At 40.6% G+C, this 144,179-nt stretch overlaps 4 protein-coding genes across 4 annotated transcripts; 2 read left to right on the top strand and 2 right to left on the bottom strand.

Moving 5' to 3' along the window:
* Nucleotides 1–46,620: 46,620 nt before the first annotated feature.
* On the bottom strand, nucleotides 46,621–51,457 carry TFPI2 (tissue factor pathway inhibitor 2; the record flags this gene model as incomplete). The annotated part of the gene is made up of 5 exons (XM_079538389.1): nucleotides 51,269–51,457; nucleotides 51,007–51,186; nucleotides 50,454–50,633; nucleotides 49,058–49,231; nucleotides 46,621–46,724 (listed from the first exon to the last, which is right to left on the bottom strand). The coding sequence occupies exons 1-5, from the start codon at nucleotides 51,348–51,350 to the stop codon at nucleotides 46,621–46,623; spliced, it is 720 nt and encodes a 239-aa protein (XP_079394515.1). The 5' UTR covers nucleotides 51,351–51,457.
* A 2,685-nt stretch (nucleotides 51,458–54,142) lies between these two features.
* Nucleotides 54,143–56,473, top strand: LOC306948716 (guanine nucleotide-binding protein G(I)/G(S)/G(O) subunit gamma-11; the record flags this gene model as incomplete). The annotated part of the gene is made up of 2 exons (XM_079538388.1): nucleotides 54,143–54,238; nucleotides 56,348–56,473. The coding sequence occupies 2 exons, from the start codon at nucleotides 54,143–54,145 to the stop codon at nucleotides 56,471–56,473; spliced, it is 222 nt and encodes a 73-aa protein (XP_079394514.1).
* Nucleotides 56,474–56,701: 228 nt separating this feature from the next.
* LOC306948934 (putative acyl-CoA dehydrogenase 6) lies at nucleotides 56,702–135,508 on the top strand (the record flags this gene model as incomplete). Its single annotated transcript, XM_079538673.1, has 9 exons — nucleotides 56,702–56,830; nucleotides 69,965–70,085; nucleotides 102,365–102,494; nucleotides 109,377–109,483; nucleotides 114,563–114,730; nucleotides 120,659–120,832; nucleotides 127,514–127,675; nucleotides 127,810–127,960; nucleotides 135,418–135,508. 9 exons carry the CDS (start codon nucleotides 56,702–56,704, stop codon nucleotides 135,506–135,508), a joined length of 1,233 nt encoding a protein of 410 aa, XP_079394799.1.
* A 3,097-nt stretch (nucleotides 135,509–138,605) lies between these two features.
* On the bottom strand, nucleotides 138,606–142,568 carry BET1 (Bet1 golgi vesicular membrane trafficking protein; the record flags this gene model as incomplete). The annotated part of the gene is made up of 4 exons (XM_079538624.1): nucleotides 138,606–138,761; nucleotides 138,948–139,004; nucleotides 139,480–139,595; nucleotides 142,550–142,568. 4 exons carry the CDS (start codon nucleotides 142,566–142,568, stop codon nucleotides 138,606–138,608), a joined length of 348 nt encoding a protein of 115 aa, XP_079394750.1.
* Between the last annotated feature and the right edge of the window lie 1,611 nt (nucleotides 142,569–144,179).

Below are 144,179 nucleotides of genomic sequence, written 5' to 3'. Positions count from 1 at the left end.
ACTGTGCTGTAACTGCACCACCCCCTTCCAGAAACACATAAAACGCCAGCAATGTCACTTTATTGCTCCATCTAGATATCCAAAATGGGAGAGATGAAATTCCATATTTTAGACACTGCATGCTGCACACCAAGCACGCAGTTACACTGCCGTAATTAATTGCAGCATGTTTTCCATGTACTCCCGCTTCAGCCCAGGCACTACCTTAAAAATATAAGAAAATTATACAGGCATTCTAATCATCTTCATGTTTTTTATTCTCCCTTAGATTACAAAATGAAAACAGTTAATTTGCAAGAAGACATGTTTTTCCAAAACGTATACTGATACTTCTCAGTAAAATGTATGTGATTAAAAAAAAATAAAAATAAAAATCAGCATTAGGACACTGTAGACAGATGAAATGAGAAGATGGAGATGTTGTTTCCTCCCTGACTTCTTCCCTTCTTCACAACAGCACTCTGACCACCTGCTTCTGCACCCTTGGAATTCTTTTTCAAACCTCTACATCATGAAAAGGAGTTGGTATATTCTTTCTGTTTCTGACAACTCAGTGGCACCATTATCAGCACCTGGTGCTTTGTTGTTCCTGAGCTCCTGATTGCTTCTCAAATCACTTCAAAATGTAATTCTTTCACAAATAGCAAATGTGTCTGGAAAACAGTTGTTTATTCACTTTCAGCCATCTCCCTGCCGTGGAGGCATAAAAGTATTCCTCCTTGCTCTTCTATAGCTGAGTTTTTTCAAATGAAAAGGCTCCCTTAGTTGTTCTATATCAGACATAGATTTGGTTACTATCCTCTACCCATGCATTGATATTCTTATAAGATGTGTTTATTTTACTAATTCTGCTATCTTGCTTCATCTTCTCCCCAAGCCAAGGGAGTATTGCCTTTTTTCTTATATGGTTGGCCTCACGGTTTTCCCTTTGAATTCAAAGTGTTTCTTATCCAGATTTCAATTCTGATTCCGAAGGCTACAGTCTTGCTCTATACCAATCTCAGACATTTTCCTGCAATCTATTTCAAACCATTCTTTTTCCTTTCCTTTTCTTTTCTTTTTTTTTTTTTTTTTAATTTATTTATTTATTTATTCCTACAATCAATTCTAATGCTTTTTTTATCACTGCTCCACAGGGATCCCAGCCACTATCAATCACACAATCCTTTGAAGACTCCTAGCCCTTTCAACTACTGCCCAGTATTCCTGTCCATTGCCTGGATCTCTCAAAGATTCTGCATTATGTCTGTGCGTTATCTGCCTTTTTTCATTTTGCACAGTTCTCTGTTGTAGTAAATCATATTCTTACAGTAAAGAGAGCTCACTTGCAGCCAGCTCCCCTTTTTTTCCCACTGTCCTGTGTCATTTCTATGTCTTTAACAAACAAACGTATTGTGCAACCTGATTGATACCAACCTGTTTTGAGGCACTCCTAGAATTATAGAAAGGCTGGGGCTGGAAGGAACTTTACATATCATTAGGTTCCCTGCCATGGGCAGGGTTGCCAACTGTTCACATAAGCTTTTGAAGGTTCTCACAAGGAAGTAACATGATCTTCCTAACCATGTCTTTGTAGCAGATAAATGGCATTGCCACACTGCTATTTTTGTCCTGAATGATCTCATTCTGTACATCTGGATCCCATGAGCCTTCCTTCCTTTCCTTAGGATATCACTCAACCAAGAAAATACTGGCAGTTGAGAATATCTTACCTTTAGTTCTTCAGAGAACTAATCTTTTGTTTTATGAGCAGTGAGCATAAGCAGGATGAGAAAAGTTTCACCAGTGAGACAGGTGCTGCTTCATACTTCATGATTTCTGCTCCACTACAGAATACCACCCAACTCCTAACTAACAGGGAGTTGTTTCCTAGGCCTCCTGCTTATGTATGACTGTGATAAAGACTTTATAGGGTTCCTGGTTACTGTCAAGTGAAAACCCTGGGTGTTCCCACTCCCCGTTACTATTTGGTGTGGAACGTAATGTGGATATCTGCAGCTTCCAGTTTTTTCACTTTCAGTTTTTATTGGGGAAGGGATCAACAATGCCCACAACAACTAATTTGTAGGAATTATTTCTTTCATTATTAGGCCCTATATGGAGTACTGCATTCAGAGCTGGGGCACCCACAAGAAAGAGGCAGAGCTCTTGGAATGGGTCCAGAGGAGGGCCATTAACACGATCAGAGGGCTGGAGCACCTCTCCTATGAAGAAAGGTTGAGGGAACTGGTGTTGGAGAAGAGAAGGCTCTGGGGAGACCTCACTGTGGCTTTCCAGTACTTGAAGGGAGCATATAAACAGGAGGGGGAATGACTGTTTACACGAGTTGATAGTGGTAGGACAAGGGGGAGTGGTTTTAAACCAAGACAGAGGAAATTTAGGTTAGGTATTAGGAGGAAGTTTTTTACTCAGAGAGTGGTGATGCATTGGAACAGGTTGCCAAGAAGGAATGCCTCTGTCCCTGGAGGCATTCAAGGCCAGGCTGGATGTGGCACTGGGCAGCCTGGTCTAGTGGTTGGTGACCCTGCACATAGCAGGTGGGTTGAAACTAGATGATATTTGAGACCCTTTTCAACCCAGGCCATTCTGTGATTCTATGATTCTATTCTTCCACTTGTCTGACCTGGCTATGTTAGGGCACACCCTCTATACATTACGAAGAATAAGGAATAGTTATATATGGGTAACCAAACTTCTAAGGATTCTTTCAAACATACATCAGTTCATGCTTTTGTGCCATTTACTAACTAAAGAACTAATTCACACTGTAACTCAATTGGTGTTGATAGTCAAAACAATTCAGCAAATAAATAAAATAAATAATGATATAATAAATACAAAAACTACCAAGATAGAAGAGAAAGAGCAAGTAAATTTAAAGCAAATAATAAGCAAACCTGACAATTATTAAATCTGTGGAAGCAGATTTAATTGAAATTTATTCACTTGGAACCATAAATAAAGTCAGATTTTACATAAAGAGTATGAGGTTCCAGAAGGAGTGGTGAGGCATTGGCACAGGCAGCCCAGGGACGTGGTGGAGTCCCTGAGGTGATTAAGAAATATGTGTAAGTGGCACTGAGGGACATGGTCAGTGGGCATGGTGAGAGTGATTTGGTTGTTGCGCTGGTGATCTTAGTGGTCTTTCCCAACCACAATGATTCTATGATTCTATGATGTCCAGTTCCCTTTGACTGAGGGAGGAGCATTGAGCAACGTCCACCTAGGAAGCCGAACCCAGAGCATGGTTTTCTTGAAGGTAATAGAAGTTTCCATTCTCTGTTTATTAGAACTGCTGCTGAACGCTAACGGAGGGATGAGCTGAGCAGCATCCTGCACACTGGAACAGAGCCGGGCTTCAGTGGGCGCCTCTGTTGGAAGCGGGATTCGCGGGATGCCACAGAGGGGACTCGGTGCCCTCTGTAGGGACACCTGGTGGCGGCTCGAGGCGGTCAGAAGGAGCGCTTACAGCAGAAGCACACGCTCTATACACCAGCTGCGGATCAGCAGAGCCAGGCTTCTTTCCAGAGGACTTCCCTCAGTGAGCTGAGCATTAGGCTTGGCAGGTGAGACATCCTGGGAACGCTTTATTTGGGAAACTACTGTCTGTGGTTAAGCTATACAGTTATTTTATTCCATCACACTTGGAGGGCCGCCTGTCAAGCTGAGAATTGGAAAGCATGTTTAGGAAAGGAACATTAAGGAGAAAGGAAAAAAAAAAAAAAAAAAAAAAAAAAAAAAAAAAAAAGAGCTTTTTCTTTCTCTCTGATGGCACCAATACAGCTTTTTTTTTAGAGGATTTCCCCAGAAAAGCAGAGTCTTGCCCACCCGCTTCCACAGCAGAGGATGTCTATCAGCCCAAAGGGTCAGAGAAGACCCTGCTCTTTATCATTTTTTAATTTTGCACTACTTTGGGAGATAAACAGAGAAGCATTTGTGGATTTATTTCTTTTCAATAAGGTTTATATTTTGTTGTGTAGCACTGCTAGTCATGCACAGGCACTGAAGTATAAAGACAGTAAACACTTTCTTTTGATATCATTATTTTTTTATTTAAAAAGGAAAAAAAAAGTTTCAAATATTCTCCCTAGAAATGCTGATTCTTGAAAGCACTGTCAGCTAGAGAGAGGATATGGCCACTTTCCATTAAGTCCCATTATGTTCCCAACTCAAATAAAGCCATACTCATGGAAACTGGAAAATAATCTTTCCAATGAGCGCTGATAAACCCTAAGCCAAATGCTTTTCTTCACCTTTCGGTAAATTCCCACAAAGCTGTATTGTTGGTGGTAGGATACACAACTTAATTTTCAAGAATTGAGCATAAGATCAGAATTCAAATAAAGCCAGTATTTCCCTGGATGTCTATAATTAAGCTTCCAATTTTATGTTTAGCTTTCTAGACATGAGGATTTACCACGCTAACATTGAAAATAAATTAAAGCAAACACAGTCTGTGTCTTTATCATGTATCAAAATGCCTCCATGTAAGACAGAGCATTATTTGGGTTTTCTGTCTATCTCCTTAATTAAGCTAAGATGAAACATTCTGATGAACATCTGTACCTTCCAGGCAACAGGCAGAAAGAGTGACTGATCACTACAGTAGCTTGGATAAAACCCAGGAGGGCAGGTTTCCAGAGCGCTCTATCACCACACAAAAAGTCCAGCTGATTTCAGTCAACACCGCTAACTTAATACTTACTTTCTGTAAGTCCTCAGCTGTTGCTTTTTCAATGATCAGACTATTTCAATGAGCCAGAAGTTTGTTGTTTCAGTGAAGAAATATTGAGGATTATAGTTACATCATAACTCACCCCTCCACTACTACTGAGTAGGAGCAAATTCTAGTAACAACTTCACTGACAAGCTAAGCCCAATGTAATCCTGTATACGAAACCCGCGTGTAAAACACTGCCAGCCAGCACAGCCCACCCACCAGGAGGCTGCAGGTTCCCTGTGTTTAGGTGACATTAACTCCAGGTGTAGCTCAGGCTGTCTCCCAGCAGCTCCATTTGCTGCTCATCTGCGTGCCCCTCCAGAATTTATCCACCATTTAGACTCCATCCACTTCACCAAAGGACTCTCTTTAGTCTCCTTTGTGTACTTTTAGTCTCCTTTGTGTACTTTCAGGGCAGAAGATCACCAGTCCCAGGATGGATCTCTAGGTGCTGCTCTAACACCAAAAATTGTGAATACTGTTAAAACTATTTTTCCAGTTATTAAATTGGCCCCAGGACTCTCTGGTGTCTGTGGCTCCGCTGAGAGGAATGGGCAGGAATGTGACAGATTGGGTGGTTCTGACACTGCAGGACAAGCCCCGAAACTTGGTCATATCTCATCAGTGTGACCAGCCCCACCACCTGCACTGGGCAAAGTGGATGGTTTGTTTGGGCGGGACTTGCAGCCCATCTTTCAGGTATCTGAAAGCAATGGAGGAGTATATCTCCTTCAGACCAATTGTATCAGGAATTTTGCACATTCCCTAGAACTTCCTATGTCAGGAAAAAAGTGCTATCTCTTTTGGCTTTTCAGGAGTTTGTATCCTCAGTAGTGTCAGCACAAGCACTGAGTGATGTCCTCAAAAGACCACAGTGTGATACACAAACCAGCCATTCTATCCTAGTGAGATCAGGTCAGGCAAATGTCCCCAGAACTGATTTTGCCTTTGTACAATCTGTGTAAACATAATATCCTTAGCTCTAGGGCACTCAACATAAATAATAAGAAAACAGTCAATACAGATCAACCCTGCTGCAAGATGTTCATATCCATGACTTAGAGGTTTAAGCAGCTACAAATTTTCTATGGAACCCCTACCACCTCCTTTTTGTTAATGCTACCTGTATTGTGGACTGTGCTTTGCCAGTAAATACAATGCATTATGAGTGTGAACTTTCAGAGCACGCAGTATGCCCCTACCTTTTTCAGACAGGAGGAGACAAAAGCAACAGATATCCAAATTCAATGAGAGAGAAATATATGTATTGTGACCCCAGCTAGATAGGGAAGAGCGGATGTTCTGCCGCCAATTATGAACTCTCTACCTCATGCTAGAGCTGAAACATTTTACCAGCCTTTGTAAAACTACTTGGAGGCTGATGGGGAAAAACAGCATACACAGGCTTTTATTATTATCAGTGTAGTTATTATTACAATTATTAACTCTAGCAACAAATCAACATTTTGTTTTTTAATCTCACCATATGCAGAATATCCCCTGTAGATTTATTACCATAGTATTGAAAACAAACTTCTGAATCCACTGTGCTTTAAAGACCAGCATCAAAATAGTGGTGTGCAGAATAATGATATCAAATGGCAGCAGATGTTCTTTTAGGGACACACCTGAGAATACATAACCATAATACCTCAGAGTGACTGCAGCTAACAATACACTTATTTACAGCCAACCTGGTTTCCACTCATAAAACATGGAGCTTCTGGTTCATGTAATTAAAGCTAAATCAGATTATGAAGACTGTCAGTTTAGAGGGAAAATATAATCAGTGTCATGACAATGGTGACCCGTAGAAATCAATGAGAACTAGAGGTGTTCATGACCTCTTGTTGCTTAGAGATGACTGCTCCCCATGTTCTGCTGGGGGAACTCTGGAGGTGTTCAGATGCTCACATATCCAATCAGTTTATAGGAAAAGCACTGAGGTCAAAACTCACTGCAAAAATTTTTGTTACTCTGGATGGAGCACAGAAAACAAGGAAGCCAGTATGCTCGTTAGACTGCAAACAACAAACAAACAGAAAATGTGCTACGTAGGAAAGTAAATAAGTTTCTTTTAAACTCCTTTGTCCTGACGTGAAAAAATGGTGACACCACAGCCAGAAATCTACCTTTATTGTCTACTTTCCCAGTAAAGTTTAGGTACTGTAGATATATTAAAAACCCAATTGAAAAACTTAGAACATTTAAGAGAAATATTGGTAGATTTCATTTTTGGTACTATCCTTCATAATATTGGGGATGCATAGATGAAAGAAAATTGACTTACTGAAACACTTCAGTATTCAGTGCATGTTCCCATCCAGTTACCAAAGAGGACTAACTCCTTTCAGAAGGGAAACACAGAACACTCATACTTTACATCAACAAATGCAAGTGTTTTAAAAAACATCATACCCATTTCCATAAGTGCAAATTTTGTATATTCTTCCTTACTGAATGGCCTCTCACTCCTCTTTTGAGCAAGACAGGAGGTGACCCTTTCCTCTGTTCTCCCCAAGCTGTGGACAGACATGGAGGCATCTGAGCCATTTTGGGGCAAGGTCAGGGAGCAGGGTAGTTTTCCCCCTGTGCTCTTACCCCACTGTAGGTATTCCTAACAGTGGAAGATCCATGGTACATAAAGCCCAAGCTGCCTCAAAGCCTTGGTTGCTCATCACTAGGTTAAATCTGCCATCAGCTTCCCTGTTTGATGCTGGTCATGGGTCACATGCATGGATGTTATTCTCCTGTGACGCTGATCATTTACATCTCCGAACTCTGAAGCTGTTTTGTTTCTTTCACCACTTCCATGAAAATATTATCTTTTCTGCCTACGGGTATCTCACTTCTTACTATTTGCTTAGTGTTCAATGAGGTTATAATCCTAGAAGAGTAAAATCCTCATTAGCTGTAGGGAATTCTTCAAGGAAACCAGCAAAGTGCTCTAGAAAGAAGGCACAAAATAAATGTAAAAGGTGTCACTGTGACAAGCAGTGGCTTTGCCTTTAGTAACTATTAATTTATTTTTCGCTTTCTGTAACTGAAGATGACTCACTGCTGTTGCTCATTTTTAGTTAATAGAAGAATATAAAATCATAACATTTATTCTCTCTGTGAGTAGTTCTGATTATAAGCAGCTGCAGAAGACAACAAATCAGACCTGTTCATTCCCGTCTGTGAGTCTGAATTGCATGTTTATCAGGATGCCTGTGATAAACACAATTTTTCCTCTCATTTATGACTCTAAGTTCTGGTGTTTGGTCAGCTCTCCAGAGAAGCTGAAGAAGCTGGAGAAGATAACAGAAGCTGGTAGAGCTCCCTTTCTTCACTGACTCCAAGGGTTCCAGTCATTTCCCAAAACAGCTATTAACAATGTTCAGATAAGGGACAAGCTCAAAAAGCTTTGCTGTGAAGACAACCAGCATCACATCAGTAAGAGACCCTTTTATAAGCATCAGAACTCAAGACTGCCACTAATAGTTTTCTTGTATTACTTGGTGACCAGCAAGAACCTCCATGCTTACAAGTGTCCTTACACTCACATCCACATTTCTACATTTCTATCAAAATGTTGAGTCAGGGCTTGAGCCAGTGATGGAGCACCTGGTGGGAAGGCGGGGCCAAGCCAAGGCAGTTCAGGTGCATGCAATGCTTCTGAGTGACTGGAAGGGATGCAGTCAGGTCTCACGTGAGGGTTAGTGGCCATCTTGCTAGAGATCCTTGCATGTCTGAAGCCTTCTGAAGGTAAGCAGCTTCTTTCCTTTATTTCTGTGCCCACGGTTGTTGCATCTGAGTATATTCTCACTTGCTGCAGCCTAGAACCTTGCTACTCTGCTGTCATTGCTGCAGTTTCATTTATGTTACAAGCTCTGTAGTCAGTTATTATTTTGGAAGGAGAAACTCATAAAAGTCATCATCCTAAGGTCTGTGCTACATTCAGAGCTGTATCTGTTCGTGCAATATCTGCATTATCTTTGAACTCTGTGCCTTTGGCTTTTAGATCCATTTGCAAAATACTAGCACAGAGTAGCTAGCAACGCAGACATGGCACAGGCACAGAGTTGATCATAACAAAGAGTGAAGCCACTCCAATGGTGAGCTGCATAATTTCAGCCCCTCACGTACTCGTGATAGTGGGGCTTATTTATTTGGATTTCTTACCTACTAATTTTCCTGGCATAGTTAATTGTTTATTAAGTGATAAGAGGATTTTGTAATGTTGTGCACATAAAACAGTATCAGGGCACTGGACTGATAACTCATGGGCTTTTTAACCTTAATTTTCTTTGTTGGCTTTTCATAAATGTGGATGGTTTCTCAGTCTACTGAGAACAGTGTAGCAGAGGAAGGAAATGGAGAAGCAGACCCTTTGTTCTAAAAAGGTTGATGTTGAGGAAAACATCACCAAGTAGAGCATGAGCTGATACCTTCTACTTGCTAAGGCCACAATGACTTTGAATTAATTGAAGGAGGATACCACACATTTCTTGGAGGAGCAGCATGTGTTAAGTAGAAATGTCATCTGAAGGCAGATCTGTCCTACCTGGGCCATGCTGATGAACCTGCTGTTCTTTGTTACCTGTTCTGTGTTACTTTAGCAGATTGCCCGAGACTTTGGCATTCTGTCTTTTCTCCATTTAGAATTCTTTTTCCTGGTCGTTAGGAGCTACAGAGCTCAATTATATTACCAGTTGCAGCTGTGCTACCAGGTGTGTTCTAGGTAATTGCTTTCACTCCTATTTACCCTTGTGCCTTTCCTCTCTCAGTGATTTTGGGATAGGTGGGGTGCTAGAACTGATAAATAATGGAGTAATAAGCAGCAAGGGACTCTGCAATCTCTGCAGCCTCAAAGCTGTGAGCTGCTGCAGGAGAGTGGGCTCACCTTGGTGCCTGAGATGCTGAGATCTCCACAGAGGCACTGAATGTGATATGAGACTTCACTGTGTGCCAGTAAGGAGAACTGCTTTTTTATGAGAAGAAACAAATGTAAAAACATTTATTATAACCATGTTATTTCATTCCATTGTTTTCCAGGACAAAAGCAGAGTGTGTATTTGTAGTCTTGCTCTATCCTTGCTATGTGACATACTTTTATCACACACAACCAGTTTCTGCTGCTCATGTTTTGGTCCCATTCGGTTATAATGAAATACAGCTGATAGAAGGTAGCAACAACATTTAAAACCAGGGATATTAAATTTTTATACACCAAAGAAAGCCTTACTCTTGATAAGGCATGAAAAAAAAGAGAAAGAGACTGCAGAAGACTCAAAGTTCTTGCCCCATCTCTACACCTAAAGAAACAGATGATGCAAGGTGTATAAAGGAAAGAGGAGCTGAAAAGTGGAGAGGGTGGATTTCCCCATGTATATGCTATGGACAATGTTAGTTTAATGTAGCTCCTATAATTTGGACATGGTGTCTTGAAAGGACCACAGCTGGCAGAAAGCTACATTGGTGAACTTGGCTGGAGGACATGCTGTACGTAGAGGACTCTGTATCTGGGTCTGCACAGGCAAGTTCCAGCACCAGTATTTAATTGGGAAAACAGCAGAGCTCTCCCTACCTCCAGCCCTACTCCTGCTGCAGGATTTCACATGGGAGGAGATGACCAAGTCCTTGTGGCTTTTCCTGCTGTAGCATGAATATCCTGTAGGAAAGGAAGTGGTTGGCTTGTCTAGACAAAACTCATGGGCACAGCATATATATGGTCTCAGCTTTTAACTCTTTGAGAGCACTGTATCAAGCACCAAGTTAGAAGGTTTTATTAGAAAAAAGATTGGAAACCTTTGACTATTTTTTATTCACTTATTCACGTTATTATAATAACATGTCCTCTGATTATCCTGCTTTATCATTATTATTACAATGGAAATACAGTGCATTTAACTACTTTCCTGTGCTGTGAGTCTTTCAGCATTGTGTACTTGTGAGGAGATACTTTCTCAGCACTGCACCCTTCATAGAACTGCTTGGGGCAGCAGTGGAGACATCTTCCTTTCCATAATTTTCTGTAAATTATGAACAGTAACAGCACCTGTGGACATAGATCTCAAAACTTTCTCTATTTGAAACAAATATAGTTTGCATATATTACTATATACATATATGTGTGCATACGTATATTCTACATGAGTATGTGATAAACAAAATTCAGTTTGCTTTTTCTGCTGTCATCATGGGATCTGCAACACCGGTGTCTCAATTAACATCTAATTCTTCATAACAGTTGAGAAAATCTTTTCTAAGAGTTTGGGGATTTTTTTTTCCTGCACTTTTTTTAGTTCTAGAAATACTAAGAACACATTAAAACAATGTAATGAAGGCTGAAGGAAAAAACCACAAGGTTATTTAAATGAACAGACTTCTAGATATTATTCAGAAAACTGGAAAAGGATTCTTTTTCACAATCTTCTCATCTTCTATACTGTGCTTTAGTGTTTCAGTTCTTTTTATAACAAAGCCAGGCTAATATCTCAATACTTACAAGTTATTAAAACTGAGAATGAATGTGCTTTGCATTCAGGCATGCTTCCTTTGGCATGCACAAAATGTTTTTATCAGATCTGTGACTTCAAAGCAGCACCTGTTAGCTCTTTTCATGGGCTTGTAGTTCACACCATTGTATCTGTTCTTCATGAGCTTCTCAGCAGCTACCACTTTGCCTGAAACAGGCAGCAAAGTGATGAAACCAGCTGAGAACTGTACCCACATCCTAGAGGATAAACCCAGTGTTCAAACAAGCCCGGGAGATTCCATGTGGCAAGAATGTAGCTGAAAAGCACCTTTGGCGTTGTGCTCTTCCAGGGCAGAGCTGCTGATGGAACACATGCAAACATCTCTCCTGTGTCTCACCCAGCGTCTCCTGTGCAAAGGTGCTAAGTCAGGTCCAGGATCAGAGATGAGCTCTGCTCAGCCAGCTAAGCAGTGCCGAAACCAAACAAGTCACTCACTCATCTGCAACAACAAGATGTTCCAGATGTGCGCTAAGTCACTTTCAGGCAGAATAATATTGGACCACAACCCATGGCAGCAAATGTGTGACCATGAGGTATTGGGGCAACAAGAGTGCTTTCTTGTTATTTGAGCCTCCAAAGGAGGGCTAGAAAGATGGTGAAGGATCTAGTTGGAAGAGTGCGTGAGGGAGAGGTGTATAAAAGTGGCTGAGGTCCCTCCGTTTGTTCCTCCCAGAGTTGAGGAGCTGAGGGGAGCCCTGATGGTGCCTGCAGCTCCTCACAGGCAGTGGAGGGGCAGCGCTGAGCTCTGCTCTGTGTGACAGCGACAGGGCTGCGTCAGGGGAGGGCAGCTGGGGGTCAGGGAAAGGGGCTGCACCAGAGGGCGGTGTGCACAGCCCCAAGTGCCGGAGTTCAAGGAACATTTGGCTGATGCTCTCAGACACAGGGTTTGCGTTTTGAGTGGTGCTGTGTGAGCCAGGAGTTGGACTAGATGGTCCCTATAGGTCTCTTCCAACTCAGAATGTTCTAAGAATTTATTAATGGTGACTACTGAGACTGCTGAAGTGGAATAAGAACACTTGAAGTGGAATGTGATCTTCAGGCACAGCTCCATCTATCCCTGCATCAGAAAGTCCTTTCTGGCATGAAGGAAGTCATTAGCTTTTGACTCCTGCTCATCAGCAGACTTTCTAACCATTTCCACTTTGACTTCAACCATTAGTAACTCCTAGAGATTCTTCTTCAGTACTGATACATACTGACTGTGTTTTCAAAGAAAACCAATGGATTTTCTATACCTATCCAGACAGTATCAGCAGGGGATTGCTTAAGTTTGCCTTTTCCTGCTCAAATCTGTGCTGAGTAGTACTATTTCTTGGAGAGACAGAAGGGCATCTGAGGAAATAATCCTCTGGATGAAACCTGAATACAATATATTTTACTCAAAAAGTCCCATAGCAAGTTATTCATTAAAAAAAGTAAAATAAAATCTGAGAGTTAGAGCTAATAGCCTTTCTTCCTTGTAACTCCACTGGCTCCTGCTGTGCATTGATGTATGGGGAAGAGAATGAACACTATTATTCTCTATTTGAATGATGCAGGATATATTGAAGGCACAGAAAAGCCTTGGGAATGTGCTAATCAGTTGTGACAAAACAGTGACTCACATAAAGCTATAATTGGAATATGCCTCCCATCTAATTCATTTTATGTGCTGAGAATTTACTAGAATACACGAGGTCTAATTTAGCTATATTCCTTTGTAATGTTTTTCACTGCACTCAGGTGAGCCTAGCTGTTCAGCAAATGCTTTTTGCTGTGCCTCCTGAATCAAATTAAAGATATCCCCAGCAGATACTGCTGAGCCAACTAGTGAATTAAAGTCAATTTACATAGCAAAGCTGTTACAAAGCTCTGAAACTTGTTACGCTGCAGGTCATCATCCCTGTACCTGGAGAATGGGAGGAAGAATTTTCCATCTTACCCAAAATCTGAATATTGAAAGAAAATGTGAAATCATTTATTGCGAAGATTGTAATGGAAATTCAGCCATGATTTGTAGTCTCTGGTATTCAAGTGGTATTCAAGTAATCATACTATTATTTTAGCAATGCTGCACTTTGGCACATTCCTGTTTAACAAGTACATTATTTTAAATAGACAGGTGTCAAAAACAGTTCCCATGGTACAATAAAGAGGAAGCATAGCAAGAGATCATTTTAACACTTGACGGATCTATTTCCTTCCTTTCCTATAACTGTGGGCACCCACTTTTTAATCCAAAATCATATCCTGCCTTGGTTTCCTGATGTGTCTTTCCACCCACTGCCAGGGGCCATCCAGCACTCTGACTTTCAGCCTCACAGCCGCCTTCAAGATTTCTTCTCACATCAGCCCTTTATTGCTGGGAGTGGTCCTTGTAACTCTGCTTTTCACTGGTGGTCCTGCTAGGAAGCAGAGGAGGGGTTGGTATGTGTTAAAGTATCCAATGAGCTTTATTTTTTCATAGCTCAACAGCCAGATCAATTCCCCAGCAGTCCTCCTCCCAGCAGTGGTAGTGGTACATGTGAAGGTACAGGGTGGTGCAACAGCAACTGTGAAATACCCAGAGAAGAAATTGGAGCACCTTGGGCCAAAAACTTCTTAAATCAACTTTGCTATAGAGTACAAAAATCAAAGAAGAAACTCTGAGTTTTGTGCATAGATTAGCATGAAACAATTAGTTTTTGCAACTAGTCAGGAATGCAAGAACCTGGAGCTGCCTGTGTAATGAGCAACTTCTAAACTTCAGAGATGTGTCAAATATTTCTAATGTGGAGGAGAGAGATGAGGAAAGAAAATTTGTATTAGTTTTAAACAAGTCTTGTTCAGGATGAGGGACTAATGTGACTTCTTTTTTTTTTTTTTTTTTTCTGGGAAGATTTCCAGAGCTGCTGATGAGGAATTGTTTCCTTCTGTCCAAGAGAAACAGTGTTTTATACAGATTTTCTTAGAATGACTTTTAATGGAGATGATGATTGTCTGTGAGGTTGTACTAATGCTGATGAAAAGTAGAAACCCTGCAAAATGAGTGTATTATGTCATTTTATCTTTCTTGGAAGTCAGGATGAATCATATGTATATATAGCATATGTCTATATGTATACATACTTTATGCTATTTGCAGAAAAACTCTTTGTCTGCCCAGGAGTTTCACGGAGCTCCTTTGTTTTCACCCTGAACAATAAACTCAGTTTAGATTATGGCAGTCAGTGCCCAATTTCCCACAAAAATCATATTGTTTGCACATGCGAAGTGCAAAATTCAAAATGTGACAGCCCCTCTGCCCACACAGAACTTGAGAAGCAGTATCTTTCTACTGTTACTTTTCTCTGCAGAGAAAAAGTGCAAAACTATGCTGAAGTCCAGAAAAAATATTTTTAAAATAAATAAATTTCTGAAATACATTCAACTCTCAAATATTGAATGGGTTCTGAACTGAACCGGGAGTATTTTACCTTAAAGTTAGAGTATGTTTCTTTTAGCTTTATTTTCCTAAAATGCTCTATACTACTGCACTGTTTAGAGCAGTGTTGCAGGAAAGTGAGAGCTGCCTTTACATAGGAGTGTTAATTTTTTATTGGTGTACCCAGTCTGATGGTACAAGGAAATAATCAGCCCACATTTATCATATCTGTAGTTTTTGTTCATTTAATTTTTGTTCATTTCTGTTTCCTTTACCTTGGGGATCATCTTCCTTATAATGAGGCAATTTGTTCATTTTATCAACTGATCATATATACATTGATTTTTATATATATATATATGTGTGTGTGTGTGTGTGTGCGTGTGTGTACTTAAAAATGAGGTTTATTGAAGGAAGATAAAGCAATCACAATGAGTTCAGAAATAAGAACATGAATATATATATGGTCTCTGTAGTGAATACAAGTTAATACAACCAAGAAGGAAAATTGAGTTGCATAGAGGGGAGACATCTGATGTTTCTGCAGTGTTTAAAGCAGCTCATAGACCTTGATGCTGCTAACTTCTCAGTGCCCAGAGCAGATGCTCTCACCAGCTCAAAGTATTTAATGGGACACAAGGTGGCCTTGCAGGTCTGGAGAAAATCTGCAGTTGAGTTGGGTAAAATGCCAGCTTTGTTACAAAACTTTATGTGGATGAGGTTTGTAATTGGGTTTTTGGTTGTTTTTTTTTTTTTCCTGATATTGAAAAGATAAGAGTGAACAAAAATAGGTGAAAAAAATCACTTTTTTTTTGTATGTGACATTGGGAGATAAAATTGCACTTGTACAAGAGCTTAGAATATGAATAATCTCTAGAAAGAATAATGTAATTTAATGCAATGGCTTACGAATAAGACTAGCAGAAGTCATTGATCTGGTGAATTATGCAAACATCTTCAAATATCTTCTATGGGTGAGATAAAATAAAGATCAAAATAAATCCTGAATGTGGAGTCTAGACTCTGCTGCACATCAAGCAAAAGTGCTTGTTTGACACCAGGTCTTAATTCTGCTCTTTCTCTGGGCTGAAACAGATATACTTATGAAACCAACTTTCTGCTGTCACAGGTTGTCACATAAATGAATGAGGGACCTGAGCTGAAGACTTCGTGTCTCATCTCACAGTGTACATCGTGCACAGTTGCACTTCAGGCTTTTCATTTTTTGACATGCAGCTGCCTTTTGGGTTGGCCTTTTATTGTTTTCCCCACATGACTGAGTCATTCTCCAAGGGCTGGAATCTCGGCCACAACCTGAAGGCATGAGAGGCAGAAGAACCCTGAGTCAAAGCTTTGGAGCTTGTGTTGCAGAGCTGTGGGGAGGAAGTGGCAGGCAGCATGTTAATAGTGCATAGTTCATGAAATAAAGGAAGCAGTATTTTCCCTGATCTCCCATTCTTCAAAAATAGGAATCTTTTGTCTTCCCAAACACACATATAAATAACTTCCTTCTCTAAGTTTTGCACAAATTCATGTAGAAAGCTAAAGATTAAAGATTACTTGCATTCAGTGTATGTTATGCATTCAAAGGATAATATGTGTTCAGGTGTGATCTGGTATCAGCACCAGCAATTTATATTTGTAAAACAGATGACTTATGCAGCAAAGAATGTGTGGGGAAAAAAGTGTATACGAATGGCTGAAAGGGGAAAGCAGGAGACTGCATAAAATGTGACAGGGCCAGTGCAAATACTGATACCGGGAGCATCAAGGCTCTCGTGCTGGGAGCGTCACACTCTGAAGGACTTACCAAGCATGCTGTCGCTCAGTGGGAGAATTCAGTGATTTGAGTGGATCTCTGGCCCATACAGTCCCGAAAATACTGCCACGCAGATGCCCCTTGTGTGGCAGGAGCCTGGACACCAGTGTGAGCATCCTGTGTCTCTTCAGGGTTCATGGAGGTGCAGATGGACATGATTTTAAAATTCACTCTTTTCCTTTTGAAACTTGTGAGAGTTTTGTTACTTGTTTCCATCTGGAAAATATTAAGTTCTATATCATGTATTCTGGATGTGAGTTCTTTTCTGTGGCATTCCTGATACTGTTGCAATATCCTGTTGTCTTCATAACTGTACACTTTCATGCTGTCTTTACTTAGGGGGGATTTTGGGAGCAAAAAGGAGCATGCATTTTCAAGTTGTGAAGCTATTTTAAACATAAGGATTATAAACAGTGCTCAAGACCCAGTTGGGAGCTAGTCACTCAATGTCAAGATCAATAGCCTAGTGCAGAATCAAGGCAGACGTGACATTAGAACCTATTGTCTAAAAGCAATCATGTAAAAAAGAACAAATTCCCACCTTTTCTCTTTAAATCAGCTGCTCATCTTCCTTTTAAATTTTTTCAATTTTCTCTAAGGTCTATAATGACATTATATTCACAGGCATGCTTTTCTTCTTCTGGATGTCAGGATGTTTATTCTATAGAGTTGGACTTGAAGATTGTAATGGGTACTTCCTTATGACAAAGTTTTAATAATATTTAGCAGAACAAATACCAGCAGCAACCACCCCAATAAGTGTATTGTACACATGTATATGTGCATGGTTGCACAAGCTATTTATTGGACCAAAGACAGATGCCTGCAGTGCACTCATGTTGAGAAGCTATGTGTCAGTAGCAGGTTTCACTGGGACAGAAATAAAAGCTGGGAGATGTGTGGACAGCATCCTGTCTTGGTAAGGCGTGGCATGTATCCAGCCTCCACCTCTTTCTTCATAAATGGCTGAAAAGAGCTACCTCCCAGATTTCTAGAGATGTGTTAAGAATATAGAATTATCTGAGGTTGCTTGCTAGCAGAATAGCAGAGATAAATGCAGGGGTTCAGGGCACTTTGGATCATAGGCAGGTGGGAAGGACATGTCCCAGTTCTGGTCACCATGAACTGACTAACACTGGAAAGAAATCCTCAAAGGAGCCCTGGTTTGCTCTCACTGTTCTTTGGGGTGATCTGAGCAAGGTTTTCCTTAAACTCTGATCAGCTGTATCTGCCTCTAGTGCCAGGGAACTGACTGCTGGCACTTCTGCAAGCAGATGCAGTTCAGTCAGACTTACTGGCTTTTCAAGAGCAGGTGGTGAGGGCCTGCTTACATGGCCCTGTGTGAGGATGCTGTGAGAACAGAGTTTGTCTGAGACAGCTTTTACAGCTGAAAACAGAAAATAACAATTTGTTTAATGTCTACATATTAATCTCCTACAGCTTTTAGGAAATGCTCTAGATATAACTATAATAGATATAACAGCACTGTTTTTCAGTGTTTTGGCTGTACTCTACATGCTTACAGGAGGCAGTTTGAGTCATACTGTCAGTAGTTGAATTGCTGCCTGGGAGCACAAAACATGCAATGCCCTTGCCCAGCAGGTAAGATGTGGTGGTGGAAAAGCAGAAAGGAGCAGACAGCTGGCAAAGAGGAAATTCGCGAATCATTTGTTACTGTTTATTCCACGTTTATCTTCTGGCTGTTTGCCGCACTTTCTGAATGAAGTTTTTCCTTATATTCTTGCAGTTGTTTAAAGGAAATAAGCAATCCCTTACTTTAAGAGGGTAGATGAATAGGAAAGGGGACCAGAGGAAGAAGAAAAAGGGCAACAATACTGAGCACTGTTCATTTACATGTGTGCTGCCATGGCAAATCTGCCTGCCTTGTCAGATGTGGCAGGGAAGTCGGTGAGGAAGGGAGATTCTGCTGCTGCTGAAGTCATGGTGCCATCCCTCCATCTGCACAAATGTCTGCATTTCATAGTCCATCCCAAGAGCTGGGATCGTGTTTGTGAATGTCCTCCCCACAGGCAGCATGTGTGCTATGTGTTGTCTTTGTCACATTTACAGCTGTAAGAAAGAGCACCTACTGTAGCTTTCATGGCACGTTTCCTCTTCCTGATAGTTGTCGTAAAAGCAATATGGCACAACACAGACAGCACAACAATGCCTTGGATTGCCCAGGGGATGATCTCTGTCTTGGCACTTGGAGGCTCTAATAGGGTCTATGGCTAGTTGGTTTTCACTTTGGAACTTTGGACAAAATGGACAAAAAGAAATCAGAGGGAAAATGATCTTCTGCTAGTGGAGCTCATGATTCACACAGAGCTGAATGGATGAGCTACCTCTAATAGGCTTCAGCAGGGCAAAAGCAATAGACTCCAGAAGCAGGAGTAGTGCCATGGAGAAGCATCCCAGGGGAAAAAACAGTTCATGGGAAATAGCAATACCTACGTGAAGTGGCATCAAAGAGACAAAGCCATTCTGCTCTTCTTCGGGACAAAAACAGGACAATGCCTTAGTGGCTCATCAGGCTGTATGAGGAGCGTACCTGAAAAACAAAAAAATCAAAGAGTAATAGAAATGAAAACAGAGCTGGTAATTGAGAGAAGATGTCTACAGTTGATTCCTGCAAGGAGAGAGGGGTAAAATTCTTTTCAAAGAGAAAGGAGAAAAAATTGCAACTGAAAACTATGTTGTCCACAGGCAGAGGGGGTTGAGCAATAACACATATTTGCACCCATATATCTTATGAGAAAAGGAGGCCAAAATAACATCAGAAAATTGATGAAGCTTTTTAGAACATCTCTGGTGTAGCTTTTACAAAAATATTAATAGCAATCACTGCTTTAAGCAGTTAATGAATACTGAGAAGGCAAATCCACACTAGGAGAGGGAAATAGCAGTTAAAGGCTGCTTGGGTCAGTGATATATGTGGACCTAAAGCACAAGGTGAACATATCCTCGATTTCTTATGGAAACAGTCAAAATGTATCTGCTTGCTGTAAAGCAAAATTGCAGTTTCAAAAAATAATGAATTCATAGAAGATTGGAGGAAAAAAAAATTATAAAGAGAAATATTTTTTTTTTAAATGTGGAAGAAATTGTAGTCTAAATAATTGCAGCTTAGTCAGCTTAGTTCCAGTACCCAGAAAGATTATGGAGAAAATTGCATTCAAAAAACAGCAGAAATTATTTGAAGTTCAGAAAATATAAACCTAGAAAAAAAGAAGAAAATTATATTAATTTAGTGTAGAAATGAGACTTATTTGAGGACATAATTGGACAATATAAAGAGAGTTTGGGGTGGTTTTCTAAGCCACCTGTGGGGGTAGAGCAAGACAAAAAATCAGTCTGAAGGGGAGCAGACAGTATTTTAGATATTAGGAGAAACTTGCAAATGATAAATATACCTAAGTACTGTCATTTTCAAAATAGAGTGCAATTGGAAGGTCCCCAAGGAACATAATGAAATTTCCTTAATCTCACCTCCCAGCAACAAACTTCACCATGGGACTGAGTGCCCACTGGGAGTGGACGGAGGTGAGAAGGAACAGTGCTTGTATGTCTTGCATCAGAAAGCTGAGACAGCCTCACGCCCCATGGCACTACTAATGTCAAACTTGAGCCTAGGGGAAGTCCCTAGTTTCTGAAGGAGGGAACTGGGGGATCAATGCCCTCCCCTTTTAGTTATAAAAGGGCTGTAGTCCCTCTTAAAACTCATATGGACATTTTACCTTTTTTTTTTCCTGAGCAGCTATTCCTAAACCTCACTGCTTTTATGGACAGTATTGTTTTTTATGGTCAGCACTGCTTCTGAATCTGTGTTCTAAATTGCTGATTTATTCCATTTGTTGTTAGGCCAATGTTGTCTTTACATTTTCATGGCCTGGGATAAATCACATCCTGTCTCAGGCTTTATTTTGCTTTTAATTGGAGTAAGGCAAGCTTCCATCATTTTGGAGCCATGCACAGACTCATGATCCCCATCCTAACACTTGAAGCTGTGAGCCAAGAAGGCACTGAAGAGCCCTGCTAAAGCATTAGTGCAGTGACAGTGCTTACAGAACATCCAGTCTTTCTTGGAGGTCACTGTGAGATAAATCAAGAAAAAAAATTGGGCTGAGGTTATTCTGGGCCTTTCCCAGACCCAGGAAGGGTGGTAGCAGCTGTCCCTGTCCTGCAGCTGAAGACCAGAAAAGGATGTGTTTAGCTTAGATTTGATCCAGTGTGCACACTGGGAGCAGTGTGTAATTCTGGGAGAGATGGAGGGTGCTGTACCCTCAAACTGACAAAACGAAATGAGAACAGAGGAAAAAAGCTATTCTGCCCTGTCTCTGAGTCTGCTTCTTAGCTTCTCTTGGACAGCTGGCACCCAGGAAAATCAGTGAGGAGGAAGCATGATGTTCTTCCCTGGCCCTTGGCTTTATCCTATGGACAGGACATTCCTGTCACACTGTGTACATCACTACAAGATTTAGGCAGAATCAGTCCTTTCCTACACAGTTTTCCAAGAAATAATAAGGTCATTGTGCCAATTACATCTCTCTGATGACTTCAGCAAATCTCACATTTTTTCCTTGTCTTTATCTCTTGCCAGCAGCATTTTTTACATTTCTAGAATGTTCACACTTGTCTGCTAAAAATGTATTCCTAAGTCTAGCTATATGCATCCAGGTAGACTTAGGTTCAATCACACACACACACCTCTCACTTCTAGGGAAGGAGCTGCACTATGTTGGTGTGTCTGAAACCCAAAGGTACTTTTAATTAGTGAATTAACACAAAGCTATCTGATTTCATGTATCAACCTCTGAAACTGGTACACCACAGAAATAAGGCCGTTGCAAATGCAGTGAAATTATTTTTCTGAAGACTCAAGGTAAATGTTATAAATCCTGGATTTTTAAAGCCTTCCTCTGAATTGAAACTTAACCTTTAACTTAATAATCAAAAAAAAAAAAAGACAGTGTGCTTGGTCTAGAGTATCTAACAATGTTTCTCTTCTAAGTTGCCTAAAAGGAGAGTGTATCTGTGTTTCTGTTCTTTCGTTAAAACTTGGGGAAAGAAGAACACAACATACGTATACGGAAATAAATCAGCAAGCTTTGCAGAGCCATTGTATATTTCCTGTTCTATGCACTCAGCTGATTGCTTCTGGTGATGTCTTAATCCAGTGGCAGAAAGCACTGATGACAGCCAGCAAACTGTGCAGAGACTGACAGCTGTCTGTGAAATGGTCCAAACTTTGTGCATGTCACTTCAGCTCATTTCTCAAATCATTCTTCAAGAAGTGTCACAGACTTTGCCTGTGACAGGTAGGGTATGCACAGACCATTGCCAGAGACCAAGGGCCAGGACTGTGAATCAGCTGGGTTCATGATGGCAAAACTGGAAACTCAATTTCTGCTTCCTTACTGCTTGTTCTTACCCTTTCTGTGCACTTCCAGTTCCTTCTGAATAAGAGGGGAATGCTTTAATTTTTTAGTAAATCATGGTTTAAACAAAGCAGTTCAGTATTTCAGAGCAGGAAGGAATACGGCTTTGCAATTGTTAAACAGAGTTACAATTGCAAAGCCGTATTCTTTCCTGCTCTGAAATATTACAGCTTTTTCTTTATTCCACCACTAGATATAACTTTCAGTGGAGGTTAGATGCAGTTGGTTTTTAATGTAACCATTTGGAAAACTAGAAAGACGGAGGAGTTAGGCTGACCTACATAATCATAGCATCTCATCATGCTTTTGAGATAAAATGTGGGTAATGCAACTCCTCTGAAATGCAGCTGGAGAATCTGTTCCCACATTTGAGTCCGTGATGTTCCAAGAAAGCACTCAGAAGTCCAGATAACTACTCAACAAGTCAAAGCAAGAACATATCTGTGTTTCAGGCATAGGCTGGCCTTGCTTGGATTCAAATACAACCCGAACTGGACTCCTGCCTGCAAGGCTGGGTGTTGGCAAAGCACTGAACCTGAATGGAAAAATAAATTTAAATCATTCCATCCTTTAAGAAGATGTTCAGGTGAAATCTCTGCAAAGCAACAGAGCCAAGCTTCCTTGTAGCCCAAAGCATCATGTCATGCAAGGAGCACTGTGCCTCAAGGCATCAGTCTGCTAAAGTGCATATTCCTGTGCTCAGAGTGCTGTGGACATTCTCAGGCTTTCAGAGCACTGTAGGCTGAGCCAGCAGGGTTTGATGCCATGTTCAATATGAATCTCCATATTCAATGTAGAATTATTTCCCAAGTACAGACTACTTCTGAAGATTTTTACAGAGATGCCAGGACAAATCAAGTGTCTAACAGTTTGAGTAGCTGTATTTTTGGATTCTTCTCCTTTAAGCCTGTTGCAGAGTGAAACGTGAATGCAGGCTGGGTTGAGGTGTTTCATCCCCACTGCACAGTGGTAAAGGATTGTGGTCCAAGAACAGCAGCATTCCCAGGCTTTGTCCCAGAGCTGCTCAGCATCACTGAAGAGGTGGTGACGCTACAATTCTAATTTCCCACTAGTGTTAGCAGTGAGCAGCAAGACCCAAAAGAATGCATCAGAAAAGCAAACCAGAATGACTTGCTCCTAATAACTGGAACTAGAAGGCAGAGCGTGGAAGGAAGATCTTTCCCAGCTGAAGGGCAGATCAGATTCATCATAAATTACTTCTCGTGTAAATTGCTTCTTCCTCAGCGACAAGAAGTTTCCAGCAGTAGAATTCAACTCAGAATGTTAAGGTTCAGTTTCCAGTAGGGAACACATTAGGTACCATGGTCTTTATGTGATGTGGTGAGCTAATTTCTTCTTGTGTTTTCGTGCATCTGATGAAAAAGCAGCACATGTCAAATAGTGAACTCCAGGGAGGGTGGGAACTCTATTCCAGTGAACCTCACTGGCTTTCCTGAAGGATGAAGAAACTAAGGCCAGCCCTCACACTGCCCTTCTAGCAGAATGAAAATAAACAAATCAACCTCTTTGGAGGCTTGTAGCATTGCATACAGCATTGGAAACCGAGTCCCTGTGGCTTCACACTATTCCCAGCACTGGCCAGGACGTGACTAACACTGGTGGTTTGTGCTACGAGAAAACTGTGGGCTCTCAAGGAACTTCTCATCTGCTAGGTCTGGGTACACAGCCTCACTGCGCTCTGACATGCACCCTCTTTTCTTTCTCCATCCTCAGATATCATGAAACTACTGCGTAGTGGGAGCTGTGGGGCACTTGGCAGCCTCCGTGCAGGGCAGTTGTTGCTGGACATGAAGCACTAAAGCTTCCTCAGCAGCACAGCATAAGCGCAGTGCTGCATGAAGATGATCTTTCCCAGAGACTGTGACCCTCTTTTCCAAATAGCACACAAAGCCATGGCCCAGTAAAATTGCTTTCCTTTGATAGCAGACTCACAATTCATTTAAAGATCTTCCTCCTCTTTTGCTGAAATCACTTATATAATAAAAACCTGCTCACATGAACGTCGTGCATACAGTGGAACAGCTCTGAATTTCTCATTTCCTTTCTGCTCTTGCTATAATTAAAATAAAATGTTTGATCTTCTTTTGGGTAATGTTTGGAGCAGGTTTTCTGCAGTGGTTTGATTAGATTATTGAAAACATTTTATCCTATCATTGTGCAGATGAAAAACTATCTGGGACAATCTTTCAAATTAATAGTAGTATAGTGGTCTATGTTTGCAGTGGAAAGTGCCTTTCTTATAGTTGAAACCGCATGAAAAATATATGCAGAAAATGAAAACTGTGTGCTGTTTGTCATCTGCTAAGCAGAGAAAGCTCTGCAAACCTGCTGGGCATGGATAATACTGTGCACAGAATGAAAAATCAAGTTTTGAGGTGAGAATGAAGAGCACGTTATATTTTATTTATGTGTTCTCAGGCACTGTGTGATAACTACTAAGCTTAAGTTCATAAACATCACAGGCACAGGAAATAACATCTAGAACAACCCTGTGTGGCTTCTGGCACTCTGTTTCCTCCAAGCCATCAAGTCTGTGATTGCCCCCTGCCATGTGGAGCAAATTTGTCTTCCAACCCCTCTGGCAGCCACTGCAGGGGCTGACTGGCCATGGTGTGCAGGCACACACTAGCTCTACTCAGCGCTACTGGTAAATACCAGGCTGTTTTTGGTTTGGTTCAAATATTTTGTTCTTATTGAAATACATACTTTTTTAAAAATTGCACCTGCACTGTAATGCACAAGACTTGCATTACATTATTCTTTGTCCTCTCTGTATCACCTGGGCTTGTCCTTCAGCAGGTCTATGGCAGTGGGCTCAGCTGCATCCAGGTAGGGGAACAAATCTTCCCACTCACTCCCTGTACCCAGCCTTGCTGCAGCTTTTTTGTAACGTGGCAGAATTTCTCCAGTTTTTCACTATCTTTAAAAGGTTTTCTTGTTTTTAGGGTGCTTTTCCAGGAAGCACTCACTCTCCACTTACAAAACTTTTGTTCTTCACCTATGAGTGAATTTTAGTGGCCAAAACAAATCCATACAAATTAGCTCATTGGAAGAACCATTCATAACTGATGAGTGGGGCTGATGACACAATTCATGCTGCTAATGTAAAATGCTCTTGCAGTCCAGTGCTCTCACTTCTTAGTTAATGAAAACCAGTGGTTCCTTACAGATTGCAATTAATGGCAAAGACTGTGAAAGCTGTGTTGGAATTAGCCCTATGAACTTCTGGACATAATATTTCAGAAGGCCCTGTCTAGGGAGGGGGAGTGGAAGGTCAGGCAATGATCTCCTCTCACTGGTGACCAATGACAGAACCCAAGGGAGCAGCATGGAGCTGCAACAGAAGTGATTCAGGATGGTAATCAGGAACTGGTTCCTCACCAGTGGGCACTGGGCATGGCCCTGAGCTGAAGGAGTTCAAGGAGCATTTGGATAATACTCTCAGGCATAAGATTTGGATTTTGGGTGGTCCTGCGTGGTGTGCCAGGATTTGGACTTGATGATTGTTATGGGTCCCTTCCAACACAGGATATTCTATGATTCTATGATTCATAGCAGCAAGGTCACACATGCCTCACCCTCTCACCCCCTCTGACACCCATACTTCCATGCTGAGGAGCCAACTTAGTCCTGTGGTCCCAGGGCAGCTGCGCTCTGTAGCTGCACCTCCCTCTGTCAGCAAATTATTTGCCCCTAAAGATGATGCCCATCACTGGCTCATAGCTGATGTAAAAGATGAGGTTTTCTGACTCTTCTGACCCTTCTGTGAAAACCTGAAATGTTAGCATGAGAGGAGCAGTGATGATTTTATGTAGCTTTTATCACTTCCAATCTTTTTAAAGTATCAGAAGGGCCACTTTTTTCCCAGCTTGGAAAAATAAACATCTTTGAACATATCAGAAAACATCTGGATGTTTTCAGGTTGAAATGGAAAAATAAAAACTGTTCTGAGATTTCCTTTGAGCAAATGCATCAAAATATGGTCATCTTCACTCTTAGCTTTTCCTGAAATAGTGTCAGCACTCTCCAGCTCAGCCTTCAGCAGCTCCCACCACCTCTCCTTCCTTTCCCAGTTGCCTCCACCCCTTATGCTGGAGTTTCTCTTATCTCCGGAGCTGCTCCCTACCTCTGATCGTGTACTTCTCCCTCACAACACCCCCAGCTGCTGGATCCTGGTGTGCTCAACAGATCATAACTCTTGTTGCCATTGCAAATGTTGCTCTTCTGGCTTTTGTAGATGCTGTCCAAGTGATGTGACTGATAAACATGCTTCTACAAAACTGCTGGGCTTGTACAAAAGCACCTCTGTACACTCTTTTGCGTTCTGGGTATTGACGTACTATCCACTTAGTCTGCAAAATGCCATCATTCTCCACTATTTCAACAGTGGCAATGAGTTTTACTCAGTTTTACTCAGTAGAAGGAAGCAAATTTGTTGTACCTACCATGATGAAATTAATGATTTCTTTCTTTTTCTTTTGCAAAGTTATTCCACTTCACCACAGTTTCCCTCTTATTGATTCCCTGCACTGTTAGGACAGCATCAAACAGCTCACCAAACATCCCTCATGTTTAGCTCAGTTTGCTGGGATTTTTTCAGGAGACCAATCCAAGCAGAAAAATGATCCCAGGTCCATGAAGTGTAAAGAAGAATTGCCTAAGGATGTCACATGAGAATCAATCCAAGATCCAATGTTGTTATGAACATTTTTGTTTACCAGGACCCTGGGATGCCTGGGAGTGCAGGGCGCAGGAGGCACTGCACAAGCAACAGGCCAAATAAAACAGGCACCAAAAAAAAAAAAAAAAAAAGCAAAGCCAAATCACACAGTAAGCCATTAGCAATTGGCATAGATATGACTGCTAGGGTAACAACTCTCATTGTTTTGGCTATCTGTGGAGAGTTCCTGCTTATCACACACTCACAATAAAAGACAAACCAATACATAGGTCCCACATGAGGCAACAAAGTCTATCATGGTGCTAGCTATGAACTTGTTAGACAAAATAGCTGGCTCCTCATACTTCAGCCTGAAATCCAAGCGCTTTATTTGTGCAACTGCTATCAAGATGGCATTGCAAAAGAAATTTTAAGGACATAAGTGGGATAGAAAGGCAGCACTGCTGTGGAAATAAGCCTTGGAGCGACAATAAGAAATACCTCTCCTTACACGTGGGCATGGCTAGACTCCTTGCAGGACAAATTTGATACCCAAATGACTGTTGGAAGCTGCAGTATCCTATCTACACAGTGGTAATAAAGGGGGAGAAAGTAATTCCAATTGTATTTTGCATGCAATATTAGGGGCATCAGCTGAGGTGCAATGACAAGTATTTGAATTGTTCTGTCAGGTTGGTGTGGAGTCCCACTTACTTATTTGAGCCCCAGAACAAAATAGAGCAGATGCTGTAAGCGAAGAACATCCCTATGGCTGTTATTATCAAGATATCATAAAATCATAGAAGGTTTGGGGTTGGAAAGGACCTTAATGATTACCTAGTTGCAACCCCGCGCTGCCATGTGCAAACTGCTGTCTGTCCATCGCAGCCACTTTACATGCATTTATGGTCATCTGCTTTCAAAAATTACTGTAGGAATCAATCAGTCTTTTAATTTAGATCAATCATTCCTATGGATTTAATTCATGCTGTGAATTTCAATCATTTTAGTATGAAAATGAATTTAGTCTAGAAGATATTTGGAGATTTCTTAAGCAGATAAGGTGCTCAGCTTTTCTAGAAGTCCAAAGAAATGAGATGAAATACAAGACCCAGGTTAACAAATTCCATCCATCCACTGATTTTCACAAGAACAAGATCTCATATATGACTGTAGCAATAAATGTATTCATTTCTTTATTAAGCTTTATTTTAAAACTAATCTAAGGACAAGCTAACTGGGACATAATCTGTGCTATACTCAGGAATGAACTCATCATGTTGGTATTTTGTTCACCAGAATTTGTTTCTTAAGTATTTTGTAATTTCTCTGTCTAGCTCAAAAATTATTTGTCCAGGGAATACAGCTGGGACTTAAGGATCCTCTAGAAAATGACAGAAAAAGCAGTATTTTACATGCGCCCCCACAAAACAAACAAACAAACATAAGAACATTTTTTAAAAAGACATTGCATTCTATGTTAAATAGGTGTCTCCACACAGGAATCTGCACTGATCCAACCCAAATGACATTGGAGCTGTTACCGCTTCTTAAAGCAGGCAGTGGCACAGTTGAAGATGGGAGTCGGTGTGACAGCCTATGGCAATTGAAATGGCTGGACAGCGTGACACTTCCCATGGGACAGGGAGTAGGTCTAGCAACTGATCTGGAAATATTGCTGTCAAAACAGATCTTTAAAGCAAAATAAGGAGTCCTCAGGTTAGCATAGGTGTTCTTACCACTGGAAACTGTTCAGGAGCTGTACAGCTTCCCTGGCTATTTGTCTGTGTTGTGCAATGTTTTCTTACAACAGATAAAACAGCATTGCTTAGCAGCTGCAATTATCTCACCTAACAGATTTATTGAGCTTGAAAACTGCCATCACTCAGATACTCTCTGGAGAGAACATGAAGTTACTGAGAAATATGTGTGAAATATTTAGGGTGAAGTAATTCTGGCACAAGGAACATTGCATCTCTATAATTTAGTCCATTCTCAGTAAAACCTCTTTGTTTAACAGGCACTTTTAGGGCTTATTTGACTTGATTGCCAGTAACGAATAAAGGTTGAAAATGTAAGAAAGAGTTTGATGCAGAAGGTGCTCACTGAAGAAGTACATTTGAAACAAGAGAGCAGTGTGACAGACACTTCTAGCAGAGCATATCAGTGTAACAACACTGAATTAGGGAAAGAATCCTGGGAAACTGTTATTGAGGACAGAGTTAAAGCACATATACATGAAACTTGGTGTATTTATCAGACACTGCTCTCCAAGTGCCTGCATTCAAAATTTAAGTCGTCAGATGTCCAGCCAGCTTTAAAGATTCTAAATTCTTTTTTTTTTCCCTCCAAAGACTTAAAGTGAAAAAAGGTCTTTCAGTGGTGGTCAGAATTAAACCAACATCTCACTTACTGTTACCCTAATGAGATCTACCCAGTAGTAATTCTTTCATGTCTCATAATCACCTCACCATTGTCATTCCAAGAGCATGGAATGACAAAAGCCTCATACATTCAGGGACCATTGTGATGGGAGGTGAACTAGATCTTAGAGCTGTAAAGGTATTTTTTTAGAGTGGTGGAGATTCAGATGGCAGATACTTAACTTTCTAATACTAAATTCTCCTTAAAGCAGGTTTCTATCATCCAGGTCTTTCTTTTTTTGTGTGTATTCTATTGAAATTTAATTGCATTACTGACATCTTTCACTTTCAATGAATATTGAGTAATTCCAGAGGTAGAGATTTGGAGGAGCTCAGCTAAAAAAAAACTGGAATGTTTAAGAAGGATGTGTGGATTTATAATCTCTGAATGGAGGGACGAACTGATGATGGCTGTCCACATCTCGGTAAGGACAGTAACCACTGAGGTAACTGATGAAACAGAATGACTAATAATATTTATGATTTTTTATGTCCCTCCAAGGAAGGGCTCAGAGTTGGAGTTCAGACTCCAAAATGGAATCATAGAATCATAGAATGGCTTGGGTTGGAAGTGACCTCAAAGATAACTAGTTCCAACTCCCTGCTGTGAGCAGGATTGCCAACCACAAAATCATGCACCAGATCAGACTGCCCAGGGCCCCATCCAACCTGGCCTTGAATGCCTCCAGGTATGGGGCAACCACAGCTTTTCTGGGCAGCAATGCCAATGCCATACCACTCTCTCAGTGAAAAACTTCCCCAACATCTAATCCGAATCTCCCCACTAACAGACCAATATTCTGATGAGACTTGGCTGAGTCCCACTGCTCACTGGCAGTCCACCGTTTACCTGAAACATTAGGAGACTTAACAATGTCATCTGAGTATGGCATCCTACATCTGGTCTGTGGTTATCCTCAGTGGATCTCAACCTGGATGTGTTTGCTATTGTTTAGTAAATCGTCTTGTAACTAATAATGAGGATTCTGAACATAGCTAAAACTTTCCTGTACACTTTGAAGCTTTCAGTTCCAGCCAGATGAGCATGCACCATGGTATATGCCAACCAGCAGGAGCTTGGGGCAGGCCAAGTCTCCAGAGGCACCATTCAGAGGCTCCATTAAATGCTTGGTTAGCGTTGGCTATGCTGTAGCATTGTTTCTCCAGAAATTATCTGTTGTCTTTGAAGTATTCCCAAATTCTTTGGAAGGGGGGACAGATATCTGAGGATGTCTCAGAAAGGGAAACCTTCTAGGGGACACTTCCACAGGGCCCTTCAGCCAAAAGTATTTCTTGCTTGTTTGTCTTAACGCTTTACATGAACTTTATGAAGTTTGAAGTGTTTTCTACCATTTTAGGTAGAACATTTTTTCAGTGTTGATTTATCTGTTCAGTACAACAATGAGATCTGGGGTTAAATGCTACAGACAAGGAGGAGACTAAACTAAGTCACAGAAGTGCAGCCAACACCTCTGAGTAAATGCCATGCCCATGTGGCTTTCTCTGGGCGAAATGGCACTGATCAGGAGAGTGTCATTTCTCTTCCCAGTCAGTCACTGCCCTTTCTAACCTAATATTCTCCAATACCCTCCCTTGCTCTTAGCATTCTGCAGGTAGGCACAGGCTTTTCGCTACACATGCAGAATTTCTTCAGGTAGACTATTTACAGGTGGAATTAGATAAAAGAGCAACTCTAGCCCAGCTTACTGAAGTGCTTCCCTCCCTCTCCTTGTAACTCATCTCATACAAGCATGTGAGAGTCTGAAGTTTAGGGGGAGCAAGGAGAAATCCTGTTACCTGTCTATCCTCATGGTATTTCTCAAGATAGTAGATGCAGTTACTCAGAAAATAGGCAGTTCATGAATCAAAAGCAAATGTTGCTTGCATCTGGGAAAAGGATCAGATAGGAGCTCAGCTGCTATTCCAAATATTTAAGGCATCCAATTCAGAAGAGATCAAAATAATTTAAAAGGGTTCACTGCCTTATTAAACTGTTCCTTCTGTTACTAAGCCACCAAGTCATTCATTTCCTCATCAGCTCCTATATGAAAGATGGCAATGAACTCAGAAAATTTGCTAAATGATGGATCAGTATTACTAATTCACTCAGGGCATTGTACAGGTTTTCAGCTGACTCATCCAGCTGGCTGGTCTGTAGCAGGTAAGGGTCTTTTCATAGCAGTAACATTAGCAGGTGTGAAAGGTCACAAATACTTAGCTGTAATTTTTAAGCAGATGAGCTTTGTTGGGTGCATTCATTGCAGTCTAACAGGGGTTTGTCCCAGTAATTGTTAGGTAGGCACAATTAGCCATCCACTGTCTGGCATTAAGGGGGCATAAATATGACTTATGGTAAATTTTAATTAATATGAAATATTCATTTATTCAGAGCTAAATATCCCTCACATGAAAAAAGGTTATTCCATTATCTGTGTAAAAACAGCCCCAAAGTATCTGGGAGCTCTGAAGATAAGTTCCTTAGTATTTTTAACAAGCAGAAAGGGGAAGAGAAAAAACATATCGACCTTGGTATAATTTCAGTCTAATGCTATTAAATCCCCTTATCAGTGTGCTCTACCAGAAGGTGTCCACCAGGTGTGGTCCTCAGTGGCATGGCATGTAGGGAAGCAGGCACACAAAAACATGCTATACTCATTGGAGCACCTCTCTGGTGAAGAAATGCTGAGGGAGTTTAGATTGTTCATCCTGGAGAAAAGAGGTCTTCAGAGAGCCCTTGCTACAGCCTTCCAGTACTTGAAGGGAGCTTATAAGCAGGAGTGGGACTGAATTTTTACACAGTAGTTAGTGATAGGACAAGGGGGAATTACTTTAAACTAAAAGAGAGGAAATTCAGATTAGATGTTAGGAAGAAATTCCTTATTCACAGGGTAGTGGAGCACTGGAACAGCTTTCCTAGAGAAGGTGCGAGAAGAAAGAGCTTGTGCATTGTGGAAATATTTCAGCCTCAAAGGACAATCATCTCTGATTGCATTGAGCAATTAGATAAATCTGACCTTCCAATAATTTTTCAGATTGGGTTCAATTTTGTATTTGTAAAGCCTTTTTCATCAAGGCTATTGAGCATAATGTCCTGTTCTGCTTTCCAGTAATTAGTGAAGTTGTATCTCATTTCATGGTGGGATATGTCATCTCCATGTGGCACTGGAACTAAAAGGAAATAATAGAAGGGATTGTATCAGGAATGGGATGAGGTCTCCTCCACAGTGGAAATTCAAATTTTGTGGTTGTCCCACAGTGCCATGTGATCGCCTGCCCAAGTGCAGCCTGGCATTATTCAGACCTGGTTTCCCATAACACACAAGGTGATCACTTTTTCTGTGCTCTCCTCTGCCAAACCACAGAGGAACAAAAGCCGCAACACAAGAGCTGAGCTTCACTGCATTGTGTCAGCAGGACCTGGGAAATCTGTCCGAAATATCTCAGAAAATGATTTTATACTCCTTCTGAGCCATAAAAATGGTTTCTCAAAAATTTTAATGAAACAGAATGATTTCACACAAGGAAAAATTATATTTCAAAGACCACTCATTACGTCTTTTTGAGCCATAAAAGATTAAAGGAAAAAAGAAAATGAGTAGACCTCAGAACAGTTCAAAGGACTCTTTAGGCTCGGGAAAAAGTCTTGTTGCAATACCAAAGGAGTTATTTTAGCATTTCTTCTGATTGTTACTATGTAAGAATATTTCCTGATTTAATTGGATTTCTTAGCTGATTTTCATTTTTTACCAAGAATATGCAGGCAGAGTTGTTAAGTAGTGCCTATCAATAGTAAAATGTGATAAAGAATGGACTGAGTTAAAAGGGGGTACAAGGATTTAGGGAAGCAAATGAATGGAGAGCAAAGCCAGTATGCTTTTCTGAAAGATGTTGTCATCATATTTGGCTGTGGTAGGGCGTGCTTGAAATTAAAACTGCTGAGGCAAATGGAAAAGTCAAATTAGCTAAGAAGGTTCTAATGACAAATCCTATGGTATGAAGCTAGTCTGTGCTCAACTGAAATTCCAAAGAATTTCACTAGAAGTATTGCCTGGAAAAAGACTGGAGGGTTAGGCATTTGGATTCGAAGAAAATGGTGGTATGCTTCTGGGTTAGTTTTATGGAACATCATAAAATACTGGGCTATAAAACCAGAGGTATATAATAAAACCAAACTGCAAACACTCTATAAAACCAATTTTTCTATTTTAACTGTGGGGGAAAATGTGACTTAGGAAATGAAGGAACAGTCTACATTTTGTGCAAATCCCTCTAACTGGCCAGTATTTAATGTAGGAAACCGAAAGGGAGACAATAGCTACTTTCACACTTCAGCATATTAATAACCTTTAGTTTGGAAAAAATGAATACTTGCTCCTAAGATGTTGAGTTTACAGGAATAACCTATTACCCACACTTAGCTTTCTGGACTTTTTTTTATGAGATTTGCTCTAAAAGTACTGCAGCTCATCTCATCATGTTGGCCCACAACGTCAGAAACAGATGGTGGTGATATGGTTAAGGTTGAACCTTCCCACCAATATTCTATTACATGTTGTTGCCATGTGACAGATGGCAGCAGAGGGGCAATCTGACAGAATGGCATCTGACATGGAAATGCATATGAAGTAAATGTGTGGAATTGTATTCTTCCATGCAGAAAAGGATGGCACCCACTGACACTGCTGAACATATATGGAGCCCAGACAGTGGATGTGGGAACAGTGAAGTGGTGGGTAGTGCATTCCAGCACTGATGATAGTGACATGAAAGATTAGCCATATTCTGAATGGTCATGCACAGCTGCCACATCATGAAATGAAGAGTATCTCAACCACCTCATTTGTGCGAACTGGCTCGTGATTGCCTATGTTGAAGTGATTTGTAGTTGAGAATTTGTTTGATCAAACATTGTTACTAAGCTCTTTGTGTCTGTTATAGTTTCCATAGAAATAAACAGGAGACATTACTTCAGAGCAATTTATATAGTATTAGAAAGAGGAATTAAAGCAAGCTCATTAAATGTACGTATTACTCTGTATAACTTGTGTTCTGTATATCTATTTTTTAGTTGACAAACTTTTAGGGGCCATATAAAAGGTTATCCTTGTGCAATACAAACTGCCAAGCACATTTGGCAAAATGGTTATGGTTATATCTGCAGCTTGTAAATGGTGGCAGGATTTTAATTTTTGAAACACTTCTGAGGTATGAGAATGGGTCCAAGATACGTATGCCAAATACTGCTACAATACTTTCCTTTATGGCAGACACTGAAACTTACAAGTTTAAGGAAAAGAATACAAATACTCAACATAGAGCATAAAAAATGTGTGTGAGCACATTGAGTATCAAATAAAATTGTATTAACATTGAAGATGGAAATAGAAAACACATGACAAAATAAAGTAAAAATGTATCCATCTTGATTTCTGCAGATCATCTTTGTCTGGCCTGTGCTGTGATTTTTTTGGATGTGACTCATCTCTCACGCATGAGCACAACACCACCTAATGCCAAAAAACACAGTGTCTCAAATTAGTTATTGGTTTTAGCACTAATACAATTATTCCTATGCTGAGCTGCCATTTGTTGAGTTTGCTTAGGGCATGGGCAGAGTGTGCCCAAAACAGTAAGCAAGGCAGAGAGCTGTGCCTTGAGGCAGCCAAGACACCAAAGGACTTGTACAGCAGTTATAACTGCTGTTACAACTGCTGTAATTCTTTTTTTGTGTTACTTGAGGTATTTGCTGTATTTGTGCTAGACTTCTCACTGATGCTTGGACAGTGCAGTTATTGGAGGATGATATGGCTCTCTTAAAGAAGAGGGCTTCTTGTTTATTTTGTTTTCCAAAGGTCACTGGCTGAAAATACCTGAGGTAGAGGTGACACTGGCTAGGGGGAGGGGGCAAATAAAGCCTTGTATGTATTATGAGATCCTCTAGGAGACCAGAATCAAATTATTTGGCTAGCTGAGTCTGCCAGTGAGAAGGCAGATATAGCTAATACTGTATGACAGTGAAAGATACCATGTGTATCCAAAGTAGTGCCAGGTCTTCCCTCTGTCTTCAATACAGGAACTTAATCCTAGATGGGCTTTTAGACCACCTGCTTCAGCCATAGTCCTGACTTGCCAATAATGATTCCCAAAAGAAGTTGATAACAACACAAAGTATAATCTCTGGGCAAGATGTTGCTATGCACCTGTAGACATGAGGGTTACATCAACGGGGATACAGCCCTTCCAGAATGAGGTCATATGGTGGTCAGCATTTCAGAGAGAACCCACTCCATGTCACTGCCCTATCTGGGATTTAATTACTGCCTTGTTCATATGGAGCTTGGGAAGCCTGTTTCACAGGATTTTCTAGGATTTCAGTAATCCAAGATGAAGTTTGCCTGCTATGACCATATTTTTGTGCTGTTTTAGGCAAATTAGTCAAGTCTTCTAAGATGTAAGTAACTTTTTTTTAACTTCATGAGAGCTATGTGTCTAGCTGGCCTGCAGGAAATGACTCCTTTCTGCTCTGCAAAGTGGTCATGAAAGAATCTCATTCATAGAGGAGCATAATAAGATTCAAGAACCCTCATCTGGGAGATTGTGCCTTCAAGTTTTGATAAGATTTCTTAGCTCAGGTGCAGTGTCAAGCAAATGCAGCTTTATAGTTGTTTCAAAGTCATTTCAGGACAGAAGTAGCCTTGGTGCATTTGCGCAGAGCTTTTTGGGCTGGTATTTGGTTGTAAGACATTTTTTGTCTGTACTGCTCCATTATCCACTGAATCTCTGCCTCAAAATGGAAACTCATTTGAAGATTAAGCATCACAAACTACTACACTGAATTTACATCCTGAAAGGACTCCTAGGCTTTGTAGAACTTCAAATGATGTAACATCTGTTTGTGTCTGTATTTTTTCATGGTCTTCTCAGTCAAATACTCATACTGATTTTTCACCTGCCAGGATTCCAGTATTTCTCATTGATGTGATAAGTACAGATGAACAAGATATACATGAAGTGTCTGACTAGGCTTGGCCACACAGTTACAAAAGGAAAAACCTTTATGTTGGGGATATCAGTCTGACTGAGACTGCTTTGTGAGAACATGTTTCTGTCAACAGCATTAGAGGAGGAAAGAGGAAAGCAATTTTCTGACATCCATCATATTTTGTTTTGACTTGACTACTCTTATACTTCTTTTGGTAAAAATGATACATTTGAAATGTAATTAAATCTTACAAAAGTAGTTTTTCATTATAAGTCTGATATTTCTACTTTTTTTTTTCCTTTTGCTCCAGACCAACAATGGAGGAAAATATTTGAAATTCAAAAGAACTTCAAACTTTACAGAGGACAGAAATTCTGTTTTTAACAGACAGTGGTGCTTATTAGGCCTACACTTCACATTTTCTGAGTGTGCTGGTTGATCTGAGACTGAATTCTTGGAAGTTCTTAAGGGTGGCATTTGTAGGGTGGCATTCGTAGGATGAATTCTGCCAGTCTGTGGTTTACTCTTAGGTTGATCACTGGCAAATGTCAGTGTACCCATTAACCTTCCTGCTCCTTTATTTGCATGACTGCATCCACATGAACCCAAATCTCTGGCCTTTCCCGCAATCTGCTACAAAGCCACCCCAAAAAGGCCTTCTGATTCAGCTTATACAAAAGGAACTAGTGCAAGAACCATTACACAACATGTAAGGTATATATGTATTTTCCCATGTCAATCTCCACCCATCTAAGCCACTGACCAAGTATTAGGTGTACCAAAAGACATCTTGTTAGACTCAGGTCAATGTGGTAGTCATTCGCCTTCCTTGTTTTCATCTTCACATTTACAACTTCCTCCTTTTTTTCAGCAGTTAATTAATTGAGTTCTCAGAAACTGGCTGAGTTCCCTAGAGATTTCCAGGATAAAGATGGTAGTGAACAGTATAGCTAGCATTTAATTCTTTTTTGGGTTAAACTTTGAAAGATGATTGAGAAATGTTTTCCAGTAATATTATAATTTGTCCCCAAAAGAATGTTTGTGAAAAATCAGGAAGTCAGTAACAGAAAATAAAGTCTTCCTTGTTGGATGACATCAAGGATGAATTAGGTGCTGTATCAACTCCATTAGCCAAAAGGACAGAGACCTTGACAGCTATCACATTCTCACAAAAATCTCATTTTATGACATGACAATATAGACATAAACATGAAAAAAAAAAAAGTAAAAATACTTAAAAATGAAAGACTAAAAACCTACAAGCCTGTTTATTGTGGTTGCATTTCCTGAATTATTTAAAGCTAATTGTATCATTAAGAATAGAAGAGCAATATTTTGCCGGGTACTTTTTTCTGGATTGGCTTCTAATTGGATGATAGGTATACATGACTTTCAGCTTCAGTCTGCCGCACACCACCACCACCCTTTCTTTATACTTTGTGACCTCTTGCCACAGCATAGCATTCATAACAGAGCTAACAGACTTCTCTTTGCATTCTTCGCTGGTCAGTCTACTTCTTCAGACCTTCTCTTTAGTGTATAAAGATGTATCTATATGCATGAGCTGTTGAAATTTGGTTGACTTTTAGTGCTTATGAAAAGGCCAAAAGATAACTCCCAGGTCTTTAAAAATCTTCCTATTTCCAAAACAGCTTAGGATTGCTGGTTAGAAGCACTTGTAATTTCAGTTTTCTCCAAATGATGAGACCTATTCTGTGTGACCTGGCATTGGAGATGAGTGCATTCCATGTCCTGCATCCAGTAATGTTTGAGTGGAGAAGCATTTTGGCCAGGGTCTTACAGGAACTCGAAGCATCAAGTGAAAGGCCGTGTATCTCAGGAATCTGAGCTATTCAGTATGTCAACACCATTTGAAGAGCCACGTGTGCGTCATGTTCTTGTTTGCAAGCTAATTAGATTACTTGTTTTGAAAGATGGATTAATGAATTAATCACAGGGTGCGGTGGATGTTTTTTTCTTAATGTTCTGAAACCAATTTAATATGAGCACTTTTTTTTTTCTTCCTATGTATGATTCATCTCTGGACTGGGGAACACAGAAAGTGGAAATGTGAAAATGATAACCATGTTAGAAAATTACAATGGTAACCACAGCCATCTTTGGCAGAGCAAATTTTCTTTCATGTTATCTGGAACTGTAGTTAGTACCAGCAACCATGGAGGGAGGGAATGATATGAGAGCTTTTTAGTCAATAAATCAGAGCCAAATGGAATAGGGTGTGGTTTTGATTGCTCAAAATGTCAGACAGGTTTCTGGTTTGCAAAACTGAGACCACAGGTGGTTCATGTCTTGATATCTTCTCATACTGCAGCATTTAAGGAAATTTAAGGATATATTTTTGTCTTTATTTAAATCAGTTATGCTTTGGAGAAAATTTTAATAGCAGAAAATTCACCAACTTCAGTTCATTCATTCAAAGGCAGAAGGAACCAGCAGGGAGTAGGGTCTGGTCCAGGACTCTGCTGGTCACCTAAGCAGCTACACTAAGTCAAGCATTTATATGTCCATGTATATTTTCACCTATTTTCTTGGTTTTCATTTTTCTACTTCCAGGCAGTTGCCCATCAGTGGGTCGAATTGTGCATGTCTTTGGTCCTCTAACCCACTCAGCTGAGTGTCGTGGGATCCTGGCAGCTGGCACACAAGTAGGGAAGGAGTGTGAATGCTGGGCCACACCAACGTGCACAGTTCTGAGCAGGACAATTGAATGAGCCACAAACAACCTGGTATTCAGAAAATGAAAGGTGTAGACAGATTTTTGAAGCTATTTGCCTCAATAAATAGAGATATAAATATATGTCTAGGGGCAGAGATAAGGTGCCCTAGACGTTTTTTGAAGTGTCTGGGAAATTCCCACTCTATCAATTGGAGTTGGGTAGCTACGTACCAATAACCAAACACTTCTGTAAATGTGGTCTTTGTTTCCCAATCTTTTCTAGTTCCAATTTTTCCAACTTCAGTGCGGCCAGCACTCTCTGCAGATACAGCATGCGCAGCTGCTTTCCTTGTGACCTTCATTTGGTTCTCCCTTATCACTAAAACCAAGGAAATGACAGCTTTGCTGGTGAAGGGGACATTGTAGAGACTAAATATGTTCCATTAAGGTCTCTCTGAGACAAAACAGTTTTCAGAGTTGTTGAGTTGTTGGTTATGAAAATAACCTTTTTTATTCCTGCAAATTGAATGACTGCTAAATGGAAACTTAATGACCAAAGCAAACAGAAAAATTGAGTCCAAATCATCTTTTGGAGCATGACCATCCAAGAGTCTGAAAGAAAATATGAACAGGATTTAAAACAGCAAATGAATGCTAGTCATAATGCATCCTATTCCTGGGTATTTCATGTATTTACTTTTGCATTACAACTTCTCTTTACATGTGCTTAGTTCAAATGCCATAATAGAGGAAGAGCTGTCACAATCATTCAGCAGTAGAGAAAGTATGGAAGTTGCACTTTGCTGTGCTTTATGGGCATTCGCTCCAGTGCTACTGAGACATTTCATCAGCTAGAAAAAAAAATATTCTTTATTTTTAATGATTTTGGATTAAAAAAAAAAGAGAAAAGTTGGAGAAAAGTGTTACTCTTAGGCTGCTGCTGACAACAACAGTGATGTTCGAAGGTCTGTTAATAGTATGTGATCCACCTGAGAGGACAGAGAGCTGTTTCCATTTCCTATTTCTTTTTGCATGAGCTGATGCATGGTAGTGCTGTAATACTGCTGTATGGCCAAAAAGGTCATCTTGTAATGCTGAAGGATGTAAGTACATCTTGGTCCTCAGGCTCTCCCTCTGCCCACAGTCATTTCCCTATTCCAGCCTGGAGCGATTACACCAGCACTGTCCCTGCCCGGCTGGGATTTGCTACCCAGCTGTGCCCAGCACTGGCTCCAGCATCCTCCCCAAACCCAGTAAGGTCTGTGATTCATGCTGGGAACAGGGATTTCCCCCAACAGTGGTGATGGGAAGAACCCTGGGTGCCTAGACTCAGCTTGGCCCCTAGTTTCTTGGCTGTGTCCTCAGAGAATTGATTTGCATTTCTGGTACTATGTTACTCTTCACTTAAGATAAATTCAAACTCCGCATATCATCTGCTCCAACCCAGCTAATTCCCACAGAGCAAGATGCTGCATTCAGGAGCACTGCAGCAGGAACTGCCACTGTACAGCAGAAGTCTGCTGAGCCACTCCAGTCCCTCACTCCTCTTTCCCAGATGAAGATTTACCAGCAAAGGCACCAGCATCAGCACACAACACACCTCTAGACATCTCTTGAGCCTGTAAGAGTCGTTATAGTTTTATATTCTGCTCATTTACCTTTTACAAGTGTTGGAAACATGCCCTGCCTCTCTTTTGGAGCCCCCTGAGCTGCTTTCCATGGGGTCCTGCAATTTGCCATGGATAAAATCTCAATTCTGAACTCTGTTGGGTGCTTGCTATCACATTTAAAGGCACAATTCTGTCTGCTGGCAATGGGACCATTAAGTACAGGTGTCTGCTCGAAACCAAGGCAGTAAGAGTTTGACAATGCTTTGCCAGCTCCATTTCAATAGGTTTACAAAAATCTGCTTTGTTGTACATCTGGAGATGAGAGCAGCTTTCCATCAGCATAACCACAGAGTGCAGTCTGTGATCTTTTTCCCAGTCTCAGTTTGAAAAAAGATTCAAAATTCACAAAACAAACAAACAAACAAACAAAAACAAAACAAAAAAAAAAAACAAAAACAGGTTTTACTTCACCGCTGCTTTTACATTTTCCAGGTGCTGCAACTTTAAATAGTTCTGTGGAAATTAAGATTTATTCTAATTCACACTGTACAGTTTTCTTTCATCACAGCTTAGTCTAGTTAACAATAAAAGGATGCAAAAATGCCATGAGATCAGTTAAGGAGCACAGTTTAATTGCCAGTATGAAAATGACATGTGGATTAGGTTTACAGTAGCACTTAATACGTCTCAAGGAAGAACATCCAAGCTATCCAATGACTCTAAGTCTAACTAAGAAGATTTTAAAATTCCTTCTTCAAGATAAATCAGTCTCACTTTACCTCATTATCGCTTTATATTTTGACAGAAGAGGGTCTTGAAAATGATACTAAAGTCCAGTTCTTTCAAAGTTGCAAAGAGCAACTCCTAATAAAACCTAGTCAAATCAATGCCTTTAATATTAGGACAGATATTTTTCAATGTTTTCCTATAATAGGCTTCAGAGAAATTTCAATGCCTATCTTATGTGGAGACACACTGGAGTAAAGCAATGAATTAGTGAGTACTTTCGAAAAGGAGAGAGACCTATTGCTTCACCAGAGCACACAGTCACTGATATCAAGCATCCAACACTAGTGTGGGCACTGAAATAAAAGTAGGGAATATTTTTGCTGGGATTTTTGCTCATTGGCTTGCACCGAGGGATAAGAATTGAAGAACACAGGTAAAGTGCCTCATGCTGGTCCCACACCACATCCTTATCTCTAAATAGGAGAGACATGAGTTTGAAGGGTGGACTATTTGGTGGGTAAGGAATTGGTTGGACGGTCACAGCCAGAGTGTTGTTTCCAACAGCTGCGTGTCCAGGTGGAGGCTGGTGATGTGTAGTGCACCCCACACCACCTGTCTTGGCACTGTTACTCTTTTACATCTTTATCAGTGACATAGGCAATGGGATCTGGTGCATTCTCAGCAAGTTTGCAGATGACACCAAGCTGAGTTGTGCAGCTGATAAAACTGCTGATAAATCTGATAAAAAGAAGGAAGGGGTGCCATTCACAGGGACCTAGACATGCTTGAAAAATGGGCCCATGTGAATTTAATGAGGTTCAGCAAGGCCAAGTGCGAGGTTTTGCACTTGGGTTAAGGCGATCCCAGATATGTATACATAATGGGAGAAGAACTGAAAGAGAGCAGCCCTGCCAAGAAGGACTTGGGGAAATTTAGGTCAGATAATAGGAAGAAATTCTTTACTCAGAGAGTGATGAGGCACTGGCACTGCTGCCCAGAGAGACTGTGGATTCCCCATCCCTGGCCGTGCTCAAGAACAGGTTGTATGGGATCCTGGGGAGCCTGATTTTGTGAGCAGCAACACTGCGCACAGCAAGGGGTTGGAACTGGATAATCTAAGTAAGACAATCTTAAAATAATCTTAAGATAAACCCAAGTCTTTCTGTGATTATATGATTCTAAAGCAGGTACACCTGCTGCTGCAGTTCAGAGAACACTGCTCAGTGCTAGACCACTGTCCTGAAGCTGAAGGAGGTTGTTGCAATGCTTGGACTCTCCTCAGGTCCTGTTGAAATCATGGGAGTGTCCCTCTGGCTGGCAGAGTGGGAGCTGTGCAGACTCCTTGTACTCCAGCATGGCAGCTCATGTCCCGGGGAGAGCAATAAATACCATTTGTCATCACTGTTTTTCTCATCTGACTTCTTCCTGCTTTCAGAGAGAAAAAAAATGAGAAAATGTCTTGCTAGAAAAAAAGAAAAAACTCAGAAGCTCTTGCTAGTCTTGCTGCTTTCTTCTGGATGCATTTTTATACAGTACGTTTTTTTTGACACTGCTAAAAAAATCAAGATTTCTGCTTATTGAAAACTACTACAATAATAGGAAGCTCTATAACGAGGTATATTTTTCACACTTGCTCTCTTGACTATTTAAGTAGCTTTTATTAGTGTAATTTATCCTCTTTATCTGGCTTCCCACACTCAGAAAAAAATATCCCAGAGAGAGTAGCACTCATAAGCATTTGTAAGTTGCTATGAGTTTTAGTACTATGCTCCGTATTAAGCTTTAAAAAATCTAAATTGGGCACTGGCCTCATAGAAAAGCTGCTGCACTTCACTAAGCAAGCAATACCTCACCACGCAGAAAGCTCACCAAGCAAAAAAGTTGTAACTCTGCTGCCAGCTCTGTTAGAGAATTTTACCCATAGTTAATGTAGTAAGGCCTTCATTGAGGATTGAGCATGAGAAAAAATAAGTGTTAATATTGCTGTATACTCACAAGCTTGACGACCACAGCTTATGATCACATCAGTTGCCTAATATCACAAGCATCACACTTTCAGACTTCTTGTTTACTTGGATTTTTTAATATCACAGCTGTTCATTAGGCTTTATATATTATGATTAATACATCTCAGCAATTAAGTAATTTATTAGATGATAGATGTTACTATACAGGACCTCCATAAAAAAAAAGGTTTGCTTCAACAGAAGCAAGTATCTCTGAGCTAATTACCAACATAGTTATACATAATAATACAAAGCTTTCTAGAAAGATAATGAGGTAGATTTTGCTTTCAGTAACATTAATGTAAATACCCAATAATTCTGGCACACTTGTGTTGTGGTTCTTGCAGTTTTGCACAACAGCTGCAGTACATTTATGTAGTGCAACAGATTTCTGGTCACTGCTTGGATAACAGAGAGTTGCTCTCAGCATATGGCTGACCTTAAGCTTAGGGATCAAATCTGTCACCTCTGATTGAGATGCAAGTTCACAGATTTTTTTTTTTTGGCCCACTGTGTGTAGTGAACAACTGTTTGTTAAAACATTCCACATTTTCCATCTCCTCAGCTGAAGGATCAATAGAAGAATGGAGACATTTCTGGCAGTAGGAAATCCAACTCCAGCAACACGGCAACTGACTGCCATTTTGATCTTGATGTATGTAATTGTGAGAAAGTCATTTATTAGGGCTGTCACTGTCAAAATGAGACATACTGAAATTTAGCCTGCCATCATCCAGCCTATCAGTAAAAAAAACATATTTCCACATGGATTTTTTTTCTCTTTTTGACATTTAAAGTTCTACTGACATACAAAGATGAAGAGACTCCTCTCTTCCTGGAATACTTTTCAAAGCCATTCCCTGAGTGTTGCCACAGACTAAGGATAAAGAATCAATGCAAATTTTCTTTTTTATGGAATTTTGATGCACTTCTTCACAAGATACCACTAAGAAAAGAACCAGAATTGTGGATTGCAAAGGAAAGTTAAAGATCAGTGATCATATTTGCAATGGCATTTCGTCAAATCAGCTTATTTCAGCAGCTGCTGTTAAGCAGCAGGTATGACTGTCCCAAGTAAATCATTAGTCATGAGCTTCCGTGGAAGTCTACCTGCGCAAGACAAGATGAACCCAACTGATTATAATCACTGCTTCCCTCCTCTGCAGCAGAAATTTGCGCTGTGACACACTATAGCAGCTGCTGGACACTGGCTACTATAATAAAAGTTAATTTGCAGGATGGTGTGAGCAGCATTAATTTTCAACGTGGCAAAATGCTAACAGTTGACCCAACCTTGGGCCATTGTTGTTTCATCAGCAAGCTGAAAAAGGAAGTAAATCATGAGTCATATAAAATGCTACAGATAATAGGGAATTATTTAGGTTAGTCAAAGGCACAGCAGGAGGCTGGAGGGATACCAGAGTAACTTAAGCACATCAAACAAGGCAGCACATTGGCAGCTGAAATTTTTGAAATTCTTAAAAAAAAAAAAAAAAAAGAGAGAGAGAGAGAGTTTAAGGCATTTACCTGAAAAGAAAGTACAATTTTTATTAGGTAGAATAGTAGAAGAGAGGCTGAAAGAAATTTACACAGCCGTTATCTTGCACTATTAGGGAACCTTGCAAGAATAAAAAATGATTTGATTAAAATATTTGGTAGTAGGTAGGTAGGAGATTCAAACCTAAGCCTCTGATATTTCATGGAGTAGCCTAGAAACAGGCCCTTGGACTTTGAATGTTTCCTGCATGGAAAGAAAGAGCACAGGGAGATCTATACTGCAGAGGCAGTTAAACTGAATTACAACTTCTGAAATGAGCTTCTTTTTCCAACTCAGTCTGCAAGCCATAACAAATGCAGCTGGGGCCTCACATGCCATAGTACCGGGCATTCAGAGGGAGACAGAGCTGCCTGTGCCAGAAGCAGCCAAAATTCACAATCTGAGGAAAGGGATGGGGGCAGTGTCCATTGGACAGTGTGTTTCATCTTGCCTAGGGAGCTGTAATAACTCCCTAGGCCAGAGCAGCCCCAGCTGAAATCCTGGCAGTGCCAGCACACCCCAGATTCACCTCAGCTCAGGTTTGAGTCACAGGAGATGGCTGGGATGAAAGATCCACTGGAATAAGGTGGTTTCTTTTGAGACTAAGTAACAGAAATAGTGTGGTAGGAAGACTACAGCAAGCAGTTTACTGCTTCAGTTGCAAGCACAGGGGTGAGAGAAAAATCAGAATGAAAAAAAATCTTGGCTAGTTTTCCTACCACATTCCTCACTGAAATGGAGATAAAGCAGGCACCTGAAACCTTCTAGCTGGAACAAAAAGGAATTTTACATGTCAGCCCACCATCCTTACAAATGCTAATCGGGCAGCATAGCATCAGACAGGACAGCCAGCAGCAGATATCTGAGACAAGCAGCCCTTCCTTCCACAGCAGCTCCTAATGGAGCCAACTGAGCCATAAAAGCTACCACGAATGAATGACACCAGTGCAGTCTGATGGCTTTCTCCACATGAAGACTTCAGCATAAGGAAATAAGAGACAACTAAACTCTACTAGTCATAATTAGTAGATAATAGGTTCCATAACACATATTGGTGCATGCAAGTCATTCAGGGTAATTAACAGAATCATATGAAAGAAAACAAGCTGTTCTTCAAAAAATTTTATTAATATTACATATCAATCCATATTAGAAAACGTTGTAGGTGAAATGAATTGAAATTCAGACATGGCTCAAACACAAAACATAAAAGTGCAATATTATTGCCACAGGCATAATCTAACATAAGAAATACAACAGTGCCTCAGATTATGTGAGATTTGCAGAAGCTTCTGGGTTTTTTTTAGCACATCCCACAGACATTGCTATCAAGACCCTCAACAGATATGTTCAGTGTGTTTAATTAAAAAAAAAAAAAAAAAGAAGAAAAACGCTGATTTCTGTCACAAGAGAATCTGGAGCATGACTTTGTCATGGTGTTTGAAATTTCAACTAAGTAACATCTACATTTTCCTTTTAATACTCAAGCAGGTTACTCATTGTTTTTGTCGGAGTATTTGGCATAATATCCCTAATCCCAATTCTCTTTTGTGGGATGAACCAGATTTATGTTTATATTTCTTGTTACAATGGCTGAAAGGTTTTGACTATCAGTGCGACTGTAAAGGGTAAAGACTGTAAAGACAGTGTCAAAATATGTGAAATGGCAGAGCTATGAACCTCTGAACACACTTCTCTTCACACATCTTCTTTAGCAAGCAGAAGATGTATAAACAGAAAAAATTCCATTGCAGAGACTTTGTTTTGTATTCTCCTTAGTGTAACTAAGACAACTTTTTTCAAGTCTTAACTGATTTTAACAGCTGAAATATTCTCCCAAGGCAGTAGTAATATTCCCCCATAAAAACATGGAAATCTAAATGTCTGGCAAAGTATTACTGTGAATACAACAGAGTAGAAGAACCATAATTAGGTTCATTCTGCTTCTATTAAACGCACTCCTTTATAAAAAGTAAGTTGGAAAACAAGCAGTTCTGAAAGACAGAACTATATGTCAACGTATAAATCTGTGGAAACTATAATACAAAAAAAAAAAAAGAGTCAAAGTGTTTCAAACACTCAAAGGACATTAGATTTAAGACTTCAGGTTATGTGTCTGAGGCTTTTTGATCAGTTTTCTCATCATTTTTCTGCGGAGTAGATTTCTTGGCTTGTTGATGGTTGGTTTCTGACTCCCTGCTAAGAAAGTAAAGGAAGTAGTCAGCAAAGCAGAATGACAAAGTTATTATTACTCTTCACTGTTTGGAATTTTTTTTATTATTTATTATGATGTTAAAGCAGTTGAACCCAATAATAACAGCCATGTCAGAAACTGTAAAATGAGTTCTGGACACTCTATTCTCACATACAGTAAGGTTTCTAGTGCATCCACTATGGCACTGTTTTCTGTTTTTGCTGTTTGTTCTTTTTCTGAGAAAGAATGCAAGTCTATTCTAGCTGCCCCACAGGAGCACCAGAATGGAAGTACACTCTACACTACTTGCAAAAGAAAAAAGAAAACTATTGCTTCATTTCTTTGATCAACAAAAGGGCAAAATCTAATTATAACCAGTGCCTGTGGGAGATGGAAAAAAGGTAAAATTATCTGAGTTCCTGCAGAGAACAGGCTTTCCATAAGATGCTGCAGAATGCTCCAAGGCAGCAGTCAGGGTTATTTCCAGAAGAGCTTACAAAAGCCACACGAAACATGTGAGTATAGTCCTGAAAGCCAGTACTTGACAATGCTGACTGAGAAATCTTTGCTGCCGCACTGCCTGTTTATCTGCACAGAGTCCTGCATCCAGCTTCCTGTTCATCTGCTTTGACTGCAACTGTTTTCTACTCTAGTTTTTTAAAATGAAATTATTCAGGTACCTTGTCATTTCAAGAGCTACAGATCAAGTTAAATAGCAGTTGCATATATACATACGAGAAGTTAACCGATTACAACTTCAGACTCCAAAAGGTTACAGGAAAGATACCAGGGAGGGAACTTGGAAAGGGGAGAATAGTAGATTAAGTTGCCTTAAAGATTTACTTAATGTTGCTGTACACTCCCAAGCTATAGAAATGTATATGTACGTTAATTAACACTAATTATGCCCTTAACTATGAGCTTCAGTTGACCACACCTTACTGAATTTTGAAATGCACAAGTTATAACCAATCCTTTGAGTTTTCCTATCTGTTGCACTAATAACAAGACATAACTTTTCTTCATGCCTTTCTTCCCTGTGAAGAGGGAGTAGAGGAGAGCCCCCAGAGTGGATGTGGCTGAGTGTATGCAGGGGCAGAAGGCAAGATGCTGAACAGGTGATTTCCTTCCTCCTCTCTTTTTGCATGGTTAGGCTGGAGCCTGTCCCTACCACTTCCAGAGAGTAATAGATGCAAATTAAGTAATCATAGGCATCTCTGATAGACTTAGCACACCATTAGTATCTCCCTTATAATGCCAGAATGGCAGAGACACAGTCAGAGTGGTATGCCACAGAAATAGTACTGCCATGAGTAACTGGCAGGCAATATTTTTACTTCCAAAGACAGTAGTCACAGCTCTTCAACTACCAGCTTCAACAGCCATGGACTTCAAGCCCAGAACTGGATAATCCTCTACTGACTTAAGCCTTCCACACACCTTAAATATAGCTGTACTTGGGCACTATAAATGTTTCATGTTTAAAACAGAGATGGGCTTTGGTGTTCTGTTGTTGTTTTTGTTTTTTTCGAATGTGAAGTATATGTTAGACAGCCCTAATTTTTCCCCCTTAGGATAATTTTTTTTTTTTTTTTTTTTTTTTTTTTTTTTTTAAGTTTTGTGCTATGTCTGCTTCCTGACTGTTCTGGGGATTTACATTAATTATGCTTCTCTCTCATAGATTTACATATCAAATCAATCAGAGTATAAGATCTGTAACAGTGGGTATAGACATATTACTGCAGCTAACAGCACAACAAGTTTTGAATTACAAGCACAAGAAGCTGGTTCATTATTCATTATATCAAATCATTAAGAAAAAAAAATATCCCAACCCTTCCCCCCATGGCCTCAGATTCAACACAAGTGATGAGGCAGAAATCTTTAGCAACGGGAATGGGAAATGGGAACAGGCAGCAGAGAATCAAGAGAGGATGTTAGCTGCTAAAGATGCTAAAGAAAAAAGTAAATTGATTTCACAACTTGCTTTAATCTCACTTTAAAGTATCTGGAAGAAAGTAAAACCTTAATTAGTGTTTAGAACCGTTTAAATACTGATTCCTTGTGGGCCCTACTAAATTAATGTCTTTTCGTGTGCCTTTCTCCACATTTCATTTAAAAATTAAAAATTGTATAACCACCACACATTACTCTTTTCTTGTATGAACAATTTAGCATTGCATCTCAGTTTTCCCTTTCTTTGAGAATACTGAGTCCAAACTGTAGAAAGCATACATTTATACAAAAAATGGTGAGTAAAAGAACACACTGGACATCTAGTACTGGTATATGGATTGGTTTATCTGCTTTTGACTGACAAAATACCAAGGAATCTTACCTTTTCTACAGACATTGTAGCAATCTACTTCAGTAACGAAGTTGTTGGCATTTCCACCACAGCCAGTGTACTTGAACTCCTTGCAGGATTTACTTGTGGTGTCATAGTAATAACGGGGCACAGAAGAGGAGCACAATCCTTCATCTTTTGGGCTATAGCATAACAAGGGGCCAGCTTGAAAAAGAAAAAGGAGATGATTTATATAATCTCTATGCCTACCATATTAAAACTCTGCAATCAGTTTGGTTGTTAAACACCTATTACTCCCATTGAACTGACATGAGTGCTACCAATGACTTCAGAGAGTTACTGCATCCTATTCCTATGAGTTATACATTGGAGAAAGCAGCAGGCAGCCCCAGAAAACAAGCTTAGTTCACAAGTGAAATTCATCCTCATTTCCCAAAGGCAGTGCTGTTTTTGGAAGCGCCGAAATGTTCATGGGAGATAGACAGCAGTCTGATTCCATGTTTATAGGAACACAATAGCAATTCCAGTGGAATTACCTCTGTAGGTGAGAAAGGTACCATTTACTCTGTCCTTGCTACAATTTTGCTAATAAATCCTACCCACTTGCTGCAAGAAGTACAAAATCTCACCATATTTCTTACTAGAATGTTTAACAAAATCTTACTTCTGTTGCTATAGACTTTTTACTAACAGAAATTAAAAATAATTTTCTGTTTGCTTAAGGAAATGGTGACAATCTCTCATCAACCAAAAATAACTATCTCATTGAGCGCTAATAAAGCACAGGCAGCAACACTATTCTGGTATTTCTCTGTTCTTCAAAGGCACTGTCCTGCAATAGGTATTAACCAGATGGTGTTTATGAAAACATTCGTCTACAGTCACATCCTCATAATTACCCTCTCTCCTCTTAAAAGTTGGTACGGAGAGGCAGGGAAGAGCCACACCAGATGAGGCAAAAACTCTTCCATCGATAGTTGAATTAGGTGGTGTGGAGCTTTCAGCACTCCCAACAGCATCCCTCAGGCTTGAATTCATAAAAGGACCTCTGCATATATCAGGATATCACCTTCCTGACCATGACAGCCACAGCACCCTAGACACCTGCCCCAGCACAGGTCTCCCATCTCACTGCCCTTCATCTAACAGGTGCACAGTTCACTAGAAGGCAAGAGTCTGGCTGGGTGTAGCTGTGCTCAAATTTGAAGTCACCATATCAGAGTAATAGAGTGCTCTCAGTAAAAGGCAGGTGAGAGCAGCCACACACCACAACCTGAAGACAATAATAAGCATCTATGCTACAGAAACATACTGTGCTTAAAAAAAACCCACTGTGCAGGTATCTAGAGCAAAATACCAAATAAAGTATCATCTTCATATCGCTTTCAAACCATCTAGTTTATTAAGGATTTGGAACAACCGTTACTTTTCTCTGGAAGACAGTGATCCACACAGGACTGCAGGTCCTTGAAGTTGTTGCCGTTCCCATAGCAGCCCCCGTAGACGAACTCCTCACACTTCATTGAACTCAAGTTGAAGGCATATCTTCTTATGTGTCCTCGGCAGGGCCCTGTGTCAGCCTCCATCCGGCACAGTTTAGGCACCTCTGCAACAAAAACAGTTCCACAGTCAGTCAAACCACCCCTACATGCCCTCATTCCAACAGCACAGCATTGCATCCTCAGTAAAACCAACCCTTCGTGCCCTTGTCCCCACAGCACAGCACTGCACACTGAGTGCGGGTGCGCCGGCTGTAGCAAGACCCAGCTTGTCCCAGCACCTGCACTCCACAGAAACGTGGGATAAGCTTTACAGGAGGAATCCAATGCATTAAATAGATGCTTGTTATAATACTAAGATTCTAATGAAGGTGGTACATCCCGTGCACTCCAATCTGACACAGCTCCCGGCATACAGGCTGGTGCAGCTCCCCAGGAACGCCCCCCACACCCCGGGGGCTCTCGGTGCTCCGGACTCACTCTTGATGGTCCAGCAGCTCTTCTCGCAGTCGTCGTAGCTGAGGAAGTTGTTGGCGTTGCCGTGGCAGCCGCCGTAGCTGAACTCCTGGCAGCTCTGCGTGTACCTGTCGTAGTACCAGCGCGGCACCAGGGCGCGGCACGGCCCGTCGTCGGGGGGCAGCAGGCAGGCGCGCTGCTTCTCTGCGGAGACACAAGGCCGGGGCTGAGGGCACCCTCGCGGCGGCGGCCCCGGCCCCGAGCGCCGCCCGCGCCCCGCTCCTACCTGTGAGGCCGCGCGGCGCCAGGGCGGCACAGGCCAGCGGCAGCAGCAGCGCGGGTAGCGGGAGGCGGCGGCCAGCGGCCATGTCGCGGTGGCGGGCGGGAGGGACGGCTGGCAGCAAGGTCCCGGGAACGGTCAGCGCTGCCCGGCCCGACGGCAGCGCTTTATATGCGCCGACACGGCTTCCCCGGGCCGCCTCCCTCCTTGCGCGTGTGGTGGGAGGAGAAGGGGTGATTCACGGGGCAGCAGGTCGGCGGCGGGGCGCGCGCCTGCGTGAGTCCCGGGGACGGGGGGGGGGCTTAGCCGGGGCTGCGGGGGGCTTGGCGGGGCTCCACGGCCGTGTTACGGGACGGTGCCAGAACAGAATTTCCCGTTAATGACGGATCCGGGACGCGTACGGCGGAGCCCGAGACGGGCGCGGGGCGGCAGCAAGCCGGCGAGGCTCCGCCATACCGCCTTACAGCCGGCCGCCTTCAGCTGCCCCGGCACCAGGGGCACTAGAGAACGAGCCGGCGTCGGGGCCTGGAAGCGCCGAGAGCTGAAGGGATGAAACCTCTGGATGGGTCTCAGGAGGCATCACGGCTTGGTTTATCCTGAAGATAACCCCAGCAGGCATGCAGGCCCCGAGGGAAACTGTGTTCCACGTACCGTGCGTGATTGCTGGCTGCTTCTGACAGGATTTTGCTTTCTACAAAGGCAAGAAAGAGGAGCAAATTCAACCTCCCAAAACCTTTATGGTTTCTCTTGTTTTTCTTCAAAAATCTCCCAGTTGCTCAAGAATAAGAAGCTGCTTTAGTTAAAACACAGAAACATACAAAAACACACGCAAAACTACCCCAACAACCGAACAGAATCCTGGTTCAATGTGAGGCATCGCCATGGGACACATCTCCTATATTTCAGGATCTTATTACTATGGCCATTAATAGCATGCCCTCATTTTTGGGTAAACTTGTGAAACGCAGTGATTGTAATAAAGCTTCGGTTCCTCTAGTAGGAAAAAAACAACCACCAGATTTTCTATTTCCAGGAGAAAAAAAAAAAAAAAGGCCATCTTTCTCACAGATGATTTTTATACAATCGGACTGATGGCCTTTAGCTTTCATTGGATTTTGTTGGAATTGCACAGGAAGCCATTGAAATGCCACTTCAAACAATAGCAGCAAAATGAGTGCTGTCACACTAATACCATTTTCCATTTCCTCTGTGCATGCACACATACAAAACAAAGTTTGGATTAAACCCGTCTATCCATCAACCCTGCAGCACGGTGTGGCATTTACTCAGCTGCTCCTCTGCTGTAACAGCAACAGAGTTTACTTAGATTAGGTGGGTATTTGTAAAAAACATACGAACCTGAGGAGCTGTTAGTTAACAGCGAGTGGTGAGAGCCTTCATTAGCTACAGTCAGCAGAAGTAGTCATATCTGTAGGTGGCTGCTGCAGGTTTTCCATTGCTGGGCTATGATGCCCTGCTCCCACTGGCAGCCCTCAGCTCTGGCCCCCCTGTGCCCACCATTCTCTATACCCACTCCATGCTCCCAGCAAGGGCTGTGCTGCCCAGCCAGCAGCTCCTTGGCACTGCTCTGAGCAGCACTGTGGCCAGCAGGGGCATAGGGATGACAGTATAGGTTGTAGGGATTAGGAACTGCACATGGATAGTAGCCAAAAGGATGGAGGGGAAGAGGAGCTGATTTTAGTGAACTGAAATGAATCTGATTAGCAAACCCTGTTTGTTAATACAAACAAACCCTGTTTGTTGTAAACCCTGTGAACACTTATTGGAGCAGTGGCAGAGGAAGGAGGTGTAAATCGTGGCATCCTGCTGTACTGCTTACATCCGGTGGGTGGGAGAGGGGCAGGTAGTGTCCTTGTGGCTATAGCCAGAGATGGAAGGAGGAAGGGGGATGACTGTCTACAGGGGCGTTTCAGGTTCTGAAAACCAAATGGGTTCATACACTCCTGCTCAAAGGACTGCACGTAGGCCTGCAGCTTTGCTTGGTGTGAAGGGCTGCGGCTGTGCTGATCCCATATCTGCTAGCGTCATATGAAAGCAGCTGCCAAGAGCAGAGACGCCAGGGCGCAAACAGGGTGAAGGGACACTTGTTGCTGAGAGTGAGACCTCTGCTCAGGGTCTGGACCTCAGCAGTGTATGTATGCAAGCACATGGGGCTTTCATAAGTCCTTCTTGTGCTTTCTGAACCCACCACTCTGAGTGTACCCCATCCCCAGCACCCAGCACAGCTGCAGGACCCTACATGCTCTGTGCAGTGCTGTGGCATGCAGAGCTACGTGTCCCACTGACAGCCTGACCTGACAGCTGTTCCTTCTCCTCTCTGCCTTTCAGTCTGATCTGCCTGTAGTTTTAACACAGAACTTTTGGGGGAATGAGCCCAAGAGAAACACCTGCTGCGACCAGCTCACCTCTCTCAGCACGCCAGCGGCACACGACCACGCAGCACTGAGGTACAGGAGGAGAGGGCTGAGCGCTGGGCAGCCCCGGGCCGCCTCTGCCCCACGGGGCGAGGAGGGGAGCAGGTCCCGGCAGCCGTCCGGGTGCGGGGTGCTGAGGCCCCGCAGTGTGAAGGTCCCGAGCGCGGAGCCGGGAGGGCCGTAATCCGATTAGAGGGGATTATCCCGGAGTTTAAAGGCCGGGCGGCGCGGGGCAGGGTGCCCGGCGCGGTGGGGAGGAAGCGGTCGCCGCGGAGCAGCCCGGCGGCACCGGGTGAGTGAAGCCGGGGGCGGGCCGGGGGCGGCCGCCCCGCCGTCCCACCGCCCTACCGGGGGCTCCGGGCCCGACGGCCTCGCTGCCCAGCGGTAACACTTTGTCCTCTCTCCCTCCTCCCTTCCCTCTCTCCGCGCTCTGGCAGCGCACACCATGCCGGCGATCAACATTGAGGATCTGAGCGAGAAGGACAAACTGAAAATGGAAGTGGAGCAGCTCCGGAAAGAAGTGAAGCTGGAGAGGCAGCCGGTGAGAGAGGGGCCGCCGGGCGGGCCAGGGGTTGGGGCAGGGGCGGGGGGCGGCCGGGCAGCCCCGGCGCGGTGCCGTCGGGCGGCGGCGGGGCCGGGCGGGCAGCCCCGTGCGGAGCCCGGCGGGGCGGAGCGGGAGGGCTCCGTCCCGGAGCAGCGCGGGGGTGCTGGGAGCCCCGCCGCGGGAAGAGGAGCGCTGTGCTCTCCCCGACGGCTCTTGCCCAGATCCCCCTCCGAGCGGCTGTGCCGGGAGAGGCAGAATTCCCCTCCTATGTGAAAGGCACCGGGGCGTGGGGGGGGTGCCGTGGCCGGCGGGACACCCCCGGGAGAAGGGTAGAAGCTGAGGGGCCGGTGCCCCAGGGCCCAGCTCTATCCTGCTGCGTTCAGTGGGAGCACTATACTTTCTGTCACACTGGTAATTTCTTTCCACAGGTGAATAGTTTCTGGTGGTTTTTATTGCTGTTGTATTATTGCACGTTTTCTGTAAATGGAAGAACACAATTGATCTTGCTCCATTTATATTTATATTAATTCTATATGCCAGCAGGAAAAAAAATACATCTGGATAAACTATTTCAGACTAAAAGTGAGTTTATATTAGGGGATCAGTGGAATTGTTTCTGTGTATTAGATCTAGGTACATAGCCAACAAAATAAGAAAGCCACAATTATAACAGACTCATTGAATGAATGAGGACTTGGCTTGTAAAGTCCTCATACAGTTCTAACCCCCTGCTGAGGGCTCGTGTCCACCCACCACATCAGACTGCCCAGCGTCCCATCCAGATCGGCCCTGCATGCCTCCAGGGATGGGGCACCCACAGCTTCTCTGAGCAGCAGTGCCAATGCCTCATTGCATTTTATGTGTCAGTTAAATGTCAGTGGTTGTAGATGTTATGGTTGTGGATCCAGAAGTATTAAGGACTGCACATCTGAATACTACAGGCACCTGGATCATTCCTCAGAGCATTCCCAAGCTCCTGAAGTACTCTGTAGAATGCATAGATTTTGATTTTCTTAAAAAGAGTTTAAAACTCTTTATGTAAATAAATATATATTTAAATATTCTGAATAGTCTAAATATTCTAATACTTAGTCAATATATTCTAGTATTCTAATAAACCAAAAGACTGGGGAAATGGGTATTTTGAAACCATCTGCAGAAAAGCACAGTCAACATCCTCAATTTCACCTCTGCACTGTACCAAAGCTTCACAGTGAGAATGGAGTCTGTGTTGTAGGTCATAGCTGTACCACAGCTAGAGGTAGTTAGGCCTTATTCTGCACACCCTGTGGTTGAGGATTAACCCTGAGCTACTTCTGATGGCTCAGAGGCTGTGACACAGCGGGTAAATTCACCATCTCACTTGGCATAACTTTACCTATGGAGTAAGATATAATTATGGAGGAAAGCAGCGAGCCTTAAATTAGAAATAATGGCCCCTGTCGGCCTGGCAGCAGCTGGATTCTGTTGCTGACTGCGCTCTTGTGTCTGTGGGTTGGCAGGCACAGAGCAGGGAGCTGTGCTTAGAGGCGTCCCTTATCCAGGCACCTGAGGACAGTGTCTGTTCCACAGGAAGGGAAGTGAGAGGTGTGTGTGGTCGGGGCACAGAGCAGCCCCGGTCCTCCTCCAGGGCAGGTTCCTGTGGGGGCCCTCTGTGTGGGGCCGTCATGCAAGGAGGCCTGTGGGTTGTGTTCCTGCTTCATGCAGTGTTTTATTAGCTGTTGTTTGGCATAATGCCACGTGCCAGTAAGTAAATGATTTCCTAGGTGACTGTCATTGAAGACGGGTGGCTTCTGCTATAGAACTTGGGATGGGGATTTGTATCATCACTGAAAAACCATTATGGAGTGTTTTGTTTGGGAAAAAGTGTGAAGTGATAGATGTGTTGTAGACAGATAGCATGTTGTGGAGCTGAAACGTTGATCCTGAGGGTGTTGACTATAAGTCACGTCGGGAAAGATGTGCTTAATACAACAGTGTAGCAACCGATGGGCTGAGTGCTGGCCTGTGGTATCCAATGGGCGGGCAAACAGGGAAAGGTGCGAGCTCAGCACCTCGCTGCTGAGGAGTGCGTGAGCTCTGGCAACATGTGTGTCCTCCCCGCAGGTGTCCAAGTGCTCCGAGGAGATCAAGAACTACATCGAGGAGCGCTCAGGAGAGGACCCGCTGGTGAAGGGCGTCCCGGAGGACAAGAACCCCTTCAAGGAGAAGGGCGGCTGTGTCATCGCCTAAAGAAGACCCCAGCCTGCTGGGCCTGCGCCGGCAGTGCAGGAGCGAATTTTGTCGTTTTTTTTTTTTTTTTTTTTTTTTTTTTTTTTTCTTAAATAAATAGATGAATCTGAAAGCAGGGTCTCATCGCTTTGCCGCTCTCCTCACCTGTTCGCCGCTCGCTCCGACCGGTAACCCGAGAGGGCACGGCGGCCCGGGACGGAGGGCGGAGCGGAGCGGCCGACGGCAGCCATGGCGCTGCGGGGCGGAGGGCGCTGGGCGCTGCGGGCCTCGGCACTGCGCGGCGGCGGCGGGCGGCGGGACAGAGGGCGCGTAGCCGACGCGCCGCAACACGGCGCATTGCGGGCGGCCCTCAGGAAGGTACCGCGGGGACAGCCCAGCAGCCTGCGCGGCCTGCCCGCTGCGCTGCCCCGGCTGCTGCGTGCGGCGTGTTGGTACTGCGTGGCTCCCCGTTTCGCTTTAAAAGTCTCGGGTGGTGGGACTGTGGGGACTTCTGCGAGAGGGGCCGAGCTGCCGTGCTGCCTTGTGCGTGGAGAGGGAGCACAAGCGGGGTGTTGCTGGAGCTCGGGCTGCCCGAGTGCGACGTGAAGGACCGGGGCACAGAGCGGGGGAGCGCTCAGTTCCCTCCCAGCTCCTGCAGAGCGCAGGGTAAGGGTTGGCTGTGGACACCGAGTTTAAGGCAGGCGGAACAGAGTCCATCTGTTAAAGTGGTGTTTCTAGAAGGGCCGTAACAGGAGGTTCCTTTGAAACAGAATGATAAACCGAGAGAGACACTTTGGGTAAGGTCAAATGGAAGTTGAATGCCATTCTGTGAATAATGATGGCAGTGGGGAATTATCTGTGTTCCCAGCAGTGAGATCAGTGTCACCTGCAAAAAGCTGTGGTATAATTAAGCAACACCTGTCAAAGTTGGATAATTAGTTTTTTTTAAGTTAGAAAACTCTGGTGTGGAACCCACTGGCAGGGATGGTCTGGGGGCAGTGGGTGGAACAGAATGGAGTGGAGTTAATGGGGTGGGATGAGAGGAGAGGAGAAGGGATGGGATGAAATGATACAGAACAGAACCAGGTGAGCTGGGATAGGATAAGGCAAGGTGAGACAAGCTGCATGTGTGAGAAATCTGTCTCTAAATTGTGATGTGCTCAAGTTCATCTGCGTGCAGGGTGTGCATTTTGAGATGGGCATGATGGAGTGTGAGGTACTGCCCCTGATTTGCCTATAAGTGAATGCTCAGCTCCTGGCTGGTGCTGCGCTGTAGTTTTTTTTAAAAGCAGTGCACTCTGGGTGTCCTGGTGTTAGATCATTTATATGACCTTGGAGCTATAATGTCCAGAATTTGATGGAAGCTTTTAAAAATGACTTGAAGAATCTTACACTTTTATGGATAATTACCCTTTTTCCAAATTTCTTCTCTTTCCACACTTAATGTGGAGAAAGGATATTGGGGCTACTTCTGATTTAGACAGTTCTTCAGGTTTTTGGGTTGTTTTTTTTTTTTTGTTTGTTTGTTTTGGAATTAGCTTTCATACTTCCAGGGTTAAAGCAGGATATTGCAAAGGCCATTTAATACATCAAGTTCTCTATGGCGAAAGTTAGGCCTCTTATCCTTTAACATTTGCAGTAGTGTATTCATTTTCTTTGTTATACAAAGAAACCTGTGCTTGATCAACTTCCTTATAAGTTAGTTTCATTCATTTAAATTCCTGGACATTCTTCAAAGCAGGAATGAGCTGGCAGGGAAAGGATCAGTAAAAGAGTTGAAGATGAATCCTCTTCTGTCACTCAGGTGAATAATACAGGATTGTTTTGCTTGTATTGCAGTAACAGGCCTGCATGTCTGCAGAGTCACCTGCCTTGCTCTGTCCTCTAGACTGTCCTGGGCTGTCCGTTACTCCTAGAATTTAAAAAATACTAATGTAACTCTTATTTCAGTTTCTGATCATACAGAAAAAATAATATTCACCAGTTTACATCAGATCCAGTCTAGTGTTGTTTACTCCAAAGCTTCCATCAGTCAGTATTTATTTTGGCCTAAGTTAAAACTGACCCCAGTGAATTCAAGACAAACTGAAAAGTAAACACTATGGCAGAGAATGACCACTGAGTATCTGGAATGCATTTTAAATGTAACGATTATTTAATTTGGGGCACTTTTTCACTAGGCTAATCCAGGTGCAGTTGCTAGTGAAATCAGAGAAGAAAATGGTGTAATTCCATTAGTGAGAACTGTTATATTTTTGTCTGCATTCCTTTTATTTTTAATCTGTTAAATTAATATATTTTAAATGATCTGTACTTCTCCAATTGTTCTGAGCAGGATGAGGAAGAGACTCCTGTAATTCCAGGAGCTGTTTTTAGCAAGGCATTGAAATAACCTTATGAGTGGTTTCCTTTACTACTTCATAGGTCACCACCCTTCCTCTTGGAAATCGAAAAACATAACTTTTCTTTACCTTGTTAACAATACTTACAGTGCACTGGTATCCTGCAGTTTGATGCAGTAATTATATTATAGTATAGGCTTGAAGGGAAAGAGGGTTTAAGCTACTTTGTGTGCATGTGTAACTATGCATATACATATATGATATGTACTTTAGCATGTCCCTATTTGTATACGTCAGGCAGTAGTAGTAAGAAGCTTTGGGAAATACATTTGAGAAGGATTGGCATATATTTTGATGGAGTTGCATCTAATATAAAAAAGTTTCATTTTACACATGGTGATGGCTTGGATTGATTACACAGTGTTACATCTCTGTAGAATAAGGGGGATTCCTGTAAAAATGGACTGTACAAAAGAACACCACTGTTTATTGCCACTCCTGGCTTGTATGTCTGGCTTCAGTTATTAACAGTGTCACAAATTTCTGTTCATTAATATATATGTATTCATGGAGGAATTAGAGCCTCTTTGTATTGGAGCATAAAAGAGCTGGATTAAATACTAATTTTCACTATAAATATCCATTAAAATTGTTGTAATCTGTCAAAATAATACAGCTATTTTGGATAGTCTGCTGATTATTACTGAACTATAACTACTATAACTACTGTTACTGCTGGAGCACTGTAGTTGGAGTTGTTTTGTCGATCTTTTATAGCAAATCTCAAAAACAGTATTGAAACAGCAAAGTCATTGGCTGTTGGTGCTACAAATAAATAAAATACTTTCTTACTAAATTGAAAAATGAGAAAGGAAAGACACAGCAGAAGTTGCAAAAGATGTGACTTGGATATCTGAAACAGTATTTGTCATGCATTTGAGGTAGAAGTTTGAGAAGGGAGACAGTTAAAAAATATGACATTAGTAAACCTCACAGCTTTTGTACAGACAAGTAAGGCAAACAAAATTCCTAGATTCTGGGATATTTGCGGTAGCTTTGTCATCTTGTGTCTAACAGAAACACTGTATAACATTTTGAGGCCAGATCCCTTTCTGGTGTAGACTAATGCAGAAATATCCTTTCCTACTGCATAGAATTTTGGGCAGTAATTTAACAGAGGGAAAGTGTTCACAGTTGATTTTTGTTGTTATCAGGGCAGCTGGGATATAGTACTGTAATAAGAAATACCACTTAAGACATTCAGTAGTACTTTATCATTGCCACACCTCATTGGAGTAGGCAGTGCAGCCATGAACTTCTGACAATTTAAATTGTATCTTCATAAGCGGCTTGTGACAGAGAGAATGCCTGTGATATACACAGGTTGTCCCATGGCCGTTCAGGAAATGTAGCTTTCTCTAAATCGTTTTAGGTCCTAGTAGTGTGAAAATATGTGAGTAATCTTTACTTCTGCTCCATGGGCACACTGATGAACATGGCAGCTCCCAGCTGGGTGTCATTGTGCTCTGAAGGCTGTTCTTTCAACTTGTTCTGAATGGTTTTTTTCTTTCTTTTTTTTTTTCTTTAGCCTCAAAGGTAACAAGAAAGCCTAGGTCAGGTTTGACAGATGAGCGCTGGTGGATTGCTGCAAGGAGACTTCTGAGATTATTGGTGTACTACTTAAAATTATTTTCTGTCCTACAGCCGGGCTTGTGTGCCTAGTCAACAACTGTTGTATTATCAACATTGTTTAGGAGCAGAAGGTCCCAGGTCTCTTGCCCTGATAGCACCACCAGAGGTGTGTCCTTCCTCAGGTGGTTCAGTAGTTAGTTCATAGCTTGTCATAAAAAATTAGAGCCTTGGTTTGTCTGTAGCAGTAAGGCAGGCCAAGCTTATCTGCAATCTGCCATTTTGTGTGCTTTAGCCTTCAAAATATGCTGAGTTAGCTTGAGACAGGGAAAACTAGTATGGGTGTCATGCTACGCTGTTTGAGAATGAAGCTGCTCCTCAGGCAGACGTGAGAGGGTCACAAGTATTGTAGTTAGAAATTTGCAGTGGGATAAGCAGAAGGATGTGTGTCATAATTGCATTTTCAAAGACAGAAGTGGAGACTAGGAATGTCTCCTTTACCCTGGAAAAGAAACCAGCCCTTTCCCAGGGGAAGCTAATAAAGTTCTGTTGATCACCTCATCCAAAGAGAAATGTGGAACATTTTATTTCAGCTTAGCTTTATCCCAGCCACGAAAAAGGAAAACGAAAGAACAGAAAATAGATGGAACAAGAGCATGCTGAATAAAAATGTTTCCCATGATGCTGGAGCAATGTGGTAAGTAGATTCTGTGTAAGCTTCTTGTGGTTGAGATGACAGTCCAAATCTTTAGTTGCTGATTCAGCATTCAGGACTAGCAGTCCTTCAGTGAGGTCAGCTATTTGGATCTGTGAGGATACCCCAGGCTTACTAGGCACTCAGCTGATGTGGAGATGAGCATAGTTTAAGTGCTAGAACGTGCATAAAATGGCATAAGTTGTGAGTCTCTGGTAGGTTCCATCATTTGCCTTTACTGTTTGGCATGTACAGAGCCATTCTTTTAGTAGCTCCAGAGAATTATTTATCCTCTTTCAGTGACACAAGATAAAGAAAAGGTGAAGGCACCAGTGAGGTTAAAGCCAGTTCTTAAGACTGAATATTTTCCATTTCATCTGAAGGATTCAGTCACGATGTGGGCCACAGTGTCTGAAAATGGCCCCCTGGTGCTCTGGGAAGTCCTAGAGTACTACAGGAGATGCTTGTTGCCATTTGTTGACTGTTAAAAAAGCACCATGTATGTCTGGAAGCTCTGCTAATTGAAATCTCTTGAAGAAGGATGTCTGTCAGCCTGGACAAACCAGCCCAGGCACTGCTTCATAACGCATTGCTCAAAACAGCCAATATCTCCAATGGTACCCAGATTTCAGGCTGCACTTCAACCTAGTAATAGCATGAAATGCTGAGCTCTGTCATGGGTAACAGTGTGTAGGTGGCAAAGATGGGCAAAATCCAGGGGCATTTGCCTTTCATGTTGGATCCCATCATATTATTTCATGACATCCTAATGACTTGCAGTGGAAAGGAGGCCTGGAATGGCCACAGTGAGATAAATCGCTTTGTTCGCACAGGGATATAATCCAGAACCAAATATGAATAATCACAGTTCCTAAGAATATAATTTGTGGTCACTGTGGCCAAGTCTGAACTTAGTAAAGTTGTTGGGAGGTGGAAAAGGGAGTTTTTTTTAATCTAGTTTTTTGCCATAATAATACCATGTGTGCACGAAATGTCCTACTGACTAACAGAGGGAAAGAAAACAAGTTTTGTGCATTAGCAGCTTTGTAAGTCACAGGGATGGCACATTTTTTGAATGAGTAGCTAGATAGATCAAAGTTCTGATATTTTAAGTATTATTCCCAAGTCTTTTTGTGTTTCCTGACCCGTTCTGTTTCTACTAAATGCTGTTTTGTTTCCTAAAGTTAAGAGATTCAGGGGAGCCTGATGTGTGCAGAGGCATTGGGTAAATACTGTCAGTAATGAGGAAAAAACCTTATTTTCTGCCCCAATATAAATCGTATTTTTAATATATCTCTCCTTGGATGGTATCCACTGGTTACATTTTGTGTTTGGGGTATATATATCCATGAATACCATGGAACCATAAGCGTGAATGTATTTTCTATATCCCCAAGAGATTAGTTCACAGTTTTTGCAAAAATATCATGGTAAAAGGAACAGAATTTCTTGTCCAAGAAGGACATAGAGCCCAGCATGGTTTAAACCCTGTTGTGTTGAGTATCAAGGGTGAGAAATGCTCATCTGATAGCATATGGTCTTGCCCATTGTGGTGTGGTTGAATGGAGGATGTAGCAGATGCCATCAATGAGACGGAGGAATAAATAAATACAGTTTGTGGTGAAAGGAAAGAAATTGAGAAATTCCCTGGAACCAAACATAAACACTTAAATGATTGCCTGATCCTGGGGGGCTTTGCAAACATATTCCTTTCCTGCTTTTTCTGGAGAAATGGTTTTGGCATGGTATTTGCAACTCTTGGAGTCTTGGAGTGAGAAGCAATTTTGGGACCCTCCCATTTTCAGTTGTGTTCATAGATTGGGGCTGTTGAAGGAGTGGCTGGGAGTGAGCAGGGACTACAGAAGCTCCCAAATGTGCAAGGGGTTTGTGTTTGTATCCCTTTGGGCAGGGAGGAGAATGCCAGAAAGGAGGAGAGTCAGCTGGGATCACGTCTCCCCAGCTAGAGATGGTCTTTCAGCATCTTGTTCCTCAGGAAAGGTTAAGCTGGGCTCAGCTCCCACATCCTGGTCTGGACCTTTTGTTTTCTTCATCGGGTGATGATACGTGCCAGAGTGACAAATGCCACCTTCTGCTCCGCACAGGCAGAGGGACAACACGTGCTTCTGCCCAGCCCTGCAAAACCTATAGGACTTGTAGGTTTTTAAGTTCCAGGCAAGCAGTGACAAAAGCTTTGTGGTTGATTCAGATATATATTTTTTTCCTCCAAAGTAAAAATTGTAGCCAGATGTATGGGAATAAAGGATTTGCAATACTTACATTTCTGAAGCAATAATCAGCTCTGCTTTATGTATTATGTATGTGGCAGAGAACTGTGTCTCTGACAGGAAAGAAACACAATGATTTAAACAGAAGCATGTCCAATTATGGCCAAATGTATAGAGCAGAAGAAATGACATTATACTTGTAATGTGCATGCTTTTCGGCTGAAAAGAAAATGGATGAGGACAGGTATGTTTTGTTATATCTTAAGATGCTGCCAAACCTTACTTATTGGTTTTTTTTTCCCTGTGGGTTTTTTTCTTTTTTTTTTCCTTCCCCTTTAGGAAAGGGAAAATTTAATTTAGTAACGATTTGTTCTTGTGTTTGCTGATCTCGCAGTCTTTGGTAGCCAGTGCTGTAGTACACTGCGTGAGTCCTTTGTTGCCTGTGGCAAAGCATAACTGAAGGTAAAAAAAGGAATTGTGGCGTTATAATTAATAAATTTTAAACACATCTTCCCATTTTGGACGTTTATTTTTGAGCATTCGGAGAATTTTTCCATTTTCACCTTCTATAAACCTAATGAGTATTGCTTTTAAATCCACTGTCAGCTTCTCTGGAAGCTCAGCTCTGGTCACAGCTGTCTAAAGGCAGTGGAGAAAGGCGGACATGAGCCGGGTCTGTTCACTCTTACTGTGCAGTAATGGACAAAAAAATAGAAGCAGTATCCTAACATCTTGAGGTGCTAGCAATGATGTGTTATCAGTCTCCTTTCAGCCACCTTCACAGTACTAACTTGGATTGGCTTTTTCTCCTGAACTTTTAACGTACTGCCTATTGGGACAGGGAAAAGGGGAAAGCTAAATGACCTCAAATCTTCATGTTTTATGTCTAAGTTTGCCCACATGCACAGGAGGGGGTATATGTAGCATACCTGACGAATGTGGTTGATGTGCCACTATTTATTCTGTCAAGCACAGTTCAAACTTGTATTATTGTGGAAAATATTCTCTCAGTTTGTTCCCAGCAGTCTGATGACTGCTCAGAGCAAAGTTTCCAAATTGTGTACTCAAGTAGGACAAACTCTTCTGCAGGTTCACATGTTACAACGTACGTTTAGCTGCCTTAAGTGAATACAGAGTAAACTCTGTAGATTGAATTTGAATGCCCAATCTTCCACGTGAACACGAGAGAATCTTGCCTTCCTCATGCAAGGAGACAGAAGTATTAGAGCAACCTCTAGGATATGTCCCATGTTGGTAAGACCCTTGTGTAGTGGTGAGTTGTTTTCCCATAGGTTTCCTAGGTGAGTCCTGAGATACGCCAATAAAAATATCTATGTTTTAAAAGATGGTGAGAGAAGGAACCAATAGTTTTGGGTTGCTAGCACCTTTACAGCAATTAGTATTAAAAGAAACAATACTCAGATGAAGGGCATGCAAAACTGCTTGAAAATCTATGGTGAATCACTCTGTACTGCTTGATTGGTACTGGAAGAGGAAACAGAGGGTTGTAGCCTTGCTGTCAAGATCTCACTTCAGAATGCTGGATTTTGTTTGCCGGAAGGAAGCTCGCTAGGTAACTTGGTGGCATAAGCAAACAAGGTTTACACTCAGGGAATCATTTCTGTGGCTGTGCAGTTAAGTCATCTTTGTGTGATGGGATTATTTGTAGCTCTTGTGGTCCATGATGTCCTACGCTGCCTCCGCTTCTGCTTGTGATCTCATCAGACCCAAGCCATGGCCTCTTCCTTCTGGGTGCCAACCATTGCAGGCCTGGGCTCGTCACTGCCATGCTTGTCAGGGCCAGGCTGAGTTGGGTGATGTAGCCCCCAACAGCTCGTGGCTCCTGCTGCATTCAGGAAGAAGGCTAACAGGATATTCAGATGGAAAGCATGTTCTGGTGCTGCTGGTGCATCCCATGGTGATTTCTATGGGCTTGTTTTGGTAGCACATATGGGCAGGGCAATGGATTTGGCCACCTTGACTCTTTCAGTTCTTAGCCTTGGGAAAGCACTGCCTGTCCTTAGCACCGGTGCCTGCACTGTGCAATGTTGTTTGCACTCATTGCTGCCAGAGGTTATGAATTCAATTACAAGGAGAAATGTCGTACTATGAGCTGTTCATTATTCTCTTTAATTATGGCTGGTATCAAAGGCAAAGGGCTCTGTAGTCTGTTGTCTCCTTTCTTTCAAGTCAGCGTTCTGCTAATTGTCATGATATAATCAAGGAAGAAATGTTGTTAGTGGTTTGTTGCTTATTTACTCGTTCCTTATATTACTTTAAAGATTTAATCATTATCTCACCTTGATTTAAAACAAAAATACTCCTCTGACCCTGGTATGATATGGCACCTCTAAATCACAGAATTGCAGGGGTTGGAAGGGACCTCTGGAGAGCATCTAGTCCTGCCCTCTGCTAAAGCAATTTCACAACAGTAGTTGCACAGGAAAATGTCCACAGGAAAGTGGGTCTGGAATATCTCCAGAAAAGGAGATTTCACAACCTTTCTGAGCAGCCTGTTCCAGTGCTCTGTCACCCTCGAAGTAAATAAGTTTTTCCACATTTTTGTATGGAATTTTCTATGTTTCAGTTTGTCCCTTGTTCTGTGGCTGGGCACCTCTGAAAAGACCATTGCCGTTTTGGACCCTGCTCCCTCAACTCCTTCAGTTTAAAGCCCACCTCAGAAGGTTGGCCGGCCTGCTGCCAAAGATTGCCCTGTCTCTTCTAGACAGGTGAATCTCGTCCCTACCTAATGTTATAATCTTCATAGAAAGTCCCATTGTCATAAAAAACAAACTCAAAATCCATATAATTTTCTAAATACAAGGGTATGTTTTTTGTCAGGCATTTTCTCTTGCTTTTCTAGTAAGTCAGCCTAATCTCAGGTGTAACTCACAGGACATTTTAGTAAAAGTTTCTTTTTGGAGGAATGCATATTAATGTATTTTTTCTTTTTTGTTGTTGTTTTTTGTAAGACTCAAGGTTATATGTTGTCCTACTTATTGTGTGCTGAAATGTTGTACTACCACTGTACAGTATTGTAGGAGACAGATATGAGATATTGTGTGTTGAATGTTATTTTTAATTTCAGATTTGAATTGTTTGCTAAATGGTAAACTTGATGGTGAATAATGGAAAGAAATCTTTAGTGGTTGTAAAGAATATCTGTAGACACTCTCAGTACCCAAAATGATTTAATTACAGTTACCACTAGGAGTAGGATATTTGTTTTAGATTACAGTAAGAATTAAATGACAATCTCTAATGCTTCTGCTGGTACAATGTCAGCAGAAAATACTGAGCACCATGCAAAGGAAAATCCTCATGTGTGTGGTTTTGTTTCTTACTCATTTAAACAGTACAATAACTTCCAGGGGAAAATAAGAAAAACATGCAACTATCTGGCAATGTTCTGGGGAGATATTTCTCATTCTCTCTTCTAGATGGAGATTAAAATAATCCATAACAAAAAAAAAAAAAAAGTGTATTTCAGTCTTTCTCCTCCCCTTACTTCCCTGCTCAATTTTCTCTTTCCTGAGCAGAAAGTTACAGGTTCTGTTTTCACACTTTGTAAAGACTACTGGAAATATAAAGCACTTTTATTTTTCTTACTACCATTGAACATGAGATGAGTGTGTTGTCTTAATCAGTTTCTGACTGGACATGCGCACACAGTGTTTTTAAAAATAATTCATGGCTTATACCAACCATGACAGTCTGCATCACTGAGATATAGACTGAGCCAAGTCTGTCTCCAGAGTTGAGTCCTTTAGTTTTATGTTTTTATGGGCTGTTGAAGCAGCCTGAAAAACCTCTGTTCCTGCACACAAGACTTAACCATGTCCTCACTGCCAGGACAAGAGCAGAATTCTGCTGTGGCTTACTCTATCAGTAGGCAGAAAAGATGTAGGGCTCCCAGATAGGCATTAGATCCTAAATACCTGCTGAGAGGTGTTTTAGTTCTTACTGTAGTCACTGTCCTAGTGGTGTATGTCTGAATGTTACCAGCTACAATTTCCACATTCTTTTCCGTGATAAAGCCTGTAAAAATAAACCAAACTGCTTCTTGGCTACTGCTAAAAGCTTTTTTTCTGTGTAATTACCATATGTGGCAGGTATCCCTTATGATTTAACTCAAGGTGCCTGCAGTGCTTAGTGTTTGCTTCTGAAAGCTGTGTGCACTATGAAAATGTAAGTTAATTCAAAATTAATTACTTACCATATAAATTGATTGAAGCTTGATGTAATTCTCTGGGATCACACATTACATTTTGGCAAAACCAAAGGAAAGGGCAAATGAAACATACAGCAAACTTGATCTGCTTCCAAATACATCTGTCTTTAGCAGTGTTTAAAGCACAAGTTCTGTATGTGTGCAAATTCCTTTGGTAATTGATTATTTTGTTCACAGAGAATGTCTCTTTCTGTCAGCTTTTGCATGAAAGGGTGATAATATCCAACGATCAGTATTAAAGCATCAGCTGGTTGACCAGCACCACAGTTCTCTAGCATGTTTGTATGTGGTAGCGAAAGGAGAGGGGTTCCTCCAGGTGCTCTCTCCAACTGATGCTGCCTGTTGTCTGATTGACCCATAACTTTTTCCTCCCCTTTGATTCTGTGCAAATTACCTAAAGTCTTATTTTCAGGAATAATACTTCTGAAGGAATTACTTCTCTTGTTTGAAAGTAGGTTAATTTGTTTAGAGTCTTGTTTACGATTGCGAATCGTAAACACAGTTTAAAGTGGATGGTCCAGGAGCTAAGAAATAACTGGATATTGATATCTGGACTGTATTGTTCATTTTTTTTTGACTGTGGAAACATAAACTCTAGTGCAGTTTTTGCAGCGAGGCTGTCCCCGTTTTGTGTTTTTGTGTTTTTTTTTTTTGTTTGTTTGTTTTTTTTTGTGTGTGTGTGTCATACCAGGTAGATCTAGCTTTATTAGACATGACAAATTTCACCTGCTAGTTTTTAAACTTTGGTTCTGTCAAGCAGCTTGAGCTCTGCTCAAAAGCACAGAAGGAAGCAGGTTATAATATGCAGGAATTATGTAAAGAACTTCTTGAATGCCTCCGTCATTCTTCTGACTTTGTTGAACTTCAAAGGTAGTTTCTTATGTGAAACACTTGGCTTGATACCAGCCATAACAAATACAGAATTGTGTTAGTATGTTCACATCAAACTTTTGCCAAGATCTGTCAAAACACCAGGTTGGCCTTCTGTATAGGCTTCATAATCGCTTTCAGGCACTTCCCTGGGTGTTTTCAGATCAGCATTAGCACGTGTTACAAAAAGTACAGTCCAGAACGTGCTTCATGTCCTGTTACTCAGAATGAAGGGCACACATGCTGCTGTCTGAGCATTGTGGATATGGCAATACAAATAGTTAAATGTAGGCTGTCCTAGTGTCCTGGTGAGTATTTTGTTAGTGTTGGCCATGAGGCCTATGTCAGGTAGTATAAGAGAAGGAGAGAGAGATGGTAATTACTGAGTGAGATGAACATTGAGCTTGTGTATTTCTCAGAATTTAGTAGGAGAATAGAAAAAGTAATTTTCTGTAGCCAACAGTGAGGTATCTGTATTTCTGTGACCAGCGGGGAAGCAGAAAGCAACCGTATATGGTCTGAAATTCTCTGAAGAATGTGCAATAAATAGACAGCTGAGAAGAACACTCTACAGGGTCTCATGAGCATGGCACTTCAAGAGGAAAAGAGATCTATTTCCAGCTTAAGGAACAGTTAGCACTACAGGGCTTGTTTATTTAGCGTGGAGAAAAGACTAAGAGAAGTTCTTAAAATAATAAATTCTCTCTGTGTAGAATGGTGTAACAGTAAAATTGTGGTCATGAACTAGGGACATTAGATTGAGAAATGGTACTTGTTCTGGTGTGGTTTGGTGGCTTTTTTGCTTTACTATTGAATGCTCTTGTGTGTGCTGGCTCAGTTGCACGAGGCACTTGGAGGCCCAGCAGAAGCATGTGCCAGCACCCAGCTTGGCTTGTGGAGCTAGAAAGGGGTGGACGCCATATCATAGACACTTTTTGAAAGCTATTTGAAACCATCTGCCTCATGAAAGGTCAGTGGGCATGGGAAGCAACACCACAGTGCAGGGGACTGAGGCATGGTGCTGGCTCTGTTGAACAGTTCCTCAGAACTCAGCTGCGGAACTGCGGATTGCCAGTCTGCTCCCTTTTCATGGCCATGAAAATCTGAGGCTTTGTAGGATGAGCAAAGAGAAGGGAGATGAAGCCCCTTTTACTAGCTTGTCTTGTGTGCTGTGTGTGGTCATCATGAACAGGCCATCATCCATCCTTGGCTGTGTCCCTCTGAGGACAATTCAGATTTCTCTTCCTGTTGCTTTCTAGAAATAGTACCCAAGAAGATAATAATTGATGATGGGGAATTGCCATTTTCCTGGGCTTAAACCAGTCCTGCTGAATTCCTGTTGCATTAGTTGCAATTGCTAAAAGAATTTACCCCATTGCAGCTGTTGCAGTTGTGAGTGGGTGCTTTCAAAATTTTCCCTGTGTATTTCTTTTCCTTTTTTAATTATTTAGACAAAATAGTCAGTGTTGTTTCAGTAAGAATGTCTCTGTCAGTAACTTTAAATTTATTTTTCAAATCTAGATCATCGACAAGGAGATTAACCCCTTTGTGGACAAATGGGAAGAAGAAGGACAGTTCCCAGCACATAAAGTGTTTAAAACCCTGGGCCAAGCTGGATTCCTTGGTGTGGATAAGCCAACAGGTAGGAGAGTGTGCAGCTCCTGATTATTGATGGAGACAGTGAACGATACCATTTCATATAGCATTTGCCCCAGATCAAAACCTGCTTCTGAATTCAGTGTGAAGATAACTTTTATTCCTGAGTCATAGGCATGCTGCCTACCAACTGTGCAGATATAGAAGATGATGGTGTTTCTAAGTGATCAAGTTGATATTCTCCTAAATATAAATGTAAAAAAATTAGTGATTGTCATTTTAAAGCCAGTGAAATAAATGTCACTTCAATTCTCAATGTACAGGCCATCTAGTGACTTTTCTTTCTTCTGGATCTGGTCACCATTAAGGAAATTACAGTTTGAATGCATTGAAAGCACTGTAAGATTTGGCCTATTATATGTATTTAACCTGTACCTCTGCAGCACTGTAATGCACTGTGTCTCATCATTTGGAGGGGATGCCTGTGTGGGCTTTGGGCCACTGTATTCTAGACTGTCCTTGAACTATTCTGACACTATTCGAGCCAGAAACATGTGCAGAACAAATCATCAACAAAACAATCAGGTTCATGTTTGTTTTCGTGTATTTGTGAGAAAACATCTAGAAGTCCAGAGGTGTAGGAGGTATTTCAACTCTTCAGCTAAAATGCGTGTTCCAAGTATTTTTCATTTGCATTCAATATAATAGATACTTCTTTTTAAATACTACTGTTACGTATTCCTGTCAGAATTCTGTTTTTTTTCTCCCATTTTCTTATTCGTGGTTTAAAAGTATAAAACAAAAGCAAGTTTGCATAGGCAAACATTGAGCAATCTTATCAAATTCAAAGCAACCTGAAGTGACGTTTGAACAGTTAACTGCAAATAATCATCTATGTAGAGCAGCTCACACAACCTTAGCTATGCCACACCACATCTTTATGTTGCTAAGGGACAGGGTTTGGACTATATCTTTTTACCAGTTATTTTCAGAGGAAAGTTTTCTTCTTGAAATGAACTTTCATATTTTTCTACGTTCCCACTTGGAAGATTTTCCTTCAGCTAGGGCTTGCAGAACTGGTTAGCTGTCATTTTCTGACAAATCCAATTAGATCTGAGCTGGTATTTCTTTACAGAACTGCTGACGGATTGAGATTACACTTAAGATTTGCTTAAAGGACAAAAAGGATTATTGGAGGAATGAGGAAAGAAAACAACACCTCCACTTTCTGCCATAACTGTTTGATAGGCAGATCTGAAGTATGTCATGGCGTGGTCTACTTCAGACGGCTAACGCTCGTGTTAATTGTAGTAATGGTGCCTTTCACTGCTTCCGTATTATAGCTCTGACTTTGTTGTATACATTTTAGGATGTGCAGAGGCCTCCACTGGGGTAAGGAACCTCAGTGCCAAGCATGCCATGCATGAATATTGTGGAGGTGGGAACTTTGTATAATACTCACAAAGTAGTTAGAAAAAGAGATGAATGAAGTATAGTGAAGAATGGGCTTGGAGAGGCAAAGATGGGTGCAGAAAGCTGCGTGCGCTGACTGCACTTGCTGTACTTGTAGTTAAGAGTATTTTATCCTTGGCTTTGACACTTGTATCTATCTAGCTGTTAGTCTAATTTGTTGGAGCTCTGCAGTTGCATTTTACAAAAGCTTTAAAGAACTGGAAAAATTCCTCAGTGCTACTTTGTCACTCTCATCTGATTTTCTGGAGCAAGATGTTAGCTACAGAAAAAGAAACAGCTCCTGCAAGACTTCTCTACCATTGTAATGATACAATAACATCAGGCAAATTCTGAAATTATGGAATGGGATGATCAGTGAAACAGTCCGATGGGTAACATCATGATCTCAACAGAACTTATTTTGGCAAAGCATGAAATTCTTCATCTTGTTTTTTTTTTAAGTACCTATGCTTGCTGTGTAACCAGTGTGTACTGGTAGCAGTAATTAAAATTAAAAAAAAAAAAAAAGGGGGGGAAAAAGTGAAGAAAAAGATGAAAAGATGAAAAGAAGAAAAGATTTATACTCTGCCCAGCCACTTCTATTATTTAACTGCTGTGTACCAAGGAAGAGGTACTTGAAGATCTGAAGAGAAATGAGGAAGTCAAGAGCAGCCAGAAGTTTGGGGGGTGTTGGGAGAGGTCTGGAGAGGAGAGGTTGATTGGTTTGATTGGTTGGAGAGCATTTGAGACGTGGAGCCGTGTGAGTAGGAATCTGCCCTACTCTGCCCTACTTTCCTTTTCCAGAACAGACCAAAATTACAGTTTTCCTTTTATTCCTCCAAACCTGGATCATAAAGCATTTGTAAAGAAGACCAATTTTTTTTTTCTCAAAAGAATTGATTCTAGCAGCTGCAGTTTTGAAATAAAAGTTTTTCTGATTTTATTTTCCAAGGTCATTCTGTTGAGTATTTTTTTTTCCCCTCAGTAGAATTAATTTTGAAGCTTTCTGATTGGGCAAAAGCAATTCGCAAACTTGTTTTAAACTTGTTTTGCTTTGATAGAAGGAAACATCTGCTGGACTTCCCGTTTGCTGAAACTGGACTTCTTCCTGTGTAAACACTGTTCCATTTGTGAACAATGAGCTGCTAGATGGGAGACAGGCCTTTCCCTTTTTTTTTTTTTTTTTTTTTTTTTAAGGGAACATGCCCTAAATGTGTCACTTATCACTGGAAACTTTCTCTGTATGAAGAACTGATTTGGGGCACTGTTTGCATTGCAAAGGTTCCACCAATTCCCACCATCTGCAGTTGTGGGCTACAAACTTGTCAATATTTTTCCTGGATGCTTTTTTTGCAGTTGTTTATGCTTGTAGTGATATTTGCTGCAGTACAATAGTTCAAGATGTTAGTTGCAGGGGTTATGTAAACACTGGGCAAGGCCAAGCCATACTCATGTATAATTGGAGAATGCTGAGGATGATCAGTGCATTTAACCTACTGCGCTCTCTGGTCAGTCCTCTGCCAGGGAATGATGTTTTTCTTTAAATCATTTTTCTGCTCTGCTATTCCTTGAGGGTGGGGGGAAGGGGGGGAGTGTGTGTTATTCTCTTTTATTAGGAAATTCTTTCTACTGGTAAAATAAATGGTGAAAAAGTAAATGTTAATTGTGAATAAAAAGTACCATTTTGCTATGTGCAATATGTGTTTTACAGAATCACTCCATTCAGCCTGAAGTATTTAGTTTGAGGGGAAAAAAGATAGCATCTCCAGATGCTTATTACACTTCATTTATGTTTACTGTGTGTTTCTCCTCAAATTATAAAGTTTCTGGGCTTTTGAGGTATTGACAGTCCCAAAACTAAAGACATAAAATATTAGGGTAGGCAGCAAAAATATTTTAAACAGCCTTGATAATTGGCCATTGGAGATTCCATAAGGGAAGTGGGCAAGACATATTTTTTGGAGCATTTTATGTGCAGATTAGATGAGATATTGGAGTAAAAGCTGAAAACATCCATGTGGTCTTTTATAATCTTATGGTTTGTAAATCAAAGCCTTGGCTGTTAGTAAATTTTAGGATGTGTTGCCAAAGACACAGGCCCCAAATATGCTGTTAGATGCCTGTAAAGCTCTGCATGCCAATGCAGATGACTGAAGTTTGTTTTTATCAGATGATGAAGTACAGGAATCCTACTGTAAAGGCTCAGGGAAAGCAAAGGGGAGGAAAAAAGGCTTGCAGGAGGGCTGCGTCTTCTGTTGTGTGTGTGCATACAGCAGTGCTGTGAGACATGAGCAATAATTTTGCCTGTGCTGGGTATTTCTTTAGCAGTTCTCTAGCAGTTTCACTGGCAGTCCTGTAGGAATTCTGAACAGAATGCATTTACATGCACTAATGATTATGATGGTATGTCCAAACAGTAGCTTTAATCCTGTCAAACAGTTTGCAGTGCTCTTGCAGAAATACGTTTCTAAACACATGAGGAGAATCAGGAGAGTGTGTTGTAAGGCTTCCCATACATGGGAAAGGATAGATTTACATTATCTCCTTCCCATAGTACTGGGATGTATGCCAGATTTTGGACTGGATAAAGTAATAAGCAGTGTGTTCTTGTCACCTGAAACAGATGAGCATCTGATGCAACAAAACAAGCTTCAAATGATGGATTGCAGTGCAGTTGGAAAAGCCTGCTTTTTGTATGTGCCTGTGTACTGAATGTGAGAATACAAACCTGCACCATCCTTTGAAGTTAGTTCTGTTGTTTTCTTCACAGGTTATGTTTCTCTTGTAAGAGGAGACCTTGTGAGCGCTTGGTACTGGGAAGACACTTTTAAAGTGTGCGTGGGGGGCTGTCTCTTTCTTTCCTTTCTGTAATACTAAGCCTTATTGTTTGGAATTAACAAAAGGACAGTGGAGAATTCTGCCACTACAAAGGGATTTTTTCCATGGTATGGATGAAGTGGAGTTGTGTGGTTTTCAGTGACTAACTGTAACGAACTTTTTAAGGTGTATCTATGGATTGAAACGAAAAGGGATATAGTTGCCAGTAGAGAATTTGTTTGCCTCCCAACATTCTGTATGTCAGGAGTGGACCGACTAGAGTTCTTTTGAGTTTAAGCATAGCCGGCTGTGCTCCAGATGTTTGGGAGGAGGGCATTGTGCTGTGTATTAAGGTACCAGTGAACAATAAATCAGCAGTTAGGAGGTGCACTTGTTTTACAATCAAGAGATAGCCTTGAAATAGCCTTTGAAGAACAATAAGCCCCAACTAGTCATTGCTTTATTTGAAGTGAATTGCTGACAAAATTCGTGATGGATGGCAGTGGTGTGGACATCTCAGTCAAACAAATTAAGAAATTTTAGGTGATTGTCTGACCTTCTTAATGCCAAGGAAAATATTATTATGTGTATATATGGAAGTTCTGTGTGGGTAATTCTTTTCTCTCTTGTGAAATGGGAAAGTGCAGGATGAAATTTCTGCTCCTGGTCAGACAAGGAAATGGATGCTTAAGTTTTGGGTTTTTTTTTTTTTGTTTTTTTTTTTTTTTATGCTCCACATGATTGGGAAGCATGGGTGCTTCATTCTTTATATCTGGTTAGGAACTGCAGTGGAACCTCTGGGAATAGCTTGTTTGGCTATCAAGCAGCAGAGAACAGACTTGCTGAAGGACAGTGAGTCTTTGTGGAAGAGATAATCTTCCTTTAAAGTTGTTGTTGATAGAGGGATCAGATTAGTTCCTGGGATTCCACTTTTGTATTTGAGATGAAGCAAATCCTCACACCTGGGGCTTGTAATGGAGGACCAGACAGTAATTTGTTCATTTCAGATATGCATATACCAGTACTTCTGGGGCAGACTAGGAATTTATGAAAGCTGATACCTGTACCGGGTACTGGGGGGAAAAATAAATAATAAAAAAACCCAACAACTTAATTCCTGAAAGAAGTTAGAGGTGTCTGCAATTAAGTACGTGAGCTCTTGGTGCTCCATGACATATCTGCTATGCCGAATTCTCTTCTGCATCTCTCAAGCTTCACACAGCTGACAGACCCAAGTGGTGTCTGGAATCACAGCACTTTGCCTCGCCTGTTTCTGAGGGACAGCTGGCAGCACCTGTGCCCACGGTATGGTCCCCCCTTCCCAGCCAGGTGTCTGAGGGCAGCTGTGACATTGTTTGAAGGTCACATGAGATGGAGCACCAGGATGAGATCCTTGATTTCCAGAAGCAGAGCTGTGGTCTTATCTACTGCCTAACTGGTTCTGCCTTTTTTTCTGTGCTGATGCTTCAAGCTTCTGAAGAGAGGAATCCTCTCTAGCCAGAGTTCTGTCTGTTCCCTGGTGCTAAAACTGCAGCAATCATGTTTCTTGTATTCAGTGAAGAGGACCTGCATGCTGCTCTGAGGTCTAGATACTGAGCCATTAGCCCAGTATAACCTGTGGGACAGAACCAATTGGACAAATTGGCACTGAACTGAATAAAAAAACTGGGTGGTATTTCTCACTGTAACATCATGAAAAAAAACAGTGGAATCAGGATTCCTGGTAGTATCTTGTGACCATTTATATGGAGATGGACTTGTTTCAAAAGCTGTAGTTGAACAATTCTATTAAATTTTGTAGCTTTTAATATTTTATCTGTATGTGAGGTGCTCATTTTTTCATTTTCTCCCTGTTCCCTTACTTTTAAAGATCAATCTATGTACCTATGGTTAGAATTTCTTTCAGTTTCATAGAGAAATGCTGAGTTTGTTTTTGAAGAGGTATATCTGCTAAAATCTGATGTTCTTAATTTTATGACTGTGAATAGAAAAAGAATGTGCATCAGGGAGAGGAGCTGAATAAATTAAAGAAATAAGAAATATTACAACACCTTCAATACAGGGATCAAGACAGTATCAACTAAGATATTCTTTTTGGAAGATTCAGTTAAAATAATTGAATTTATCTGTGTGCTTCTCTGGATCAAATGGCAAGGCTGTCACTTGGCAAAGATTGGGCCAACGAATGTTTTGTATTGAAAACCCTTGGTATTAGAAGTCTCTTTAGCTTACAGTTAACTGTTAACAGAAACTGTCACAGTTTCTTAAGTGTGACTCTAGATTCTTGACACCTGTCATATACCTAGATGGCATAATGAGAATGCTTTCTGAAAAGTATAAATGCACACTTAATGCATTTAGACGTGTCATTACACTGAGTGTGGGAAAATAAACTTTGTGCAGTATAGCTTTCATTTGCATTTGCGTTATGCTGGGACTGAAGGTTGATTCCATTCCTGGGACCAGAATAGAGAAAAATATTGTGAAACAGTCATTCTGAGGTTGACACAGAAATTGTTGAGGAGCTATTAACTTGTCAACATTTGCAGATCCTATAGGTCAATAACAAGATCACACATTTTGAATGACAGCTGGCATGAGGATTGTGTGTTGTTCCTAGGTTAGTGCTTCTATGCCCAATACTTGAGCAATACAAGAAGCTGGTGTCCTGCATAAACCAGAACATGTGTAGCTGTATAAGAGGAAATGAGAGAGAGGAAAAAAAAATAAAGAAAAAAAAATAAATCAGTTTATGTTGATCTAGTCTATAATGATCTAATTTTTCTAATTGCTACTGACCCAATTAATGCAAAATCATTATTACATCATTATTAGGTATCATTAATAATCTAATCCATGCTGATATTGCATAAGCCCTTAATCATCCCACTGCTGGTAAGGGAGATCAGAGTTCCCCATACCAGTGAAGTGTCTTTAAATAGAAGTGAAAAATGGATCTTGGCAGTATCTTTCTCCTCTTCTGACAGGTAGCTAACACTGCAGCCACCTTTGTGAATTTTGTCCTTATCCTTGCCAGACAGTGCTAGGACTTCTCCTGTTGTAAACTGGGCTTATGGAGAAAGTGGTAATCGTTTCTGGAATTATCCCAGAGAGAAGGACAGTCTGAGGCACTGCCCCAGTCTTTATGGTTTTATGTGTGTCTGACAACCTGAATACAGAAGTATGCACGCAACACTTCATATCATTTGCTACATGGTAAAAAAAAAAAAAGAAAAGAAAAAATAATGCTGATACGAAGAGTGAAGCTCCTTTGTGCTTAATATGTAGATTTATACACTTGCAGCTTTCTAATTTGATGGAGTGCAACAAGTGAATTTTGAATTAATGATGCAGAGAACTGAGATTGCAGTATTTTTAATCATGCTGTGTTGTGTGACATAGATATCACCATTTCACAATAAACCTGGAAGCGAACACATCTTCTGTGATGTTATGTGACGTGGGTCTTATGCTTGTTCTGCTTTTAGGTCTATTGTGATTTCATTGCTTACCTTCACGTAGTACTGATAGGCACACCAGAGATTGTGTGATACCCTCTAGCAAATGAAGTAAGAAATGGAAAAAAAAAAAAAAAAAAAAAAAAGTTTTCTTCTTCTGAAGTGTTTCTAAAATCTATTAAAAGGTGTGAGGCATATTGTAACATGCGCTCTGATGAAGTGGTGCAACCATATTGAAAATCTTTTACAGGTTTAGACTAAATACTGCACTGGTTTGTAAATGTGTGGTCAGTCCAAAGAATCGATCCATTCTCCTTCAGAGTCTTTGTTAATTAATCAGATTTTAAAATCACATGATTTTTATTTATTTATTTATTTTTAAGTCAGGGTACACTGGAGATAGTAATGAGTGATTCTTTAAAACTTCAAAAGTAGCTCTTTTGAGCAGTCTGACCACTGCAAGACAATGGTTTGGTTCATTTCTGGGGAGGCAAGCAGGGATTTTGTGCCATTACAACTTGTGTAGCATTATCAGCCGTGTGTCTTGCAGTTCTGAGGGTTCTGTGAATTCCTCATTGGGGTGGGTAAGCAACAAGAGTCTCAGGCATGTGCAAATGCTCTGTCCAGCTGTAATATGTATCCAATGTGGAGAAGTAATATTCTGTACTGAATAGTACTTTGTAGTGATAAGCATGACTGTATGTATATATGTTATACATTTATGTGACATACTGCAGTAAAGTTATGTTTCATTTTATACATTGATTTTTATAGGTAGAGAAGGATTTTTTAATTATTTTTGTTGTTTTAAACTCTCTGTAAAACTTGAGACAATGAAATATCCATTTAGTCAGCTTGGCCAGTTGTTTGGTTTTAAATTATTTCAAAGTCCTGTCTCCATTTGCTATGTAAAGTTCATATTTCAAATCTTACTGTTGAAAATAACAGCACTGTAACATAACTGTAGCTCAATGCTAAGATACCATAATTTGTAGCAGTAGGAAGGCAGTAAGAAATCTTTGTGAAGATTTTTGTTTCTATCACATAACCAAAACTGCTGTGGGGACTCCTGATGGGAAATGCATCTGAATGCACTGAAACCTGCAGCTGGCTTTGGGGTCACTTGGAGATTAGAGCTGCCCCCACATGGTTACCTTGTGGTCAGCTTCCAATCCAGCTGCAAACTGAGCCAAGTGAGCACCATGCCCCAGGTGCATTGTCTTCACCCAATGGTTGGCAGTCACAGCCTACTTGTCCTGCTCCTTTTTTTGTGCATTTTGGTCTCTTAGCTAATCAAACTGGACTAGTAACCAGTACTGGCTGATTTTTCTTGTTATTTCCTAGGTTCATTTTTTTTCATCATCTTTTCTCCAGAGAAATAGTGCCACGTTATGCCTCCACTGAATGAAGAGTGAGCTGTGGATGAGTGTTTAGAAGCATGCCTATGTGATTGCTGTCCATACTGCCTGCCCATAGCATCTGAGAGCAGTGCATACGCACAGCAGAGGAGCACTGTGTCCTCTTCTCCTGTGCTGCCCTTACAAGAAATGACATCCCATCGCCCAGTGCCATGCTGAAATTTGTTATGAGCACCAGAATTCAGCTCAGTAACATTTCCCAGGGACTGAGGGGCCAGCCTCTCTCTAGGCTGGCTGTGTCCCAGGCTGAGCTGTGACCTGCTGTATTCCACATGAGATAGAAGTCATATGTCTGGCTGACCTGCTTTTTCTTCCAGCCCATGGTCAGGGATCTTGCCTGACATAAATTTATTTAATCTGTCGTCTTCTGTTCTCTGCTAAATGAGTAATCATTATTCTAGTTTATTTTCACATGAAAGAAAGGATTATTCATGTTTCAGAGTATTTTACAATTAGGTTTGTCACCCATTTCCTAGAAACTTAAAATGGTCTGCCAAATAGATGGCTTGAACTGAATAAACACTTAAACTTTGTACTTTAAGGAGACATGATTTGAGTGTGCTTTGCTAAAACAATTAAATCTAGAATACACAGGTATACAATCTTTTTAAGTCTGTCATAAGAGAAATGTATGGACTCTCACATAGGCAATGCTGTCTGGGCAGCTGTCTTACGGGGTTGACTAGAAAACCTGGTGCTCCTTGGCCTGCCAGGTACCCCTCAAACTTTTGATCATGCAACTTGAGATAACCTTTAGCTCTTCTAAGTGTGTGCTTACATACATTGTTCACTCTTATTGCTTTGGTTCCTCAGGTCTTGGCTGCAAACTACTTGATGTGAGGAACTCACACTTTAGCTGTTTTTTTTCCTAATATAATCTATAACATCCAAGGAAAACAAAAACAAATGTTTCCTGCAAGCTGCAAACCCATATAAAGAGGATAGTGATAAGATATGAGGGACTGATAGCTATTCTTCTCTGAATTTTGCTTAATAGCAAGAGGAAATGATTTGATTTGTTGTTGATTCTTTTTTCTTTTTGGATGCACATGACATAAAAAATGAATATAAGGAAATGTGCCATTTTGAAGCTTTTTTGTTGTTGTTTTAAGTCCTACTTAGATAAGATGATAAGATGTTTACTTTAAAGCGGAAGCTTACTGTAGTATGTTGCATTGCCTCCTACAGTAGTAGCATTGATAGGTGATGTTTATCTGGTTTCATGCTTGCTTTAAAAGAACAATCTATAAAGGGAAGTGCACACAGTTTACTTTCAGGGCAAAATGGATGAAGTGTCTCAGCAACCTGCACAGGGGGCTGGTGTACAATGGAATATGAAAACCAAAGATGGAAAAATAACATAACCTCAAGGCTGTGCTAAAGAATGTAAGTCTTTAGGGGTGAAAGGAGCACAGAGCAGGACTTATGGGTTAGGCATGCTGGACAGGACAGTTTATTGCAGTCTTGCTCCTGCCTTGTGGTGTTTCAGGTGTTTTGCAGCTGACGTTGTTGGTAGAGACCTTGGGAGGATACACATCCGAAATTCATTGGGACAGAAGTTGAGAGTAGGCGTGGGATAATGGGTGTGAGAAGGAAACAAAAGGCAGGCGCCACGAGAGTGTGAAGATTTGTTTAACGCTTTTTTTTTTTTTTTCCGGAGGCATTTGGTTTTGTGTTGCCATTACAAAACCGCAGTCATCTGAAGGCTTCAACTTCATACTGTTTGAAGAGCAGAAAACAACAGCAACAAAACTGCTTATTGATTAAAAAAAAAAAAAACAAACAACAACAACAAAAAAAAAACAGAAAGCTGAATTAAAACCTCTAAAAATATATATAATTATCCATCTATCCATTCAAGAACCCCTTTAGGTGCCTTAATCTTCTATTTGTTTGTGGTGTTTTTATTTTTGTTGTTGTTTGTTTGTTTGTTTTCCAACAACATAAAGAACACTTTTAGAACGCTTAATTGTTAAGACAGAGCTATTCAGGTGTTCAAGTTGTCCAACTGGGAAGGACAAGGGATAAGGGAAGCATTCTTCTAAACACCAGAATTATTTGCACACCAAAATTAAGTTTAATACCATTTTCTGTTTTACAGATTTGTTTTTGAAATTGGACTTTATGTCACTTTTTATTTTTTTGTTTTAAAAAAGTACAGTTCCTCTCAGCTGCTAATGCATCCAGAGAAGTGAATGAAGCCAGGGGTTCCTAACCCTGGCTAAAGTGCTGGATTAGCTCTGTAACAGCAGCTAGAACTGGAACAAACTAATACTTTGAGCAATGTGTAGGAAAACTGGTACAGAGCCTGTTTCAGCTGTCTGTCTAGCTTCTTCATGGTGAAATGGCTGAGCTCTGCTATCTGCTGGCTGTATGCCAATATCCATTTCAGTGACAGAAATTTTTTTGGTGATGAGAGACATGTTTTGGTAAGAGTTTTTTTGACATGGGACCTTTAGCATGGTATATACACTTTCTGTTGGCCTGTGAAGCTAGCAGAAAATGTGCACTCCCTTAAAACCTCCTGCATTTACAAATTCTCTTCATTTGCTGAGCAGGGAAGCAAAGGGCAGAACTAATGGAAAATTTCCTTGAGTGAGTATCACAGGGGCAGCTACTTGAGTTTTTTATAGCATCATTAAATGGTTTAAAAATCTGTGAAGGTGACTTTAGTCAGCGCTTCTTTGGCTCCCTGTTCTATACGTCAGAGGAAATGATTGAAATTGTGACACTCACCCTCCCTTTATTATTCAATAGTGGGGTCTCTTGGTGGAGTGAAAGTTCAGTGAGTAATAGGGCAACAAAAAGAATTCTTTATTTTTTCTTTTTACGTTATGCATAACCCATGAAACTCGTGCCAAAAAATCCTAGGAAGCAAAGTTTAATAGGAATCCAGAAGCTGTTATATACATTTATAGATGGCGGAACCATTCACATCTACTTTAGGATGAGCAATTGTATTTCGAATCACCCAAGATCTCTACCAGCAGTCAGCTGCAAAGTACCTGAAACACCACAGGGCAGGAGCAAGACTGTAATAAACTGTCCTGCCCTGCACATGTAACCCAGAAATCCTGCTCTGTGCTCCCCAACACAGGAGATGAAACACATTATTTTTGCATTTTTCTCCTCCTTTGCATATTGAAATTACTATGATTATAATTCTACAGTCATTGCTACCCATATTTGTTTTTTAAATCCTAACAGTTGTTTTCGGCCACCTCTGTCTGTGATTTCCTACTGAATGTCTTCTCTCTTTTTTGCTGTTTTTCTTTCTTAAGGGAACTCAGGTTGGTTCATGTGTGACCTCTCCAACAACTGCAATTTGCCACTTTCAACTTCCTTTGAGAGGAGTGTAATGTGTGTATATATCTTTATGTACGATGAAAAACTGATGAAGTTCTGGGCATAAAAATGTTCTTGTAATATCAGGTAGTGTTAGTATTACTGGAAACCTTAAGGTCCTGAAAGCTGAGGAAATTGAAGTTTGTTTTTACGTCATCTACTTGTTACGAATTTACTCTGCAAAGCCCAGTGCCGTATCAGAAAAGTTCAGACAGATGGACTTTGCTTCATTGGGAAAGCTTATTAAGAATTAAATTGCATATTTTTTTCCTTAAGCTAGTTACTCACTGTGCTTCTTTTACCTTTTTTCTTTTTTTTCTTTTGTTTGTTCTTGCTCTGTAACCTTTTCAGGAGTTTTACTCTGGAAGATAAATACAGTATCTCACTTCAGCATTCTAATAGGGATTTGCTTTCTCTACTCTCTTGTAGCTGAGCAGTTCAGGCTAAGCCCAGCTACCATGGAAGCCCTTGTTTACAACAGATTTTTGGAGTTGTTTTGCTTGTTTGTTTGTTTTAGGTAGAATACTGAACTTCTGCCCCTTTTCTTTTAAAGGAATGCAGCTGAACAAGCAGCTCAGTTTGCTCTTCTGTGGCAAACAGAAAAAAGCCATTAACTCGTGGCAAATCAGGAAATTCTTTCCAATATGTCCAGATGCTTCCTGACACCGCGCTGGTGTCATACTTGGCGCATGATTAAAAACAAATAAAGTCACCCTCTGGCTGCATTTATTTTATGTTAAGCCCAGTCCTCTGGCACCATGGAGGGGGATAGCCTCACTGCCTGGCCAGTGCTGCTGTGCTTGGGTTGTTTTGAAGAACAAAAAGGAGCTGCAGAAAATGTGATCATTTCTAGCAGCTGAAAGCTTCCCTTGGTTTTCTTCTCCATGCCGCCTGTATGCTGACCTCCTTGAAACAACACACTCCTCTATTTTGCACGTGCCAAGCTCTGTGTTACTGAAAAGCTGAGTTAAGTGCTGAGGTTGGCAGCGGTGCTGTGTTTGGAGGGGGCAGTAGGTGTTGGCATCTTTGTGTTCTGTGCTGGGTTTAAGTTGAATCCAATACATCCTCTGAGCGCTAAAGACTGCATTGCTTGGTTGTGTAAACTGTACGTCTTGGTTTATGCTTGTAAAACCTGTGGGCTCCTGGACCTGTAAAAGAAACTAGGATGTGTGTGTTGCATTTGGGCAGGTTTCTTCTGGCTTCCCCAGTCATCACACTGAGGAGATATTAGGATAAGCCTGATAACACTCCAAAGCAAAAGTGGTTATCTGTGCTCTCTTCTTATCTTCCAAACACAGTTTTGTGAATCCTGTCCTCTGTCTCTGCCCTAGTTGTGGTTGGATTATCATCAAGTCCCATAGTTCCAGGGCAGGATGTGGAGCCAGAAGAATGCAGGATGAAACAAATACCAGGAGGAAAGTGCTTAAAGGAAAAGTCATTTCAAAAGGAAATGTTCTGTTCCATCCAGCAAACTTACTTTGAAACTATACTCCAAATGCTCCTTGCTTTTTTTCTCTGATTTATTCTTTACTGCTGAGGATCCAGTTTCTTCTTTCCTAGAATATTGTCTGAGACGTGTAGGTACTAGTCTTTGAAAACTTTGCAACTGCAAAATGCTTGAAAGGTGTTCTGAGTTCTTCTGGGGGCTTCTTGTGAAACTGAAGAAACACTCCATTTTGGAGGTGCCCACTGGACATGCTCATGCACACTCATGTGCAGAGCTGCCCCAACCCATGGGGTCACTGTTCTGTGTAACCCCTGTGCGACACGATTTCAGGGTTGTGTCTGTCTGTGATAAATCATAATTTGGGCCTTTGTATGGTTTGTATGGTGCTGCCCTCTGAACTAGGGAAAGGAGTGAGAAATCTTTCCATTTTCTGTTTTGGGAGGGGATTGGGTAGAGTGGAATGACATGCACTAGACTTTCTCCAAAGGTAATTTTCAAGCAGATATCTTTCATGTAATATATATAAATGTACAGAATTCCAGAATCTTCTGGCTCTGATCTTGCTAAAGCTTTAACAGGTTTTAATTGTTAAAGCAAGCAACTTGAAGAAGTCTAAGATTCCAAACTCAAATCAAATGATTATTAAACTTGTAAATTTTTATCACTGCACTGAGCATCACCTAGGTCCATTCCATGCACTACTTGTGTTTTGACACGGCTGATAGTTCTGCATTGACCACTGCCCCTTGCCTGTTACACTATGAGTGTCTACAAGGTGAGATGGAGAAAACCAGAGGTGGAAACTTGCAGTGTCCTGTTCTGTAGGTAAAGCAGTACATGTGGAAGATGGTGGTCTACCTATGGTCATCCCATCTGCTGTCTTTTGAGTGAAAATGCTAATAGTGTTGAAAGGGGACAGTGAGCTGAGATTTAAAATAATTCTCCTTTCAGTATTTTATGGATTCAGTGGATTGTAATGAGCTGTGCTCTGTAAATGTCTCCACATGCTGAATGATCTCATTTTCCATGTGGGAGTACAGAATAAACTTCAGAACACAAAAGATTACATGAAAAACTGGCATTAATTATACAAAATTACCATCAAAAGGCAGATTCTTATATAGAACATTCTTTTTGACATTGTGAAGCAGCTTTTAATTTAATAATAAGTTTAATCTGCCAGTTCTCAAAATTAACCACAAATCTTTGCTGTTCAATTTCTGACAAGGAAATATCCTTAAAGTTAGTTATTGAAGCCTACTAATGTTTTTTGAGGGAAAGAAATCAAAATCTGAGATTTGGTGACTAATTATAAAGAAGTGCTTAATAGAAACCAGTTTAGAGCATCTTTAGAGCCACAGAAAAGGGGTGTGGAGAAGAGCTTACATCCAGCATCTGCTCATACCCTGCCCAGCTTCCCCTCCCCCTCCCTGTCTTTGTCTGTGGTGTTTTTCAGTCAAGTTTTTTTTGTTGGGAGAGTGGTTAATTTTGGTGAGAGGGGGCATGCTTTCAAAACATATTACAGATGTTCTTACTGCTCAGGCATCAGGCTGTGAAATCACTTGGCAGCGCTATCCTTATTTCATTCATTTCTGGCCCTGGGGAATCTGAAGGATACCACAAATGCATCTTTAATGATCGGATGCAATTGCACTCATAAGTAACAAATCACGAGTGATCCAATCATTTAGGGCAAAAAAAAGCTCAATGATAGGAAGTCACTCTGAAGTGCAGGACTTGATGAAAACATCCATGTTTGACATGGGTGATAAAAGCCAAATGAAAGTGCTGGGTTGGGCTGGGTGAGACATGTCACAGCTTGCTGCTCGGGGGACGCAGCCTCCAGTGGTTATTGTTAAGCTTGTTTTGAACAAGATGTGTCAGCATTGTAGGTTGTTCTTGTGGCAGTGCTTTAAACCCTGAGACTGCAGGCTGAGGCTCTCAGATAGCAGCAGAGGGCTTCCCAGCTTCTCACCTGAGCCTTCCTATCTGCTTATGGGCAAATACCACCTTTATATACGTAACCTCGGGCAAGATAAACTTCCCTAGGTGCTGGTAACTGTGCTTTTCCCATTGAATGTTCTATGTAATACATATACTTACATCTTTTAATATTTTTTGAGAGAGGTGAGGCACATGTATTTGCAGTTTCAATTTTTTGAAAACTGCCCTTGTAGTTCCATAAAGGAAGTGCTGTGATAAACATTGTGCTTCCTCTCTGGTGTCTTCCTTAGCACATCTTTGCTTGCAGGTTCCTACCAAGCCTTTAGCTACTCCATGCAGCCTTAAGCCAAGCAACAAGATCAGTTGGACCCCAAGTGTTTAGATGCTGAAGGTCTGCCCTGTCTCCCAAGACAGTAATGCTGATGCTGAGCAGAGCAGGAAAGGACAGGATAGGGTGAATCCTGCTCCCAGGGATTTAATGGCAGCATCCTTGTTGACTTTAACAAGCTCTGGACTGACAGGCAGGAAACACGTCTCATATAGCTGCCTTTTGGACAGGATTTCCCTTGGTATGCTGGCAAGAGATACCACAGTGTAATTCTTTTAGATTTGGAATGCAGAATTTAACTATTGCTCATCGTTGATGCCATAAATTTTTACAGAAAAGATTTTCACCCCTTTTCCACTTTCAGTGGCAGTTTTATCCTCTGTGTTTCAGTGATCACTGTCAAGTTACCCATCTGATTCATTTTTCATGAAATATGCTTCTCACTTTATATTTCTGGGCTACTGTAATACTGCATATATTGATTATTGGGTGAAGAATAATTGTATTACTCTTTGGAGGAATGCTTTTTTTCTACATATTGCACACATTCACACAGTGTTTCAGTATTGCTTTCAGATTGTATGCTATTATTGCTGAATGTACTTTTTCTGTGTTAGTTACACCACAGTGAAGCTTTTCTGACATTTTAGAAAAGGTTTAGCTGCAGTTGTGTTTCCTAAGGAAATCTTTATGAAGATATTTTCAGTAGCAGTGCCTTATACATTATTCATGTATTTATACATATTTTACACTGCCCAGATATATTAAAGAAAACTTAAGGGTAAAGGAGGAGCCCACTGAACCAATTAATGCATTCCAGCAAATGCCCTTAAATCCTTTGAGCAATGGGAGTGGGGCATAGAGAAACCTCCCCTTATACTTATTTCCACTTGTTGCTTCAGTATTTAATTAGCATGGCTTCGTTGCTGTAATTCTCCGTGAGTTTTTAAAAGACTTAATTTGAAACTAATTGGACTAATGCTCTGCCTGCTAATTACCCAGAACTGCAGATGGCTGATGGTGGGAAGCCGCTCTCTGTAGAGACCCAGGGTGCGATGCAGGTTGAGGCTGGAGCTGAGGTGTGGGCTGAGGTCAGGCACAGCTCCCACTTTCCTTTAGGTCCCCTAGTTGTCATCTGCAGAGCAGAGAAAGGTGGGTGGTACAGCAGTGTCCTGCCAGGAGCACCAAGGGAATCTTCAGTGCTGCTGTTCTGTGATGGTGTTTGTAACATGAGTGAGAGAGGCTTAGAGATGGGTAATATGTATAGCATGTTTGGGTGGTTCTGTGTGGAGCCAGGAGTTGGAATCAGCGATCCTTGTGGGTCTCTTCCAAGTCGGGATGTTCTATGATAAAAATATTGTCTTAAGACACACGTACGTATATTGTCCAGGCTTTAACTAAGTACTATTGGACATTTTTGTTTGTGTTTTTTTTTATAATGTGAATTTTAAATGAAAAGGCAATTGCATTGCCTGTTGGGCATCAAATCTTTTTTCTGAGGCCCTTTCCTAGTCAAGTTTCCAGGTGTGAGTGGCCAGTGAGGAAGGCCTATTTGTGACAGGGTTGGGGTGCCTTTTCCTTGGCTGTGAAGGTACTGCTGGTTGGAGAAATGTTTGCAAGAAGTTTATCAGCTTGTGAAACTTCAGTGAAGAATTACACACTCTTAAAGTCTGCATTCTCACTGCTGGGCAGCTGGAAATTACTGTACATTTGCAATAAGTGTGTCATAGTGAAATTTGGGAACTTGCCAGATTGCTTACAGTGAGGAAACTTACTCATGCTCTGTAGTTGTTGCAGTTCTGTGCAAGCTTTTGCTAAGTAATCTCAGAGAGCATTACATTAAGAACATGCACCGGAGACTCTTGGTGTGCTCAGGAGATGATGAGAAGGGGAGGGCTAAGATCTCTCACATTCAGAAGGAAAAGCAAAATACTGATTTTTTTTCCAAAATAATGCTGTGAGTTTTGTTTGTTTGTTTGTTTGTTTCCTGCTGATTGCTTGGTTCCTGCCTGTGGTGTTAGTCTGAAGACTTCTTTATTGATAAGAGGTCATTTGTTGGTGAAGAGACTGCAGGCACAGGAGGTGTTGCTGCAGCATGCTTGAAGGGTTTGTTCTCGCTCCTAACCTCAGAGCTGGAGCTGTTCCACATTTGTCTCTCAACATCAAACTGTAATGCTTTCCCCATGAAGGAAGCAGAACTGTCCCCTGAAACACGTGGGAGACCAAGGGTGGCTGTTGGCATCTTTCTTGGAGGAGCTTTTCCTGGCACACGCTGTGCTTAGTGCAATAAAAGGAACTTAGGTCTGGTTTCATTCATTTAGCTCAGTCTGCTTAATTTCTCATGTTGCTTTCATTTCGCACAAATAAAAAATACCAAAAATACTGACTTTTTATTACACTTTGCTAGAGTTAATTTTTTTTTAAATAGTGAGCTTGATTTCAATTTTTTTTTAGTAAGTCATCTTTTGATCTGCAAAAGTTATATTTTGGAATGCTGCTTTTGTTTGGCTGTCGGAAAGCTTTGCTGCGATGCAGGAGTGCCTCTGCCATTAGAAGATCTCTGAGCTCAGTAACCAGCACCAATCCGCTCTCTGCTGTCAGAAGTCTATCATTGTCCTTTTATGCAAGCAAGAGCAGAATTTCATTCCCTCTTTATTTTCATTTTTCTCTTTGCTACAAGACTGCTGCCTGCAGCTCTGCGCCGCACTTATTGCAAGAGCCATCACCGTGATCGCTAGTGAACGCTTAAAAAAGAGGAAGTCCATTTTTCCTGTGCTTAAGGGAATTTGCATCTACAAAAGAACTCAAGTTCAAAATTAACAGTTTATTTTACTGACGCTGAATGAAATTGGGATAGCACCTCTTGTTTGGGCATGTCTTGGCCTGAAAGTTTCTGGCAAACTATAATGAGTTCAGGGAAGAAATGCAGAAAGATCAAAGAGCTGATTTGTAGGAGCAATTAGAGAGCTCCATTGCTGAGGTGGGGAGTGATTAAAGGCGTGGGTGATTCCTGTGCATGTCAGGCATAGACGAGAGAAGGAGGAACTGCTTATGACAGAGGAAGAAAAACTGCCAGCAGATCGTTTATGCACCCTCCCTGGAGACACTCAGGGCCAGGCTGGATGAGGCTTTGAGCAAGCTGGTCTAGAGGGAAGTGTCCCTGCCTATGGCAAGGGAATTGGAAGTAGATGGTCTTAAAGGTCCCTTCCAACTCAAACCATTCTATGATTCTATGATTCTAGGCAAAACTGTGAGATTTTCACATATTCATTAAAAGCTGGAAAACTTACTGCTAGAGACATACCACTTGTATTAAATGCCAGGAGAATATAAGCTCCTCTAGAGGGATTCTTTAATTCCTTTGACTTTTAATTCAGATTTAATGGCAAGCAGGGAGCTGCTTGAATATGTCATTCACCTTCAGTTTTAATGTAGATAATAAAGTTCCATGCAGAAATCAAATAATCAAATCTGGTACTTGTGGATAAATTAGAGAAGCAAGTTTTGGCCTTTGCCCTTTGGATCTCTATGGGTCATATCCAAGATGCGTGCAAAAAGTTGGTGAAGAATAACAAACTTCTTGGCTATACACTTGGATAGTTACTAGGAAAAAAAAAATCAGTGTGTCAGGATAAAAAAAGCAATGGAAAGCAGTTGCAATGTTGTATATGTCTGTGCTTTAAAAGGTACCACACTGGAAGTAATGTAGGGGAATGGCTGGCATGCTAAGGCATGCAACGTGGCAAGATTATTGTAGTGGTTAGCTGTTACCTAGCCTCCCTGTTGAAAATCTGTGTCATATGTCAAGACCTAGTTTTTCTATTTTCATCTTCTGGCTGCTGGGCTATGTATTATCTACCTTCTTCTGAATCATGACTTCAGTCATGGAGTGAAGGTAATAGGAGGAATGACCAAAAGCCACTGTACTCATATCAAAAAGTACCATACCAATACATATATGTTGAGACGTGTTTGAAGGAGTGCCATCATCAGCAGACTTCGAGCAGCACCATTCACTTTTAGAGCTGGTGCAGAGAGGTAACTTTACAGTGTGGTCTTTCCAAGGTGACAGAAATGTGTTCGGAATCAGCTGCATTTGTGACTTCTTGTCCTTAAGGCTGCAACTGTCAGTGATGCTTTTTATGTTGTGAAACTATCTAATTTGTTATGATTTTTTTCCTATTTTTTTTTGTTCTGATTTTTAAATAATACTTTTTTTTTTCCATGAAACTTAAAAATTACTGTAAAGGTTCTGTCTTTAAAATAACAGTGAAATAGCAATGCAATGAGTCATTTCAAATCAAGCTTTCATAACTTAGTTTAGGAAAGGCAGTAAGGATAAAAGCATATTGTCAACATTACTACTCGAGAACTATATAGCTACAAATTCAAGAAATTAATATTCTTTAATCTACGTGCACTAATTTTGCATTTAACATATCTGTAGAGTTTCTTGGCTTTATTTCTCTTGTTCTCGTCTTCCTGTTTTGTAATCAACAGCAAAAACATTTTCCTTTGTAATTGGATACAGACTCAAATAAAAATCTCTTCTCAGTGGATAGTGTCACTTTTCACAGTGGATAATGAAAAGTGAATGTCAGGTTGTTAATGACAACAGATAATTTGTCTTCGTTATCTCCATACATTTGTTTAGAGAAAGTGTTTATTAAACAATTTCACATGTATGTTTAGGAACTTGTTCTCAATTAGCAGGCATGTAGAATGACAGTCAATTTATGGCTGAATTATTTCCAGTAATTCCTTTATAAATTGAATTATTTGCAATATATTTTAAATAATTTTTAAGTTCTGGAATAAATATTCAGTGAATTCTTTTGTGAATTTCTTTAAAACATTATGGTTGGGTTTTTTGACTTTTTAAAAAATATTATTTTAAAAGAAATCTTTCTTGGGGTGTTATTGAAAGTAGTGGAAGATGTGAAGCCATTTATCACAAGAATAATGAGAAGTAATCTCAAGTGTAAACAGAAAAAAAGATAAGAGATCAGCCTTATGGTCATTCTCTGTGACAGCTCGTTCAGCCGCAATTAAGTTAGACTGTCTATGGGATCAGAAGACAAAGTACACTTTATGGAACAACCACCAACACCCCTAAAAGTGACTTTTCTCTCAGGAAGGCTCAGGTAGCAGTCTAGAAGACTTCTTAGTAGCAGATATTTCCTAGCTTTTGCAGGCACAATGCAGATATTGTGACTCTGTGCTGTGGGAAGGAGAAGTAACAGGTGGTAAATCATAGAATCATAGAATCATTAATGTTGGAAAAGACCATTAAGATCACCCAGTCCAACCACCAAACCATCCCCACCATGCTCACTGACCATGTCCCTCAGTGCCACATATACATGGTTCTTGAACACTTCCAGGGACGGTGACTCCATCACGTCCCTGTGCAGCCTATTCCGGTGCCTCACTGCTCTTTCTGAGAAGTTTTTCCTAATATCCAACCTAAATGATGTTTGAGCAGGAACAGCGGCACTGATGCTGAGAGCAGGATGGAGTGACCATCACCTCTGTGCCAGGAGTAAGAAATTCTTTTCCTGATGACTTCTGCTTTCAGAAGGGGCAGTAGTTCATCTATGCTAAGGGTTTCCTTTACCCAGAGGAATCTCCAGTTACAGCACATACCATATTGCCCAGGAGGATTCGTATTTCCTTCCATTCCTTGATTCTCCTAATTAAGGTTAAAAATAAAATACAACGGCCAGGACACTTCCTTCCTTGTACTTCTCTGTGATGGAGAGCATCACTCCACCCATCTGTCTGCCTTCCTTCCCCATGTACTTCTCTGAAATTACTCCTCCATTGTTTGCCTTAAATAATTACCTTCTTCCCAGATTCAGGTTTGTTGGTTTTTTTTTTTTAGATCTTGTGTCTTTTTCAAGTTTGTGGCAAAACCTTGTCATTCCTCTATTAAGAGACTTACTTATCACACCTCTGTAAGTCTTGCAGCATCTACCATTCTGTAGAGACCGTAACCTACACAGTAATTTAAATGACAGAAGTAATTTTTTTGAATTACCTTCTCCTTCCATGCCATCCACTTCTATGCTGTTTTGTCAGCTTTATGGATTGTGATGTAATCGCTAAAGGTTGTTTTCTAAGTACTAAGATGTTCTAAAAGAAAGTTGATGGTATGCTAGCTTCCACAGAATTGCCTCACTGGCCATTTATTGAAAAGATGTGCAAAAGGCCACTCTGCTTATGCAAGGAGATGAAAAATGAAGGTGGATGATCATGTAAACAAGGGTGAGAGGTAGGGGTGTTTTCTCCCTTTTGTTTAAACACAATTTTGTCATCATAAACCATCTGCTGTTAGGCGCACCCTGCATTTGCAAGGTGAGGGCTCCATACTCAGCATTACCCAGTGCTGGGCCCTCCCTTCCTTCCTTCCTCCCTCCCTTCCTTCCTTCCTTCCTCCCTCCCACCTCCCCTCCCTCCCTCCCTCTTTTCCCTCTTTTACTTTCTTTTTTACTTTCATTTTCTTTCATTTTCTCTTTCATTCTCTTTTTCTCTCTTTCTTCTCTTATTTTGTTTTCTTTGGTGTTTTTTTTCTTTCTTTAAGACAATATTCCTAACACATAAGAAGAAACGTCACAATAAGAAAATGGATCTGATTCTTTTATGTAAACCTTAAAATGCTGAAAATAGTGCCTCAGTTTGTTTGAAAGTGTAATTGATAAGGTTGATGTTTTAGCCTACTCTTTAGGTAAGCTTGTATTTGGTGCATTTTTCATGTCATGCTTTAATTAATTAATTCTCAATTTAGTCTATTCTTTATCAGTATTACTCTAAAATTCAGAAATAAGCATTAGCTACAGTCAGAACGTGAGAAGGTTTCCAAACAAGAAATAAAAGACTCTTCACCAGTATGCAGCATAGTAATAAAAACAGGAAGTCTGTAGTTTTGTTATTACAGTTGGCATTACCATGTTGGCATACTTTAAGCAAAAAATAAATACTTAAAAAGAGCCAGTATTTTATTTTGTTTCTTAATTTTCTGAAATAAGAAAATGTGCTTTAGTTCCTGTTTGATTTGTTTTATGTCTCCTGACCTGAAGTGATCAGACTGTAGCCTAGGAGGTACTGTGATCTTTTTCAGACAGAAAAAAAATTGTCCTACTTTAATTTAAATATACTTTAATTTTCTATTATTTTATTTTATTTTTTTATAATGGAAAGAGAATTTCAGCTTCACATTAGAGGAATAGTTCTTATAACTCTCCTGCTGTTTCAGTGAAGGATAACATAATCTCAAACCTTACTGATAATTTTAAAGCCTTTCAGCCTTCAAAGAACAGTGGTTTTGTTCTGTCCTCAACCACTTGGAATGTACAAGGAGAGCTGAGTGTAAATTAATGGTTTGGGTGTAGAATTTCTCATACTTCATGATTCAGGATAATTACGTAGCTGAGAGAAAGGAGGCACAACCACTGCTTCTCTGCTCACTGTTAGTTTTGAGTAAAAACAAGGTGATGGAAAATACTTTTTAAACTGAAATAGTGTCTAGAAGACCATGGGGATGGAGAAATAAAGGCTGCACAGCAGCCTTAGTGGAGGAGCTGCACGGTGAGCTGTGCAACGACAATGAACTGTACCTGTGTGATGCAGTCCTGCGCTGCTCCCATTGCTGCTGCCCTGCTGTGCTCAGTGAGGGCATGGGCTGCAGCAGCCAGTGGTGTCACAGCTGGCTGGAGGCAGCTGGGAGAGCACAGAAACTCTTCTGTGGCTGTTGGATGTGTTTCCAAAATAATGCCTCTGAAAATGTTGGCGTGGAGAGCTTGTGAGATGGAAAGAGAGATGTAACTCTCAAACACCTGCCAAAAAGCCTTCATGTGCTAATTTTATAATTGTGGGTTCTGTTTCTGGAGATTCCTACACCTACATACCCCCAAGTTGACCCTGTCTTTGTGGTTTCAGATGTTTCATTTACTCAGTTACAGACTGCACACGTGACAGTGCCATAAACCCTTGCTGCCTGCTGGATGGCTGCCAAGCCTGTCGTGTTTTTCAAGTTGTTTTGCAATGAGCTAGAGCTAGTGGGAAGTGCATGGTACAACACAAACTTAAAAGCCAGTAGTTTTAGTATGTAGTTTTTACAAGAGCGTTTTCCATCATGAGCAAGCCCTCCTCCATCATCCCCAGTTTCCATCTACCAGTAGATGTGTGAGAGCGATGTGGGAAGGCTGGTGATGGCTCCAGCCCCACTGGTACTTCTCCTGTGATGTGAAAGGAAGGCGTGTTACCGATGAGATCATGGAGCCATGAAGGTAACTGCTCAGGTATTTGGCAGCACTTCTAAGACAGGTCTTCCAACACCTCCTCCAATGATTTCCTAGTTTTGGGGAATTTCTTCTATACCTACAAGCTCTTTTTGTTGCTTTTATTTTTGAATGTGAATGCTTTAAAGCTTGGTTTCAGAATCATCCCATAAGTAGAGATATATGCAGTGCAACATGTATTTTGATTTAATATGCTTCACTAGAATTATTCAGCATATGCAATAAAATTTAATTTCTTTGCAAATGTACCATGTGACTACATAATCACGGCATTGTTTTCCTGAAGAATACATTTATTGCTGTTACTCCAGTGTGACATTTTAACAATGTGAATTTAAGATAAGATTTATTGTGTAGCTACTTTAAAAAAAAGTAAGATTGAAATTAATAGGTGGTCTCTGATGTTCTTAGAGCTCCTGAGTGGCAGCTGCATGCATGCTGAACATCCCTGCTCAAGTTCCTGTGTTTTACAGAGAGTATTCACAATTAGGACAGGTTTGACTTTAGCTGCAAGCATTTAAACATTCAGAACTGCAGATGCAATTTCCTACAGAGTTAAATTTCCTACAGGCTAAATCAATGTTCTTTTTCCATTGTAAAAAATTACATTTAAACTATGTACTAAAAAGGTACTTATACAAGATAGGCTTTTCTGTGGATGTGGCTTTTTTAAAAACTCATCCCATTTTTCTACAGAAAAGAACAGAGAAGTTCCTTCTGTCACAGAGCATTCGGTATATATGTTACAGACCTCATTGTGTCAGTTGGAACATTATCTCTTAGGTATGTAATAGCTTGACATGTCTTTTCATTAAAAAAACCGTGCTACAGCTTTATCTGCTCTGCAGCTGGTGCTGTCATTCCCACTTGGAATGCCTTGCTTTTCCTGGCTGTAACTGCCTTCAATGCTGATTGTCACTGACTTAAGAACCAATTCAAAAAGAATAGACAGATAATCGGAATATTTTTTTTTTTATTTTGTAGTATAGCACCAAAGATGATGGACTGCTTGTAGAAATTATGTAATATTTTGAGTAGAAAGTTCTTTTGAAGAAAACAGTATTAGATGGAGGATTTGATTTCTGGCATGCTTTGAGCTGTACTGGAAGTCCTTTCACCTGTGGTCAATGTCTCCTATAAGACATGCCCTCCAATTTCAAGGTACATAAAAGAAAATAGTGAGATAATATATTTGAGATAATATATTTCCCATTGGAGATTGCAGTTCAGATTAGAATTCTGTTGTGTTAGCTTTTTTACAAATGGAGAAGGATGATCTATTTTACTATATAACACGGCTAGTATTGTAGGGGAAAGGATGTACACAACATCAGAGGTAGAAATGAGAACAGGTATTTTGAGTTCTAGATTAGTGCTTAAAGTGTTTGTCCACACTCCTTGAGACAAAGTTTTTAATTAATTTTTTTCCATTAAAATTACTGAGCATAGATCAAGTAGGGAAATGTCACTTATCAAAATGTTGATTTTGTTGGCGAAAAGGAAGAAATGCACTGTTGCAATGACAGTGCAAAATCTTCCATTTTCATCCCAGATTTTTTTTTTAAATTATTATTTCTTTTACATTTTACTTCAGAAAAACAAGCAAACAAATGAACTGAAATGGGAATGGAATTTCATGTCATAAAGAATTCGTTCATTTTTCTTGTGTGTTCTTTTTTTTTTTACAGTTCTTTTTACAGTTTTTTTTTACAGTTCATACTCATGATGTTTCCTGGAAAACTGAAAATGTGATCAGAAATAGGGATGCTTTTGTGTTCTTTTGCTTTACCTAATGACAGAGGGACATCAGTTCATAGTTGTCTGTGACTATACTAAGAATGTGTTGATCTACAGTGTGACAGGTGTTCTGGGAAGGCATAGTAGGGTTTGGTATCTGGGCCCAGCTCCTCATGGACTTTGGGAATCAGCCACTGGAATATCACTTGGTCCTGCACACCCTGCACTAATCGAAGTCCTGTGGAAGCCTCCTGTGGTGGGTTTTTGTTTTGAATCCTGTGCTGCTGAAATAAACCTCATTTGCTGGCTTTGCTGGCTCCAGAAGATATCCGAACTTCGTTGTTTTATTCACTACACACATTCCTAAAGCCTTTTTCTGCTGGAGTTTTTTCAAAGCCAGCATTTCTCAAATTTCTCTACACACCCTTTCAGTTTATAATACCTTGTGGAGATTGAAAGTTTTGGAATGTGATCTAGTAAAAATTTATGTCTTCGGATGTGACCTTGCGAACTGACTGGTTAACATTTTCCTTGTCAGACAAATATGAGTTCCCAAAAAGCTACTTATCAGCTTGAATTCAAATAAAAGCTTTTGTAGGAAAGAACATTAAATGCAATTTTGAGCTAGTAAATAGTCAGCCTTCATGTTGAGTCTTGGCATAGAAATGTTAATATGTAGTAAATTTAATAAATGTTTAATCCCTGGCTCACATAATATTGCTTCTCAGTTCAATTATTTATGTAGAACACAGAGCCAGAATGAGCTCTGGATGATTTGAATACTGCCTGTGTGTCCTGCAGCCTTGCAGAAATGGAAATAATTAGCCTACTTTTTGGTCAGAGGGTATGCAACAAAACTGCATGCAATTTATTCTGCTTTCAGATCTTGACACCATTTCAGAAAGCACCCAAAAAGTCCTCACAAATATATGTGCTTGTAACTGGAGTTCTTTGGGCTCTGTCTGCTATCTGCTGTTTAATCGATTCCTGTTTGCTTTGACCTTTTCACTTATAGCATATTGTGTGTCTGTACTTCACTGTACTTTATTGCAGGTTCCTTAAAATATCTATTTATGTTTTCACACTTCTTCAGATCCTCGTGGAGGAAGATGTGCTCCAATGCACAGTAATGCGATAGTGTTATACTTCTTCTTGTGAGAGGAAGAGTCCTGTGTAGCATACCAGCGGTGCATAAAGATGCTGTACCTGCACTACTCTTGTTGAGTGAGATTATTTGTAATGTTAATATTAATCAATTAATGTTCAGTTCAGGATGAATGTAGACATTTGAAAGAAGGTGGCTGAGACCTGTGCAGTTGCTCTCTTGGAAGGGCAAGCACATTGTATGTGGGGTAACAGATTACCCGAAGGCAAACCTTAGGACCTGGGAGAATTCATGGTGCTGTGAGGAGGACAGGGTAGGCACGTGCCCTGCTGAAGAATGCTGGTGTAACATGTGCCTGCTTGACAGGAGGGAGGCAACCTTCAAACTGGAGAAGAGCAAAGGGAATAAAACTCAAATCCATAACTTATCGATCTGCAAACTTAACCTGATGTTTGATCTGATTTTTGGATGGTCTTGTGTGGAGCCAAGAGTTGGACTGGATGATCCTTTTGGATTCTTTCCAACTTGGGATATTCTATGATTCTATGAACTTAAGCTGGGTGCAAATGCAGCAGATTGAAGTAATGTGTGTGCTCAGTGTGTGCAAGGGCTCTGGCAGCTCATGCTGGTGGACTGGCTGCAAGCAGCAGGGAGGCTGCAGAGTTGATATTCTTGAAACCAAGGCTATGCCTTGTTTATGAGCTCGCTCAAATAGAAATCACATGAGAAGTTGCATGACTTTGCCATCAAAGCTCAGGAGATGTGATATTCAGCCAATACACCTCCTGATTTCATTTTTCCATGTGACTGTTTCCTATTTTCTTCATGCTGTGGTATTCAGTTGGACTGACGTATTTAAAGATATAATAACTGGGATCTGTGCTTTTTAACCTCAAAGAAGAAAAAAAAAAAAAAAAAGAAACTGCAGGAGAGTTTAAGTAGGTGTTTGTGAAGTTGATGTTAGGTTGGTTCTGAAGGGGAAAAATAATCATCTTAAAAGTAGGCAAAAAAGACTGAGGGGTCTTTGAGCAGTGATTGCATCAAGTTACTCTGAGTTGGAGCTGATGCATCAGTTGGTGCTTAGGGCAGCACGCAATCTTGGATTTTCATTTGTCTTTTGTGTCTGCTGCATCTTTTCACACAGTTACTATTCCCTGTGCTTCTTTCTTTTATGCTGTCAGTATTATGCAGCTTAGCCTTCCCTTCCCTGTAATGATGTTTACATACAGTTTAGGTTTTCGTTGTGATTTCTAGAGAGCTCTGCTATCTTGAGTTTGAAGATACATGCAGACGGTACACTGCTAGTTAGTTGTATTACATGTTCATGACCATTTAGAAAATAAGGCTGGCTTACAGGTTTGTGAGGGAGTCTTTGGTCCTCAGAGGGTAACTGGTGCAACTGCTATGAGCCACTGGTTTAAAATACATTGCTCAGGCATTCTAAAGCAGTGTCATAGACCCTCTTTAAACATGTCCATGCCTCTAGCAAGGCCCACACCCATGTGGTGCATTTCGCTGCTGTTCCACTTTTTTTTATATAGATTTTCCTATTTTCACATGATGAGAAAAATGTCTACTGTATTTACCAGTGTAGCACATTGTTGACATAAAGGCAGAGAGATTGCTCACCAGTTACCATCATTGTTGAAGCAGATTTGGATTAGGAAAAATAAGTTTAATTAATTGACAATTAAAATAGATTTGTATAGCGAAGGGAAAAAAAAAAAGTAGACAAAACAGACAAAACATCACATTCTTTTCCAAAGTTCAAACTTCACTCCTTTGCCAGCTCCTGTATCTCCTCCCCCAGCTCTAAATAGCACAGGGGCAGTGGATGTGGGGGCTGCAGTCAGTCCATAGCAACCCGTCTACCACTCCTACCCTCCTACATGTCTCCTCAGTTCCAGCGCAGGTCCCTCCCATGGACTGCAGTGTAGAACTTCTGTTTATGTGCATGTTCACGTGTGCTTAGTTTGAGTTTTATAATTCGATTTCCTTGTGTAAGTACCTGAAGTCGAACAATGGACAAGATAGCGTATGAATCTGTTTAACAGCTGGAAGTTGTGCTATTGTCAGCAAAATAGCAACAATTTGAATATAGCAGAGTTGCATTTTTCTACCTGTTTTGAATTATATATATGTTGGTGCATTAGACTTTCTGCCTGATTTTGCTTCACTTCGGTATTTCAATATTTCTTGCAAATTAAAAATGGAAATATAGCCAAACAGTTCTCTCAACATCAATCAGCTCAATTTAAATGAAATATTTACCCTAGAAATGTTTGACGTGGTCATATTTACATATAGTAAAACCAATCAAAGCTGGAATTGGTTTGATTGCTTTAATCATGGATTTTTCACCAAAAATGATATTGGGCACAACATTTGCTTTTCTGAACGAAAATTATATCAACCTAGTAGCATTGCAGCACTGGATAGATAACTGTAGAAAGTATCATTTTGCGTATGGAACTGATGAATATAACCCTCCTGCCCACCAACAGAAAAAATTCTGTTTTCAGAATTAAGCATTTACTTTGCACAACGTTCACTATTATCTCTTCAGGAGGTGGAAATGAGAAGATCTAGCTGTTCTGTTTGGTGTGAGGTGAGTGCTTGTTCTGAAGGAAGCTTTGGGCTGCCATGGCCCACCTCAGCGACGGTGAGTGCGGTGTGGATGTGTGGTGGTGCACCTTGGGTGGTGAGGATGTCTACCTTCCTCCCAAGACACCTTCAAAAGAACTGCTCCCTATAATCAAGCATGTACATTTCTCCATGAGTTGCTTTTGTCCTTGCCTTCTGGAGCAGAATTGATACACTTAGGTGTTACCTTCAACAACATAGGTGTTACCTATGTGCCTGTCTTCTTCTCTGGTTGTCTCCTATGTTATCCATCTCAACAATAAAAGTCTTTGGAGCATCATCATCTAGTGGGTGGCAGCCCTGCCCATGGTTTGTGGTTTGCAACTGGATGATCATTTTGGTCCCTTCCAACCCAAGCCATTCTGTGATTCTTTATTAGGGCTTCCCCCTCAGATTCTCAGCTTCTAAGTCTTTGTGCTGTTTCTTCTGTCAAGAGGGAAATTCATTGAATATCACCACTTTGAGAACTGTTCTTTTGCAGCATTTTATTTTTGAAATGTGCTATTTAATACCTACTCTTAAATGAGGACATTGTAAGTCTGCTATGTGGTAATATATTGTGAGTTAATGTACAAAGAAGGGATGTGTGTAAGGTGCACGTTTGCATAAAACAGTTCTTTTTGGGGTTTGCTGTGTATGTAACATCCCTTTAGTGAACTTGCTCTGTGTTAATCATGGAACAAAGGGTTTGATTTCTGAAAGCACGTTGCAGAAAGGAATATAAATGCTTTCTAGGTGAAACAAAAGACAAAATCAGTAACAACTGTGGTTTGGCAATAAAGTAATGAACTATTTTAGAAAATTAAAAACAAAACAAAATCAAGTGGAAAGTGTTTGTGTAGTGCCAAACACAACTGCAACTCCTATGCTTTTCCTGTTTGCTGAATGTTTCCTTATCAAGAAAGTACTTCTGTAACAGGAAGTTTTCCAGCCAACCCCTCGCTTCCCCATGCTGAGTACTAAATAGTTAAAAGTTCTCCTGTAGTTATAAGAAGGAATTGTATTGGATTATCTACCATGCTCAAGGTGTTCCCATGTTACTGTCTTCTCACTGTACTGCAGAAGCTCCTAGTAGGAATTTAAATTTTGCCTATGTTTTTAAGAAACTTGCTTTATTTTCAGATAAAAATTTTGAAAGGTAACTAACTATTATGTAATGCTGATAATCCAGACTATTCAGACTGAAAATTAAACTTCACATTTAGTCTTTTCCATTTACCATTTTCCTTCTCTCTGTAGAAAAGGATACACAAAGGCACTCTCTGTGAGTTTAGGAAATAGATGATAGCATACAAAGTACTGTTTGTGTTCACTGTGATGTTTTTGATTTTAATTAATGTTTTTTGAAAATGTCTAAGATCAGAAGAGAAGTGAGTTCAGATAGTACTGGGGAGGGAAATTGTATATCTGTTTATTTGACGTTTTCTTATCTGGCCTTCAAATGAGTAAAAAAGATTAAAAAGGAGGAAAACTATGCAACCAGAACTACTCAGTCAACTAATGACGTCCAACAGTCAGCTCTTTCACTCAGTATTTCCTCTGGAATAAAAGCTATTTAGTGCAGATAGAAATTACTTCGTCCGTCATAGAAGCATAGAACTGTTCTGTTGCTCTGTGTGGGGGCTTATCAGTGCTGGGCCGGGGAAGGAGATGAAGAATAATATCCTCTTTAATTGAATTTGCAGAATGGAATGCAGGGAGGAAGAACACCCTGGGCCTTGGGCCATCAACCTTGTATTAATGAAAAATGCTTTAATGACAGCAATGACCAGGTGCCAGGATATGAAGTATGCCGGTTTGGTGTTGTGCTTCTGTTTAACATTGAGTTTTGAGCTACAGAGGCAACTTCACATGTGGACAACCTCTGCACATTGTCTTGCTTTCTGCTAACTTGGTTGCTCAGTGGGAGAAAGATGGTTCCACTGGAGTGCAATGGGGGATGAGAGCAAATATAATATAAGCACATCTTTGTGGAAATTTCTTCATTAGAAAAAGTGATTTTTCCTATTGATGTCATTTTCAGCAGCAATTACTGTTTTCTGCCCTTTCCAGTAAAAGTAATGATTATATGTAACATATCCAGAGGTGACCTGATACAGAATTTTAAGTTCAGGGTTTATAAAGAAAGCTGTGACATCACTTTTCTGAAAGGAAGTCTGATAAAATCAAATACTTACAAAGCAGTAAATTGCAGTTGGCAAGTTTTTGCAGTAGCAGTATTTTTTTTCTTGTCATTTATGCCTATATGGAACATCACTGTGACAGATGTTTTTTTTTTTCCATGGAATATATAACATCAGTGTGATAGATTTAATTTTTTTTTCCCCCCAGAATATGGTGGAATGGGCTTGGACTTCTCCTATAGCATTGCAGTGGCAGAGGAGCTAGGAAGTATCCGGTGTGGAGGTATCCCTATGGCTATTGGGGTGCAAGCTGGTATGGCCACTCCTGCGCTAACAAGGTAATTTTCAAAATGTTTAGTTTAACCTAAAGCTCAAACTGTTGTGTGTTTAAGCTTAAAAAAACATCCGACCACATGTTTTAGAGTAGGAGGAAACATTACTGCCCAAATTATGTTGTAGTTGCTCATTAGTAAGGCTTCAGAAATGGACATCCTTTCTACCTGTCTTTCACACAGGTTAATTTGGGGGAGAGAACGCACATTTTTAATATTACAGTATTATATAATAAAGGTAGGCCTTGTTTAATTAAGTTATCTGTTTCCAAACACATGGTGCTAGAATCAGTCATGATTCCAGAATCCATGTTAACACTTTCTTTTCTTACCTAGATATCCCAGTGCAGTCATACTAAGGTCACATTTAGTAGTAATTATTAGAATGAGTCTAATTGTGTTTTAACATTTATTTGCTTTTTTCCAGTATTTCAAGGTGTTCCTTGCCAGCTCTGACTTTTTGGAAATAATTATCAGGATTGGTGTAAATCCTGCTAAAATGTTAGCACATATTATGCTGCCTGAACACTCCCATTCAAGTCAATTACTCATCACACTTTTTTTCATGAGCTCATGTCAGTGTTCATCTTTTATCACTTTATTTCACTCAAGCTCCTACAGTCTTTTTTTTCCTTCCCTCAGTAAGAAGCAGTTGCCTACTTCTCCATCTTGACTTTCACAGACATTCTGCCTCAAAACAACAGTCTGCAAAACTAGAGGGAAGTGACACATGACAAAATGCTCCAGCAGTTTGCCCCTGGGATATGAGTTATCCCAGAAGCTCTGGAAGGTGGTGGTGGTGGTGGGAATTAACTTCAAATAATGATGATGAAGCCAGATTTTTTTCATTACTAAACAGATATACAAGAGAGTACTTGCACAGAAAAGCTTTTCACTGTTGGTTAGTTTTGTTTGTTCATTCGATTAGAGAAAATATTTCTAAATCCAACTGGAATTTGGACTCTCTTCCCAGTCATCCACCCATCCATCCATCCATCCGTCTATTCTTCTACTAGCTATGTGTGACTTTGGAGATCTTAACCATAGAATATCTTTTTAGAAATTGTGTTCTCCTTTGTGTAATGCACCAAAATCTTGCTGAAAGTGTGGAGGTCATTATGTCTGTTGCAACAGACTTATTTATAGTCCAGTGGAGGAAAAAAAATACAACACTAAACCACTGATATTTTAAAAGATCTTGCCTCCTTGATAGCCTTTTATTCTCGAAGTTTTAGGAAAATCTGTGGGTAAAAGAAGATAGAATTTTCTGCCACTGCAGTTTTTTTGGCTTTATGTTGCTCTGTTCTGGTACAGCAATGAAACTACATACATTTGTGTCAGATCCTAAAGAGGATGTTTGCAGAAAGTGAATTTGGAATTTTTGAATTTGAATTTTTTAGCTAAGTTTTGTTATGCATCGATGATGCACAAAGTAAGCTAATACAGAAATCAAACGTCATACCCTGAAAAATAATTTAAAAGAAGACTGAAAGCCATTTGTTGACTTTCCCAAATTTGGGTTTCATTAAGCAGGTTTTGAAAATGTTACTCATATCTGCTTGCCTGTTCATGCTCTTTCCACCTTTCACTTCTTTGTTTTTTTTTTTTTCCTGACAACCTTCAGAAGACTATATGCATGATCGTACTTGGAAGCAACCCTGCAGATTTTGAATTATGTGCACTTCTATTGTGCAGACAATTACTGAAGAAAATAATTGTGCTTTACTGAAAGAAGCCCAGACTGACTGCTCTGTTATTTTCAGATTCCTCTAAGTGAAACAGTAGCACTTCTGAATTTGAGAACAAAATACATAATGTTCTGTCAACAGTGACCTGGCCTGTGATGTGTCTGGTTCTGAACATAACTCTCTGTCAGATCTTTCAAATTCATTCTGGATAAAGTGCCTCTCTTGCTTTCATGCTTACAAGCAGAGCGGAGGAAGCAGCTTTCAGCTGAAGCAGTGAATGAAATGCTGTTTCCTGGGCTTGTAAAAAAACCTATAATGTGACACATCCATAACCACATCAGCATAAAGCTCTTTTATCTCATCAACAGACACTAAACTTCATAGGAAGACAGTAAGAATAGTGAGGATTTTTCAGTGGGAAGGCTGCTTTTCTATTTCATTGACTTACGCATTGCAGATTCTTTCTCTGTGCTGAACAGTGGCTGAGAATTAGTGTCAAAAGCACGAAGATGTTACTGTCTCTGTTCCTGTTTGCTGTAAGGGAAATAAGTTACAGCTGACAGTAAGAATAGCGGTTCTGGAATGCTGGATTATCTGCTGAATCATCTGGAGAAATGGTGAAAATGGGAAGAGGTGATCTGACAGCTGGGTGGCTTGCCCACAAGCTCAGCATAGGAGAAACTCGGTTTTGTGCTCCTTCAGCAACCCTGTGTAGTCCATGTAATTTGGCACTGAATTTGTTTGCATGCTGGGCTTGTCCTGAGCCATCACAGAGACTGCTGCAGAGTAAGTGAGGAGAAACAGAAAAGTTATCTGAGAAGCCTGACTTCTGAGATCTAAAATATTTCTACCACCAGTGATCATTGTCCTATTTTTCCAAGTCTCCTTTGTGCCCTTCTGGGTGCAGGAGCTGTAAGCCAATTCCTCCCAAGCCTGGAGCTGGCAAAGACCAGAAGCAGTGTGCCCACACTGGGTAGAGCAGCCTGTGCTGGTAACTCCTGTGGAAAGTTAGAGGTTGTCCACATCTGGGTGCAGACATGGTGGAAGAGCTTCCACTACCACAGTGATATGGGTACTCTGGGGCAGTGTGAAGCCAAGCAGCTGCTTCCTAACTATCCTCTCTGGAAGCAGTCACACTGCTGTCCTTATCTCTGAGAGTGCTACAGGCTATGGTGACAGCTGGCCATTCTGCAGCCTATCTGGTTGGGGGGAGCAGCAGGACACCAGTGATGCTAAAAACTGCATTCTCTGAAGAAGGTAATCTTTAATTTGACTCCTCTTTCACAATGTCTGCACTTCAGTGCAAAACTAAATAAGTAGTTCAGTGCATTCCTAAATAAATAGAAGATTCACGTAGTCATTCTTTACCAGAACCCTTGGAATAGTCAGAAGGGGCTCCTGGGTTTCCCATCTGTTTTCTTTTCAGAATGTCTTTGCAGCTCAAGCTGAGCAATTTATTTCATATGGTCTTCAAATAATTCAAGCTTAAAGGCTTGATAAAAACTGGGAGCCAGGGTATATTTTTCTTATTTTTTTTCCTTTTGCTGTCTTTTACGATAAGTAAATAAATTTTCTAAACGTGGGTGTTTTTAAACTTGCATGTCTTCTTATCTCAACTGAAATAAGGACTTACAGAAAGAAAGCTGATTGCAGTATGGATTCTTTTAAAGCCTTTGAAAGCCAAATTGCTGATCCTAAGGAGGCTTTCCCACTACTTGAGGGAGCTTGATGCTGTTCCCCATGCATTTCTTTCCCTGCCTGTAAGGAAAATTTATTGCCTTTTATCTTCTCTTGCTTCTTTCCATGTACATTGAGCACCCAAGGAATACTGCTGAGCTGGGACTAGACTTAGATGGTAGGATGCCTGTGCAGGATACACAGAAATCATGCAAAAGCATGGCATGTGGCAAATGTATTCTTAATAGTTTGAGTATGGGAACAGAATAGAGAGGGAACTGGATGAAATTCACCTGTTGCTATTAAGTGATCATAGGTCAGAGTGACCTTCTTTGGGTGAAGGAAATCTTTCTATTCCTGGAAAGTCCACGAGTGAATTCCTGTGTCATCTTTGACATAATATAGAATAATGCATACATCACCTGAAAGCTTTTTTTGCTTTATTTTGCTTTGATGTTGAATAATTCTTTTGAAGTTGCTGCCCCATTAATGCCTACCTTCAGCCCTGTTGAATATGTGAATGTGCATCAGGATCAATGTTGTCTCTCACAACTGTTCTTGAAATGACTGGTTAGAAAATCTCTTGCATTCAGGGGGAGTATTATATTCCCTTTCAAGAGGTCCAGAGGCCCATGTGAGAATTTGGAGTAGGCTATATTTCTCAAATGTTTAAGCTCCAGCAAGAAAGCTTCAGTTGATCAAATGCTGAGAGCTGTGCTAGAGCTGCCTGCAAGTTGTTCATATTCAAAATTTCAGTTTGCACTTAATCATGAATCAAACAATGTCAGTTCTACTCAAAACCTCCTATGCTTAATTAATTAATTCAATTCAGCTTAGCATTTTTTTCTAGGAAGAATAAGAAACAAAAGTGAATGAGATCTGCAGCTCTAACAAAGTGATTATCGACCCAATTAAGTCAGAACAGTGATGTGCAATAGATATATTTTCATTCAATATAGCAATCAAACCTGTCAGAAACAGTATTTTTTATATATTTGAGATTAACAAAACTGGCTTCCATTTTCTAATTTGCAGAGCACGTAAACAAAACTGGGTGGATCAAGAATACATTCTAACATCTGTATTTCATCATAATTCTTTCACCTTTTACCCACCATTTATAAGGTTGTTTATCACTGTCATTTTTGTGTCTATATTCATGACATTCAACTAATATTACTCACAAAGTGTGGACTATTTTCATGTAGTTCTTAATGTATTAGAATTTCACATGTGGAACTTCTGGATTACCCAACGTCAGTAACGAGCTCTAGTTAATTGCCCATGGACTCTGTGTGTGTATCTATAGGTACACACCTGCATAAAAATGACTTTGAGATGGATGTTAACGCTTCATAGTTAATGATGTGGGACCCTATGCTTGAGGGTATGATCTCAGCCCAGAAAGCAGACATAATCTGGTCTGTCTTGAGTCAGAGCAAGTCTCGTTGCATAGTTTTCTCATGCTGGAGCTGTTAAACTGGAAAGCGAACACTGCATTTATGCAAACCTGATACCTTTCCAGGATGTATTTAAGGTGGGTAGAATTTAACAGAAGCAATATACTTCTATCACAATAGCTGGCCATTTGCTGGGCTGCACATCCTTCCTGCAGAGCATGATCTTCTGAAGGTAACATTGGCAGACTACTTTTTTAATTACAAAATAACTTCTTCTCCAGCCTCATTTTTGGGAAGAGCTGAACTTTTTTCTGGAATTTAAAACAAGCAAACAAAGCTGTCAAATCCCAAACATTTTCTTTCTGAGGAAAGTTCTTGCCATGGAAATCCTCTATTCAAATAACTAAAGGTTGGCAAAGTTTTAAGCATCAGTAAGCATTGCCAGAACACCCTAATAGGCAGTGCTGCCAGTTCGTCTTATAATCTAAATTTTTATGTTGTTTTTGGTTTGGTTTTTGTTTTGTTTAAAGAGTGCTCACAGTTGGCCACACACAATCATGTTCTATGGAAAAAACAACTACACTGCATAACAGACCAGGGGATTGAACACTGCAAGCTTACTTCTTGTATTTATTTGGGACTGCAGCTGTGATTGTTATGGGCCAGGACAGCACTAGGAGCTGAGCTCCTTGCGTGCACAAAGGGAGAGTGTCTGCCAGCTCCCACTCTGGTCTCTGGCTTCTTGTGGTCTCTGACTGCTTTGTGGCAGAAAGCAGAGAGAAAGGGTCAGCCTTGGAAGTATGGTGCCAGTATTGTAGAAGAGCCCAGCTAGCTGCAGCTTGCTTAGGCAGCTGGCAAGCCAAAGATCAGTTGAAACACTGACCTGAGAAGCCTCTTAGCTAGGAGGGCACATTATCACTAATTGTAAAACATCAATTTCCTGGCTGTTACGGATTTCTGCTCACAGAGGAGAGGTCTCACAATCCAAGGACTTCTGTTTTTGGGACAGGAGAGGTTTAAGAACAAGAGTGTGAGCTAACCATTCAGGCTCCAAGGCCAAACTTGAAAGTTGGTTAAGAAAAAAATCAACCATGAAACCACATTTTGAATGGGTAAAAGCAGCTAAATTTAGGAAAAAAAAAAAATCTCTTTCAGTGAAGAAGGAGTCACTGTTTCTTGGAGCCTTAATAAAAAAGGCACTGTTACACAAGAGCCCTCAAGCTCCTTTGCCGACATCCTACAGGGGAAGAGGGACATTTCTGGGGAGAGCTGGCTGACCCTCAGCAGCCTTTCTGCCTTTTGAAGGGGAAAGGACAAAGGAGAGACAGACATTGCTTCACTACTGGATGCAACACAACTGTCTTTCTGCAGACTGTTCATCCTTGTTTTTCCTCCTTCCTGTCCAAGAGTGCTTCTTCATTTCTCTCAGGGACTGGGACTCAGCAGCTCCCTTCTGTGCCCAGGTGTGCCTTTGGTTCTTCTACCATCTTGTTGAAGAAGTAGCAACCCTGCTCTACTAAAGCTCATGGTGTCACAAAAAGAGGTTTGGTCCTCCTCGTGTGGGTGTACAGGGCAGGCAGCTGGTAGCCCAGAGCACTGAGTTTAGGTATTTTGTGAGATTAGGTTCCTAGGAAGCTAAGATTAGGTTCCTGAGGGGAAAGGTTTTATCACATGCACATATTGTTTCTTTTTCATCAGCTGGCAGATTTAGCTGCTGTCTTGGTCACTGTTTTGACAAGAAGCATAACTTTTTAGTCACTACTAAAACCTAGCAAAGAGATGGTACAGAAACCAGAAGGTATGCAGAGAGAGGAGCCAACATTTCTTTATGTTTGATAGCTCCCAATGCAGCAATCATAAAGATAAGATTTGGAGCATTAGAACCACAAATTTCCTTTGAAGTAAGATGTTTGTATAAGCCTTGTTTAAAATGGTTGTGGCTGCACTTCCAGTGAAGATTGATTCATAGCTTTGCACAAAGTCCCTTCTCTTTTTTACTTCAGGATAGATTTTACCTAGTCACAGAAAAATTGATCACTGAGTAAAAGAAAATTTGTGAGTAGCTTGTAAATAAAGTTTACCTTGAAAAGCTTTTAATATCCTGACTTTTTATTATGTTGCAGATTTGGTTCTGATGAGTTGAAAAAACAGTTCCTCACACCAACTATATCTGGAGATCTTGTGGCATGTTTGGGAATCAGTGAACCTGGAGCTGGATCAGATGTTGCAAGTAAGTTAACCTAGCAAACTACCAATTTCAGACCGCTTGGTATTTCAGGGGAAGGAATCTGGCTTCACTGATGCCTGCTCTTATTGTCAGCATTTATAAGAAATACAAAAGAAAGTTTAGAATAGTGAAAAAAGTAAAAAGTAATATTCTAGGAGCAGTAATACATAGAATCAAAGAACTGTAAAATGGTTTGGGTTGGAAGGGACGTTTAAGATCATCTAATTCCAACCCCCTGCTATAGGCAGGGACACCTCCCTCTAGACCAGGTTGCTCAAAGTCCCATCCAGTCTGGCCCTGAATGCTTCTAGGGAGGGGGCATCCACCACCTTACTGGGCAAGCTGATCCAGTGTCTCACCACCCTCACAGTAAAGAATTTCTTCCTCATATCTAGTCTGAATCTACCCTCTTCCAGTTTAAAGCCATTTCCCCTTCTTCTGTTGCTACATGCCCTTATAAAAAGTCCTTCCCCAGCTTTCCTATGGTCCCCCTTCAGGTACTGGGAGGCTGTTGCAAGGTTCCCCTGAAGCCTTCTATTCTCTAGGCTGATGAACCCTAACTCTCAGTTTGTCCTCGTAGGAGAGGTGCTCCAGCCTTCTGTTCATCTTTATGGTCCTCCACTGGACCTGCTCCAACAACTCCACGTCCTTTTTGTGTTGGCATCCCCACAAACATCTGATTCATTCAAAAGCAAATAAATTGAATGTGTTTGTCAGTGAATAAATAGAGGTAGGCTGAGCAGAACAGGTTAATATTCAGCTGTTAGGCTGACCCTGGATTTCTCTAGTGTTTTTGTCCTTCTGCTGTCTGGCCTGTTCTGTCCATGCTCCCGATTGGTGTACTCCAGTTGTACTGTCACCATTAGTTGTGCAAACCTACAGGAGTATGTGATACAGTTTTGCCCTGTTCAAATGGACAAGGCTTGCACTTCCTTAATACAGACCTCCCCACTGAATGTGGACAGATTGCAGAGCTAGTCCCTTCTGAAACTGATGGCATCACACTTTTGCAATAAGTTCCTCTACCTCATTCTTACCTCACCCCGTCCAGTCATTTCTGTCTCTGAATGGGTAATTATTTTATTTAGGAATAATGAAGAATTTGCCATATCAAATGTATGAGCTTTGTGATTTAGTTACTTTGCATGAAACTGTTTTTCTTGTTTGAGTACAAGAATATGTTTAAAAACATCAACAAGTCAGCCTACCATTCTGAAGTGCCTGAGACAGTAGATAATTAAATTACAGCAGATTTTATAGTAGGAGATGTCTCACCTGATTGTGGAATGTGTGCTTAAAGGAAAAGAGAATGACAAGAAACCACTGTATACATCTTGCTATTTTGAATGGCTAAGTTGAACATACTGTGCTCTTACAAATTATAGAGATTACTACTTCTACAAAAATCAACAAATTTAACAGAAGTTTTTGGTCAGCAAAACCAATACCTATGTCTATCTGCTCATTCCAGATCACACTGTTTTTTCAAGACAGATAACTGATTAGTAAGTATTACAGCAAAGAGGTGCAACAAGTGCCTTTTCCAAAGGGAGTTAATGGGGCGTAGCAGAAATGCTAAGAAATGCTAAGTCAGGGCTTGAACCAGTGATTGGTGGGAAGGGGCCAGGGGGGCTCAGGTGCAAGCAATGCTTCTGAGTGACAGAAAGGGGTGCAGCCAGGATCCTCCCCTTCCCAGATCTCATTTAAGAGTTGGCAGTGGAGGCAGGGCTATCTTGTTGGAGATCCTTGTGTACTTGGGGCCTTCTGAGGGTAAATAAATTTCTTTGTTTCTCTGTCTATGACTGTCATATTTGAGCATGTTCTTACTTGCTGCAACCTATGACTTTGCTACTATGGTGTCATTGCTGTGTTTTCTATTGTGTTACAGCATTACATGGAGGAAGTTAAATGAAGGGGCTATGAATCTCCTTGCATGATCCAGAGCCATTTTCCCTTCTCGCTAATTAACATTGTTTATAAGAAAAATCCATAAATTTATAGGCTTGTTTTTTGTAAAATAGTTTGAAATTTATATTTCTCTCTTGTAGGAAACACATCACTTTTTTTAGCTAATGCTTCTGTAGTTAAAGTACCTGATTATCAAGACTTTCCAAATATGGTTGTAATTTCTGGATGTAGTCTTCCAGACAACAAAAAACAAATACTTTTTCAGTTGCGTGTTGCTTATGATTTAAATTGGTACAGTTGGATTAATGAAATTAAAGAAATATTTGAAGTATGCTCAGGCTTATCATATGAAACCAGGTTGTCAGTGTCACAGTTAAAAAGACTGCAGGATGACAAGTGATATTTTTTCACCTGCCACTAAAGATTTTTATCCTTGAAATAAATCTGGAAACTACCCTATGGTGTTCTTAAAGGGTAACTAAATGGTCACTTAGTCATGAGTACCACTAGTAATTTTTCGGCTTGTGATTTGTGTTAACTGTGGTGATCATTATCTTTACTAATTTTCCACTGAAATATTGCAAGATAACAGCAGTAATTCTTATTAGTTGCACCTACTTGCCATGTTGACTTTGGAAAACTCAGAATCATCCTTTTTTTTTTTTTCTTGGGTAACACCTGAGTTATCTGTTAGTGATGTCTCCCAGGTTTGTCTCACCAATACATTTCACAGATGTATTCCTGCTCTTCTTCTAAAGGTCATCACTGGAAACATGCAATCAGTTTCAATCAAAGACTGATGTCCAAAGAGAAGCTCCATAGTATCCTCCCTGCATGTCACACTTTATTAATGCAACCTTATTTATTTCATATTGCCAAGTTCCTTACCCTCATTTCCACTTTAGTCCTGATTTTTTTTTTTACTTAAAAAAAAAAACCAAAACTTTTTCCTGTACTGATGACGAAAATTTTACATATGTGCTCTTAATTTGTTACATAAATGATTATCTGTGATCATAAGATTGACTTTCAGAGTTGAAGACAACCTTGCCTTGACTTGAGTCAAGAGCACCCTGGAAAAGAAAGCTTAAGTCTCTTGCTGTGATTTGAACGGTGAAATAAATTGCCCTGGTTATTTATTTGGCACAAGCTGTTCCACATGTTTAAATGTTGTACTGAGGGACATGGTTTAGTGGGAGCTATTGGTGGTAGGTGGGCAATTGGATTGGATAATCTGGTAGGTCTTTTCCAACCTTGATGATTCTATCATTCTATAGGCTGTTGAAATATAAACACCATAGGGTCAGTGATGTAGACATGCCAAAACTTAGTGACTGAAGTAGCCTTTTCCCGTAGCCATGCTTTATTGGGGAGAATAATTACAGTGAAAAATGCCAAAGGATCTTACAGCCATATCTCTCAGATCCTCTTAACTCTAGTAAATTGTGAAGCAGGTTTTCAAATTGTGCTGTAGATTAAGTGTTAAATCTACTTATTGGCTTGATAATATTGTAATGAAAATCTACATTCTTCATAAGTTGATTTTAAACAGTCACTTTTCAAGTACTTGAGACAAGCTGTTGGCTGTCACACTTGAGACTACTTGTATGTTCCTATTAGTCAGGCATTTCTTTTTTAATCTGTATTTGGAAAGTTAGTCTTGCAAATACTGTTTATATCTGTGATAGCATTACAGTGCTCAGTGTTCCTTTGCAGACCTTCCAGGCAACTTCAATCTAATCTTCTTAGTAGCTGTTCCATAACAAAGGGTTGTGTGATGTAAATCACTGTGTATTTTCCCATCCTTTTTACGCTACTTGTACCATGTCTCGTCACAGCTCTTTTGCATCCTTCACATGTTGTTCAGTCTCCTTTTATGATTGTCGAATGTCTGTCCACATATTACTGTGATCAGTGGATTCCTTCACTTTGTTGGCCTTCGTTATTATTCAGAATCTACCATATGTCCTTTGGACAGATTTGGCATAGATTGCTGCTGTTTTTATCCACAGTAGTGCTATCTCTTGCTGTTCAGTGTTACACTTCAGCTAGTTTATTTATCCACAGCTATATCCACAAGTTCCTTGTCTTACGTCATTACACAATCTTCAGCTGCTTTTTTTTCCCCCTATTTTTACATTAACAAATCTTTTCAGTCATGCAGACTATAGCTCCAGGTAGTCATTAGTTTGATCCTGTAAATGAAGAGTTCACGAGAAGTTCAGAAGAAGGTTCACGTGCAGATCAGGGAGGGTGTGCATCAAAGTCACCAACTGACTTAAATGTGGCTGCTCATTATGCTTTTTGCCTGACTCTTACACTCCACATTTACTGCCTACCTCACTATATAGCCTCTTATGCACTTTATAGTCTCATAATACAAGTGCTATTAGAAAAGTACTTGGGTTCTTTTTTTTACAATCAGCAACTTGCAGCTGGATATCTGTTGCAGAGCCTTCTTTGGTTGGGGTTTCAGTGGAAGAAATTCGAGTTCAGGGAAGATAGCTCTTTGGAAATTCTGCTGGAGCTTAACCAGTAACTAATGATTCACTCTTGCTGTTGCATTTGGGGCTGCTTGCAGTGATGTGAGTGCTCATAAGTGAAAATGATGTGTTTTCTACATCATGGGGTAGCAGGTGTTTAGAACTCCTTGTTGTACAGACAGTCTTAACGTTTCAACTTCACCTTTTAAAGACCTGCTAACTTTGAATTTATTACGCCATTCTGACCTAGAACACACAGGAAGTGCGTGTGTGTGTATATATCCTTAGGCATACACAGATATTGGAGCTTATGTTTGTTTAAGTTGGGACTCTGAAATTAATGGCCTTCTCAGTGACTAATGTACACAGTGACAGACGTGTAATAGATCATCCCAGCCTAAAATATTTCTGGCCTGAGTTTTCTGTAACTGAATTTAGTTATGGAAAGCTTTCTGCTTTTATCCCCTGGGATAATTCCAACTAACAGAGGGTGAGAGAAGTGGTCTGCTTTCCCTGGGACACCTTCAAGGAGACTCATCCACGTGGGCCTGCCTTTTGCAGCCTAGATGGCAGTGAAGTCAGGAGTGAATATTGGTTGTCTGAGAGCAAGAGAATCACTTGGCCAGTCACACAGAAACCAGCTTATTCTTCTTTCACAAGATTAACTCTTCATTTCCTTTGCTTTGAATAGGTATCAAGACAACAGCCGTGAGAAAAGGTGATGAATATGTCATAAATGGTGGTAAAATGTGGACTACATCTGGGTGCCAAGCAGACTGGATGTGTCTGCTGGCAAATACAAGTGAAGGGCATCCTCATCGAAATAAATCTCTCATATGTCTGCCGATGAATCTGCCTGGTAATGACATGCAAATCTTTTCCTTCTGAGCTGATTTTATTGGTGCTTTTGTTTGTGCATGTTACAAGAAGGAAAGGTGTTTCAGATAAGAGGCAACACCCATTAATGCTCTTTTAAATTAAGTGTTTCATTGTCATACAAAGACAACTCTGAAATGCGTTTGTACTCCCACAGTAAAGTTCGTGCTCCCACAGAAAAGGAAGAGAGTGAACAAATGAGAAGGAAATTGAATATTTTGCAGACTTCAGCTTGGGACTCCCAAACCAAATTATGTGGAAAATTCTTTTTTGACCAAAATAAATCTAGAAAAGCTTTTCAGATGCATTAGCAGGGGAGTATTTCATAACATTTTCTGAGAATGGATAGATTAAGTTACTGCCAAGGAGAAAATTAATGCTTTAAAGAAATCATTAAAAATAGAGCCAATCTTTTTTTTTGTTTGTTTTTTTGAATAACAACATCCACAGAACTTTTATCTTGGTTTTCTGTTCAGAAAAGACTTGGAGATGCAGCCCTTGGAGAAACAGTCCTCAAAATAACGTATTTTCAATTTTCTATCCATTGAAATTTAATTTTGAGCAGTTATTACCTTTCAAAGGTTTCAAATAATTTTTGTTCCTACACATTCCTAAAGAATCCAGAACAAAACTTTCTTTGAATTAAACAAATTCTCTCTCTTTTAAAAAAAGACCTGGTGATTTTTAGGAAGTTCAAATCTTTAAACTGGCATTGCAGGTATGATGATGGTGGTAAGAAAACATTCAAATGTGTGGCATTTTTGTTCATTCAATTTGCAGTATTTTATTGTGAAATGTATCATTATCAGCTTTTAATGTGTAGAAAAAGCACAATGGCAGTGAAGCAAATATCCATATGTTTATTTCTGGGTTCAGACTGAGAACGAAATTCTAGGTCTCCAGTGTTACAAAAGACAGTGGTGAGGACATCTTAAGATAACTTCTTATAAGTGAATTTAAATATGGAGTAAGTCAGAGTAAGCAAATTGCTATAGGACCGAAGCTAGTGGGTTGTGACTTTCTAAACCACTTTTCATGCAAAGCTGGCTTGGAATGAGAACAGGAGGTTGACCTGAGCTGATTCACTTGTTGGCTTTTTGCCTTATCAATAAGTGATTAATGAATGTAGTAACTCACAGCCAGAATCTCCCTGAATTTCCAGATGACCTTACTTATCAGCCATCTGCATAAAGTCCTCATGATTTTTCATGAAAGAGTCAGAGTACATACGTGATACTGCTTCTCTAAATTCAATACCAACGTACTGTTACAAGTGGATCAAATATTCAGAAATTGTCTTGGTTTTCAGGTGCATTACTTATTCCAGAAAGACGTGAGTTATTGTAGCTTTATGAGGTTGTTTTTAGACACACTACCTATACACAGAGTTGCTTTACCTTGGGTAAACAGATTTTGAGGAGAGAAATTGAAAGTCAGCTGAAAGTGGTGTTCAGAGATATAGAAATCATCAGAAATGAAATCTGGGTGGGATACAAAGAAGAAAAGTATGAACAAGGCTGCCAGTTGACACAGATGTGAGGAGGAAGCTCCAGCTGCTTTGATACATCCTAAGGATGTGTATCTGCCAAAGATCATTATCTTTAGAGGGCAACAGACCAAGACTGTACAGGAAGTGTCTGGATGACATCAGAAAGATGCACTATCATGCTTCTGTAGACATATGTATGACAACACTCAAGAGTGACCACAGTGGAGGACAAGCGTATTATGTCTGACTAACTGCTGCAGTCACCAGGATGTGTGGCAGGGGAAAGACAAGGTTCAAGGCACAGAAGTAACTTGTTCCGTGCTTGCTGTTGGTAGGAGATAGGAGTCCCGTGTTTTTCATAAAAAACATAGTTGTTTCATACATACCGTGATGTAAGGGAAAAAAAAAAATCTGAAATGAATCATTAGCTTCAACAACTGGAAGTTACAGGAGATACAAAATGGGGTTAACTTCTAGTTGTAGGTTTGTGCAGTGTCTGTTGTGCGTTGAAGAAAATCATGGCCTAAATTTGACAAACATTGCTGAAAACTTCTCATAAAGGGAATTTGGGTAACTGGTGTGGATTCACAGTAGGTACTTGCATTAGGCAGGTAAATACTCCTCATACTAGCAAGTATGAACTCTTTTTCATGTGATGGAAAAGAGACTCTACCAAAGTATAAATTGTCCATGTTAGGTATATAGACAAATGGCTAGCAGCCCTCATCTGGGATGTAGTTCTGCACTGGTTTCTCCTGTGGGTCATCAGATAGCACTTAGTAGATTGCACAGAGGATAAGAAAGACGAGAACATCCAGGAAAGGGGGGAAGAGCATGTTTCTCAAGTTGCAATTTAAAATGTCTCTTTCTATTTGTAACAGCACTAAATGTTGGCAGGAGAGAATGACTACTTTCTGTTAAGATAAACTAAAAGAAATAAAAAAAAGATTGTCAGAAGGCTGGAGAAGTGAGAGGAAATGAAAAATCAAAGACATTTAGAAAGAACTGTCCCAGGAAGAGAGAGAGAGCAATCCATCTCAGTCATACTGGTACAAGAAGCACAAATAGGTTTGTTAGAGTGATTTTTGGGAAGGCAAGCACTTGGCCTTGAAATGTGTGTTTTCAGATAGCCTGTGATTTATTTAATACAGACATGTTCTGGGGATTATTTGGGCAGATGATTGCTGCTGGTGGTGGTAATTTTTATTATATAGTACTTTTGAAGAGAATGAAAATAATTAAATGAAGGAACAAAGTGTCCATTTCATAGGTAGAGAGATGATTATATGTTGGTGTCTTTGAGGAGAAAATGTAAAGCATATGCTAGCAACAGAGAGGGTGCTACATGGGTTTGATGAAGCTTGGCTTCCATCTGAAGGAGATTCATGAAATAATCTAAGAGCAAGTGAAACTGGGAAGGCACAACAAACAAGAAATGCTGCTGGATTCAGGAAGGATGAACACACAATCCAATCGGTAAGAAGTGTGAGTGGAAGTTGTTAATACATCTAACTCCTCTAACCAAACCTGAGTTTCCTTCATGTATGAGTTTCCTTCAATAGCTGTTATCTTATGTGGGCATTGGGCAGCACTGAGTTGGATTCATTTAGCAATACAGAGAACTGCCAGCAGTTGCATTTTTTTCCAGCAGAGTCTTTAATAAACATCCCAGTAACAAGAGCACTAAGTGCATCTTCATAGGGGAGGGAGCATATGGCTGGAAGTGGACCAAAACATCTGAGACTCTCAAAGAAAGCAAGCAGTAATGTTCCAGCAGGAAAAGATGTTCCAGAAATCATTTTGGCCTGTAGATGGTTTCAGAGTGTGTTTGTGTAGCTCTGATTTTAATACAGGAACAAAGCTGCTTTGAAAACAGATGCTTTTCTGGCATGAGTAGATGTAAATTGCTGGGTAGTTTTCAGTGTGAGAGTCAAGGAGTTTTATAGAGCTGCCCTGATTTTCTTCCTCCATTGAACACCTATCGAAGCAAATATTCCTGACACATAATCTGTTTTTAGATTGGCCAATGGAGTCACCTTGGGCAGAAGGTGTGAAGTATATCTGGACATTCTTCTGAGAGCAGGCTTGGCACTTTGAAATAGTGTCAGTATCTCATCTCTGCTTTGCTGAGAGATTAAACTTCCCATAATCTTATTCAGTGCTCCTGGAGAGAATGAATTTGAAATAAATGACTGCCAATTTCTTCTGCCTGGAAGGCTAAAGGTCTCCTGTCAGTAGGAGCTGAGAGATCTGTTCTATTTCAGAAAGAGATGCTCAGTAGAAGTCATAGAATCATAGAATGGCTTGGGTTGGAAAGGACTCAAGGATCATCAAGCTCCAAACCCCCTGTGGCTCCACGGCTGCCAACCTCCGCGTTTAATTCTAGACCAGGCTGCCCAGGGCTCCATCCAACCTGTCCTTGAACACTTGGAGGGACAGGGCATCCACGACCTGTCTGGGCAGCCTGTTCCAGCACCTCTCTACTCTCATAGTAAAGACCTTTCCCCTGATATCCAACCTAAATCTTACCTCCCTCAACTTAAAACCATTTCCCCTTGTCCTGCTGTTATCTGCCCTTTCAAAGAATTGATTCACCTTCTGTTTATAGGCTCCCTTTAGGTACTGAAATGCTGCAGTGAGGTTGCCCTGCAGCCTCCTTTTCTCCGGGCTGAACAAGCCCAGCTCTCTCAGCCTGTCTTTGTAGGGGAGGTGCTCCAGCCCTCTGATCATCTTTGCGACCCTTCTCTGGACCCTCTCCAACAGCTCTCTGTCATTCTTGTATTGGGGGCCCCAGACCTGGGCACCGAGGTGGGGCTCACGAGGACAGAGTAGAGAGGGACAATTACCTCCCTGTGAATCTCCCTCCACCAGAAGATGGCCACCCCTCTTCTGATGGAGCCCAGGATACCATTTGCTTTCCGAGCTAAATGAACGCACTGAAGTCATCGTCACTGAAGGGTACGAATATGTACAGAAGGAGACCACAGCAATTTGTGTGGTGAATAATTCCTACTAAGCCACTTCGGAGACCAGGAGAGGATTATAAAAAATAATAGAAAAAAAAAAACGACCAGAATTTCACCCCTCTACAAAACTGGTTAGAATACCATGTCTGTGGATAGTTAAATGTTTGCTTTCTTGCAGAAGGCACATATGTTGAAAGAATGTTTTTTTCTACATACATTGACCTGGCAAATGTAGTTGACGCTCCCTGCAGAAATCCTTATATCTGATTGTTGGCTTCAGTTTACCATGAAGCATTGTTGATCTCTATGCAGAATTTTTGCATGTTAACTCCAGGAACACAAGGAGGTAAAGGGGGAAGATTTCAAGGGCTATAACATAAAAATCCGTGGATGACTGTCTAACTGTCATGGTACAGTGGTGAGCCATGCTTGCATCTGAGCAAAAGCAAGGAAGAACCTGTGGGGGAAAGAAAAATCTTGATGGGAGAAAAAAGACAACCGGGGAGGAGAACCTCTTGGTGGGAGTACATAGCTGAAGTCTTATGTGGCCAAACCTGAAGCAATTTTGAGATCTGAATGGAGATAACAACAAATTTTCCTACAGGAGTCACATTCATCTTCAGTAGGCAGCTGTACATTGGGTCAGAGTCTGTGCCGTACAGGGAGGTCATTGGAGAAGCAAGCCCTCTTCACAAAGGATGTCCATGTGGAAACTCAAACAAGTGAATCACGATCTTTGTAAACCTTCTTTGACTATTTAAATGGACTAGAGAGTAATTACAGGCCATCATAAAATATATAGCCTTAACAAAACTTGTAGTTGATACAGAACTGTTGGATGTTTGTGTTTATAAATTGGAGTCTAACCTTTTTATTACTAGGCACAAGTGAGATCATGTGATTATAAACTCTTCCGTAGGTACAAGGGAAGGTCAAAATAGGCTTGAAAGCGAAGGATAAATGTGGTGGAAAGAGAAAGAGGAGTATAGAAATTCTCTAGTAACAGTTCAACACAATTCTGCTGTCGTTATTAAATTTTTTTTTGCTGTTTCACTGTAGTACAGGGACTCAGAAAATACTACTACACTGAATTTGAACACTTTATTGCAGTGCACAAAAAGTCAAACATAACAGATAAATAAAGCACTTCATGCACGATTTGAAGATGTGCCTGAAGTGAGATTATTACTACTGGTAAATGATTATTATTTGGGGCTATAATTAAAAGATCCTTAAGGTTGCGATTTCTGATTTTCTAGTCAAATAAAATCGAGAAAACTCTTAGAAATGGGACGTGATCTATTTTATTTTTGCCTCCCAGAATACTATAATGTTTTCCCAGAGATAGGTTTTGCTATATCCTTGCTGAACTTCACTTTTTAAAAACACTATTTTTGTACATCTGGCTTTATCTTTCTTGTAGCCTTTCTAATACTCTTTTATTTTTTTTCTTCAGGCATTCACATTACTAAGAAAATAGACAAACTGGGCATGAGGTCATCGGACACAGCTCAGATCTTTTTTGAAGATGTAAGAGTCCCTAGCAAAAACCTAATTGGTGAGGAAGGAATGGGTTTTACATATCAGATGTTGCAATTCCAAGAAGAGCGGCTGTGGGGAGTAGCCACTGGTAAGTCATCGGTTGTGCTGCAGGGGTCTGGCAGGGACACATGGGTCACCTTACTGCATGACTAATAGCACTTTCCTTTATTCTAAATTATGACCTCTGTTTCTGAAATGTCACAGCGTAGCTACAGACAATCTTCCCTTTCTACAGGAAAACTTGAAACACAAAGAAAATATTTTCTGAGGCAGAGGCTAGCAGAGGTTTTCTTCCTTTTCTCAGTGCATTCTGCTGATAAGAAAAAACAGCATCACGTTATGTCAGCTATAAATATAGTACAAAGGCTATCAAGATACAAACATGAAATAAGATTGTGACTTTTCTTCTAGTACAGTAAACTAGGATGTTTACCTTTACCCTAGATTGTAGAAAATGAATGTAGTGCTGTGTAAAGACAGTATTACAACTTTGTTTATGCATGTTTTACCTCAGTATACACTGAATGTAACAGTGTAAAACCAAATGCTTTTCCCCAAAGTTCTGCTATCACAGAATTTCTGTTATTCTAATTATTGTTATGTTATTGGCCATACTCAAATCCATATGTTTGAGATTCAAAGATTTTGGATATTTTAGATAACCGTATCCAAACTTTCCCCCTTGTCCCATGCATCTGCACATTTGACTTAACATAAATACTGTTTCATTTTAAAAAGATTGAAGATGTAAGAAGGTTATGTAAGTAACCTCTGTACCCTGTTAGTGCCTGTGTGTGGCTGAGGAATTGGCAACTGTACAAAGTGATATTTTGATTCAGTGACCAGATTAAAAAAAATGACTCCCTGTTGTGGACTGATCCCAGACCAAATAATTTGGAGCTCAGATGCTTAAAACATCTTTGGTTTGGGCAAAACCTCTTAGTTCAGCCTGAGACAGATAGTAAATATGAGGGTAGTTCTAGCAAAGAGCAGGAGGTCAGACCTGGACATGATGATGCTGCAGACGCTAGCAAGGAGTCCTGTAGTGGCCCTGCTTTTGCACACTGTTCAGGACATTTATGGGATGGGAGTGAAGCTGTGTTCCAATCCATGCAATAGGAACTCTTTATGCGTATTATTAAAAGCATAAATTGGGGTTTGCTGTAACAAGTACTGTGCTATAACCAAGGGCTCCATGGTGTTTTGAAAGCAGTCAGGCTCTCTTCTTCTACTTGGTTGTAAAAGGTGAATATTCCCTGTTTCACCACTTCTCGATGTTGTTTTTCTGTTGCTATTGTCGTTTTTCCTCCCCGTGTTTAATTTGGGCTGATTCCAGATCTTTAGGCATCACCTGCGAACAGCCACCGCAGGCGCACAGATCAGCTCTCTGGTACCGCTGCAATGGCCTCTGCAGGCCGGGCCATCTCAGGTCTGCACCACTGTGCTGAACGCCTGGCACCTGTGCCAAGGCCACTTGCTCAGAACAGCTGTGGTTTTAGCTTGGATGCTGTATGTCCAGGTGTGTGCTCAGATAGTGATCATGGAGATCTACAGGATTCCAGCTGGAAGGGGCTTCTGGGGGGTTGGACTCGATGATCTTTGGAGGTCCCTTCCAACCCCTACAATTCTGTGATTCTGTGATTCTGGAGGTCCTCTCATCGACAAGGCACTTCAAAGCCACATGAGTTTCTTCAGGGCCTTGAACAGGCAAGTTTTGGTAGTCCCTAGTAAGAGTATTCCTGCTGAGGCAGAGATGTGACAGGTCTGGTACAGAGAGCGGCTTAAGTCAGTTTTCTATCCTTGTAAGCAGATGGTACCGTAATAGCCTTGGTTTAGAGCTGTGCTTATGCCTTATAGGTGGCTATTCTTCATTTCTGGTGGCCGCCATCAAAGTATCTCAATTATCTGACTTCATGTTTCTTTGCTTATCACAGATATGTGTTCTACAAAGTTCGGAATGAATCTGAAAGAATCAGAAGATCAGGCAAAATCAAGCCCTTTGGCAGGAGGCAGTTTTTCTGCAGATGTATTTTCTGTCTCATTTGTCTATAAGTGTCATCCTAAAAAGAAATCTTTCACTATTTAATAACAGTGCTATTAAACAGCAGTTACTGTGCCACCTTAGGAGAACTTAGAACAGTTTTGCACACTGAAATCTTGTCAAGATTTGTTTTGATTTATACAGTTCTGCACCTTGTGCTCTTCTTACCTTTGGTAACTGCATTTGACCACTCCCCATTTGCATGATTGGTCAGCATAAGCACTGCCTCACTAAAGGAATAAGAAAGAGTTCTCCTCCAAGCAAAAAGAACACTGCCTGAAAGATTGCCTTCTGAAATGTAGCCAAGATATATGTGGACTGTATGGACTTAATTATGCACTTTTATGCTCAGTTTGGAGGTTAAGCTAAAACAATGAGAAGCTCTAGGCTGCAGAGATACTCCCCAGGCAGCAGAGCGGCCAGCAGCATTAGTCATGTTCCAGGCAGAGTGACGAGTAGTGACAGCATCAAAACACAAAGTCCAGCAGGTGAGATCACTCATGTCTGAAACCACCAGCAGCTTGGTACTGTCCAGCTTTGCACAACAGCCTGGCAACCAGCACAGTCTTTCAGGAAGTGGGACAGCAGGTCTCAATTCTCCTTTTTTCCAGAATGATGATGAACAATCTGGGAAGGGAATCTTTGGTCCCTGCTGTGACCAAGAGAGATGGAGCTCCATCCCACAGTGTCTTTGCTAGGAGGGAACCAGGACTTACTGTGCCCCAAGTTGATTTTGCATTTATCCACAGACAATCTGATGTAAAATGGGTGAAGAGCTCTGGGAGTGAGGACAAAGCCCACCTCTTGTGTCAAATTGCAAATTTCAGAGATAATAAGTTGTGGTAAATGAGAGAAAAAGTGTTCATCAGAGCCGGTTGCCTGATGAATGTGGTTTGTTACACCACAACTTTACAGGCATTGCAAGTTTTCAGTCCTGCAGATAGTTTTACAACCACAAGCATTTTGCTGAAGGCTCCAATATTTCCAGACTATGTGCATGCCTTCAGTAATTTTGTATTTAGGTCGGCACATGTTCATTCTTTTCTGGCCCTCAGATGGACGTTTCTTCTCATACTCTATTCATGGCTATTCATACGACAATAAAAAGCATTGGTTGCGTTTAAGCACTTGAGGGACTGATCCTGGCATGCTTGCTTTGACTGCTCCCTAAAATTTGGCAGAGGCAGTTTGCTGCAATTCTTTTTTTTCTTTCTTTGTTGTTGTCACTTTGGAGAGTTGTTTTTCTTTTTATAAAATATTTTAGTATAAAATATAGCATGAAATATAATGTGCTTCAATCTTATTAGTTATTTTCCTCATGGCCAAATATTAGAATGTGTGTGGGGTGTTTCTTTCCTTCTCTTTTTTTTTTAACCTTTTAAAATAAATTTTCAGGGAAACAAATTTAAAACATAAACGGAAAATGAATTACCTGTAAGGCTTTCTATTTTTATCAAGTTTTTCAAGAATGTTACTTTGCAAAACTGGGTCACAAGTGCGATCTTTTCTTCCAAGTGGCACATTGTCAGAGGCGTTGGTAAAAGTCACGGTGTTTCCTGCTTCATTGAGGAGGACGAGCTGCCACGTATCTGCCCCATGTTGTGACACTCAGCAAACACCGTCACTTTGAGGACCTGTCACACCGACCACAGGAAGGGAATGTCACTATGGTGAAAAAGCAAACAGTTTTCTTGTGAATTGCTTAACTTGGAGGAAAAGAGGGAGTTCAGTGAGTGTATGAGAGAGCAGAATGGCACTTCTCTAATGAATTCTCTCTGCTCCTATAGCCTCAGTTTTATGAGCACCATTGAGTCATGGCCAGTAAGCAGCATGACAGATCCTTTTGCATGGGCAACCAGCGTCCGTAAGAGACAGATGTTCGGCTTGGAGCTTGCTCTACACCAGAGAGGGATCAGCAGTTGCCTGAGAAAAATGTATTCATTTTGTTCTGCATTGGGTGGAGACATAACAAATTGAAGTGTGTTTCTAGTGACCGAAAGTTTCAAGTAGGGTAACAGAAATTGAATGGAAGTAGGAGGAAAAGATTGGCAGCTGCAGAACAACTGTGAGTGCTTTCACAATGCTCCACTGCCTGCTAGACCACACAGTCCCTGTGCTGTCCTGGGGTGATGTTCCTTGCATGTGCTGTCAGCACAAACCCTTGGGACCAAGTTTGCCCGAGGATGTGAAGAATACTGTATGACAAAAGAGAAAACAAATGTATGCGAACAGATGAAAGTTCAGAGAGAAAACAGGTTCCACTGTTGACAGTGGCATTTCTTTGTACTTACTGGTAAAGTATTGTGAGCTGTTACATTGTAGGAGTTGCTGTCAGTCCTGATTATTCATTACAGGCTGTGTTGCTTTAGTGTTTGCTTCACAGTCGATCTTTGCCATTTTAGAGCTATGCTGATAGCTCTAAATACCTGTCCTGAGGAAATCTCCTCTCTTTAATTTGTTTGCAGTTTGGTTTACCTCCCAGCAGCTCAGGCTCAGCTGTATGCTGCCCAGCTTGGGGTAAGGAACAAGAGGTGCTAAGACACTTCTTGCTCTTTCTGTAGCATCTCTGCAGCTGAAGACCACAGCAAGCAAAAAAGCTATTAGTGTCTTACATTTTACAGTATTGTTTTATCATCCTTTAAGAAAACAGGGGTGTTCCTTCATACAAGAAACATACCTGAAAAGAGCAATTAGTTCCTGTCCAGAAAACAAATGTTAAAGCAGCAGCGTAGAATTAGCACAGAAGAAATCAAGATATTTTTAAAAGTATGTTTTGGCAAAATAAGTATTCAGGCTAGCTTTTTTTAAGGAGGGGAAAATATTAAAGGAATAAGAAAAGCTAATCACCCTATGCAACATGGTGGGGACAGGATGCAAAAAGCAATGCTCTGTGGAGGAGCTGATGAATGATGGCGGTGAGGGGCTGATGGTGGGAGCCAAGGCTGCATATAAGAACAGTGTAGGGATAATGTGTGAGAGCAGTATAGGGATGAAGTTTTAGGTAGAAGTGTTTTTGAAATTCATGCAGAATGGAGTACTGAAGCACACCATGCTCCTGTGAGGAAGTTGCGTGTAGAGCCATGGCAGGTGGGGAAAGGGATTTTATAGTACTACAAGTCTTGGTTAAATTTTATATTGCATTTTGTATTCAGATTTTTGTGTCTCAGGTTCTAAATGAGGGTGAATGTAGATTGACTATTTTCAAAAGAGACAATGCAACACTTTTCATAACAATGTATTTGTGAACTCATTCCACTCTTACCCTCCCTACTGTTAGTCACAATTACATGGGCCCACATTTTCCAAACCAAATTCCCCACAAATTCAGCAGCTGTTGCTATCCAAGCTAAGCTGCAAGAGGCTGAGCCTATCCCTTCACTGACTGCTGGTTTGCCTTGTAAAATGTCTCTCTTTTCTTGTTGAAAACAGGCTTGCACTAAGGTAACTAAAAAAAAATTGCAGCAAACTAATTCTCTTCAGAGTAGTTTCTCCCATTCTGTCTTCAGGCAGTGTACTCTCTTGATTCTGTTTTCATTAGAAGCGCAGCTCAGGATTCACTCAAAGTTGCTATGAAGATTCATACTTTTCCCTGTCATTCTTTGTTGAGATTAGATCACAGAATGCAATCGTATTCTGTTCATGTTCCGTGATCTCTGAATACGTTTCTGCCTACTCCCTGAAAGCTTTCTTGAAATTTCCATTTCTACCATTGCTCAGTGTGCACACTGTCTGCCTTCAGATTTTCTTTTGGGATTGTATCTGCTCTTCAGGACACAGGAGCATGGAAAGCAGGAGTTGTCAGAAGGTTGTGATAAAAGCTCCAAATGACGTATGAAGAATAAGGATTACATACGTCACACTGTGCTCTCTCTGACTTTGCTGCACTCCTCACACCTCCTTTCACTTTCTTCTGAGTTTGGGGCTCAGGTATAATGAGGATAAGAAATCTGTCATCAAGGTACAAGGGAATGCCAGTTTTAAGAATTGAAACTACACCCCAGATTGAACATATGGAGTGATTTACTTTAGAAAAAATAACATTTTGAAAAATGTTTGTATTGAAAGAAAACTAATGTCATTTTCAACAAGAAGAAAATGAAAATGGGTTGCATTAAGAGAAGCATGACCAGCAGGTCCAGGGAGGTGATTCTGCTGCACTACTTTGCTCTTGTGAGACCTCCACCTGGAGTGCTGCATCCAGTCCTGGGGCTCCCAACACAAGAAGGACGTGGAGTTGTTGGAGCAGGTCCAGTGGAGGACCATAAAGATGAACAGAAGGCTGGAGCACCTCCCCTGTAGGGACAGACTGGGAGAGCTGGGGCTTTTCAGCCTAGAGAAGGGAAGGCTCCAGGGGAACTTATAGCTGCTTTCCAGTACCTGAAGGAGGCCTACAGGAAAGCTGGGGAGAGACTTTTTATAAGGGTATGTAACAACAGAACAAGGGGAAACGGCTTTAAACTGGAAGAGATTTAGATTAGATACTAGGAAGGAATTCTTTACTGTGAGGGTGGTGAGACATTGGAACAGGTTGCCCAGTAAGGTTGTGGATGTCCCCTCCCTGGAAGCATTCAAGGTCAGGCTGGATGGGGCTTTGAGCAACCTGGTCTAGAGGGAGGTGTCCCTGGCTATAGGGGAATGGAATTAGATGATCTTAAAGGTCCTTTCCAACCCAAACCATTTTGTGATCTGAAGAAAACAATGTCTTTTTCTGTGTTTTGATTCTTAAAGTCTTGACACCTCTGGAAACTATAATACAAGAAACCATTGACTACACTCGCCAGCGGAAAGTGTTTGGTCAGTCCGTGCTGCAGAACCAGGCCGTACATTTCCGCCTGGCAGAGCTGGCAACCGAAGTGGAGCTGCTTCGCTCGCTGCTGTACCGTACCATTGGTGAGTTCCCATGTCTGCCTCCACAGATGTGCTTTTTGCAATGCCAAGAACAGTGTCAGGCTGAAGGAATATGGGGAGATGGTTGCCAGACTGTGGTCAGTGACCGTGTGTATGTAATCTTTTTTCCTTTTTAGCTCTCTACGTGGAAGGCAATGATGTGACCAAATTTGCTTCCATGGCTAAGCTAAAGGCAGGTCGCCTGGCCCGTGAAGTCACTGACAGCTGCCTCCAGTTTTGGGGAGGAATGGGATTCACCAGTGAGGTTCTGGTGAGCAGATTTTACAGGTAAGCAAGTAAATGGTGGAACCAGGATGTTTCTTTACTCAGATTTGTCCTCTTAGGTATTCTGCTAAAAGATCACTCAATCAAAGGGTCAGCAGTCCCTGGTTTACATGAATAGTATTGTTCCACAAAACAGCGTGTCACTGACTTATGTTAGGGCTCAGACTGCAATCGTTGACCACACCATGCAAGTGCTGACTGTTCTTTTGCCAAATGTTGGCCATATTATAACAATGTGTTTGAACTACCCACAGGTTAGCTTGAATTTCAGGTAAAGGAAATAAAGTCTGTGTTTTCCCTAGTGAATCTCTGGCATCTGCCACGCAATTGGACTAGGAAAAAAAGGCAAAGCCTATGAATGAGATTTTTTTTTTCTTTTGCTCTTTTCTTGTAATCTTGATTACAGGAAGAGAGCTAAAATAAAACAGCAGTAGTTTTCCTAACTGTGAGGGACCACTGAAAATCAGTTTCATTTTTTTCTTCACACCTCCACTCTGAATATGTGTTTGAAAGTGGAGTTCAGCATTGGGCTCCTGCAGTAAGCTTCACTCCACGAAGAGACGCAACTGGCCCTGCCTACAGGCCTGTGGTAGTCATTCCTGATAGCAGTCTCCATGTAATTAGTCATACCAGGTACCATGTGAGACATCTGAGAGCTGTGACTGCTTCCAGCAAGTCATTAGATCATTAAAACAGTCTTTTTGCAAAGGCCCACGCTAGGCCTTTGAAATTTTGCAGTGTATCTACTTCTATGGCAAAATTCCCTCAAAGCAAACTATTTTTCTGGTTGCTGTTAGCAAAATTCTGGCCCCATCCAATATTGCGCCAGGGGACCAAGATGGAACTTAATTTTTCTTCCAAAAGTAGATTTCAGTTCAGCCGTTGTAACACAGTACCTCATTAATGGTTGGCAAAGTAGTGGTTCTGTTGGTAAATGCTGTATTTGTGTAAAGTGAGAAAAGATCATGTTAAATAAACCAGTAAAAACTTAATTCTTTATAATAGATTGTTTTTTTAATATATGTATATATATATATATGCATATGTATGTATATGTATATATGTATATTAATATATGTATATATATATACATATATATATATATATTTTTTTTTTTTTGAGTAATGAGGGCTATTTGAAAGAAGTAGAAACAGCATGTGAAAGAGTGATGTAAACTTAACAGTGACTTCATGTCAAATCTCTTCTGTTGAAACCAGTACAGAAGAGAGAAGAGGCATACCTTCTGCTGTTTAGCTCCTGTCCTTGGTTGAGGAGATAGAGGTGGGAGAGCACTACACCAAACACCCAAGTCATGCTTTGATGCCAAACATATACTACATAGGTAACAGGGTCTAACAGCATAGGTAATACAGACGCTTTCTCTTCCAGCAAATGGAGCAGCTAAACTCTCTGTTCTTGAGTGTGCCTTTCTGCAGTGACCAGCCTGCCATCAATGGCAGAGTAGCAGAACAGAGTAGGAGTTACTCTTTCTGCCTTTAAGTGCATTTTATGAACATGGAATGCCTTTGTGGTAAATCAGAGACTTTTTCAACTCGTGGATTCCTGAAAGGTACAGTCTGCTGTATGGTGGTGATTTCAAGCCAGTTGTCAGTAGGAAGTTTTTTCTTATTTGCCTTTGTCATCACCTCTTTATTAGTAGCAAGTGGTCCTCAGTGAAGCAGATGCTGAAAGCTACTGTGGTAGGCACTTTGATTATAATGAATGCTTGTCTCAAAGCACTTGCCACCAATGTAGTCATGTATAGACACTAAGTCATATACATCTGTATGGCTTTGACTTGTCTTTAGATTTCCTACCCCAGGCAGGTTTTTCCATGTGAATTGCAGAACAGTTTCTAAGCACCTCAGTACAGTCACATTTTCCCTGAGAAGAAATCCAGACTATTTCCTATTAGTATCAACCGTGTCTGCTGGCTAAAGAAATGTATCTTTCTGCTTCTAAAAAAAACCAAAAACACTTATAAATAAGGCCAAAAGTAGCGTGACACTTACACCCTAACATTGTCTGTGAATCAGTAAAATTCCCTCATTGAGTAACCATAAGCACCAGGGAGAAGTAGATTATTACCTAAATAAACAATTACAGGTTCAAGTTAGAATCCTGTTAATCTGTAACGATAAGCAAAGCAGCAACTTTCCTAAAGCCGTTGTGTTTTTTGTACAGCAGTCTGAGTAACCATTCACGTCACTGTGATATTTGTAAAGTAGCACGCAGGGCTTACAATAACTGCACAGCATGACAGCCTGTCATAATGTACAAGGATTTTTGCTGCACAATACTAACTAAAGTTCCAAGGAAATGTTAGTCTCTAACACATCAGGCTGTTAATCCTCAAACAGTGCACAGCATAATGCAGGGTTAGTGCATTAAGTCTTTGAATTTTGGTCATTGGTGTTACTGGGGAGATACTAAGCAGACCCAGCACAACAGCCTGTCTAAAGGCTTTATTCACAGCAGTCAATTTTAGTAGCTAATAGTTTGCAGATCAAGTGTCTTTTCTAAAGTATTGTATTCTCTAAAAGGCATAGCCGAAGGTACCTGTTTAACCATGTAGGAGCCTATACTGGGCTGATTTAATATACTTAAATGTTTCATTTTCAGTTGTAGGGATTCTGAGAAGGAGAATGAGTTGGAAAAGATGGAACTGAGCCCAAAGACCAAAAGTTTAATAGAAACACATAAATTAGAAAATGAAGCCTAGGAACTCCACTCTTCAGCTTACTAGTATGATTCTGGAGAAGAGAGACAGACTGGAGTTGTTTTTGTCTGCTTTTCTCTCTCTGACATGAAATGCCTCAAAGATCCCATGACTTAGGAAAAATCAGTTATTGAACAAAGTTCCCATCTATATGAAAGCCCAGGCTGAGATAGATCAGAGAGAGGGAAAAATTCAGAAGCAAGTCTGTTGCAAGTTTTCAGATTTCATAACTTCTTATAAAAAAATTCAGTTAGTGAATATTTCAGTAGTAATTGAATCGTAGAATTGTAGAATGGCCTGAGTTGAAAGGGGCCTTAATGATCATCAAGTTTCCACCCCCCTGCTACATGCATGGTCATCAACCACTAGACCAGGTTGTCCAGAGCCACATCCAGCCTGGCCTTGAATGCCTTGAATGGGGCATCCACAGCCTCCTTGGGCAACCTGTTCCAGTGCATCAGCACCCAGTGTAACTTCAAACACTTCTGTTGAAGTGGGAAAAGCTTGTTGACTTAAAAAAAGTGGGGATGTTTGTTTGTTCGTTTGTTTTTTCCCCAACCTTAATGAGTCTGTGATTCTATTATAATTTTAAAGTATTAAACAATGTCTACAGTGGCTGTCAGTTCTTACAGGTTTTACTCTTGTGGGGACGAGGGGGAGAATATTGATTTTTTTCCTTGGTGCACTGTGAAAGACTCGAGAAAGCAATACTAAAAATTCTTGATGGATTGTTCAAGTGGAATAGATAAAGCATACATAACTGCAGAAGAAATGATTTCTTTCTCCATCTGCCATCTAGGTGTTGCAAGTCTTATTTGTAATTAAGGATAGCTAAAAATCTAACTGTAGAGTATCTCTGAATAAGGAATGAATGCATTTCCTTCTAAATTATTTTTATATTTATATCTTCCCCAAATTAAAAAAAAAAAAACATTTGCAATATTTTAATTAGTTTCATTCATTATTTTATCTTTATCTATTTTTTCATTCTTTATAAAACATGTCTAAACAAGAATGAGCCCAGTTCATTGGTTTATTCTTTAGTCAATCTGTGTAATTATAACCATTTGTTTGTGTGAAACAAAACAAAGCCCATCCATGTGTGCTGACAAAAAAATCTACTTTGCAGTCAGCAGCTAACTGTTGGGGCAAGAATAATAACTACTGCTCAGTGATCTGTGAAAACAAATACGTGTTTTCAACCTTTTCCTACACAGCTCTTGTAAGAGTCTGAAGATGGAAGAGATCACACGATATTAAACTTGGGGATACATCTGTAAATTTTGTGGAGAAAAATCTTACCAGTAGTGCTATTTTAACATAATGGTGAGGGGAAAAAAAAAAAAGCTCTTGACCCTTTGAATCAAGTGCAATTTGTGCTGGCAGGAAGCACCATTAAAATAGCCTTCTTGGAATCAGTGATGCTCTGAATCACATAGATCTTAAGGATTTGGCAAGGTGCAGTACCAGTGCTTTCCTAGCAAAGCAGGGAGCAGCATCCCTGAGGGAATCACTGCTATGAAGTCAGGCTGACAGGGAAAACAGAACGAAAGTAACCAAAACCCCTGCTCTCAAGAGTGCTCACTTTTTCACGTCAAAACGGCACTGATAACTCCCACAGTCTCAGCTAAAAAAGGGAAAGAGAAAGACATTTTATTTTCTCAGAGCTTCAAGTTATGTGAAGACATCTGCACTGACGATCCTGCAGGTTTGTTCAGGAGTTTTGAACAGTAAGAACTTCTTAGATCCTGTTGTTATATGGCTTTCAAGAGGAAAATGTAATTCAGAGGCCCCCCTCAGTGGGCAAAGCCTCTTAGCTGCAGGCAGTAAATGGTGGTAGGACGTACAACTACAACACACTCTACAGTTTTATTGGCTTGGTGCTAGACATAGATTTTGTGTGCAGTGGTAGTTGCAGCCTTAGTGCCTGTGAAGCATGTTACAAGTGCAAAAGCTGCCCTTTTGTTCACTGTGAGATCAATTGGTACCTGTCCTTCATTTTCCCAGCCTGAAAAACAGCCCTGGTGATGAGCACAGCTTGGTTTGTGCAAACACCAGCCAAAAATGAAAATTAAAACTGAACAACTGCACCGAGACTTAGTAAGACACTCAGGCTGTAAATTAGAGGGTCCCTCACATTTCTGCAGGAGGTTCTATGTTAGCTAACTATGAAAATAGAAAACATCATTTGGTGATGTGGAGGGTCCTTTCTGTCCTGTTTGCCTACTAACTACAAAGTATTAGTAATGTGGATTGAGGTTGGTAGGTGGCAAGGGCTCCTCTCCCTCCCTCATAAGTTTTTTAAGTCAGCATTGAAGAAATGGTTATTTATTTTTTTCATCCATCAAAAAATTGATTTTTTTTTCAGATGCGTGGGATGCCTTGATATGAGAGGAAACTCCCTGTGCAGAGCATTGCAGTTTGGGTTTGTTTGGGTTTTTTTGAGTTGAGGGGCAGTGAATGCAATGGTTATCTTTTCCCCAGGCACATTGCTTTGACCTTCTGATCCTTCCAGTCTCCAAGGAAAACAGCATTCAACATTATCTCTTAAAATTACACCTCTTGTACCTGTTGAGTGCATTTGGGACTGGTTCCTTACTGTCCTTGATAAGAGTGATGCCACTGCATATCAGTGCTCATCTTCCCAGAGTTCCAGGTAGTTGAGGGGCTGCAGTTCTGCACTGGAGGCCACAGAATGGCAATGTGGGAATCAGAAAGCAAGGTGTTGCTGTTCAAAAGCATTCCAGGGCGAGCCTGCCTAACACCTAATAATAACCTAATAACAGTCTAATATTTATATATATTAAAATATTTATATACTGTGTTAATATATCACTGATATTAACAATCAAACTTTTTACTTATAATGGCTTATAAGCAAGTTTACTGTATAATCTTCCACAGCATTCTCACAATGTTCTTGGAAGGACAGTCTGTCCCATGGTTTTGTTTTCTTATATTAAAAGCAAGTCTTATTTTTAGAAGGAGGGCTAGTAGATTAACAGCATTTGAATCCTTTGTCACCTCGGTCCTTCTAAACCAGGTAATATCTTCTGTCCTATCTCACAGGAGAGAGATCAACATTAGTTGATGCCTACAGTTTGTTTCTGGAGGAAATATTCCTCAAAACAGAGACAAAAATACAATCACCAGCAATTCTGAAGGACAGACTGATAGACACACACACACACACACACTCAGGTGAAATACTCCTCTTTTTAAAAGCATTTGCATAGTGGCTATCTAATAATTTGAAATATCTGCTATAACTTTATATAAACAAGCCACAAGTCTGAGATTTCTGCTGCAAATGGAAGATTTTTATCTGCACCACAGAGTAGTTTTGTGGAGGCATTGTCAGAGGCTCTCTGGCTTCAAAAAGCAGCACCAAAGCACAAAGAAGAAGTAACCTACCGTTGTTCCAATTCCATTGCCTTCAACAAAACCTGTATGAAGGTGTGAAATTTTCATGCCATCGAATTAAGAAGAGGCAGTTTAGCAGAACTGTTTTTCATTCATTTTTTCCTCTTCCCCAAAGAGGAACAGAAACTTGCTCAGAAAATTGCTTGAAGTGCAGTAGTTAGCATTCTAGCTAGCCAAGGGAATTGAAGCAATACTGTGAAGGATGATTTAGCAATATAAATGGTGGGTTTTAAATAAGTCGAGTTAGAAAGATCATATCAAAAGTAAATAAGCTTGGAGCAGCTGTTCATTTTTAAATCAGAGAAACTAATGCATGTTTAAACTACAGTTGTGCTAGATATTCATATAGCCATTAGGGAGACCAGGGTGCTTTTTTTGGTTGAAGAACACACTGTATAAAAAAAGTACCTTCTCCATGCAGTTCTGCAGTACCTATGTATTGATTGACTAATACTTCTTTTACCAGAGACAAGCAAAGTTAAATGCTTCAGCATGTTTTGCTGTTGCCCCCTAAAATCTTCTTTATCTCCTACAATTCATAGAATCATAGAATTGCTCAGGCTGGAAAAGACCTTAAAGATAATCGAGTCCAACCACAACCTAACCATAGCACCCTAACTCTAACAGCCCACTGCTAAATCATGTCCCTGAGCACCACATCCAAACAGTTTTTAAACGCATCCGGGGATGGCGACTCAGCCACCTCCCTGGGGAGCCTATTCCAGTGCTTTACAACCCTTTCTGTGAAAAAGTTTCTCCTGAAAATTGTTGAATGATAGCAACATACAGGAGCAGTGGCAACATTGCAGGACCTATCACAGACTGACTCACGAGGAGGAGGCAGTGGATGTGGCATTCTGCAGCCAGCTGGCAGATATTCTGTGCACAGGTAACTAGGAAGAGCCAGTTGACACTTCTACATGGCAGGCCAGGGATGGGACCTATCCAGCAGTCTCCACAGAAGCTGCAGGAGCTCTGGCCAGGCTTACATGGGCATTTGTATACTAGGAGAAATTGTAGCTTACTTGAAGAGTAAAAATACAGTGTTCTGCCAAGTTAAGGTTACTTTTGAAAGAATGTAACCACTGGTCACGCTAAATTGTATCTCCTCACCTTCAACTATCAACACCCTTGTCAACAGAAGGGTATTCATGGTACTGACGCACAGCTGTCCGCACCGTGCACACACCAATAAACTAGGGATTTAAATGCAATAAAAACAGCTCCATAATGAATGCATAGAGGAATAAATGAGCATGTGAACGGTTCTACCTGTACAGCATGCAAATATTTATATCTGCTCTTTGTATTTCTACAGGGATTTGAGACTGGTGTCAATAGGTGGTGGTACAGATGAAACCATGCTTTCTATTATATGCAAACACATGGAAACACTTCCAAGGAAATAACACATCTGCACTCTTCCTCAGAAACTTAAGCAAGCAAAAGCATGGTTATTACTGCATCCTGAAGGTAACAGGCAACATGACTCAAGCGTGGAAGAAATAGGAATGGTATTTATAAAATATCAGTAAATTGTCCAGGAAAACACTTGTCAGAGTGTTTCACCAATATCATGATGCATATTCTCCAATATCAAATTAATGTTATTGCCTGCAAGATTTTTTTCCATTTTTAGTGATTTACAGCTTTGAGGGCTCTGGTGATCCCAGCTAAAGAAATCTTGTCTTCTTCAATCAAGGTACAGCTGCATTTTAGCTCATCTACGCAACCAAATAAGAAACATAACTTCCACATGGGTCCAGGATAATTTCAGTAGTAACATAATCTAATTTCACTTAACTTCGCTTTCAAGTCACAAAATATTTATTCCATATCCACTTGATATTCAAGACCCAGCAGTGGTTTTGTTCTCAGTTCCCAGTATCTTCCATATCTCTCACTTTTAGCAAGTAAACATCAAAATTAGTTACTTCAGCAAAACCAAGTCAAAAATCACAAGCCCCCCAGTCCAGTCACCATCATTACCTTCTCATTCTTGTGCTGCACTGTGACACAGATGTTTGCTGGTAGAACTGGAGGCAGATTTTTAATTTTAGAATACTGCAAACAATACCTTACTTGTACTTTTTTGGAGTACTTGAAATTTTTGGAGGCCTGAATTTCAGCAGTAAGGTTTCACATTTTATGTGCAATTATGAATGAAAAATATTAAAGTGCAAACGTGAACATTGTAATCAGTTAAATGAGACCATAAAATGTGCATGCCACAATCAAGTTGAAACAGAAGTGTACTAAATATTAAAGTAAATAAAACTAAATATTTCCAATATTTTATTGCGATCTGTTCAATAAAGTCTCACTGAAATACACATCTACTATGAAGCATCAGTTCTCCCTTTGCACTTCCTAAAATCTCATTCTTTACACTTCACTGCTTATCAGCCATACCTTCAGAAACACTGGCAATTCTCCTTATAAGGCAGAAGAGACAGCATGTCTTATTGAAAAAGAAAAAAGCTTCATTGGAATTCTCCTTGAAAAACAAAGAAAGAAGACACAAGCTCATTTTTTTTCCTCCTATTCCTTCTCCCTCAATCTCATCACATCACTGAAGAAAAGAAAGAAAAGGAGGGAGAGGGATCCTAATCTGTACGATTTACCTTTGATCTGGTCTAACTTTTAAAACAAAATTCCTGTTGGTTTTACACATGAACTGAAGGACAAATAAGAGGTTTTTTACCCACATGCTGTGGCAAGGGAAAGCACAGCATATTGTCCAGAACAAATATGGGAAATGTCTCAGCTGTGTAACTAGTTGCACCTACCTATTTTCTACTCTATATTATGCTGATAAATACTTACCAATAAATGGAAGTAGTAAGAAAGAAATACCTAGAAATTGCTCAGACACCACGTGAGACAAAGATTGTTTTCTAAACGATGACCAAATATCAAGGGAGTGTGGATGTCAAAGTTACATCAATCATTATTGCCCTGAATGCTAGGCACCCTTACATTCTGTCAGTTGGGATGGCAAACCATAGCCTATTGAATTTCTCTGAGAATACTGTGTTTGTTTAGCAAGCCTAGCAATTCTCATATAAATATTAATATCGGGATAATAAATCTTATATGTTCTGATATTTGTAGACCTTTTAACAGTCCAGAATTTAATGGGCTAGAAACAATTGCATTTCAGTTACTTTTATAAAAGACATCCTACAGAATGTGTGATTTAGACATAATATTCCTGTTATATATGAAAATGAACATGAAAAGTGTAAAAGGTATACGGCTCCATGTATTTGAACAGAGTTCACCATCACACAAGTCTAGTTGCTTAAGTGCAGCACCATTTCAAAAAAACAGTGGTATTCTACAGCAGGAAAGTATGCATACAAACAACAAGAATACTCCAGGACATTTTATTTGTCAGCTCATAATTAACTTATTAATGGCAGTATGCTATACAGTATTTCAAAAAAAATTATTTTAAAAATGTAGATACAATTTCAAGGTCTAGAAAACAGTATTTTTCTGTTGAACCAAGTGATGTGATACTTTCAACTATTAGAAACTACTTTGTGAGTTAAAGCTAAGTGTTAGAAGTAACAACCTTAATATGCTACCACCTCCAATAGGTGCTTCATAATATTTACATTTATCAATATAAAATCTAAAATATTCAACCTTATATTCAAACATCATGCAGGGTAGATTCAGGGTTCTCACAGAATGAAACATAAATGAGCTAATGGTACAAGTTCCAGTGATTCAATGGAATCATTAAGTTTTGAGTACTTTAAATGTAAAGGAAACATTTGCATTGTGTCCAAATTTATTGAACCAAATGATCAAAGGCATTTGCTTAACAGAACAGACACGCAAGCATCATTTGTCACATTTAAAAGGAAGATCCAGTTTTAAGTAACTTCTCCCCCAAACAAAATGTTTAAGCTACTTAAACATGCAGACCGTTAGACCCATCAATCTAGGCATCACAAAAATCACTTTTGGGGGGTACCACCATTACATTTGTTACTCTCAAGCCAGCCTTTCAAAAATCTACAGATAAAACCAATTTTGAAAGACCCAACTGTTGGTCATGCTTCTGAAACCCAGAAGTTCTGAAACCTAGGGAGCTCTAATTTAGAGCATGGCTCAGATTGAAAAGCAAAATGAAAGCGAAGGCCTCGTAGTTCTGCAATTATTTCATATCTGAACAACCTTTGGTTTTGGGGGAGTTCTTTGATTCCTCTTGTATTTTTTTTAACCAGTTCTGTGAACTCTTTTATTCTAAAAAAAGCAACTTAAGAGTGCCAGCAGTTTCTGTGTACTTATAAATAATCCCCCCAAAACAGGGGACAGTGGGAGAAATTTCAATACATCAAGAAAACTGTATATAACACTGCATTAAGTACTAATGCAATTTACAATACTTTCATTGTGTTTTATCAACAGAATATGGCAGTTTAAATCAACGTTGTCATTAATTAAGACTGATGGTTGAAATTACACAATTTAAACTTAAGACAACATGCATCACCTGAGTTTAATAATCCAGTATGTTACAAAAAAAACAAATAATGCAAAGAGCATCATGTAGCATAATAGTTTTGTCTGGCTCCCTCTGGACAGCCTTCTTAGTCTGCCCATAGTCGCACCTAGAAGTCCAGTTGCAGAGTCAAAATCATTATCCTGTGTTTCAGTGAAACAGAACAGGAGAGAAGAGAGGGGAAAACAAATAAAAACATTACATATATAGTCAGCAATAAGCTGTCAACATATTTATACAAATGTTCAAACTACACAGAAGAATGTTCTACATTACTAACTTCACCATCCTGCCCCACATTTAAAGAAAATTAGTGAAAAAGCACTTACCATTTCTGATAACAATTTGTTTTGATTTTTAACTTCTGTTCCAATCTCAATAGAAAGCTATTGAAAGAAAAAAAAAAAAAAAAAAAAAAAAAAAGAGGTTTAAATATGAGTCATCAGTTATACATAAATTAGAAAAGTTGCTCTAAAATATATGATATCACTAGTGCTTTCTTGGGTAAAATGTGAAAGAAATATCTGGCATCTTTGAAAAACAGAAACTTAACTTATAAAAACAAGTGCAGCATTCTGTCAGCAATCCTCAGGGAAGGAAATAAATACTTATTTCAAAAACTGAAGATCCAGTCAAGTCTGAGTAGCAACTACTCATTTCCTTGAACTGTTAGAACTCCTGAGTGTGAAGCAAGGACAAGGCCTCCACAGCCACAGTGCTTTCCATTAGCCACAACCTCTATGTTTTTGTGGCACAACCTCAACCCCACGACTTCTTACTGCTGCTGCTTTTCACCACCATCTATAAACAAATCACAAGTCCACCTATTTTAATTAAATGTGGCTATAATTAAGTACTTACTGATTTTATTGCACTGACTTTGGTACGCAGACTTTCTGTTAACCTTTCATTTTCTTCTTCATATACACTGTACCCACTGTTAGTATAGCCATAGTTACCAGCTGGTGCCCCATCACCTGTAAGCAAAAAAGCCAGGAGTTACAGACAGAAAATATAATTGGAGTAAGTGTTCTTCACTCGTGGGAAAACACTCTGCATTTAAAAATGCATTTCCTTAACAGAAATCAGGCATCTGGGAAAAGGTGTTGCATGTTGCAAGAGACATAGATTCAACCTTTTTCAAGCACTGAAGTAGTCTTGCAAATCAAAGTAGGTAAAGATTGAGGCATGTTGGCAATTAAATGCTATATTTTTCCTGAGAGGGTGTTTTCAGATGGTTTTTATGGAAATCAATCTAAATATTGTATGAAGTTGTGAAAGCAGCGCTGAGGTTGCTACACAGAGCAGTAAGCCTGATTCAAATAAGAAAGAAGAGCAACAAGTAATATTTGGCTACACCTGCCTTTGAAGGAGAGAGCATACTCATCCTTACACGTCTCTTTACAAACAGGACCTTAGACCAGAGGCCAAGCCTGTAAGCAGAAGAGCACACTGCTCTTTCTGTCAGCATCCTGCAGTTCTACTCTCCTGCCTTTGCCTTTTGGGTGATGGGCTGCAGGACTGCTTTCCAGAGAACTGATCCTGCAAAGAGAGTAAGCAGAGCAGAAGAGAACTGGAGCTGGTTTCCTCAGCTCCAAATACACACTGTCCCCAGCACCTACTGGATCCCCTACTGACAGCAACTGGGCAGCAGCACTGGGGTAGGAGAAAGAAGGCTGAGTACAGCCTAGACAGAAATCAGCCTAAGACCCCAAATGTAACATCTGAAACCAAAGAAGCAAATCCAAAACAAGAAAAGCAAACAGAAAATATCCTACTAGATTGATTCTACTAACAATCCAGTTGTAACACTAATGAGTATTTACATGGCAAGTTGGAATGCCACACTAGTGTCTCAATGCCACGCTTTACACGCTTTACAAAGTGCTGTGTTTGGGTATTTTCCTTTTTGAGGAAAAAGTGAGAGAATAGACACAATGACATTCATAGATAAATCCATATCTCAGTTTCACTGTGTGCTTTGCATACATACTTGTAAAAGAACTATAGTGCTACTTCGATAATAGATGTCATTTTATCTCAAGCCATAAAGCCATTGCTAAGTGTACATAATGATAATTTTTCAAGGATTCAAAATTTACAAGTTTGCACTTGTAAAATGGTTTTTAAATTTTATTCTGTAAGTTAAACTAATGACAAATACACACAGTAAGACAGGGTGAAAAGCATCTTTTCACTTCATCAGAGGGAGAGCTGAGGGTTTTTTCCTCTTGAAATCAAAACTACTGATGCCAATGTTAACTAAAAAATTATGCTATTTAATGGAGTCAGGATTGTTCTTATTGTTTTTCTTTGCAAATACATCTAACTACAGTACCTCCTACTAAGTAACAAGCAATTTTGAATGCTTGTAAGTTAATACTCATAGCAGGAGAGTTGTAACTAAATGGTCTTCAAGGTCCCTCCCAACCCAAGCCATTCTGGGATTCTATGGTTCCAGAGAGGAAATGGGAGGCTCTGTGTAGAGCCTGGCTACTGCTACTTAAAGGAAGGCTACAAACTCCTACATGGCACGTCTACAGGCTGCCTTGCAACACCACTAATTGCCAGGACATGCCCATAGACATAACCATGATATCATCTCAGGCTAAACAGGAGGTACCAGGTAGCTGGAAACAAAAGCAGACATACTGGTGTGCAGCTTGTACTTCCAGCCCATGGAATAAAAAGGTTGGACTAACAGCTGACATATGAAGATAAACCAGCAAGTTTCACTGCAGCTGATAACGGTCCTAAGAGACATCTAAATCATCTGTTCAACTTCTCAGCAGGTGTTTCAAGAAGTACCTTCTGGATGCCCCTTATAGTACTAATTGTAAGAGCCTTGCCAAGAAAAGGCCAGCTCCAGCTTGTTCCTTCCATAGCCACCCATCCCCTCACTCCTTTAAAAGCATCAAAAGAGGGGTAGCCAGCAGGACAAGGGAGATTACTGTTCCTCTCTACTTTGCCCTCATAGGCCTCATCTGGAGGACTGCATCTGGGCCTAGGCCCTCACCTCAGAGAAGATGTGGAATGTTTTGAGGAGTCTAGAGAAGGGCCACAAGGATTATCAGAGTGCTGGGAGCACCTCTCCTGTGAAGACAGGCTGAGGGAGCTGGACTTGTTGAGCCTAGAGAAGAGAAGGCTGTGGGGAGACTTGATAGCGACCTTCCAGTTCTTAAAGGGAGCTTATAAACAGGAGGGAAATCAACTTTTTACATGAGTAGATAGTGACAGGACAAGAAGGAATGGTTTTATACAAAAAGAGGAGAAGGTTATATGTCAGGAAGAAATTATTTACTCAAAGATTGATAAGGCACTGGCACTGCTGCCCAGAGAAGCTGTGGGTGCCCTATCCCTTGAGGTATTCAAAGCCAGGTTGGATGGGGCCTTGGGCAGACTGATCTGGCAGCTGGCAACTCTGCCCATAGCAGGGCATTAGAACTAGATAAGCTTCGAGAACCCTTCCAACCCAAGCCCCCAACGATCCACTGGAGATGCCTGCTCTCAGGAATACACACTCAGCCATCCCCTCACCACACCACCTGTGTGTATGGGGATGTGACAGCACTTCGAGGTCCCAGAAAACAATACGCGAGGTCAAAGTTTCCTTCCAGTCATCAACATGGCTGCTGGGTGAAGGGGCAGACCCGGGACTCCAAGCACACCCCGCAGAGACCCCGGCCTTTCCCCCAGACTCTACCAGCGCTAAACCGAAAGTAGATCCGTCTTCTTTTTAACCCAAACGTAACAGGAAAGCATACAGAACGACTAAAATTAAATAAAACACGAACAAAACTGGCAGGACGCCCTTCCCACCCACGCCCCGACCCACGGTCGTGCCGTGCCCATCGCATCGCATCTATCTTACGGCACCGAGCGGCGCGACGGCCCGCAAGCCCCTCGGGCCCCCACGCAGGACGGCTCTTACCCAGCCCCGCGCGCCTCATGGCTGTGCCCGGAGCCGCCGAAGAGGGTCGGGAGGAGGAGGGTGAGGAGCGGGACGGCCGCGCCAAAAGAAGCGGGAACGGAGCTCGGCCTGGCCGCCACTGCGCCGCCCGCCTCGTTCACCGGCAGCGCCACGACAGCGCCGCGCCGCACGGCCCGCTGGGAGCCGCGGTGCGCGGGGACCGATGGGAAGTGTAGTCCCGAGCCGCGGGAGGGCGGGAGGCGCTGCGCTGCCGAGAGGAGGGCCGGCCGGTCAGAGAGCACCGCTGCGGTGCCTCGCCGTGCTGAGTCCGTGTGCCGCTCGTAAACAGCAATTCAGCGCTTCGCAGCAAAGCGTGGAAATGGTACTGGCGCGATTAATGTTTCCAATACATTTTTATTATATTGAATTTCTGCTGGTTTTTTTCTTTTATGCACTGGATCACAGTCACAAGTGGTCACAAGTGCTTTTGCGATGCCCGATCAACATATTTTTTGAATCAAAGGCAACATGTAGGAAGAAAAAGCAAATAAGAAAATTAAGCCTTAAGCAGTCTGCAAACTGATCTGTCCTAACTGTGTTTTTGTGAGCAGCCTGTATAGGTGTATCATAGAATCACAGAATCACCTAGGTTGCAAAAGATCTCTAAGATCATCCAGTCCAACCATCCAGCTATCAACAAATTTCCCACTAAACCACATCCCTCAGTACAACATCTAAACGTTTCTTGAACACCTCCAGGGATGGTGACTCCACCACCTCCCTGGGCAGCCCATACCAGCACATGACCAATCTCTCTCCTTTCCCCAAAATATTGATCAACAATTGCTCTCTTTCCATTTTTTCTTTATAAAAGGGATGTTCTACATATCTTTCCAACAGGAGCCATTTCTTATTGCTCTTATCTGTTGGTTATATTTACTGGCTCCAGTTCGACTAGAAGTATAAATTTACATAGCAAACAGTTTATTAGTAGATTACTCCAGGACTCTATTGCAAAAACAATAGTGAGGGGAAAAAAAAAAAAAAAAAAAAGGGAACAACAACAAAAAGAAGCTGTGTGAACAGATACCATATAATCAAACTTCCAGTACACAAAGTACAGCAAAGGAGTCTTATTAATGCGATAGTGATAATGGCAGTATTATCATTGAATTATTTAATGACCAACCAGACTGACATTATTCTTACATGTTTGATAAACAGGTTTTCACAGTCAGCATGATTAACACTACTTTGAGCACTGACAGGCTGTGAAAACAACCTGGCAAGTTACAGTCATCATTTGAGAGCTGAAAAGCTCATAGGGCATTATGTTAGTACCAAATACTTCAACTGCTGTTTTCTGAAGTAATAAGCTGCAATTTTTCAAAATAATAATAAAACAAAGGTAGTTCAAGTTTGATCCATTGCATAATTAAATAAAAGCTGATGAGACATTTCCGAATAAAATCATTGCACTTACCATGTAGAATCTGGACTAGATCACAAAATAATTAAGATTTGGTGCCTTCAAAAAGGAATAAAGAACATCTTTCAGCATCCTTCATCAGTATCCTTTTTACTTATTATCCTAATTTACTGTAATGCCATTTAGCAATTAAGAATCCTCAAAATGCTTCTGTTAAAAGAA

Source organism: Tetrao urogallus (genome assembly GCF_951394365.1).
Source record: "Tetrao urogallus genome assembly, chromosome: 7".
In the NCBI taxonomy this organism is placed as follows: domain Eukaryota; kingdom Metazoa; phylum Chordata; class Aves; order Galliformes; family Phasianidae; genus Tetrao; species Tetrao urogallus.
The sequence above is the reverse complement of the archived record's forward strand: the minus strand, read 5'-3'. Positions and strand labels throughout refer to the sequence as shown.